The sequence below is a fragment of the Sminthopsis crassicaudata genome, chromosome 3 (assembly GCF_048593235.1).
Source record: "Sminthopsis crassicaudata isolate SCR6 chromosome 3, ASM4859323v1, whole genome shotgun sequence".
NCBI classification, from domain to species: Eukaryota; Metazoa; Chordata; class Mammalia; order Dasyuromorphia; family Dasyuridae; genus Sminthopsis; species Sminthopsis crassicaudata.
In genome coordinates, this window is record NC_133619.1 from 638,893,906 (window position 1) to 639,013,059 (window position 119,154).

Consider the following 119,154-nt stretch of genomic DNA (forward strand, 5'->3'; position numbering starts at 1 on the left):
GGAAGGAAGGAAGAAAGAAAAAAAAGAAAAAGATGAATTTTCTCTTATTAACTTATTATGTCCCTACCTGAAATTAACTCCAGGAAATCTCCAATGTAGCTTAGGTGTACCTCACATTTATTGTAAAATTACATTCTATTTTATTTTCATTAAGATCTACCTTCTCTCCCACCCTACAAACACACATACACACACACACACATTAAGAAAGCAAGAAAAACAAAATCTTTTTAGAAACATATTTAATCGAACCAAAATTTCTTTAGCGTACCTTAAGTCCCTTTTTTCTTGGGGGGGGGGGGAACAGCAGGAATCCCCTCGAGTCCCTTAGATCATTATTTTGAATGGTATTCCTAAATTGTTTCTCTTTACGATGTTTGGTGATTATACAAGTTGTCCTCCTGGTTCTGCTCACTTCACTTTGTATCAGTTCATATGTGTCTTGCTGGGTTTTTGAGAAACCATCCCCTTCCTCACGTCTCATGGTACAATACAGCACAATTGATGGGATTTTCCTCAGTTTCCAATTCTTTGCCATAACAAAAAGGGCTGCTATAGGTATTTTTGAACATGAGTCCTCTTCCTCTTTCTTTGCCCTGTGTGGGGGTGCAGCCCCAGGACTGATATTTGGTCAAAAGGTGTCCAAATCACAGCATAGCCTGCACTCACATAGCACTTTAACATTTAGGTGTTTGACATTTGTTTTTTCATTTGGTCTTCACAATAATGCTGGAGGGAGGTGCTGATATTGTTCCCATTTTGCAGATGAGGATATTGAAGCTGGCCACTACACGCTGCAGCTCCTTGGAGCTGTGGGGGAGAGTGGAATAGGTCAGGTGGACACCACAGATGAATGAACGGCCCTCATGAGACCCAGAGGTGTCGGTCACCCCTCCCCCACCATAGATAGGCTAATGGGGGCAGAGGGTGACTGACAGGTCTAGATCTTTGATGAATTGGAGGGCCCTCCACCCCCAGCATGCAAAGCCTTTCCCTGGTGGAATGGGGAGATGATGAGAATTTGTCTTAAACAGGGAAGTGCGGGGGTTTTTAGAGCTCTGTCAAGCATGGAAGCCTCCAAGGGCACCCACAACATTCTGGGCTATGACCAGTCAGCCTGCCCCCAGGCTCTGATGGAGAGAAGGGGGAGACTTGAACCTCCATCCAATGCACTTGCAAGTGAAGACATCATCCATGGTCTCGCCAGCCTCTTTGCACAGAAGTTCTACAGTCCCATGTACATGTGTAGAAATATATAGATAATTCTTCAACATTAACCCTTGCAAAACCTTGTGTTCCAGTTTCCCCCTCTTCCCACCCCCTCCCCTAGATGGCAAGTAGTCCAATATATGTTAAACATGGCAGAAAGATATGTTAGATTCAATATATTTATACAATTATCTGGCTGTACAAGAAAAATCAAATCAAATCAGAAAAGAAAATGATGAAGAAAATCAAATGCAAGCAAACCACAACAAAAAGAGTGAGAATGCAGAGGAACATTTAATATAAACCTATCCCCCCTAGCACTTGGGAGCATAACCCCTGCTCTGGTCACTTCAGTCTCTGAAAAGTTTTGGATTGGGCTCAAAGTTCAGTTCAGTTCCTATATAGCTTTGGTAGCACCTAGGAGGATTATGTCGTGGCTGCCAGCTACCACGAGTCTCTGCTTCTGTTCCCAAAAAAGGAGTTCCTCAAGGAACATTTTGCTGGCAGTAAAACCTGGACTCTGGAAAGACAGGATGCTGGAGGACTCTCTGGGCCTCTCAAGCTCTACAAGTATTTGGAAATTCCAGAAGTGCTGAGATAAAGAGATTAGACTTGAGCAATAAATATCAGGGAAATCTGTCAATCAACCAATCACTCAACAAGCATTCTATTGAGCATTTACTCTGTGTCTGTGTCTGGCACTGTATTGGATGCTTGGTTTACAAATACAAATATGCCTGTGACTAGGCTCTGCTGGTCAGCTGACGAGGTTACAGGGTCCCCAGCTCCTACACAAGAACTCAGGTTAATAAAAGTCCATTGGATATAGGGTACCTTACTTACATCACCCCATAGAAAATGCAGACAATGTAAAGGACTCGTGACCAATGAATAAAAACAGAAGATTTTTTTCAAAGGTTTCCAAGATCCCACAGAACACACAAACAAATTCAAAAATATGCAAGCAGCCCATAACCTCACAGCCATAAGGCAGGCAGTCACATCTCAGGCTGATGAACAAGCAGCACCCCTTTCCACAGGACTAACTCTCCTGCTCCAATCACTGTAATAAATTCACTTGATTTCCCAAGTCCCTGGACTCCTTGGATTCCCTAGTGTGGGTGAGCCTCCCCTTTCTCCAACTGGAAAGTCTCATCTCACTCCTGATGCTAAGCTTTCCAAATTGAGACCTTTCAAATTTGGCTTCACTTTAAAAGCCCTTCAGTCCTGGAGCTGCTGGAGCTGTCTTTCTGATCTGGACTCTGGGATCAGGCTGCCTAGGAGATAGAAAGCTTCTTTTCTCCATGAGGTTTTAGGGGGGTCAGGAACAGTGTGTACAAGCTGGCCTCTCTGCCATGTGCTTCTTCAAGAATTCTGTCAGTGATCCAACTGCTGTCATTTCTGGAGTTCTCCGTGCTCCAGTCTCTGATCCATGTTCAGAAAACACAGTCTGTAACAGTATAGTGGAAGCCTAACAAACTGTGACAATATGATTGTAATGCAGAATATTGGGATTCATGGGAAGATTTATATGAACTTATGTGAACAGAGACTTAGATTATAAAACTTATATGAGGCAAAGGAAAACAATTTCTATAATAATTATAAGACATGAAGCAAAGGGCAAAGAAAATGAAAACAATTTCTATAATGATTATAAGACTTTTATGAAGCAAAGGACAAAGAAAAGGAAAACTATTTCTATAATGATTATAACAATATAAATAAGAACTACTACAGATTAAAAGTGAATACTCGCTTCTTTTGTGGTGACAAAAAATTGGAAATTGTGGAGATGCCCACCATACATTGGGAGAACGGCTGAACAAGTTGTGCTATGTGATTGTGATGAAATATTATTTTTTATAAGAAATGATGAACAGCTAGATTTTTAGAAAAATCTGAAAAGATTTACATGAACTGATGCTGAGTGAAGTAAGCAGGAACAGGAAAAAGATTGTATATAGTAACAGCAACTTTGTGTGCAGTGATCAACTATGATAGACTTGTGTCTTCTCAGAAATTCAATGATCCAAGACAATGATCCACAGCCAGAAAAAGACCTGGAGTCTGAATACAGATGAAAACATACTATTTTCACTTGTTCACTTTTGTTGTTTTTTGTTGTTGTCGTTGTTGGTTTTTCATGGTTTTTCCCTTTGTTTGGATTTTTCTTTCATAACATGCCTAATGTGGACATGTTTACCATGATTGCACTTGTATAATCTATATCAGATTGCCTGATATCTTGGGGAGGAGAAGGCAGGAAGAGGGAGAGGAAGAGGGAGAAAAATTGGAATTCAAAAATCTTATCAAAATGAATTTTGAAAATGATTTTTACATGTAATTGGAAAAAATAAGATATTAAGTGAAAATATATATTTTAAAATGAATGTGGATAATAAAGAAATGTGCAAATACATTTAGAAGAACTGCCCATGTTTAACCTATAATGGATTTTTTGCTGTGTAGGGGAAGGGGAGAGGAGAAGGGAGGGAGAATATTTTTTCACAGTAAGGTTTTACAAGGGTGAATGTTAAAAACCAACTTTGTATTTTGACACTAAAAAGCTTTTATTAAATTTTTTTTAATGAATACTCAGTCATTAATTAGGCTAAGGGTGACCTTGAAGAAAGAATATGAGAATGTACCTCACTCTTTGTTAGAGGTGGGGGACTACAGATGCTGAACATTGTATAGACTGCTAAGCTTGATTGGTTTCTTAGTTTTGCTGAACTGCTTGCACACCCCCTTCCTTTTTCTTTCTTCTTTGTTAAGAGGATTGGCTCTCTGGATGGGAAATGAGGGAAGGATGTTTTGAGAAATGAAGGTGATGTAAAAATAAAAAGTTGGGAGCAGCTAGATAGTGCAAGGGATAGAGTGCTAACCCTGAAATCAGGAGGACCTGAGTTCAAATCTGAAATCAGACATTTTTAACACTCCTTAGCTGTGTGACCTTGGGTAAGCTAGTTAACTCCAATCCCCTCAGCAAAAAAGAAAAAGATCATCCAAAAAGTTAACAAAATTTCTAAAAAATTTAGCTGAGTACATAATTTCAGCGTTCTCTTGCCTAAGGCAGCCACACAAATTTTCTGCTTTGACCTTCACCATTGCTCTCTCCCTGTCTCCCCCAGCAACAGGAAAGGACAGGGAATCCCCAAAAGGGCCAAGGGTACTCTGTCATCCTCTCTCATCTGTGACAAGACTGCTTTTTCCTGAGCCCCAAGCAGCCTCCATGCTAGCCAGTCACTGAAACCAATCAGGACATGTCAACTGTGCTCTTACAAAGGTGTCAAGCCGTACATCCATCCTCCATGGGGGAGAGGGACCCTGAGAAGGACCGAGAGAACCCCTGAGCTCCCTCACAAAGACCTGGGAGTTTGGCTTAAGCCAGGGTATCTCACCATACTTTCCCTGGGCCTTAATAGCTTTCAGCTCTTCAGGATTCAGCTATTTAAAGCCCCTAGAGACAGGGCCGGTTCTCAGTCAATCTTGTTCCCTTCTTGACTCAAGAGAAATGTTAACACCTGATAAAGAAATCAGGGAATAGCAACTTCTCTAGAGTCAGCTTAACACCTCATTAATACCTTATAATTGATGACATTCTGGGCCTTATGGGGGGAGGGCGAACCCCCTCCCTTACACTGACCAAGAGAGTATAACAATGCTCCCCCCCCAAATAATTGTGACCAAGTGAGATTCATACCAGGAATTCCCGATAGTTCAAATTAAGAAAACCATTAGAATTTTGAGATGTTAATATACCCCTCAAGGTTATTGGGAGGTTCAGTATTAGTAAAGTACTTAGAAACTGTCTGACAAACAGTAGGTGCCACATATTAGAATAATTTTCATTAGCATATATTGATATGCAGGGTTTTGCTGATGGGGACTATGGCTGATATTTATAGGGATTAAGGTTTGTAAACCACTTGACAGATATTACATTTGATCCTCAAAATAATGAGGTGGTTAGGAGCAGCTAGATGGTACAGGGGCTAGAGAACTAGTCCTGAAGTCAGGAGGACCTGAGTTCAAATTCAACCTCAGACACTTACAACTTCCCCAGATGTGTGACCCTGGGCAAGTCACTTAACCCCAATTGCCTCAGCAAAAAAAAAAATAAATAAATAAATTTAAATAATGAGGTGGGGGAGATACAGGATTAGTCACTTGTCCAAGGTGGACATGGTTGCACTGGTCTGAGGGAGGATTCAAATCCTGGCTTCTAGATCACTTCTACCTATCAGGAGCCTAATTTTGAAAGAAGGATAATCAATTTAGAAAAGCCTAGAAAGATTTACATGAACTCAAGCTGAGTGAAGCAAGCATAACCAGGAAATCATCGGACCCAGCAACAAGAAGATTGTGTGATGATCAACTATGACAGACTTGGTTCTTCTCTGCAAATCGGTGATTTAAGGCAATTCTAATAAACTCTGGATGGAAAAGGCTATCCAAATCCAGAGACAGATGTATGGCAACTGAATGTGGATCAACACATATTATTTTCCCCATTTTTTTTCTTTCTCATGATTTTTCCCTTTTCTTCTGATTTTTCTCTCCCAGCGTGACTCATATGGAAATGTATAAAAACAAATTTATATTTTAAATGTATAACCTAAAAATGTATAAATGTATAAAAGCATGTATAACCTAAAAAATATATATAATAAAAGGGTATATAACCTATAAAAAGGATGTGTAATCTAAAAAAAGTAATAAAAGCATGTATAACCTTAAAAAAAATAATAAAAGGGAGATGTATAACCTAAAAAAATAATAAAAGCATGTATAACCTTTAAAAAATAAAAACATGTATAATAATAAAAACGTGTATAACCTAAAAAATAATAAAAATGTGTATAACCTAAAAAAAAAAAAAAAAAAAAAAAAAGGGTCTTCTTTGTGAACTCAGGCATTTCCCTTTTGATTTCCCTCCAGAATTTGAGAGTATACCAGCTTTACTGGGGGGAAAGGAAGCTTCCTTGCCTCAAACATCCTTATTGCCTCTTTCGTGGATGAAACGGATAAGTGTTCTTCCACAGGGCCTGGGAGGGATTCTTCCTCAGTGCTGTTCCAGAACCCCGGCCTCCCAGTTAGTTAAAAGTGGAGAGATTCCTGGGCAACACAAGCTTCAGGAGTAGCCCTCAGTAATTCCTAGGCATTTTGGTGAGTGAATTGGAAACTGGGTTCAAATCCTCCCTCAGACACTCCTGGCTGAAGGTACCTGGATGAGCCTCCTTTTCCTGGTCTGTAAAATGAGCAGCTTGTTGCTGATCCCTCAGTTACCTCCAGCTCTCCTATCTTTCCAGCTCTTCCAGCTATCTCCTATCTTCAGAGATCCATCCTCCTAAGGCAATGGGGAGCTTTGGCCAGCTGCATTCCATTCTTGAGGAACGTTCCAGTATTCTCAGGCTACTCCCAACAGAGCCACATGGAAACTTCCTCAAGCCCACCTCCAGTCCTGAGTGGCTGGTCCTGTGAGATGGGGAAGTCTTATGTACGATTGACTGTAGGACCACAAGAGCTGATGACCAAGACTGCAGCTGACCCCTCCCTCAGTATGGGAATAGAGGGGCTGGCCCAGCAAGGAGTGTCCAGCAGCAGAGAAATACATGAAGGGAGACTTCATGGAGCAAGAAAAGGACTTTCAGGGCAAGCCTTAGGAAGGCCTGGAAGAATGACCCATTACTTTTCCTTTCAGAGGTCTGAGGGATTGTGGGTGGTGAGCCCCCCACTTATAGGCTCTCCCTTATCAATTAGCCAAAGCCTTTAGTAGGCTCCTTGGGACCCTTCTTGCTGGGTCAAGCCAGGTTTCCTCTCCTGCCCAGGCTTGAAGGACACAAGATCTCCCTGAAATCTCTCCACCAGAACCTTAGCTGTAGCCAAGGCCCCCAGAGAGTCTGGGCAAGCTTGTATTAGAACTCATTCACCTAAAATCAGGAAAGAGTAAACATAAAACAATAACAGCTTCTCCTATCAGACAGCTCAAAACATACCTACCTGACTTTTGGGGTCCAGGCCCTGCCCCCCATTTGACCCAGCTGTCCTCCCCACACCTTGCCAGAGCTTATTGCCAATCTGCTGCTGTTGTGCCCTTTGGACAAGCTCCCCCCAACCCGTGCCCTCAACTTCTAAGGGACTTCATCTACCCAGGGAACAAGTTTTGCTGATATCTGTCCACACTCTACCTTCCCCCACTTACTTTGGGCACAGTAATTCAATAGTTTTGGAAAAGGGAGGATCAGCTCCTTATTTCTGTGATTTTCCAGATCAATTTTCTTTCCTCATTAGATTATCATCTCCTTGAAGGCAGTCTTACTTTTTATATTTGTATCCTAGGCACTTAGCAGAGTCTTTCATATGATAAATGCTTATTCATTCATTTGCTCTTTTATTCATTCGTCCGTTCATTCATTTAAAATCTTACTTGTTCTGCAGTTTATAATATTTGAGACTTTTCTGAGGCACTGAAATTTGATCAGGGTCCCATAGCCAGAGTGGGTTAGATACAGAATCTGAACCAGGTGTTCTTGATTCTGAAACAGATTCTGCTTCCACTATGTCAGGTTGACTGTTATTACAATGATTTTTAAAATTAATTTTACAAGCATTTATCTCTTCCCCTTGACGTCCCATCTCCAAGGAACCATTAAAAAATGAAAATTGGACCCTTGTACCAAATATGCCACGTCCCATATTCACGTTGCCGACAATCCAAGAGCTTGGGTCTTGTTCTACATTCTAAGTCTTGGTAGGGGTATTGCTGGGTCACAACTTAATAATATTTGGGGATAGTTCCAAATTGCCTTCCAGAATAGCTATATCATTTCACAGCTCCACCAAAAGGGCTCTAGGGTGCCGCCGATATTATTACACTGAGTTATTTGGATGATAAAGTTCTAATGGGATGGAGGTGATATCTGTCTGGCAGTCCCACATTTATTTTTCTTCCAAGGGGAGTTTAAATCAGGGGTAGTAGTGAGTTGAGAGGACTTTAGGACCTTGTGGAAAATCTAAGCAGATATGTAGAGATCTAGATATGAATTATACTGTTCTGAATAATCTTCGGGAGGGGACAATACAAGCTAAAGAGATTGTGGCCTTTTTAGTGTAGTTTCCAAGACTGGACCTAGACCATATGAGTCCAGGACATGAGGTACTGGATACATAGGCTACAAACAAAAACTATATGATTATCTAAATATATGTGAAAACAGAAACCTTTGGAAAAAAAAATAGAACACCCATTTATGCTAAAATGCTTAAAATGGGTCTATGACCCTACCTATTTAAATGAGATTAGTTCAGTGATGCAGATTGCACCCCTCCTCGTCTACCCATCCTGTGCCACTTCTGTTCACGTCCTCCCATAAGTTTATCACAGGGGGCCCATCCAATGTGCTGAAGGCCTTCCTTGATTTCTCTTGACATGGCAAGGATATCAGTAAGAAAGCACCATTCACCTGTTATCTTGCCTTTGATAATACCATTTTTTTCCCCTAGCCTATGTTTCTTTAATGATATCTTTTGTTCTTTGATGTTTCTCATTGACTTTAGTTGAAGCCCTGCTTATGGTGGCTGTCCTTTGTTCTGGACAAAGACCAAAATGACATCATTATGTTGAGGTCAAGGTACAGTGTGTCCAATGACTGTGACTGATCAGACAAACACTCCGAAAGAACAGGCACAGTTAGTTCATGTGAACATTTAGAGTGGAGATGTCTCTATATTTGCACATTTCTTTTAAGCTACTACAATTCTGCCTTGTTCATAGAGCACATATAGACATAGACATAGATTCCATATCTATATCAATCAATTCTATACAAGCATAACAAGCTGTGCATACAATTGTATTTCACAATTTCTACATAGGCTCTCTATCTAATCCTAGTTCATCTTCTCCAGCAGACTCTACCCAAACTATTATCTTTCCCTTTCTAATCTTTAATCTCTCCCTACTTACTGGTTACTTTTCTTCTTCCTACAAACACATTCAAATCTCTCTCATCCTTATGAGACCAAAGGTTGAACAGGAGAGTTACTACTTGTCAGCCATGTACGTGAATCAGGGCTGAAGGAATCTGAAAATGAGATGATGAAACAGTCCCCCTATTAGCTGCTGAGTGGAAAATGTCAGTAACTTTTGAGAAAAGTAATTCTGCCCCTAGATCTCTTCCTTCAACCTTTGGGAGGGGTATTGTGTAATCTGTGACTTCCTGAGAAGGATGGGAAAGGGTGGTAGCCAGAATGGAAAAGGGGGAGGGTGCTCACTCAGAGAGGCGAGTTTGAGCTCCAGTCTCAGCTGCCTCCTCTTTTTTTTGGGTATCTCGTTTTCTGTTCCTGGTGACTAAATACTAATCTTGACACGAAGGAGTCCAAGCTTGTAAGTAACCTTATCAACTGAAGAGGTTCAGAAATCCTAGTTCCTTAATCAACACCAGTTGCATTTTTGAAGGAATCCCTAGTAGTTACTGTACTGCCTTTTGATGACAGTGGTCTGAAACCTGAGGAAAAACTCAAATCTCACCTAGTCTGCTAGAAAGCATTTACTCTGAGGAAGACCATGCAATGCAAAGATCAAATGTAGAATGAATAATTATTTAGGAGTCTCACAAACTATATTATGTTCTGATGAAATTAAAGAATCAACCTGCAATAAGAGTAATTATAAATTAAGTTGCTGAATCCTGTTTCCTGTCAATACACATTTCTGAGTGAATTTAGCATTTCATTTTTATACAGAAAATACCTGTCTCATACTTGAATTGTAGTGTTTGATGAACACCTTTCTATGTCTCCCTTTAGGAAGACACTAGACAAGGGTTACAATCCAAGCTAATTTCCCTAAAGTGAAATAAATGAGATCCAAAGAGTCCAAGGAAAAAAGTTTGACCCTCCCTCCTCTAGATGCTCCTTCAGAATTGGAACTTAGTTTTGCAAGTTTGTGGGTCTGTTGAGAAGGTCACCTTAGTGGAGAACAGCAATGGGAAAGTGCCCAGTCCCTTGGGCTTAGCAGCATTATCTATTGCCAGATTTGGGAAAAAAAACAACAAACCTTTTATTATATCCTACTACCTCTGCTGGCTGTCATCTTATATCTTTCCTTTCTTAGTCAATTTCTTGAAACAGCTGTTTACATTCAGTGTCTCCACTTCTTCCACTTCTAAATCTCATCCATATCTGGCTTCCACCCTCAGCACTTACCTAAAGTTTCTCTCTCCAAGATCATCAGAACTCTCCCAATTTCCAAGTCTAATGATTCCTTTCAGTCCCCTTACTTCTTGACTTTTCTGCAGATTCTGACACTATGCCACCTTGTCCTTTGAAGGTCCTGTTGACATTGTTCTTGCTTCCTTTTCCTTTCTTGAGTCATACCATTCCTTCTCAGACTTCTTCACATATTCATTATCCACTTCATACCCACTGCCTGAGGGAACATACCAAAGATTTTGCCTTGGAACCCTCTCTTTCTGTCCACACTCTTAGTGAGTCTTTTCATGGATCTCTCTTTTGTTCCTATCTCACTCTTTCCATGTAGTTTGTATACTCATCAGTCCCATTAGATGCTAAGTTTCTTGTGAGCAGAGTATGAGTCTCATGTATTTTCGAATATTCAGTAATTTGTACCTGGTAAATGTTTCCTATGTAATATATAGTTGAGGAATTAAAAGCATATTTTGGTGAATTAGCAGTTGCTGGGGCAGCTTCATGATGATCCTGTGTCTTGATTAATGCACCATTCATCTCAATGCATCATCTTTTGAAAACCTTTCTGAGGGTTTGTTTTTGTACTTTACAATAATTCTTATGGAAGGTGTACATGGGCGCTATAATATCTGAAGCCAGAGATGAATCCCCAACACACACTGATTTAAATAGCACTTATCTGAAAAACTGGAGTGGGGAGAGGGGAATTTGGTGAATTACAGACTCCGTCTAAGTCAATAGTGTGATAGGGCAAGCAAAAAATGTATGTAATCTTAGGCTGCACCCATAGTCAATGTTCAAAACTAGAGAGGTGGACTCTGTTCTAGTGACATTGAGAAACTGGGGAATATTGGGAGGAGAGGGACCAGGATGGGCCTTAAAAATATCTCATGTGAGGACTGATCGAAGGAACAAAATATTTATGATAGAGAATATTCAAAAGGAATATTATAACTGTGTATTTGAACAGCTGTTTTGTTAAAGAGATCACTCATTCTTCTTAGAACCACAGGGTAGACATAAATGGTGTAAAGGAGTGAATTTAGATTTGCTATTAGGAAAAATTTCCTAATAATTAAGAGTTCTTTTAGGCTACTCTGGGAGGTAGTGACTTCCTCTTCCTTGAAGATCTCCAAATAAAGGCTGTTTGTTGTGGAGGGGGTAGTAGTGGTGTGTGTATCACAGTTTAGTTTTTGTTTTTTTTTTAAGCATCTTTTAAATTCTTTAAAAAAATTTACTTTTTCCAATTACATGTAAAAAACAATTTTAACTTTTTTTTCCAAATTTTGAGCTCCAAATTCTCTCCCTCTTTTTTCCCCTTATTGAGAAGGCAATTTGACATAGGTTACATATTCAAAACTTTTTAGGGTGGTCTCTGAATGAGGGGAATGTTTAACAAAAAAAATATGACAGCAAAGTTAATTTGTGGTTTTCTAAATTAATGTATAGTTCACTGGGATCCTTCTTCAGGTAGGAGTTGGACTAGATAGCTCAGGAGTTCCTTTACAACAAGTTGTGATGAAAGGAAGGAAAGAAGGAAAGAAGGGAAAGAAATGAAATAATATACCATTCGGTCTGATCATTTTTTAAAGGCTGGTTCTTCTTAAACCAGACTGAGAAGTACAATGGTTACTGCTAAATGATCCCAATCTGGATTTCTACAGACCTGGACCTGGCCTGGCTCACAGCATCTCAGGCAGCCTGCAGTTCCCCACTCCCCAGACTCACCATATTGGTGCAGATTTTGTGTGGCAGTTGATTAGCACAGACCATAGCTTAGAACGTATAAATCAGGAGATCTTAGCGCCCCTGTAGGTGGGATTACAGGTATTTGCCATCATGTCCCCCGAAACATTGGCTTAGGCGCATTCACAGCACATCAGATGCTGAGTCAACAAAAGTCCAGGCTCCCCGATTCTCAATTCAGGGTCCTGGCAATATCGCTGCCCCTTAAACTGAAGCTCAGCTGCAAATTGCACAAAATCTTCTGGTTAGAAAATGCTTCTACTCCGGTCTTAGACGCCAACTGCTCTATAAGCACTGAGCATCTTTCTTTAAGGACTGGCTTAAAGTCTATTTCCACTGTAAAGTCTTCCTGACTCCTAACCCGAGGCCCACCTGGAATTCTCTCTCCTCTGAATTTCCATAGCACTAATTACATATTTCACTAACCATTTAGCAATGCCCTCTCCTATTGTTTAGTGACATTCATAGATAAATGCCTGCATGCTTGTAAAAGGATTAGCACATGTGGAAAGCACCTGTGGATGGTCCTTCCAAGTGGAGGTGGCTAGGGAGCTTCCAGGAAGAGAGATGTCCAGAGGCACTCTATAACTGGTTTAAATCTGCCCGTCTCTTAGTGAACTGGAGGATCTTTGTTGAATCGTAGAAGCCTCCTCTGGAGGACCAGTAAGCAGAAGACGCTTGGCCATTTGCTCTTTGGTAGAAGTCTTGGGATCTTTTGCTAATAGTGAGAAACCATGCAGCAAGGGGAGAAGTCTTGGGCCGCTTTTGTGGTCCTTTGAAATGGGTTTTGGCTCTTGACCTCTTTTAGAGGCTCTGACCTTTTCTAAAAGTCAGGAGAGCAAGCATGTGGCTAGGTGAGTTGTGTGGGTTTTGTTGGTGCTTTTGCAGCCAGCTCAGCCTTAATGCATGTGGCTAGGTGAGTTATTTGGGTTTTGTTGGGATTTTTGCAGCCAGCTCAGTCCTGATGCCCTGACTCAGGTTAGGGGTAAATGAGAGGACTCATCTGATGTAAATTTAGTCGGACCAATGCTATACAACAATGGAACCAATTTTGAACCTAATCTTAAACAAGGTGGGATAAAGAATGTTCCTCTTTAGGATTGGGGAATTTGTATTTTTGCTATAGTACCATTGAAGGAGATACCCCTAATTAAGTGGTTAAATGGAACTGGGGAGCTTGTTGATCACCGATACCTAATGGTATGTAGTAGAGCACAGCACAACTAGTGGAAGTTTGAGTCAATGACAGAAGTATCTTCAAACCCTTTGGGAAACCCCTAGACCTCTGAAGATGTAGTAGCTGGTCTGATTCTAGAAGTGAGTCAGTCAGAATGTAGTACCCTCCCCCCCCCCAAACTCACTATAGACATTCCCATATCATACATAAAAAGGGGATAGCCAACAGAGGCCCAGCTAGTCCTTCCAGCATGCACAATCGGCTCTATTTGGAGCCGACTTGCAAGGAAGACTGGGGAGCTTATTTCCAGAAATACTTGATGTCTATCTAGGGAAGGGATAGAGGGGGGAAGTAGGGGCAAGATTGGAACACAAAGTTTTGCAAAGGTCAGTGGTGAAAAATTATCTCTGCATGTGTTTTGAAAAAAGCAATTAAAAAAACAAAAAAAACTTGATGTCCATTTAAAAATCAGGCCCAGTCTTCCAAGTCCAGGCCATGAAGCCCTTCTTCATAAAGCTTTCTTGGATTACAATAGCTCCCAATGATTGATCCCTCCCCTCAATACCTATTTAAGAGTTTATTTCACTCCTCTGGCACTTAGTCACATTTTTAAAAAATCTTTTTATTTCATTCATTTTTTCTTTCATCTCCACTTCTCCACTAGATTTGCTCCTTTTCCTTTTCAGAGAACCATGCTACCAGTTTTCCTATTTCCTTTCTTCCCTTTTTCCCCCAAACACTTCCCATCTTTCAAGTCCTAGCCCAAATGCACTCTCCTTTATAAAACCAGTGAGCTCTTTCCCCCCCAAATTCTTTCAAAACATAGTCTTTGTAAATTCCGGTTCTTTGTAAATGTCTCCTCCAAGACTTCTGAGTCCAAGGGACCGTTTCCTGCTTATTTTTATAACTTTTGAGCACTGGCTCATAGAAAGTGCTTAATATGTCAAGTGTTTAATGTATTTGTCTCCCTGATTCGGCTGAGTAGGGTCTTTGTAATATATATTCGTCATATCCCCAACCTAAGCCCAGCACTCTTACATTTACTTTCTGTAAATGTTTGTTGAATGTTAAACAAATGAAAGTCTTATTTCCCTATCCAGGGAGATTGTACACTTTATTAGGGCAGGGACCCGATTCACTTTTTAAGTCCCTAATTTAGCAGCACAGGACCTTGGCAGGAGGTGTGACTGTTGGGAAGTAAGGGGAGAGACCTGTCCTTCACGGCCATCAGTGACATGGTCCGGGTTGGCCTTCGGCGTGCAGTCCTGCGGGACACGGAAGTTAGCTCTCTATGTGTGTCTCCATTTTCTTCTCATCGTCACACTGTTAGTTAAGCCTGGCAAATGCTGTTCTATTTCTATGTGCTTGGCTAACCAGTGGGCGAGGACCCTCTTCTCTGGATGGCCGGGCTTTTCCCGGAACATCTTGCCAGCTCTCCACAAACTTCTATCTGGGGCGGGCTGTAGCTCCCATTTCTCACTTGGTTATTTCTGTCACCCACCCTAATTCAAGAAACATCCGAGGGGCAGCTAGAGGGCGCAGTGGATAGAGCATCAGCTGTAAGCCAAGAGGACACCAGTTCAAATCTAGTCTCAGATACTTAACCCTGCCTGACCTGGCGACCCTGGCCAAGTCACTTTACCCCAATTGCTTCAGGGAAAAAAAAAAAGGAAAAAATTAAGGAGCGAGTGCCTTACCCTACTGCCGGCTCCTGCCCCGCCCCTCTAGTTTGCAATTTGGAACAAGAGATAAACCCAGACACAAGTAAACAGGACGAGGCAAGATTAAAAAGGGCTGAGAGGTTAGCTCCACTCTTTCCACCTTGCAATGTTAAACTGAACTCCTCATTCCCGGTGGCCTTTGAGGACGGTTTGGGGGCGTTACCAGGTTTGTGCTGAACCGCTTTCCTTTAAAGGTGGTGCTGCTTGGGCAGGACTGGGAAGGGCTCTATTGGGTGACCAAGCAGATACAGAAACAAGATTTCAACAAAAGCAGGATTATGCGGTACATTGAGGGTTTTGCAGGCCTCGACTTCCCCATGCCCTTTCTGTCTACGCTCCTCCTCCCCGAGTCTCCCTTTATGTCACACCCGACAAAGCATGCCTCACTCAGCACCGGTAGTCCCCCACTTCTCCGCTAAGAGGGAGGAAGCACCCTTGGTCTCCCAAAGTTGCTTTACCCCTCAGAGTGATTTGGGGAGATTTGGGGGTGGGGTATCAGGCTACAAAGCACCATCAGCGCCGCCCCTCCCCTTTCCTCCTGGAGCTGGGCGCCTTCTGAGCCACGGGCCAGATGGCATTTCAGAAAAGTCCCGAATTGCCACTTCTATTACCGTCCCCCCTCCCCACCCCCGCGATCAAGTCGGACTTGCGCGAGGATTTGAGGTTATCTTGCCGCAACCTGGTGGGAATCTGGGGGCCCCGGGGGGGATCCCCGGATTGGATGGTCGGCTCTCAGGCACTGGCGCTGGGGTCCCCCTCCCCGACTAGACTGTAGGTAGAGGGGCAGCCGGCCCACCCCTTCCCATTGGACAGATGGGGAAACTGAGGCAGCAAAGTCACGGAGGGCGCGGCGGTACCGGGCCGGGACAGCTCCAGACACATAACGGTCCGTGGAGGCGTCTTGGCCCAATGCCCTCACTTTACACATTGGGAAACTGAGGCAGGGATGGGCTAAGGACTTGCTGGCGGGAAACAGCAGGAACGGGAAGTCTTCCAATGAAAGATTTCGAAGTCTTTCCGCTTCCCACCTGGTACAGCCCAGTCCCTCAGGGAGCTTCTCCTCCAGGCCGCGCCCCTCGTCCCCGGAACCCACACAAAATGGCGCCCAACGGTTTCCCCGCCCGCCCGTTGCCCCGCCCCCACCATCGCGGGGGGCGGCATGAACCTGCCACGTGACCACCGAGCCTTCCCTTTCCCCCGTCTAGGCAGGGCGTCCCTGCCTCGTCACGTGATCATCCCTCCCCTCTTTCTCTTTCTCCCCCGCCCCGTTCCACCTTTCTTCCCCTCCCCCCACGCTCCGCAGCTCCGCCTTACACGGAAAGGCACCGGAGTCAGTCACGTGACCAAACCCATCGCTTCCCCTCCCGTCCGCCAGCGACAGGGAAAGTCATGTGATATGCATGACTCTCAGCCTCGCCCCTCCGGCACGCGAGAGGGCGGCAGCGGGCTTCCGTCACGTGATCATCCCGCCCCAGGCGAAGTTCAAACTCCTTTTCCCTTCCCAGGCCCCGCCCACTCACGCAGCCCCGCCCCCCCATTGCTTCGCGCGGGAATCCGGGTGGGAACCGAATGTGAAGAGGGCAAGGCGTCGGCGCGCGCACGGGCTAAGGGGCAGAGGCCGGCGCCTGCAGGCGACGTACGCCGGCGCGCGCCGCGCAGCACGCACGCATGCACGCAGCGCGCGCTGGGCCCGGGCGGGCCGGGCCGGGGAGGGAGGGAGCGAGGGGGGTGGTGTGCGCGCGCAGCCTGGAGGGAGAGAGAGGCAGGCAGGCGGGCGAGCGCCAGGCACGAAGCGCGAGGCGGGCGCGCGAGCCCCCGGGGGCGGGTAAAACCCGGTTGCTGCTGCTGCTCCTGCCCCCGCCCCCGCCCCCCTCCCCCCTTCCCTCTCCCCCGACTTCTCCCCCCCCAGACCTCCTCAGACCCGCCCCCTCCCCCCCAACCTCCTCAGGCCGGCCCCCCTCCCTCAGGCGGCCTTATCCCCGTCCCTGCACCCCCAGGCCTTGCAATCGCCCCCCCACCCCGCCCCTTCTGAGCACCCCTTCCCAGCAAAAAACCCTTCCTTCCCGCCGGCCCCCCGCCGAGCATCCCCTCCCCCACCAGCCCCCTAAACGAGCATCCCCTCCCCCACCCCCGGAGCACCCCTCCGGCCCCCCGCCGAGCATTCCCTCCCCCCTCAGAGCATCCCGTCCCCACCAATGCCCCTCTTCCGCTCTCTCCACTGAACACCCCCTCCCAGCAAATGCCGCTTTCTCTTTGCCCGCCATTTAACATAGCCCTCCCGCATTCAATGCGCCGCCCCTCCCGGCGGAGAGCATCCCACCCCAGCATTTGCCCGGACTCAGACCCCCCCTTAGCATCTCTCCTTAGCATTCCCTCCCAGCAAACGCCCCCCCGGGCGCCCCCAATTTAACTCAGACCCCCCCAGCACACTCTCCCAGCAGGAATTCTCCGTCCCTCCTCCCCCCTCGGCCCCCCTCAGATCTGCTCTCGGGCCACAGTCCTGGCCGCCGGCCTGCCCCAGCAAAGCCCCTCCCGCCCCGCTCTCCGCTCCTTGCAATAGCCCTCTTCCTCCCAGGACCTTCCTCCTCCTCTAGCTCAGACCCGTCATTTCCAGCACAAACTTCCCCTCCAGGAACTCCCTGCCCTTCCACCCGAGGCGCCCCCACTCCCCCCCTCCAAATAGCCCTCCCCAGCCGGCCGCCCCTCCCCCAAGCAGACATTCCAGCTCCAGCCCCAATAAAAACTCTTCCTGGATCGAGCCTCTCCTTCAGCGAAAGCCCCCTGCCTCGTCTCCCTTCCGGGGAAAGGCCTCCAGAGCCCCCGTCGACTTCCCAGCAGCTGCCCCTTCCCCTAACTTGACCATCCCCCCCCCTTCCTTCCACCACCCGCTTCCAGGACCAGAGGGAAAAGCTGTTGAGCAGGCAAAAGAAATTGGATTTGTGTGTGAAGGTGGCCCCGGCACCTGGAGGAAAGCCCCTGATGGTGGGCCTGGCCGCCTCGTGAGCCCCAAGGTGCCTAGAACTGACCCCCAGAGCCTCGGCTTGGCTCTCCCGGTGAGTGTCCCAGACCAAGGCCCGCGAGGGCCACCCAGGGACTGAGTGGGGGGCAGAGTGGGGTCCCCCTGCGGGGCCAACGCGCCGCCCCACTCCTGCTTGAAGCTGTTTGAGGAGGGGGCTCTGGTGCCATCTGCCGCCGGCAGCCGCCTCGCCCCTCGCCAAACCGAGCTGCAACCACCGGCTGCGGCCCCGGGGAGCTCCCGGTGTGAGGGGCCGCCGCTTCCCCCTTCAGTGCTCCCTGCACATCCCAGTGCCCCGTCATTGAATTGCACCGAGCTGCAGACTGGCCGCACCCCCTGCCCCCAACCGTCTGCTCACTTCGTGGAAGTTTTCCTCCCCAGGATGCTCCTTTCAGTAAATCTGGAGGGGAGGCCCTGGCCTAGCCAGGTGCAAGAGGCCGGAGAGCGCCAGTGCAGGCTGAGGCCCCAAGGGGGGAGGGAAGGAGAAGGTTGTTGGGCAGTTGTTTGGGGTGCCGGAAAAGCTGACGGGAAGCCCGCTGTTTGCACCTTAAATAACAGTTGGCTCGTCTACGTGTTGGCAAAACACTCCAGGGTTCTCCCCCAGCCCTCCCTGCCGGCCAGCAGCCTAGAATAACCCTGGATTTAGAGATTTGGAAGCGAGCATAAAAGCTGTAAAAGGTCAGCCGCTAAAAGAGGGCCGCAGGATTGGAACCCACATCTCAGGCTCCACGTTGGGCCGTTCGCTTTCCCTTCACCTCAAGGGCCGGTCCAACGGTGGCATTTTAAAGTTGAAGAAGCGGACAGAGAGACACGCGTGAGTGACGAGAGCAGGATGAGTGCCCCCTTCTGGGATCCCCCAGTACAGTGACTTAGCAGACAGTTGTTCTGGAACACGCAGGTTGGTGTAGGTCAGTGTTTCATTTTGAGGAAGGCTGGGAAGCAGTTTCTTCTCCCTCCCTCGAGACATGCTTGAAAACCCATTAATTTTTCCCAAGTGGCTCCAGCCTTTTATCCTGCCCCATTAAAAAAAAAAGTGCAATCACCCAAACCAAAAATGCTTATGAAGAGTGGAAAAAAAGTCATCAAAGGTGGAATTTGCCCTTTGAATTTTCCCTTTTCTTCACCCTTTATGGAAATTGTAACTGGAGGGAAGTATCCTGGGTACTTTGCTAGAAGCTAGATTCCGCCTTCCCGTCCTCTGCCGTTCCTGTCCACATTTTACTGAAAAAAGCACAGCGAATCGTGCCCTTGGGAATCCTCATTCTCAGCCGGCTTTTCCAGTCACACGTGCCCTTTTAGGCTTTTTAGGCCACTCCTTTTATGAGGCACGAAGCTTAAAACCCAAGTAAAAAAGAGAGACTCGTAAATGTATATGTGTGTATGATATATGTGTATACATAGTAAATATGTGTGTATGGACACGGGCTCATAGAGTACATTGTGTCGCGTATGCATACAGATATGTGTCCTTTAGGGCTGAGTAAGGAATGGGGGAGAGCCCCGGGAGGCTTTGGCGGAGTCCTGCAGGTGGGAGGCCACAGCCCCCAGAAAGCAGGTAAAAGTTGCCCAGGGGCTCAGAACAGAAACCGCATTTGAACCAGTTGTTCCTCCGCTGCACCAAGCGATCTTCCCCATCCACCCCTGAGAGCGGACCCCTTCCACCTCCTGATGGAGCAGCCATTCCGCAGGGAGAAAGGGACCAGGGCCCCTCAGAAAAGCTTCAGGGACACTTTTTAAAAGGCAGGTGTTTGAGCCTTCAGGAAACTTAATTTAAAAATCCCATCAATCCACACAGGGGAGTGCCCAAGCTGAGCGGGGGGCAGCTTTTACCCTCCCGGTCATGAGGAAAATGCTCGAGTGGATGGTGACCACAATGGCCTAACCACAGTTTTTTAAGTTTCTGCTGGGTGTATCTGAGCAGAGATGGTCCTTTGCCTGCAGGCACCGTGGATCTAGGAAGGGGGAGCGAGACCCAAGCACCCAGAAAAGCCACATTCCCAGTCATTCCTGCCTGCATCGCCTCCGGCCAGAGGGGAAGTTGTTCCGGAGAAGGAGGAATCTGGGAAAGTTCATGAGGAAGGGGACCTTCTTTTTAAAAGTTGGGTGGGACTTTGTGCTGCAGAGGGGCAGGAGAGAAGGTGGCACATCGTGGGGGTCTGCAGCCCCCCAGTCTGTCAGGCTAGAGCCTCTGGATGAAAGGGATACGAAGAGGTGACGCCACGTGGTAGTTTGTGGTGAGCGCCACAGGGTGGTGCTAGAGGTGGCAGCTTGAGATGCTGGCAGAATCCTCAGAATGGGCACTGCCAGCCACCAGCCTCCTGGCATCCTGGGGAAGGGCGTCGTTTACAGAAAAGGGCTTTAGGACCAGGCTGGGGAGTTCTCCCAAGGCTAGGCTGAGTGGCAGGAATGCCTCTGCAGAGAGGCTCGAGGCCCAGTCAGAGGCAGCTTCACCCCCATCCCAGATTTGACCTTCAGGATCCTTAGTTTCTTCATCAGCAAATGGGAATGGCAGCACACAGGCCAGTTATGAGGATCTCGTGATAATGGGATAGAAAACACTTTGCTAAACATAAAACACTGGAAAATGTCAGCTAGTTTTATCCACAGAAGGTGAACCGTCTCCTGAAACAGCCTTGGAATTTATCATCTAGGCCAGTGTCTTCACTTTACTGATGAGAAAAGAAAAAGGCACAGAGAGGATTTGTTTCTAGTGGTAGGTGACCGTCAGGTGTTGGAGTGCAGGGGGCACTTGGAGCCAGACACAGTGGAGTTCAGATTCAGTATATCAGACACAGGACTAGCCAGTGTTCCTGGGCAAGACTCTTATGATCCCTGCCCCGGTTTCCCTGCCTGTAAAGTGTCGCTCTTTTAGGGTTATTGTGAGATCAGATGGAATAATAGGTATAAAGCCCTTAGCAAACCTGAAAACTCCAAATAGATGCTAGTGTTGATGATAGGGCGCTAAATATTATGGAGCCTAAACCCTCTGGCTTAGTGCTTTTCCATTGCACCGCACTGCCTTCTGTCTCATACTTGTGAAACCACAGGAAGGGAATTGAGAGGAACTGAGAAAGGAGATTAGTGCATGCTCGGGTCCCAAAGAAGAGAGGAACACTTCCCTCCATTCCTTTGCATAGACGATGGATGGCCCCCCCCAAAATTAGTAGAACACTAGGTTGTTGTTTTTTTTCATGTATTGTTGGTCGTATTGATTGTTTCCTCTTCGACTTTTTTTTTTTTCTTAAAAATATCAAGCAGCTTTGTTATATGGAACAGGGAAATTCAGGTGATCCAAAAAATCAAGGCCATCAATGATTTTTTTAAAATCTATTTTGTTTTTATTTTATTTTAAAAAGAAGAGGCGTCCACTCTCAGGGCTTGCCCTCGGACCTTCCCCATGTTAGTGTCCAGTCAGTTAGCATTATTAGGCACCAGTTGTGAGCAGATCCTTGTGCCGGATGTTAGGGACAAAGACAAGACCAAGTCTTCTGAGAGCCCAGCTTCTGTGAGGTTCCGCAGCTACATAGAGAAGTTGTAGAGACGGGCCGACTGAGCTGGGCCTTCCAAGATCTGGAGAGAGGTGGGGGCGAAGGCCCAGAATAAGGAGAGGCAGTTGGTGAAATAAGTTTGGAAAGAGGAGCCCAGAAGGGTCACTTTGGTTTCTCTTTGGCAGGTAGAGTAGAAGTTGGGGCAGGGAGGCCGATGATCAGTATTGGGAGAGAGGGACGATGGTCCCTTTGTCACTTCTAGGCCCCTGGAGGGAAGTGATCTCCACAGAAGGAGCAAGTGTGGGGAGGGCTGGGGAGGCCGTCAGGAGTTCTGTCCTTCCCTGCCCGCTGCACAGACGTTAGGGAGAGCCTGTGGCAGGCAGGCGGGGGCTCAGGAGAGAAGGGGCCCTTCCTCCCTCCCCCCTCCCCCCTCCCCCCCTTGCTTCCCAGCCAGGGGCCCAGGAAGCTGATGTCCGATTCTTCTTGACCCCCTTATGGTGTTTTCTTGGCAGAAGCAACTGGAGTTGTTATTTCCTCCTGCAGCTCATTTTGCAGATGAGGAAACTGAGGCAGACAGGGTCAAGTTTTTACTTGTCCAGGGTCACCTAGTCCAGATGTCTGAGGCTGCAGTTAACTCAGGAGGACCAGTCTTCCTGACTCAAGGCCCTGGGCTCTCGCCCCCTTGGCACCCCCTGGCGGCCAAAACTAACCCTTGGGTCCCTTTCTTTACCTGAGCTCCTGCCTTCGGCGGGGGCGACTTTCCCCATGCTGGTTTTGATATATTTGATATGTTTTTGATATATTTAAGGTCGGCACAAGAACTTAAATGGAAATTTAGGGGGGGATTTTGCGGGAGCCCCAGATGACATGCACAGGCTGGCAGACGATCTGGAGCCTATGACCAAATGCTTAACCTCAGTTTTACTCTGAGTAAACACTCCATCAAAGAAAAAGTTCGGGTTGTTTTGGTTAGAAGGGAGGACCAATTTTATGCTGACCATAGGGGTGTCGTGCCTTACTCCAAGCCCCACAATGTGGAAGGGATAGCTCTTTCCTTTCTAAGTACATTTTTATTGATAGCTTTTGTTTTGACATCATCTTGGCTTTCCCTAGTATCTTTCCTCTCCTCCTTCCAGAATCCACCCCATATAACAAATAGTACTTATTGAAGATTTAAAAAGAGGAGAAAAATAGCACAATGGACGAGTCTGTTGAAAAAAAGTAAAAAAAAACAACAAAAAAACCAACTTACATAGTGTGTAATACCCATTCCCCCCACCTTCTTGAGGGATGGAGTGGGGGAGTACATCCTCTCCTATCTCCTCCAAGTCTTGTTGAGCTTTATAATTCCAGCACAGGCACTTTTTGACTTTTGGAGCGGGTATGGCAGTCCTCGACGTCATCGTTAGTCATACAGTCTCTTGTGACTTTGGCTCAGCTTGCTTCCAGGCTCCTCTTTGTTGTTCATCTTTCTTTCGGCACGCTCCTTCTCCACTGCATCCACGGACGTGATTTGTTAGGCATTTCTCAGGCAGTGGGCACAGTTTTGGTGTTTGGGCTCATTTTCTTTAACCATAAGGAAGAGGTGGGAGTAAGTTCATTTTGGGGCCCCAACCATGAGCTACAGCTACTCTCCTGACTTGTTCTCCAGGGACCTCCAGAAGTGTTGTCAAACCGTTGAGGAGTGAAGGGAAGAGGTCACTATTCTTTTTATCCTTCCACTAATTAAGTAGAGAAAATGGAAGGAAATAAGATTTCGTTCTTTTTTGTGCATTAGAAAAAAAATTAAAGACAGTACCGTGGGATTAAAAAGAACTTTAAAACATCAGGTAATTCAGACAAGTTTCTGAAGATCTGTTTCCTGCATCCCGATTCAGCTGTATTGGAATTATACTTGGGGATGTGGAGATGTATACATTTGTATTTTTCTAATCGGAGCCGAAGGTACCCCAGTAAGGAGAAGGACGTAGGCCCCACAGTTTTGACTGATGCCCTTCAGTTTTTACTATTATATTCTGAACAGACCTTTCCTGCTTCATGCCCTGTATTTGGTAACCCTCAAACAAACCAAACATTCAAACTGCAGCATCACAGGCCTGGAGATGAGGGGAGCTGGCAGCTGGCCCGTCTGTGAAAGGGATCCCCAAGCTCATTTCCTGCCAACGGTGAGGAGGCGGTGGTGGCGTGGCCCAGCTCAGCCCATTCTGCTTGGGGGGGGGCAGTTGTCCTAACTGATAGAGCCTCTTCTCCATCTGCTGATTTTGCCTTTTGAGGTCAGCCAACAAGTTTAATCTCTTTCCCACATGCCTTGACTACAGCTATTCTATTCTGCCCAAGTCTTCTCTAGGTGCTGTATACCCAGTACTTTTAACCATTGCTCCTGTAATAGGCATAAGAACCTGGTCCTGCTTCTAGCCCAGGCTTCAGAGATGTCATCCAGGGAGGCAGTTTTTGGGAAGGGTTTGGCCAGCTAGCCTCACCAGCTGCCCCTGTCCCTGAAGGGTAAAGCACCTTGAAGGAGAGGCGGGAGGCAGGATGTGCTGGGCACCTTGACCACCATCTCCACCACCATCTCTACCACCATCTCCACCATCTCTGATGGAGACAGTCTAAGACACTGAACCCAAGAATCTTGGGGATATCCAGCTTTCCAGCCCAGTGCTTGGTGCCATCATCCTGGGCAGATGCCCCTGTGGAGATGCAGCCTGGTCGCTGCCCTGAAGATTCAGAAAGTTTGAAAAGTCTTGTGACCAAATGCCTTGGTCCTGCCCAGTGGATCAGCTTCAGAAATTGACTGGATTATCTCGGGGGGGATGACATTCAGGAAGAGGCAGTACCTTCTGTCCTCCAAGGGACCTCTTCATCTGGGTGGTCCCTGCAACCTTCTGTGGGTGCTATGTCCTCATAAGAATAGGAGCTTCCTGAGGGCAGCCTGGGCCACTTGCTTTTCTGGTTTTTTTGTTCTATTTATAATAGTAGCTTTTTATTTTTCAAAATACAAGCAAAGATAGTTTTCAACATCCACCCTTGCAAAATCTTATGTTCCATATTTTTCTCCCTGCCTCCTTATCTCCCCTCTCCCTTAGACAGCAAGTAATCCAATATAGGTTAAACATGTTCTTCTAAACATATTCCCACATTTATCATGCTGCACAAGAAAAATCAGATCAAAAAGGGGGAAAAAAATGAGAGAAAAAATGACAACAAAAAAGGTGAAAATACTCTGTTGTGCTCCACATTCAATCCCCATAGTCCTCTCTCTGGATACAGATGGCTCCTTCACAAGCCTTTTGGAACTGGCCTGAGTCACCTCATTGTTAGAAAGAGAACATAATTTTGTTGTTAGTGTGCGCAGTATTCTCCTGGTTCTGGTCACTTCTCTTAGTATCAGTTCCTGTAATTCTCTCTAGGTCTTTCTGAAATCATCTTACTGATCATTTCCTATAGAATAATCATATTCCATCACATTTATACCATAACTAATTCAGGCATTCCCCAACTGATGGGCAGCCACAGTTCTTTGCCACCACAAAAAGGGCTGCCACAAACATTTTTGCACATGCAGGTCCCTTTCCCTTTTTTATGCTCTTTTTGGGCTACAGACCCAGTTCACTTTTCTCTTTTTTAAAAAAGCTTTTTATTTTCAAAAAATATGTATAGATAATCATCAACATTCCTCCTTGCAAAGTCTTATGTTCCAAATTTTTCTCTCTTCCTTCCCCCATCCCTCCCTTAGGCAGCAAGTAATCTAATATGTGTTAAACACGTTCAATTCTTTTATACATATTTCCACAATTATCATGCTACACAAGAAAAATCAGATCAAAGAGAAAAAACAATGAGAAAGAAAACAAAAAGCATTTCCTTTCTATTTGTATCTGCATCATTGGGCACCGTAAGCCTTTAGTAAATGTTCTATTCATTCATGATGTGGACTCCATGCTGTCCTGGTTTGCCTTTCTCTGGACTCTTTCCAGTCGTTTTTCGGTGTGTCCGGAACTGAAACTGGTGTCCCAGTGAGTCTAGTGAGGACAGAGGAGAATGAGCTGGATGCTCATTGCTAACCCCTCAGTGGTGCCCATCAGTGTGGAGCAGGTCCAGACCTGCATGGTGCCTCCTTATTTCTCCTTGGGGCCAAACTTGGTCCTACTAATTACACAATGTTCAGCTTAGTCACACGGGTCTTTCTGTTTACATTGCTGCCTTCATGTGTGTTGTTTTCCTGGTTTTGTTCATGTCAGGTGGCACTGGGCCTGCACTCATGAAGACTTGAGTTCAGATCCCGCCTCACTCAGTGGTGGGACCCTGGGCAAATCATTTACTCTGTTTGCTTCAGTTTCCTCAAAAGTAAAATGGGGATAAAAGAGCAACTACTTCAAAGGACTATTGTAAGGTCCAAAGGAGATAATTTGTAAAAGTACCTGGCACAGTGCTTGGGGCATGGCAGAAGCCATATAGATCTTTATTCCCTTCCCCTAGCCACTCCTGGGTTAGAGCCACCAGAACTGAGTTTATTTCATTTAATATATTTTAAAAATTATGTTTTGTGTAAGACCCTGTACTAAGAGGAAACAAAGCTTGACTGTTGGCTGTGAGCAGGCCTGAGATGAGCTCACAGATGGCTATGAAACAAGTTAGAAGCACAGGAGAAAAAAGTTGAGAAAGGGGGGAGCGTCTTGGGGAGTGGGGGTGGGGTGAGAAGACCCTCCATGAAGACAGGCATCCGAGAGCTTGGAGCGGAGGGAAAGATTGCAAAAGGGGAAATCACTTCAGGGAGTCCATATAGGTCTACAGATGGAAGCACGGGTGGGCAACAGGATGCAGAGAAGTTCTCATGGTCCTGCAAGAGTAACAGCCAGTTGAGCATAAAGCACAAAATGAACTCAGGCTGGCAATGAATGCTGAGGACCCCCCCCTAAAAAAAAAGGCTTTGAAAACTCCTTTGGAACAAGGGAGGGTCAAAAAAGAATACAGGGCTGAGGTTCTGGGGTGGAGGGGATGAAGGCCAGGAGTAACTTACCTTTTGGTTTTGCCTTCTGTGACATAGAGAAGGATCTTGGAGAGATTTCCAAGCCACCTAATACAGCCTAGTAGTTATGGGAAAAACACTTGGCAAACCTCTGTGCTCCATTCAGATGTGAGTTCTAAAGGATAGAATCAAAAATGGTGAATAATTGGGCCAATGAATAGGGAGATATTAAAGCGTAGCTCATGACCCTTTCAGGTCACCAGGCTCTGATGAAGTCTGCGGCCTAAGAAATTGAAAGTACTGGAGGATATTACTAGTGAGCCACCTTTGTGGTTCTTGAAAAAATGGGGAGAAGTAGAAGAGGAGAAGATTCAATGGACTGAGTTTTATTTTTATTTTTTAATTATAGCTTTTTATTTACAAGATATATGCATGGGTAGTTTTTCATCATTGACAATTGCAAAACCTTTTGTTCCAATTTTTCCCCTCCCCCTGATGGCAGGTTGACCAATACATGTTAAATATGTTAAAGCATAAGTTAAATACAACATATGTATACATGTCCATACAATTATTTTGCTGTACAAAAAGAATCGGACTTGAAATAGTGTACATTTAGCCTGTGAAGGAAATCAAAAATGCAGGCGGACAAAAATAGGGGTATTGGGAATTCTATGTAGTGGTTCATAGTCGTCTCCCAGAGTTCTTTCTCTGGGTGTAGCTGGTTCAGTTCATTACTGCTCTATTGGAACTGATTTGGTTCATCTCATTGTTGAAGAGGGCCGTGTCCATCAGAATAGATCATCATACAGTATTGTTGTTGAAGTAGAGAATGCTCTCCTGGTCCAGCTCATTTCACTCAGCATCAGTTTCATGGAAAAAAGGTTCCTTACTCCTGATCTGGCCCATCAGGGGGTTTTAGAAAGATAAGGAAACTGAATATGATTGGCATGTGATTTAATGAGTGAACTTTGCTTTGCCTTTCTGAAATCACCCTGCTCATCATTTCTTACAGAGCAATAATGTTCCATAACATTCATATACCATAATTTACCCAACCATTCTCCAATTGATGGGCATCCACTCAGTTTCTAGTTTCTGGCCACTACAAAGAGGGCTGCCACAAATATTCTTGCACATACAGGTCCCTTTCCCTTCTTCAAGATCTCTTTGGGATATAAAGTCAGTAGCAACACTACTAGATCAAAGGGTATGCACAGTTTGATAACTTTTTGAGCATAGTTCCAAATTGCTCTCCAGAATGGCTGGATGTACTCACAATTCCACCAACAATGTATCAGTGTCCCTGTTTTCCCACATCTCCTCCAATATTCTGCATCACTTGTCCCTGTCATTCTAGCCAATCTGACAGGTGTGTAATGGTATCTCAGAGTTGTCTTAATTGCATTTCTCTGATTAATAATGACCTTAGAGCATTTTTTTTCATATGGCTAAGAAATAGTTTCAGTTTTTTCATCTGAGAATTGTCTGTTCATATCCTTTGACCATTTATCAATTGGAGAATGGCTTGATTATAGAGTCAATTCTCCGTATATTTTGGAAATGAGGCCTTTATCAAGAACCTTGGACTGTAAAAATGTTTTCCCAGTTTATTGCTTCCCTTCTAATCTTGTCTACAGTAGTTTTGTTTGTACAAAAACTTTTCAATTTGATATAATCAAAATTTTCTATTTTGTATGGACTAAGTTTTAAAGAAAAAGCAGAAGAGTTTCCAAATCGAGGGCCAAAGAGTTTGGCTTTTAATTTCTCACAGCATTCTAGGAATGGCTGGTGAACATTTAGAAAGGGGAGCAGTGATACCAAAGACTGGCTTATGGCACAATAGCTTTGGTTTCCTTTTTGATAATGTCACAAGACTAGTAGATGAGTGATACAGACCCCTAATAAGCAATCTGGTGACAGTCGCCCACGTTCTGACTCCAAGCAGCAAAACCCAGCTGTGACAGCTGACCGACCTATGCTCACCATCTATATAAATGGCATGCCATTAGAAAGACAGGTGGACACAGGTGCAGATCGCACAGTCATTAGAGGTGCCAACTGGCCCAGTCACTGGCCAAAGACTAAGGCAGACACCTACATGTTTGGGGTAGGAGGATCAATAGCAGCTGAAGTTAATGCTACCCCTTTAAAATGGATATTTGAAGGTGAAACAGGAATTTTTACTCCTTTTATAGTTGAAGAAAATCCCCATCAATCTGTGGGGAAGAGACATTTTACAACAATTAGGGTTAAAAATGAAAACTTTGGTTTTTTAGGCAGGGCTGCTGTTGAAGGCCTGCCAACACTTTCACCTGTTCCTATCCAATGGAAAACTGATACACCAGTGTGGATAGAACAGTGGCCCTTAGGTAGCGATAAAATTCAGGCCTTATTAGACATAGTACAGGAACAACTTGACCAAGGACACTTCCAACCTTCTCTAAGTCCTTGGAATTCCCCAGTATTTGTTGTAAAAAAGAAATCTGGAAAATGGAGGATGTTGATTGATTTAAGAGATGAGGGGAATGTTGTAACTATATTTAACTTTATGTTAGCAGAGCCTTTGGCACAGTCGCTAATGCTACCCTTATGGAGGAAATGGACAAGGGCACTGGAAGGTAGAACAGTGAAGTGGAACCCCCTGTCTGAATGATCCGAGTGGATTGATGTGAACCTGAAAGGTTGTTTCTTGTAGAAGAGCTCCCAGATCTGTGCTTAGTCTCCTGCCATTTATCATTTTAAAAATGATGCCTTAGATAAAGGCTTAGTGGCTTACTTTACTAAGTCTGCAGATATCCCATGCCAGATGGCAAAGTCCAAAACAGTGTTGACAGGCTCAAATTTTGGGCTGAATGGAGTAAGATGGGATTAATAGGAATTAATATGACCTTAAAATTAAGCCAGAAAGGTGATGCAACAGTCCAAAAGGCTGACTTTGCTCTGTTAATAGAGGAATGAAGTCTAGAATGAGGATATTACTAGTCCCACCATACTCTACCCTGATTAGCCTTTGTGATCTGCAGTATTGCCTTCTGGATGGAGCGCCATGTTTTAGGGAAGACATGGATAAGTTAGGAAATGTCCACGAGAGGATGACTTGAATAGCGAAGAGCCTCAAGTCCTGCCTTGTCTTAGAGTTTAGCCTGTAGAAGGGAAGGCTTAGGGCCTAAGAGCTCTCACCATTTAACTTGTTGGAATCAGAAGGATTTATATTTGATAAAGGCACAGAAGTTTGCAAAGTGTTTTCCTATACCCACAAGATCCTTCTCTTTGTCGCACAAGACAGAACCAAAAGGCGAGTGGTTCTGACTTCTGGCCCTGTTCCCCTTTCTCGATTCTCCCTTGTTCCAAAGGAGTTTTCAAAGCCTTTTTTTTTGTCTTCAACATTCATTGCCAGCCTGAGTTCATTCTGTGCTTTATGCTCAGCTGGCTGTTACTCTCTCAGGATTGTGAAAACTTCTCTGCATCCCGTTGCCCACCCGTGCTTCCATCTGCAGACTTATATGGACTCTCTGAAGTGATTTCCCCTTTTGCAATCTTTCCCTCCGTTCTAAGCCCTCGGATGCCTGCCTTCATAGAGGGTCTTCTCATTTCTCTATCCCCCCATCCCCCAAGATGCTCTCCCCTTTCTCCACTTCAGCTGTCTGTGACCTCATCTCAGGGCTCTTCCAACCCTGAGAGCATCCTGAAGGCAAATTTTATCTCTAAGGCAGGGATTTACACATAGCAGGGGGATAACAATTTTTTTTAACCAAATTAAATGAAATAAAGCCAATTCTGGTGGCTCTGATTCAGGAATGGTTAGGGGGAAAGACTGGTGGAAAGTTTAGATTTGTTTTGCTTGGTCGTGTAGAGTGAGGAAAGTGAATGAAAATGAAGCAGATTTAGACTTGATACAAGGATTAGTTTCCTAACAATTAGACGAATTCTGAAAGTGGTCTGCACCCTCCCTAGAAGTCTTCAAGGAGAGGTTGGATACCTACTTGCTGGGGATACCTACTTGTTGCAGAGGAGACTTGGGGTCAGCCATTGGTGGTTGGCCTAGGTTGCCCCCAGGGGCCCTCCTGGGACTCTGATGGCCGGGCAGCACAGTATAGGAGGGGCACTGAAGCCCACCAGACTCCCGTAGGAAATTAAACCTTCATCTTCCAAAATGTACTTTGAAAGGCTAAGTAGAGCAACCAAGGAGAACTCTATTCAACTACGGGACGGTTGATGTTCCTTCCCCCTGGGTGGAGGGGAAGGGTAGGGGAACAGTTCTCTTCAGATTGACGTAGACCTCAAGCCTCTGGTCTCTCCTTTTTGAGGATCTTCTTTGTCAGTAAATTCTCCATTTTAGGGAACATCTTCACTTTCTTCTCTCCTCCATTCCCCTCTCAACCTTCTAATTCTATGAAATTCTCAGCCATATAATTCTCAAGAGTGAGTCCTCTGTAGAAGAAAATCCAACTCATGTGCTAGAAGTCTAGTTCTTATTATTTTAATGTTTCAAGGGTGCCAAGGGAGGACTGTAACACTGTTTTCTGTCACATCTTAAGTCATCCCTTGTCCCCTGAGCTGATTGTCTTTCCTTTGCTATAAGGGCTTCCTGAATTTTTGATCAGTAAGGTCAGAGATCTTCAGAGGTCAGTGTTCTGTGACTCAGCTATGTAATATCATCAAAAGAATATTAATGAAGAAGATAGGTGAGGGAGAGCATCAAAGAATTGCCGCAGTTTCCCAAATTTAACACAGTCTTACATTTATATTTATATTGTCATTGTCTTTTTGAATGTATTTCCTGTTCTTACTTTAGAAAATGGTTGAGTGGGACATTTTTCTCTATTAATGAAGACTCTGAATATGCCAGCTTCTCTTCTGTCCTTAGAATCCTAACATTTCTTCCAGGTACATCTGGGGGGCCACCTCCTCTGGGGAGGAGCCCCTCTTGTCAAACCACCTTGTACTTGCCCATCTATTTACTTGTGTTCCCTAGGGGAGTGGACAGGTTTTGAAGGCAGGTACTGTCTGCCATTTTTGTTTCAGTCTTCCCAAAGTGCCTTATGCTAGTGGGTGCATCATAAATGCTTGTTGCGTGAAATGCACGGTATGTGTCTGGAGCCTTTATGGATATTTATTTTTCTCCTGTCATCATTGGTGGAAAAAAGATTCCTCACTCCTTATTTGGCCAATCAGGTGGTTTTTAAAAGATAAGGAAACTGAATATGATAGGCATGTGATTTAATGAGTGAATTTATATAAAATGCTTTGCTTCACAAAGCTCCCTGTGACAATTTGCCATTTATTCATTTGCCAAATGAGAGAAGAGGACTTTGTGCCCTGAAAGTGAGGAGATGGTCTTGTTTTTCCTTATTTTGGGAAAGGAAGGAAGCTAGTGTGACAGATATCTAGTTATGTCACCTTAAGTAGAAACTCTGATCTAGTCTGAAGGCCTGGATTTAAGTCCTAGCCCTATCATTAACTCTTTTTGGGACCTTGGGCATAGACGGGGCCCCTTCTCTATAGAACGAGGGGAGACTGAACTAGACAATGTATCTCCAAGGCCTCTTCCATCTCTGCTGTTTTGTGAGACTGTATGCAATGGGCTGGACCTCTTCATCCATTCATTCATTCACAAAAGAGATTCTGTAGAGGTACAAAGATAAATAGGACCCAGACTTTATTTTCTAGGGTCATCTGATATAATCTACTGGAGGAAAGGATATATATGAATAACTGGGAAACCAAGAAGATAATAGAGGGAATAAGCATTTATTAAGTACCTGTTATGTGCCAGGCACTATTTTAACAGTTTCATAAATAAGAAAGGTCCAGACAAAATACTGTGAGACATTTGGGGAAGGAAGATTGCCTTCACATTTCCTCTTCCTTGAATGAGGGACTGAAGTGAAGGAAAGAAGGGATTTGAATAAGTGGAGATGCTGGCCGTGAGTCAACTGTTCAGAGGAGACAGGGGCAGGTCGGGGTGGGAATAGTTACTGAGTAATTTAATTTAACTAGAATGTAAAGTGTCTATGGGAGGGCTGCTGAGAAGAGGATCAAGCTTCAAGAGTGTGAAGAGGAAGCAATGACAGGACTTCCTAATGGATGGGATTTGTGGGATCAAGGAGAACAAGGTCAAAAAATGACTCCAACGTGCATGATAAGAAGCTGGTTGATGCCTTTTGGGGTTTCTTATAGTTTTGTCTGCTCCATGTTTATCCTTAGGATTTGGATTGGACCTCAAGGCTATTTTCTGCCCAGTTTCAAATCTCGCCTTGGCAGCTTGTTGGAAATCAGAGAGTGGCTTTTGTCTAAGACGTGGCAGTGGAGCACCATGGACCAGTACAGCCTTGGGGATGATGGTGCCCTTCAGTCAGAGATGCATCTTCCTGGATTTTCAGAGAGCCAGGGGCTGAACTGCAGTGACACCCTCAATCGGGATCTGTGCCCCAACACAAGAGACCTGCTCTATGCTGGCCTGAGCAGCTTAGACCTGGACCCGGGCCTCCCAACACCAGATATGGCCAGTGAGGCTCTGGAGGACAACCTTGATGCCCTCTCTTTGTATTCAGGGAAGGAGGGAGACTCGGCAAAGCTGTTGGAGGAATATGCTGACTCAGACTCACAGCCTTCCTTGCAGGGTGAGCCTGAGAGAGATCGAGGGGGAACTCACTGGTCTTGTGGGAATGCCATGGCAGGGGTTGGGGTGGGATCCCCAGGTATCTCTGGGGGCTGAAAAATTCTCCCCATTCCATCAGAGACTAAAAACTCCCTTTTATGCAGATAGTCTATTATTCAAGCCAACGTCCTTCTCTTTTGCACGAGAGTTGAAAGGGAATAACTGAGCACATTTTAAAATTATGTAGTTTAAATAATAATCTGGTTCACCTGCCAGCTGCCGCCAAAGAATAAATCCATCATTTGATTGAAATCACTTAATGATTTCTTTGGAAATTGGGTTGAAAATCTGAAAGCATCAGACTTTTAAAAAAGTACTTGATTTATTTTTCTCAGAAGAGGTTGCTTTGAAATACCTCTATTTGGGGGAAAAAATTTTATCAGTGCTAATTGCCGCTGTTGTCTCCTAAGAAGTTCAGATGCTTTGCTTGAATAAAGTTCACAGAACTCATTCATTGCCTATCATGACATAGTTAGAGGATCCCAAATCTAGAACTAGAAGGATCCTCAGAAAATCATCTAATAGAATCCATTTTATAGATGAGGAAACTGAGGCCTTTGTAAAGAACACGATTTGCCTACTGATTTATTTCACTGTCATTAATGAGGCCTTTAAAAAAAGAGAGAAATGTCTTTATCTTAGGAAAATTGAAGGAAACGAGGCTCCAAGAGGAAGAGACAGCATTTGGGGGACTCTGCCTCTCTTTCTCTAGCTGGTTTTCCATAGACAGAAACACTCTCCAGAAATGTGCCTAAACTGAGCCAAGGCTGTGATCACCTTAAGATGGAGGCTTCAACATAATTAGAGGGAGGGTGGGACAGGAGAGAGATGGAGACAGGGAGGGAGGAAGAGAGGATGGGTGGCGAGCGTGTCTTTGGGCAGCGGGCAGTCGTCGGGCACCTCAGATCCACAGGTGCAGTTGGTCACTCTGCTGTGTAAGCAGGCGGCAGTGCTTGCCCTCCCAGGCTGGCCTGGCCTCCGCTCCCTCACACTGGGTCAAGGAGCTGGAAAAGCTGCAGCCCAAGAGTCCGCACCCTGATCAGAGAAAGGCCTACAGGCCGTGGCCTTTGAGCGTCTCGTTCTGCAGATGGGGAAACGGAGGCGCCCTGAGCCAGAGCGGTAGAAACACGGGGAGCCCCCTTCCAAGGGCAGAGTTCTAACTCCCCTCCCTGGGATCCCCCTGAATGTAACTTGCTCCTCTCTCTCCATTCAGATCTGGGGCTGGGCGTTCTGAAGGCTTCTAAAGAAGCAGATGAAGGAGGCAGGACCAGCTCGGGCAGTGCCAGGAAAGGAAAACGGCAGCACAGCTCCCCCCAGAACCCGTTCCTGGATTGCAGCCTCTGTGGAAAGGTGTTCAGCAGCGCCAGCTCCCTTAGCAAACACTACTTGACGCACAGCCAGGAGAGGAAACACGTCTGCAAAATCTGCAGCAAGGCCTTTAAGCGTCAGGACCACCTGTATGTGGGAGTCTGGCGAGGCCCTGTGCCCTGGGGAGGGAGGCCGGGCGGCGGGGGAGGGCGGCGTCTTCTAGGGTTTGCCCTTTTGCTCCCCCTCAGGAGACAGTTTGATGCTGTTCAAGGCCATGTGAGGCCATGGGTGGCCCTTGCTCAGGCTCCTCTGGTGGGCCTGGAGGGTCCAAGAGCAGAAAGCCTTTGAAAGCAGCCTCTCCCGCTTCATCTGGCTCCTGAGGCCCAGCAGCTCATTTCGGTGCACGTAGCAAGTGATTCTTATGGCGAGCCCCCCACTGAGGGCGGTGCCAACAGTCACTCGGCGAGTTAGGCGAGAGAGCCCGCTGAGGGGGCAAGAGCACCAATGGCCATGACAAGAGGGAGGAAGAGAGGGCTAGACAGGATGCTGTGAAAAATTGGGAGGGGAGGCGGGAATGGCCGGGGAACCAAAAACGCCAGCTGTGGGGGCCTGAAGGGAGAGCGCCAGGACCGAGGAAGCCCCGAGCCATTGGGCGGCTCCCATGTTGGACCTGGGAAGAGACTGGCGAGTCCTGCTGTCGCACCTCCCCAGTGAATCAGAAAAAGGGGTTCTTCCTACTGTACCTGATTAATCAGTTTTCCAAAGGGAATCTTTTCCATGGATCTCAGAATCTCAGAAATGTTCCTTTTGTTCTTGGTGGATGGGGTAGTGCCCTGTCTTCCCAGTCCAATGAAGAAGGGGCTGAGACCTTAGTGCAGTCAGAGCTGGGGCTAGTGGCTGAGGGGGGCTTCATCCTGATGCTCTTGTGGCACTGGAGGGCTTCGATCTCTCCCCGGGGTCCCATGGCCACAGATTGATTGTGCTCATCAGGGCCCAACTTCTCGTCCACACGTGATGTGTTGGGGAGGAATTGTGTCCTCCCAGGGGAACCGTTTGGAAGACTCCTCAGGAAAGAGGCACCTACAATTATGTGCTGAGATAGCTAGATTGCCCAGGGCGGGCTCAGACGTGGCTAGCGATGGAGATGTTCAAGATGGGGGAGATCCGGCCCTTTCTCTAGGGGGACGACATGAATTTTGTCCCAGTCATCTCACCGCTTGTCCCTTTTGTGTTCTGGCTCCAGGACTGGACACATGCTGACCCATCAGAAAACCAAACCTTTTGTGTGCATTGAGCAGGGCTGCAGCAAGAGCTACTGTGATTATCGTTCCCTGCGCCGACACTATGAGGTGCAGCATGGCCTGTGTATCCTGAAGGAGGCCCCTCCAGAAGAGGAAGCCTGTGGGGACTCCCCCCATGCCCACGAGGCCGCCGGCCAGGCCGGGCCCAGCAGCCTCCGAACCCTGGTGCCCTCCGAGGCCCGCTCCCCCAGCTCCCTCCTGCCCAACCGAGATCTCCTGCGGTGCATTGTGAGCAGCATTGTCCACCAGAAGCTCCCCTCACCCGGCCCAGCCACTGCAGGGGCACCAGATGTGGATGGGAGGGGCTCACTGTGCCCCTGTCCATCCAGTGCGGGCTCTGTCTCCTGTACTCCTGCCAATGCCCTGGCACCCACGGGAGCCCTGGGCATTGAGCCTCCCGAGGAGCCTCGTCCCCCAAGAAAGGATCCGCCCCCCTCTGACATGTTCACGGTTATCCACTCGGGGAACCTGGCAGCCATGGCCCCAGGGGGAGAGAATGGAGCCTCTGACCCAGCCGATTCAGAACTGCCTTTTCTCCCACTCCCGTCTGCTGGGCTGGAAAGTTGGTCCGATGGGGGGACCCTGCCTTGCCTGCCTCTCTTCCGGGGCCAGGCGGTCTCAGCCAGCTCCCAGCCATCTAGTCACAACTTCCAGTGGGTCAGGAACCTGCCTGGCTGCCCCAAGAGCAAAGGGAACAGTGTCTATGTGGTCCACAAGCCGGCTCCGGTACCTGCCCGGGACGGCTCCGAGCCGGGGCCCGGGCCCGGGCCTGTGTCCCCCCTGCTGGACCCTTTAGCTGCTCCGGCGGGCGCTGGTCCGGAGGATGTGCTCTCTTTCCCTCCCACGCTGCTAAAGGCACCGGGGGACACCCTGAGTGATGCCAGGTTCGCTGGTGGGGAGGACAGCTCGTGGCCTGCCCAGAGGAACAAGTACGAGTGCGAGCCCTTCCCTTGGCAGAACCCTGGGGAGCTGGGCCTCCAGGATGTGCAGAAGCCGAGCGGGCTCCCCCCTGAGAGCACCCCGCTCTTCCGGCAGCTCTTTCTCAAGTCCCAGGAGTCCCTGGTGAGCCATGAGCAGATGCAGGTGTTCCAAATGATCACCAAATCCCAGCGGATCTTCTCCCACACCCAGGTAGCAGCAGCTCCCTCTCAGCTCCCACTCCCAGAGACCAAGCAGGCTTTGCTGAAACCACTGCAGGGCGTGTGGCAGCAGCCTCTGGCCCCAGGGGCTGACTCGTTCCATGCTCTCCCGGGAAACCCGGAGCAGGAGGGGTCGCCGGCCCGCAGGAGAAAGACCCAGGCCCTGTTTCCAAGAGAGTCTTCACCTGGGAGCACGAGGCGGGACTCCAAGGGAGGGCCCAAAGTGGCCCCTGCTTTGCCTTCCCTTGGATCGTCCCTGGACCCTTGCGGGAATCCCGACGCTTCTATGACTAAGCAGTTGCGGTCAGCCAAAGGGAGCGTAGGTCTGGGGGATGTTTTCTCCCCAGCGCATCCTCGGCCGTCTCCGTCGGGGGTGGAAGAGCCAGCTGGAGGCCAGTTCCATTCCAAGCTGTCTCAGACGGAGAACGGCGCGCCCTCGGCCTCCAAAGGGGACAAGAGTCAGACCTGTGCCAGAGAAATGGGCTATCGACTCTTCTCCGGCAGCACCAGAGCCCAGCGGTTCTCTGGTTTCCGCAAGGACAAAGTGAAGATGGACATGTGCTGTGCAGCCTCTCCAAGCCAGGTGGCCATGGCTTCCTTCTCCTCAGCCGGAGCCTCGGCGGAGCCCACGCGGGACATGAAGTCCAAGCTGACCATCTTCAACAGGATCCAGGTGCTTGCTCCTCTGCCTTCCCCCTCCTCAGCCACAGCCCTGGGCATGGAGGGGTGTGATTCCCCAGAATTCCCTAGGACTTCCCTGCCTGTTTCCTGCACCTTTTTCCCTTTGGCTTTTCCTGCAGACATTTGCTAACCGTATAATCATAATCCCCTTTTCTGCCGAGCTTCAGGCTTATGGAGCTTTTTATTTGTGACATCCCTGGGAGCTTTGGAATATTGTGTTGAAGGCTCAGAGATGGGAAACTTCAATTCAGTAGTTATCGGTGAAAGGCGTCTATGTGCCAGGGCCCATGCCAAGTGGCAGGGCTGCAGAGAGAGGCAGAAGACAGCCTCTGTCCATCCAATGGGGGAGGGACCGTATACAAAGCGAGCTCTGTACGGGATCATAGAAATGATTAACAGGGAAGGCACTGGAATTAAAAGCAGTTGGGGGAGGCTTCCCATAGAAAGTAGGATGGAAGGGAGGCAGCCCGCTACCTTAGGGCTACTCTGCTTCCCCCACATCGTGGTGCCTTTAAAAGATGTGATTTTCTTCGTTCAAACCCAGTGGTGGGACGGAGAGAGAAAAATCACCTCTTTGGAGTCAATCCTCGCCCCTCAGGTTCAGAGCTCCCTGTCCTGCGCAGGATTGCTGAGGAAAGGGCCTTCGTGCGAACTATAAACCCCTCTCAGAATGGTGTCCTGTAGTGGCTGACCCTCCTCACGCTTGCCTCCTCCGGGAGGGATGGGGCGTTTTCTGGCCGCCATGGCTCCCATTCACTGAGGTGCTTTGGTTCTCTGCTTTGCAGGGCGGGAACATCTACAGGTTGCCCAACCCAGTGAGGGACGAGAGCCTGGTGACCGGATGGTGAGCTGAAGCCGTCTTGGCGTGGGGAGGGGGAGGGCCTGGTGAGCCAAGAACCGGACCTGGAAATCCGTCCAATTCAGCAGACATGTATGAAACATGACCTGTGTGCTGAAGCCACCCCTGCCCTCAGGGAGCTTTCACATTGAGTTTCAGTAAATTCAGTGTTTATGAAGTTGTGCAAAGTGAGTGGGAGGGGGAGGGAAGGGGGAGAGAGACAGGGAGACGGGATGGGGAGAAGAGAGAGAGAGGGAAGGAGGGAGGGAGAGAGAGCCAGAGAGAGGACAAAACAAGTAAAGAAAGGGGTGGAGGGCATTAGATCCTAAACTCCCCCTTGGGGTCATCCCCAAAGCTTGTGGCCTGACTTTGAAGGTGATTTCTGCCCTTAGCAACCAGCTCAATGGTGTGTCTCCGGACTGGACGGAGCCCAGAAGCACTTATGTCTGTAAGAACTGCAGCCAGATGTTCTACACTGAGAAGGGGCTGAGCAGTCACATGTGTTTTCACAGTGACCAGTGGCCATCACCAAGAGGGAGACAGGAGCAGCAGGTGAAGAGGAAGTCGGATCTCGGTTGTTTCCCTTCCAGGGAGGCTTCTTACTGGGGAGGGCTGCAGGGCTCGGGTTAAAGAAAGATCCTGGAAGGAGATGGGTCATTGACCTCAAAGGGTCTGACATTTTGGCAGATAACACAGTTTGTGGCGAGGGGCTGATGGTGGTGAATTGGAGTTTGGGTACTTTGGGCCCTAACTGCGTAATGCAAACCCCATCCTTGGGCTGGGCCTAAGTCTTGGGACTGTGCTCCCTTAGAAAACAGGAGTCATCCTTTGGTGGCTTGTGAAGCATCAAATGGAGGAGAAAGCTTCTGCCTTGGCCCTGAATGTGCTCATTATGTCTTTCTTATCCATGACATCTCGTTTCTTGGTTCAGGTATATAACACGGAATATTGCAAACCCCAGAGATTGGTCCTGAGGCCAGAGGGGGACGGACAGAGTCCACCAGGAGCCAAGAGGCCTTTGGAAGACCTTGCCGCAGCGCCTTTGGTGACTCCCGTGTCTGTCCCTGTGCCAGCTGGGAGCCGACCTCCAGGGAGCCTGACCAAGGTGGGTGACGGCTGTGGTGCCTTCTGCCATGCTGCCGGTCTGGAGGGCGGGCTCGCAGAAACATTGTAGGACCGAGGATTCTGTCAGGCTTTTATCAGAGGGAAAGGAAAACACAAACTCCTGGGTAGCTGCGTGGCCCCCAAGAGTGAGTGTGGAATATTTCGCACACAGCGGGCAGCCTCGTGAGGGGAGGATGCCGGTCTGAGAATTTCTCTGTATTCAAGCAGCTAGTCATTGTCTGCCCCTTAAATGGAGCCAGGTTCCTGTGCCTGGCCCCTTCCTCTCGGCACAGCCTTGAGGTGAGCGGTGCCCAAGGGGCTCCTGGAGCATGGCGGCCCATCCATCCTTCTGGGAGTTCCTCCTTGCCTTTGGTTGTGGGATAATCAAAGGACAGGCTGGAATAGTGGAAAAATCAAAAAGATTCCTGACCCCAGCTCTGACTCTGACTGGCTCTGAACTTGGGTGTTGGGTTCATCTTTCTTAAACCTCAATTTTCTCATCAGCGAAATGGATACGCAAACCTCAGTTACTATGGAGAGATGAGTTGCTGTTAACTGCAGGTGGTCTTTGAGGCTCTCAATGTTTTCATCCTCTAGGGACATGAGAGGGCTGGTCGAGAGGAGAGAGACACTAAGGAAACCAGTCAGCACAGAAAAAGAAAAAAACGCCCCCAGCCCAAGGCATTATTTATCCCTCCTCCACCTTCGGTTTTTGGAGAGATCCAGCCTGGCCCCGGAGGCTGCTATCAGAGCTGTCTGCGTTCCCCCGTGTTCCTGGTCGACCATCTCCTGAAGGGTTTATTCCAGTGTTCTCCATACACACCGCCGCCAATGCTCAGCCCGATCCGGGAGGGGTCAGGATTATACTTCAACACTCTCTTCTCCACGTCCGCTCATTCTGGTCCCGAGAGGCTCTACGGGGCTGTCCTGGGTGAGGGAGAAGGACCTTCTGCACGCGCCCAGCCCTCCCATGTGTCTGGGGCCGTTAGACTGGGATCTGGGTGGGCGCAGCGAGGCCCTGGCCCCTCTCGGCCCGTCTCGGCAGGTGCTTCTAGATTGCTTGTAGAGCCGGAGCTTAATAAAGCCGGAGGTGGCCTTAGAACTCAGAATGTTTGTGTCAGAAGCAACCCGAGGGCCTAGAACATCAGCGCTTGATGTAGAACGCTTAATGTTAGAGCTGGGAAAGGGGCCTTCGAGGCGATGCCGGCCAGCCCCTCTTTTGTAAAGGAGGAAATCAGTTGTGGTCTCTGAGTTTAGGAAGGCTCGTAAGCGCCATCCGAGAACCGGGGAGAAGGACCGCTGGGACCCTCGGCTTCCCCGTATAACGTCTGTGGTCCTGTGTTTTCTAGACCAAGTGGATGGCTCTTTTGGAATCGCTGTGGTCAAAGACGACACCAAGATCAGCATTGAGCCGTGAGTGGGAGTGGGTGATGGGGGGTGGGGGTGGGGACAGCCCTCTCCCCACCCTGGACTATCCGAGAGGGATTCTGGGAGAGGACCTGAGCCCAGGGGCTGGAGAGGGCCTAAGCCTAGGGACCCAGGAGCTAGAGAGGGCCCCAGCACAGGAGCCAGAGTGGGCTCCAGCACAGGGGCCAAAGAGGGCCCTTCCAGGCCATCACTCCTCATCAGGGAGAATGTCCAACAGCCAGGAGGAGCAAGTGATCTCCGGCTGGCCGGGGCTGCGGTGACGAGAGGGCACTGCCCTGTAGGTCAGTCATCAAGTCACCAACACTTAGAGCATGTTGCCTCAGGTGTCGGGTCCTAGGCTGGGGGCTGCTGGAGATGCCGACGAGAAGGGTGCACAGAATAAGTAAATAGGGACTAGTGAGACAAGAAAAGGTCACTTGGGAGAGAGACCAGCGTTAAGAAGTCTTTATGTAGATTTGAGCTGCTCCTCAGAGAAAGGGGGGGATTCCTTCAAGTGGAGGTGATGAAGGAAGGGCTGTACTCTACCTCGGGGACAGCAGAGGTAGGAGGAATGGGGCTACGGGCAGCTGGCAGCTTTCTGGGGGACACTGGTGGGGTCAGCTTCAAAAGGCTGTTTGAGAACAGGGGGAGCTACTGTTGGGCCAGAGCCCCCTCAGCCCCACCCTTCATGGAAGCTGATGAGCCAGTTGAGGCCCTGTGGGAGGACAGATTGGAGGGGGTGGAGATGAGGAAGAGATGGTTCCTGCTGAGCTTACTGTAACAAACAAGCCAGGATGTGATAAGTGTCATTAAAAAGGTGCCTGGACAGGAGGGAGATCAGGGAAGTCGGACCAAAGTCTCCAAGATGGAAGAGGGAGTTTCCATTTGGCTTGTGTGTAGGGCTCCCTGCAGAGATGGGGAGGCAAGGGAGCCAGGTTATGGAGGCTGGGGAGTCCGGAGGCCAACAATAGAGGGAGACAATGGGAAGTGGGGAGGCAGCCCGGCAAACTTAGGAGGTCCCTAAGGAGGCACCTCCCCTGCCCTCGACATCCAGAGGGTCCGAGGGTCAGGAAGGACGGGACTCCGTCCTTCGACGGTCCCTGGCCAAATCACAGAGCCCACGCACTTTCTCTGCCCTCTCGGTGCCTTTCAGTTATACTCTGTCACTGTGCGTTTCCACTTCAGACACATCAATATAGGGAGCCGGTTTCAGGCAGAGATCCCAAAGCCCAGAGAGATTTCTCTGGCAGAAGGTGACCAGCATGGCGCTTCACTGGTGTGGAAGCCATGGGGAGATGTGATGACCAACCCAGACACGCAGGAGAGAGGTGGCTGCCACTTGTGGGTCTTCCCGTTTGCCTCCCACTCCCAAAGGCAAGGGCGTTCCACACCTCTCCCCTCAGCCAGAAAGCAGGGCCCAGTGGCCCCTGAGACATCTGGCTGGCTGCGAGCCCGCTCTGGAATGAGGGTGGCCCACTTACCCAGCCCTCCAGGGGCACCCAGAGACCCTCCTCTCTTTCTCGTCTCCTTCCTGCTCGTTAATCTGGGCGCCCGGTCCCGGGAGGTAGCCAGGGACCTGCCTGGGACAGTCAAGAGAGGCCTCGATCTCTGGTTCTGGTTTACTGATCTTCGGTTTCTCCTCCTACTCCCCGTGTCTCGTCGGGACCGTAGTGACTGAGCTATGTAACGTGGCCTGCTCCAGTGTGATGCCAGGAGGGGGGACCAATCTGGAACTCGCCCTCCACTGCCTGCATGAAGCCCAGGGGGATATCCGGGTAAGGGGCTGACTGCTGGGGGGCAGTCCTCCCTGCCCACGACACCCCAACCTTGGCTTTAAGTGGGACTTAGTCTCCCTGATTCTAGGGACGTCCTTAAAGTACCTGAATGGGGGCTCACGGGGGCTCACGTTTGGTCTAATTCTGTGTCTCGTGACAATTGACAGAAAATAAACCGTGGCTCGGGGTCGTGCTTCTCTCTCCTGAGCTCACCTCCAGTTACCAGCTGCTGGCTGGCTGGCCTCCTCTGGGGTCCAGGACAGAAGTTACGCCCTCCCTGCTCCCCTTCCAGGCTCAGCACTCCTTGTCTCCCCTCTCACCCCTCGGTCACCCAGTGGCCAAATCTTGGGGGTTCTTCCCCTCTTATCCCTTCTTTCCACTGTTGGCGAGTCCACTAGTCACAGCTTCTCATCCCTTATCCCTGGACTCTCCCTTGGGAGGGGCTCCCCTGCCTGACTCACCCTTCACATGCTTGGGCCGTGGGACCCAGGACTTTGCTGCTCAAGGAGCTTCAGGGTCGTCCTCTGACCTTTACAGCTGTTCACCTGCCGGCTTCAGGCCGGCTCCAGACCCTCGTCCTGGCTCAGCTAAACAGGCCTGCACGGACCCTGGACGCCGTGCCTCCTGCCTCCGCTTTGGCCGGTCCCCTGGCTCACCTGCTGCTAGCCTCTACTATTGAGGATTCCCCCCAAAATCACTTTGTGGTGCAAAGACATGCTTTTCCTCGAGGGCAGAGCCTCGCTTGCCTTTTCTCCGTGCCCCCAGCATTATGCCTGGCTCAGGATAGCCCACGAGAGCTACTGAGGGAATGCGAGACCTCCTAGGATGACAAATAGCACCTACTGAGTGCCAGGGTTCGGGGTGACGGGGTGATGGCTGGATTTAATGGAGGGGAGCTGACAAAAACACCCAGTATTACGTGATTAGAGGCATATAAAATGAAGCTCTCAGAAAGATGTGAAGGGGGAACCTTGTCCCCATTGGGCGGAGCCTCACCAGGTGATCTGCCTTGGTTCTAGGATGCTCTGGAGACCCTGTTACTTAGAGGACCCCAGAAGGCTCCATCTCATCCTCTGGCTGATTACCGTTACACAGGTGCCTTGTCTTCAGGGGTCTGGTCCCTGCTGGGGACAAGGCAATCCTGGGGCTCCCCGGGGGCTGGGAGATGGGCCAGGGTGTGGTCCTGAGACCCTGGCACAAGGGTTGGCTTCTCAGAGTGGGGCCTTTCCTTCTGGCCCACAGGGAGAATGACCTTTTTTCCCCCTGTGTTTGGCAGGTTCAGATATCTGGACCCCTGTGGAGAAGAGACTGTTCAAGAAGGCTTTCTGTGCCCACAAGAAGGATTTTTATCTGATACACAAGACGGTAAGGGCCATTGCACATGTGGGCACCTGCTGCCATCAATCCCCCCCCCCAATGCTGCCCTCATAACAGAGGGATGGGCTGCTTGGCTGGCTGAAGAGATGGCAGAAACTGACCCTTTGCCCACTGCCCCACAAAAGGGAGCCCACAAAAATCTCATCATTTCACTTTCCCAGCAGCCCTGCCAGGCAGGTGCGATGATCATCCACATTTTGCAGTTGAGGAAACTGAGGCAGACAAGTGAAGTGACTTGTCTAGGGTCACGCAGCTACTGAGTGTCTGAGGGCAGGTCTGAACTTGGGTCTTCTTGACTCCAGGGCTCTACTGCACCAGCAGCTGCCCATCTCCCCCTTCTCTGCATTCACCTCTGGGTATTCCAGAAAGAAATGACACAAACAGGCAAGAAATAGCAATTTCACAAGAGCCTCTGGGTGCTTGCCTGGCACCGGCCCTGCATTTGAGGGGCCAAAGCTGGGAACTTGGTAAATAGGAAGAGATCACTTGGGGGAAAGTAGCGTCCAATGCCGTCACTGGGGGGCCACAGTGCAGGGAGCCTGTGGTCAGACACTGGCTGGCTGACCCTGGGAGAGCCACTTCCCCCAGTTTGTCCGTTTTTTCTGTAAAATGGGCTGGAGAAGCAAACTGCTCCAGTGTCCCTGCCCTAGTCGGGGCCACAGAGCCGGGCACAGCTCGACCACAAAACCGTCTACAGAGCCAGTGTTCTTTGCTGGGCCCTCCTGGAGAGTCGATGGACTGGAGGGTGAAAGGTCCCGGTGGGCCGGCGTCTAGAGTTTTGTGAAGGCGGCCGCTCGTGAACGTTCTGTGACCCGCTTCTCTTTTCTCTTACTAGATTCAGACAAAGAATGTGGCTCAGTGTGTTGAGTATTATTATATCTGGAAAAAAATGATAAAGTTTGACTGCGGCCGAGCCCCAGGGCTAGAAAAGAGGGTCAAGAGAGAGCAGGATGAGGTAGAAAGGACAGAAGAAAAGGTAGAAGGATGCTCTGGGAAACCCGTCCCAAGTTCAGCCCTGAGGTGTTGGGGCTCGGAGGCTCCCCACTGTCCCGGTGGGGGGTTCCAGAGGGGATGGGATAGCAGGACCCTGCTTCGTGACCTGAAGCCCTTCCCCATCCCCCCCTCTCGCCACAGCTGGGACGTCGCTCCCGTTGTTAGGGCTTCCTTTGGTAGGGGTCTTGTGTCTCTGGAGCCCGGGCTCCATGGGGTGGCAGGGCCCTGAGCCTCTCCTCCCCTCAGGTAAGCTGCAGCCCCCGAGACCGGCTCAGTCACCGGCCCACCCCCGAGCTGAAGATCAAAACGAAGAGTTACAAGAGAGAGGCCAACGTGACCTCGAGCCCGACCATCGGCCCCAAGAGGACGCCGGAGCCGCCAGGGAGCGCGGAGAGCCAGGGCGTGTTTCCCTGCCGGGAGTGTGAGAGGTATTTATCCCCTTTGCCCCCAGAGGCCCCCCCCTTGCCCTCTGTTGCTTTATCCTCCGAGGACTCAGACGTGCCTTGCTTCCCGCTTTCTCTTCAGGGTGTTCGATAAGATTAAGAGTCGAAACGCCCACATGAAGCGCCATCGCCTGCAGGAGCACGTGGAGCCTCTGGTCAGAATGAAGTGGCCCGTGAAGCCCTTTAGGAGTGAGCCGCGAGATGAGGAAGAGGAGGAGGAAGCTGGGGCGGAGGGGGGCCCCCTCCGGTGGTGACGGGAAGACGGCCAGGATCCTGGGGGCGGCCTGTCCGGCCGGGGCCTCAGACCTGGGGAGAGCTGGTGAACGGGCCCGGAGGGCCGCTGGGGGCACTGGCGTCTCTCCCGGGCTTGGTCCGATGGGAAGTGTGCCCTCGACATGGCCGCCTCTTGTCTTGGCTGCCCCATTGGATTGCCCCAGGGTCTGATGGGGCAGCCACGTCCTTGGTTGGGTCATAATTAGGAGCGGGGCAGGGAAAGCACAGTCATCACACGCTTCTCGGTCTGTGTGGTGTGGATGCCGGAGGCTCTGTACCATCCAGTGGGGTGACCTCTCCCCTTTTTCCAATCATATCTCTTTGGGAGGGAGGGGGGAGAAAAAAAGACAAAAAAGTTGGATCTGAGTAGCTCTTAAATCTTTGCCTAAGTTTTGGGGTTTGTTATTTTTGTTGGAAAAGGCCAAGATTTCAGAGAATCAGTGGGAAAATACCTTCATAACGATGACATGTCAGGGCCTCCCTCACCCAGGGAGGGGCCCTCTGCATTGAGTCCAAGGTCCTGTGGTGACTTGTACATTGTTTGGTTTTTTTGTACGTGCCTACTGTATAGCTTATTAAATTGGGTTTTTGAATGGTTCTTGGCGTGCTGCGGGGACTTCTTAAAGCAACAGAGGCCTCCCGATCTGCCATTTTTCATCCAGTTCAGTTCAGCACTTAAGAAGCACCTACTGTGTGCCAGGCACCGTGCAGGATCTTGGAGATGTAAGACAGAACCCCGACAGCCCCTGCCCTCAAGAAGCTCACGGGGGAGACGACCTGGCAACAGCTTCAGGAAGCAGTATTTGCTACAGAATAGAAAGGCGCTGCAACGCGGAGGGTGGCGAAGGCTTCCGGGACTTTAGTTTCAGGGAAGGTGGGAGGTAGAGATGAACTCAGGAGAGCGGCTTTGGCTCAGAGCCAGGAGATGGGAGGGTGGGCAGGGGTCCCCGTGTGCCTGGAGGAAGACAAGTTGGGAGGTAGGAAGGGGGCCAGGTTCTGGAGGACTTGCAAGGTCCGAGCTTTTGGGGTTGGCTCCTGGAGGGCGTAGGGAGCCGCTGGGATTTACTCTGGGAGGGGGCGGGATCAGACCAGCACATGGATCAGAATGCGGGGTGGACCCGAGTGGGGGAAGACCGGAGGCTTCGTGCACAAGTCCGAGTGTGAGGCGGCCAGGAGCGGGGCAGTGCTAGGGGCAGAGGTGGGTTCGAGAAGGGAGCGGATAAGACAGGAATTGGTGCTGGGGGCACCAGCAATTTGCTTTTGCACAATACCGAGAGGCTGGGAGGAAAGGGAGAAGAGCTGGCCGCCTTGTTCACTGTGGAGCACCTGGCAGAAATACTGCAGATGGGAACGCTGAGGCTAACAGGGTGCCTGCCCTGGTCATCCAGCTAGAACGCGTGGGAAGTGACTTGGGGTGCAGCGGCCAAGGGGCGCCACAGGGCTGGGGGCAATTCAGTCCCCGAGAGCTGAGGAGCTCAGGCTCGCTCGGGATTCGAGGCAGCATCTGGGGGGGATGGGGCGGAGAACCTTCGGGAGGAGAGCGGTCAGCAGGGGCAGAGGCCGCAGAGAGCGTCGGGACAGTGAGGACTGGGGCAAAGGCCACCCCTGCCAAGCGAGGGAGCTGCAGAGCCGCGGCCCACGGGCAGGCTGGCGGGACACAGGCGGGAGGCCGCCCTTTGGAAGAATGAGCGGGGCCCTTCCCAGGACGCCTGTGGGTGCGGGGTTAGAAGGCTCAGGGTCAGCCCGGGTATGGCAGCTTCAAGGCAGGAGGGAGGGCCCCCAGCCCCGCTCTTCTCCGGGGAGGAGCTCCAGACTCCTCCGTGCGCCCCACGCCGGGACGCTCCCAGGCGGCAGGGATTGGGGGTCTGCGGCCCCTTCCGTTCTCCCCTGCCCCGTGCTCTGTCGGGAGACCCCACACCAACCCCCCGGGAGAGAGGAGGCTGGGCGGGAGCACGGCTCAGTGCCCCGGGGCCGGGCCAGGCGAGGGCCGAGCTGTAGGTGCGGGGAGCTCCGCGGGGGACCTATGCCCCGCCCGGACTCCTCACACTTAGCGCGGGAGCGCCCCTTGTCCGGGACGCGGCCACGTGGCCACGGAGACCCCTTTACTGCCCCGGACCCGCCGCCGGCCCAGGGCTCCACGGGGAGTCAGGCCTCGAGGCAGAACGCTCAGAAACCGCGGCTCGCCCCTCCGCATGCGCCCTGGGCCCGTCCCGGACCTAGTCTCTTCTTTATTCCCGGGTTTGGTCAACAGGGGGCGAAGAGTTGGAACAAGCTGGCCCAGCAGCTTGAGCATGCGTATTTGCACGGCGTTATTTCCTCGATCCGCTGTACGTGAGCGCATCCCATTCCGCTCACGTTCATCTTCCCTTTGCGCAAGCGCTCTGGCCAGGAGGTCCTTTTCTTCGGGTCACCATAACATCCGGGGCGAGGAGATGGGCGGGAGGCGGGGTCTCTAAATGGGAGGGGCGAAAGTTAGGTAGCTGTCACCTGATGCTAGGTCTCTCTCGAGTCACGTGCTTCAAGACCGGCAGGAGGCGGGTCCGAAGAGATGAACGCGGACATGACTGGTGAATACGAGTCACGCGGCGACAAGAGGCTGGAGGTGAGCCGGGGGGGTGTGCGTTGGGGGCGGAGCCCGCAATCTCGAGCGGTCGGTGATAGGCTGGTACGAGTCACATGCTCTCGCGTCGGCCGCCGTCCTCCGTCGTCGTCCGTCGTCTTGGCCCTCCTCTGTTGTGGCTTCCCGGCTCTTCCCAATCCTAGACTGCCGAGGCCGGGCTGCCCCGGAGACTCGAGCCGCCTCCCGCCATGGACAACTCCGGCAAGGAGGCGGAGGCGCAGGCGCTGCTGGCCGAGGCGGAGCGCAAGGTCAAGAACTCGCAGTCCTTCTTTTCCGGCCTCTTCGGGTGAGAGCGGCCGGAGAGGGCCGGAGGGGGCGGGGCGGAGGCCGGCGAGGGGAGGGGCGAGCGGCGCCGAGGGGCACCCCCGAAACTGGGGCTCCCGGCCGAGAGTGCGGGGAGGACAAACTAGGGGGCCCCGGGTCAGGAGGGGGCTGAGCGGCCGGGGTGGGAACTGTCGAGAAGAGGGGCGGGGCACCCGGGAGACAGGAGCACCCGGTCAGAGTGGGCGCAGGGGAAGACCCGCGGTGGAGGGGGCGCCGCGCTCCCCTCTGCTGCTGGAGGGGGGGCCCGTGGGGAGGCGGTGTTACGTGTCCGGCCCCCCGCTCTCCGACGTGTGGCTTGAGTCCGTGTAATTTCTGCCATCCTCAGTCTTCTCACCTGTAAAGTGGGAGGATGGGACAGAACGAGACTCCTTCCAGCAGGAAACGGGTGACGAGACTGAGAAGGAGCATTGGGGAAGCCCCTGGGCTGGCGAAGAGGGGAGGGGGCTCCTCACGGGGGGGGGGGGGCTGGGGAGAAGGCTCCGTGCCTTCCGTCACTGATTGGGAGCTGCCCGCTGGGGGGGGGCCTGGGGAGAAGGCTCCGTGCCTTCCGTCACTGCTCCGGAGCTGCCCGCCGGTGCCTGTGTGGACGGGCTCGTTTTCCCTCTGACTCCCAGGAGAAGTGGCTGGAGTTTGACTCCGGCAGAGACTCTCGGGGAATGTTCTGGAGCACTCTCTCGGCCCCGCCCGTGCCAGGCTGTACGGGGGAGGGGGCACCGGCCGGCACAGGGACCCCGGACAGCACTGCCCGCAGGGGCCGCGGCCGTTCAGCCCTCCTCCCCCGGTCACTCAGCCGCAGCTCGGGCGACCCTGAGCGCGCCTCCTTCCAGCACAGATTGGGAGCCTGTGACTCGCAGCGCGAGAGCTGAGAGAAGCAGGCTCCGAGGCCTCCCGTTCCTCCGCTGTCAGGAGGCGGGCAGAGGGGCGGCCCTGCGGCGGGGGCGTTTACGTGCCCAGTGGCTCCCCCGTCCAGGCGCGTCTCCCAGGTCCATTCCCACCTGTGCCCCCACGCCTCCTCCACGGCCCTTCCTGTTTGGCAGTCCTGGCGCGGGGCTGCGTTTTTCTGCGTCGAGCCCGTCTTCCGCTGCTGCTTGTTCCAGTTGTGCCTCACAGAGCCGCCACGACGCGCCAGAGCCCTGGCTCCGGCTGCTTCCGGAGGCCCCGCGTGGCAGCCTCCATCTCGGGGGCCTCCCGCTGTCGGTGGGCCCTGTGTGGGCCGCAGGGCCCGCTGAGGTGCGTTTGTGCAGACCCAGAGGCCCCTCGATCCCAGAGCTCGCTTTTTCTTTTTTTCTGGGCCTCAGAGGAAGTGAATGGGAACCTTCAAGAGCCATTTCTCGGTCCCGCTTTTTGCAACCAAACTGTCGCTCGTGGATGAGTTTGAAGTTGCCGGGTGCGTCCTGCCCGGGTCCCTGTGGAGTGCCACAGACTCCACCCGTGTCTGCTGCCTCCCCCCGCGGGCCTTGGTTTCTAGAAGGCCACGGAAAACCAAACTGGAGGTGAAGACACGAGAAGCTTTGTCCGGGGCCATTGCGTGGGTTCGTGCGGCAGCTGCCGCATCCGGGCCCCGGGCGACGTGCTTTGGGGAAGGAACCCCGTTTTGGGCTTGTTGCTTTGTGCTGGATTTTTAAAAACATACTTCCAGCACCGTGGCCATAGCCGAGGCCCCGGAGAAGACGGACGCTTCCTTTAGCTTCCAAACTTGAGGAACTTTGGACCCGCAGAGCCTTCCTTCTACACAGAAGTAATTCTCGTGCTGTGCTTTGCATCTTCTGGCCATTCATTCAGTTTGTCGGAGCCCTAAATTCGTCACCTAAAAGGTGGCATTTCTTGCCTGACCAGTCAGCACGTGCTGGTAGGAGGGGATGTGTCCGAGGGGACGCAGCGTTTCTGGTCAGTCCGGGCGGCAAGCTGCTCGCTGTGGCTGTAGGAAGCACGGAGAGCTCGCCTGGCCTGAGGAGGAGATGTTTTCTCCTCTTGCCCTGCTGAAGGAGTCGCTCCCCAGGGGCCTGTGACTGAGTAAAGAGGCTGGCCACTAAGCATTCTGGTCATGTCTTTTTTCCTGGGACAATTGGGGTTCAGCCACTTGCCCAGGGTCACACAGCCAGGAAGTGTTAGACGGTTAGCACTCGGGAAGAGGGGCGAGACTTTCCTCTCGCCTTCCTCGCCCTGAGCCGTGCGCGCTGGTTCGGTCTTCGGTGGGACGTTCCGTTGGGTGCTTTTGTTCTCAGAGCCGCCCGGTGTAAACCCTCCGTCCCCTGTAGATGGGACTGAGCAGGGCCGTGCCACCGTGAAGCCCGCCCTTAAAGCCTTTCCATTTGTCCGGAGCTCGCCCAGCTGGGCCTCCCTGACTTCCTCTGGGCGAGCCCAGCCCCGGCTCCTGGAGAACCGGACGGCTTCTTCCAGTGGTGCTGATGCTGGGTGTGCCCTGATCAGGGAGCGTGTCCCCTGAGCTGTGGCTGCAGTCTGTGGCTGACTTCGGCCTAGTCATCTGTAAAACGGGCGGCTGGTTGTGGCAGCCACTGTCAGGCCCTGGGCTCGAGCCTGTCGGACCCTCAGCCAGCCTCTGGCTCCAGCGCACCTCCCCGGGGCAGGACCTCTTCCTAGGCTTGGTGCTTGTCTCCTCGGTTTCATTCACGGCTGGTTCCCTGAATCCTGGTCACCGCGACCTGGACGTGTTACAGTTTGGCAGCGTCCCCTTTCTCAAATCGGACTTGCTGCTCTAGCTGTGGTCTGATCCGGTAGTGGCGAAGGGGCAAATGTCTGTGTGGCACCTGCTGTGTGCCAGGCCCCAAGGGTCTTCCCCGCAGGATCGCCCATGCCCCTCACCACGAACCGAGAGGTAGCTGCTGGCCCGGTTATCATTCAGCGGTCAGTGAACAGGCATTACGTGCCCACTGCGGGCCAGGGCTGAGTGTACAAAGAAGAGCCAGAGACAGTTCCTGCCCTGGAAGAGGTCACAGTCCGGGGAGAAAACGGGCAGACTTCTCCGGCAAGGCCCACAGTGGAAGCCACAGCCTCCCCTATTTTGGACACGGATTCTTTCTGGTGGGACCTCAGCTGGCTCTCCTCCCTTCGAAGCGTCTGTTGCTTCCCTGGCAGGCTTTTTCCTGGCAGAGCTTAACTCTTCCATCTGGCAGCCACTGGCAGCTGGTGCCTGTGCCAGGGAGACCTGAGAAGACTCCTTTCCTGTTTGCTGTAGAGATGCAGAGCGTGTAATTTTAGACACTGGCTGGCCCCAACCAGCTTGCTCTATTCCGGTCTGCGGGCAGAGGGTTCAGGACCAGCCCTGGGGGCTGATGCACGGGGCGAGCATGAGACACGGAGGTGGGAGGGAAGCAGCCGGCCGGCTCAGCTCTTCTGGGAGGGCCTCGGCCGCGGGCGGTCAGCTCACTTTGACATTGTTTCAAAAGCAAGTTTGGTGCCTGTGGGGGCGCAGGAATGGGAGGGGGGACACACGGGCTGCCCCGCCCCGAGCCCCCTCATCTCCTGGCCGCCAACTGCTATTTGAGCTTCGGTTTCCTTCTCTGGGAGAGGAGAGTCATTCCTACCTCGCCGACCTCATGTCACTTAGATCACCACCTTCCCGGGCTGAAGTACTTTATTGAGAGGCAAGTGCTTCAAGGTATTAGAACGGGCCAACCTTTGTGCCGGATGCTGTGGGGGACACACGTCTCACAAATGCACCTTCCCAGGGCCTGGGACTGAGGAAAGAGCGCCCTGGACTGTGGAGTATTTAACACCATTTTACCAAGAATGTCAGGAAGAACCCGGGCCAAGGTTTGATGCCCCCGTGCCCAAACGTCCGGTGTTCTTTATGCTTTCCTACAGTCTTTATCAAGGCCTTCACCCAAAGGAAGGAGTAAGCTGGATGGCAATAGACCCGGGCCCCCCTCGAGCCCCCATCGCTGACTCTGGGGCATTCGTAGCTCTGGAAGGCCTCGGACGAGATGGCCCCTGAGGCCCTTCTGTGTCTCCAGAGGGCTGCGTGTCAACAAGTTGCCTAGGTATGGCTGAGAGCAGGAGAAAGGAGAGCCCGAGGCTGGAGGACGAGGGAAGGCCTCAGGAGGCCTCTCCAGGACCCACAGAACCAGGGGCATTGTTGCTGTGCCCTCTGGGCAGTGGCCCCAGGCCCATGTTGAGTTGTGGATAGGCAGGGTGCAGAGGGCAGCAGGGACAGAGAAACCCAGGCTTTGTTCGTTTAGAGTCACGACACTCCAGAACTGTGAACCTCAGCACCCGCTCAGTGCCTTGACCTTAGATGGCTGCAAGGAGCTCTGATTCTCTCTGCTTTGACCTCTGAATCTGAGCGTGCTCACACCCTTCTGGGGACCCATGAGGCTCACGGCTGATGGACTGAACAAGCAGGGACGGAGGGTCGGGAGGTGGCAGCAGGCCGGAAGAGGTGGCAGCTGGAGGGGGTCTCTGGGACTGAGAGGGGTTGTGGGTCAGTGAGTTAATCTCCCCATGGGATGGACAGGGAGTTCTCCAGGCTCCCTTTGTGTCACCCCGCCATTCAGGCCTTGCATTGTTCTCCAAGGAGCCGATTCAGGGCGTGTTTAGAGGACCTGATGGAAAGCAGGCATGAGTTTCTGAAGAACTGGCAGGCAGCAGCCCCTCCCCCACATTCAAATATGAGCTGGAGTAGATTCTCCTAAACTGTAATGGAAGCCTGTGGGAGTTGCTTTGGAGACAGATGTGCATTGTTGGGCCTTGAAAGAAAAAGCGTATGAAAACCTGATCATATCTACGTTCTTTTATTGGAAAAGTCACCGGGGAAGGGGACGGCAGCCTGGAGGAGGAGAGGGCTAGGGCCTGGGACTGAGGAAAGAGCGCCCTGGACTGTGGAGTATTTAACACCATTTTGCCAAGAATGCCAGGAAGAGCCCGGGCCAAGGTTTGAAGCCCCCGTGCCCAAGCGTCTGGCATTCTTTATGCTTTCCCACAGTCTTTAGCAAGGCCTTCACCCAAAGGAAGGAGTAACCCCCCAAAAAGTGAGCCCCACTGGAGCTGGAGGACCCGGAGGCATTGCCTGAGCAGAGGCTGGACTCTCTGGGGGAGGCTTTTCTGGACCTCTTCTGCCCCCAAGGTTCCTGGAGTCTGGGCGCCCCTGTACGGAGCCAGGGAGGTGCTTCCAGGAAGCTGAGGGTTGGGGGTTTGGGCTTAACCTGAAGCTGTTTCCCACATTAGTCTGGAGGTGATTGAGGGGTGTTTCCCCCTCAGCTCCGCTGTCTGAATCTTTTCAGCACGAGGGCCTGAGGCAGCCCGGTTCCTGGGGAAGGGATTCCCAGACTTCATCCCCACGGGGCCCTGTTACCCAATTGTGCCAAGAAAAAACCGGGGCTGGGCCCTGGCCCCAAAGCTGAATGGCTGGCATCCTTTCCGAGCCCAGTCAGAGCCGTGTTCAAGGGAAAACAGGTGCTGCCCCAGCAGTGCTGGTTGGAGAACACGTTTGTGAGTCATTCAGCAGATATTTACTGAGCCCTTACTGTGTTCTGGGCACTGCCCATGGCATTCTGGGGATGCAGAGCACTTGAGCCCCAGGCCGAGGCTGCTCCCACTAGGTACCTGCTGGGTGCGAGGGCATCCTTGGCTTCTAGACCTGCCTCGGCTGCTCACAGGGCCTGGGCATGAGCTCCTCTGTGGCACTAGATGATGCCCTGGACAGGTGAGAGAAGGAAGCGCATTCTGAGAAGCTTTCCGTAGCCCAGACCACTAGGTGGTCTTTGTGAGATACTGCCTCGCCCTTTCACCTTTGGGACGGTGACCCGGCCCTTGCTGATCGGGTCAGCAGTGCGTCCGACAGAGTGGGCTCTGCCCATTGGCAGAGGGGCTCTGTGCAGTGCCGGGGCAGAGTGCAGCCGCACCCGCTCCTTCCTGAAGCACTGTTCTGTCCCCTCCTGCCCGTTTTCTTCCACTTCCTCCTTACTACCCATCGTTTTCTATGTCCTCAGAGGCTCATCCAAAATCGAGGAGGCTTGTGAAATCTACTCGAGAGCCGCAAATATGTTCAAGATGGCCAAGAGCTGGAGCGGTGAGTATCGTCCCATTTGCTGCTGTTCAGGTTAGGGCTTGGGGGTCTCTCCCGGGCTCCTCCATGCCCTCCGGGTTCTGCAGGCCATCTCCAGTCTGCTATCAGGGCAGCGAGTCTCAGGAGGGGCCGGTATCAGGAAGCCCAAGGCCCTCCCACCTCCCTGGGTGCCGGGCAGCCAAGAGCCGCCCTTCAGGGCCCGCTCTTTGTAAAGAGGGCTCAAGAGGCACCTCTAATCCGGCTCCACTTAGACTGTGATGACGGAGGAAGGGCAGCAGCGGCGATGTTCACATATTAGCATGTAGGAGAGACTTTACCCTCAGCAGAGATCGGTCCCACCGGGAAGGTCCTTCAGGGCTTGGGGTTGGGGAGGCCTTCCCTCCATCCGGGGCAGGCTTGTGCCGATAGATTGTGCTGTCCATCATCCTGGGCACCCCACTTAAGGAAGAACATTGGAACTGAGACCACAGAGTGACTGGCGTGGCCAGGCTGGGGCCTGAGGGGGGCCTGGAGACACTCGGCGTGCTTGGCCTGAGCAAGGCCAGACTCCCTTGGGAGGGACACGGCGAGAAAGGGTTAGGGAGAACAGAGAATGGTGGGAGGACATGGTGGGCTTTGTAGAGAGATGTTGTTGAGGGGGGAGCTTCCTTCCAATGGACTGGCGCCAGGGATTGGGATTTAGGATAAGGGGCTTTTGTGGTGGAGGGTCGAGAGGCTTCTGGATCACCAACCACTTCTTGGTCTCTGGATTCTTTAGTCTTAGTTCTGGACGGTTGTGGATGGTCACTTGCCAGAAAGCAGGGCTGTACACAGTGGGATTCTGGGTTGGATAGTTGAGAGCTCGCTCTGGGCTTGGGGACAGACGACTGACTCCTGGGGGGCATCCTGGGGAGGTAGGAACTTGTTGGATCCCAGAGGCTGGATTCCAGGGGCTGGAAGTCAGTCCTCCCCTCTGCCCTCGCTGTGATGAGCCAGGTATGGCAGGATCCCCGTGAAGGATGTTACTCAATGGAGGGTGGGTGGGAGGGGGTCAGTGGACAGCGGTGGGGAAGGGGATTCCAGGGGGGCAGTGTGTCACAATCCTGCTCCCTGTCAGACCTCAGCAGCTGCCAGATGCTCTCCCTGGCTGATGAGGATCCCAGTGGTCTGTTAGGCCCAAGGGCTCCTGGGCATCCTTGGGAAGTGTGGCCAGAGGGGTGGCGGGCCAGGCTGGCAGTGGAAGTGTCATTGGGTGCCTCAGAGGCAGCATGGCCTGGCCAAAAGGTCCTGGGCCCCCGAGGGTCCTGAGGCCACGAGCTTCCTCCTCGGCCGTCCACTGAAAGGTCGTGACAATGGTGCCCTCCATTGCTGGGGTCTCTGGAGCCAGCAGCGGGCAGGGGGAGGGGCTGCATTATTGTGATAGCCCTTCTTGTGCTTGGTTTCAGCTGCTGGAAATGCGTTCTGCCAGGCGGCCCAGCTGCACCTCCAGCTGCAGAGCAAGCATGACGCCGCCACCTGCTTTGTGGATGCGGGCAACGCCTTCAAGAAAGCGGACCCTCAAGGTGAGGGCCCCAAGGTCCACAGGTTGGGGCTGGCTGTCCTCACCCCAAACCCCCTCCCCATGTGGTCCTTTCCTCCCCAGGGGGCCATGGAGGGAGGATTGGCCCTGTTTTAGAAGGCCAGGAATAAAGAAAGGGGCATCAGAGACCAGCCAGCCGGCAAGAGGCCCCCAGAGGCTGGGCCAGGCTGGGAAGGCCAGAGCCTCGGGCTGTGGGTGCAGGGTGGTGCCCTGAGGCAGGAAGGCGAAAGGTCACCTTTCTGATTGGCCATAGGTCACAGAGGAGTGCTGATCTCAGGGTTCAGAGGCCACCAAGTCTGTTCCAGAGCTCCCCTTTACAGGGCAGGAAGCCGAGGCCCACAGAGGCCTCAAGTAATGAGGAGCAATGGGGGTCCCGTGCTCGAACCCGAGCCAGAGTTCGGCTCCCAGCAGCGCATGGGCATCCGCCTGGCTGCCAATGGGGTCCGTGTTTACAGAGGACGGCCTCCTCCAGGGCTGACAGTGCTAGTTAAAAAGAAGAAGGGGGCTAATTATCCAGATAATTAGAACAACACAGGCAATTCAGAGATTCTCATGCTGACGGTGGGTTTTAATTTGTTTGCTTGGTTTTTTAACCTGACTCATCTGGGCAAACGGCGCCATTCACGCTTGTCTCTGTTGCAGAAACAAGTGTTTCAGGTTGTCACAGAGCATTTCCTGAAGCCACAGGCACTGAGGACCAGCGGCCGGTCCCGATGGTGTCCCGTGTGCTGCGGATGGGACTTGGTTCTGTGGGGAAGAGGGTGTTCTCGGTCACCCTGACGCAGGCAGTGCCGGAGCCCGAAGAAGGGCTTCTGGTCCGACCTCAGGGACCATGGGCAGGGGCCCCAAAGTGCTCAGAGCAGATTGATGAAGGGGACTGGTCCAGAAAGGTTTCTTGGGAGAGGGAGTAAGAGACTGCCCCAGGCTGCTGGGTGAATTAATGGTATGGGAGGGAGTGCAGCGGCTGGCAGCCTCTGTGCAGGCTGATTGTGCCCTGCCAACTGCGGCCATGGCGACAGTCGCCTTGCTCCCCTCATGTGGGCAGAGGTCATTGGTGGCAAAACAAGGGGGCTCCTCGGTCGGTCAGCAGACATTTGTGCCAGGCACTGAGTGTCTTGGATTTCTTCCGGGCTTGGCTGGCTTCCCTGGAGGGTCTACATGAGCCTCTGTAGCCTGTGATGAAATCTCCTGCAGCAAGCCTTGTCACCTGGAGACTCGTTATCCCCCGGGGTCTGAGCCGCTGGCGTAGCTTCCGGCCCTCGTTCCCCACAGGCCCCGTGAGGTCCTTGGGCTCCATTGTTGCCACCAAGCTGCTTCCCTTGAGGGGGCAGCAGCGGGAGCCAGCTCTCCCGGCCTTTGATCGCCATCCTGCCCCTTTCTCTTCCCAGCAGGGCCCGTGTCCTTGGTGTGAGTGAGGGGCAGGGGGCTATGGGGGAAGAATCTGCTGATAGCCCACACCGCCTCCCTTGCTTGTCACACTGGAGTGCTTAGCATGTCGGCTCAGAGCCCCAGAGCCACCCCTCTGTGCTGTGAGTGTGACGAGGGCCCACCTGTCTCCCTGGGTATCAAACATGTCAGCTGGGAGCAGTGCCTGGCATTTGTGCCAGGAGGAGAGTATGTGGAGGAGCTCTGAGTGGAGCACGTGGAGGAGCCCTGCCTTGTTCTCTAGCCCAGCTCCCCGTGCCCAGCCTCTCTTCCCTCCTCTTGCGTTCTGTCCATTTCTCTCTCCCTAAGCCCAGGGCACCCTGTCTGCCCAGCTTGGCCATTCAAGCAGCCCCAGAGGCTGGCACCTGGGCTCTCAGGTTTCATCAGTGGGTTTGTTTTCTTTTTTTTAAATAATCATTTTTAAAAATTTTCCATTCCTGATTCTCTCCCACTTGTCAAAGGCAAGCAACATGATACCAAGAGCACAGGTGCCAGAACATAATTCATGTAGTTTAGTTGATCTGACTCTGTGACCCCTTTGGGATTTTTTGGACAGGGATTCAGGAGGGGTTGGCCCTTTCCTTCTCCAGCTCATTTTACAGATGAGGAAACTGAGGCAGACAGGGTGCCCAGGCTCACATAGCTATGGACTCAGGAAGAGGAGGACTCTATGCCCATCACTCCATACACTTTGCCACCAATTCTCTATTTTGAGGCATGTTTTTATTGTTGTTTTTGCTGAGGCAATTGAGGTTAAGTGACTTGCCCAGAGTCACACAGCTAGGAAGTGTTAAGTGTCTGAGGTCCGATTTGAACTCAGGTCCTCCTGACTTCAGGACTGGTGCTCTATCCACTGCGCCCCCTAGCTGCCCCTGTTTTGTTTTGTTGATTAAGAAAAGCAAAGAAAGTGAGCAGAAGTCTCACATAGTTACAAATTGCCCAGCTGTACTAGGAAATGCTTATATAAGGTGGAAAAGAGAAATAGAACCTGCTGTTAAGGAAGCGTGGGCATTTTGGTAGTGCAGTGGATCAAGCTCTAGGCCTGGACTTAGTTCTTTGCCAAGAAAATCCCAAGTGGGGTCACGGAAAGGCAAATGTGACAAATGCCTGAACAGCAACGAAGGCGCTCGGCTTCCAACTGCATTTGGGGTCTATCACTTCTTTCTCAGGGCATGGATGCCATATTTTTCATGGTCCTTCTGAATTGTCTTGGATCATTGTCTGGATCAGAGTAGCCAAGTCATTCAGTTCATCCTGACAGCGTTGCCCTTCCTGTATCTACTGTTCTCCTGGTTCTGCTCCCTTCACTTTGTATCAGTTCCCGTAAGTCTTCCCAAGTTTTCTGAATCTGCCCACCTCGTGACTTCTTTTTCTATTTTAATAGTATTTTATTTCTCCAAATATGTGCAAAAATAGTTTTCAACATTCGGCCTTGCAAAACCTTGTGTTCCAAATTTTTCTCTGTCCCCCAAAGACAGCAAGCAATCCAGTATAGGTTGAACATGTGCAGTTCTTTGAAACATATTGCCATGTTCGTCATGGTGTACAAAAACAGATCAAAAGGAAAAAAACAGCAAAAAGAAAGTCGAAAATACTCTGCTTTGATCCATATTCGGTCTGTCTCTCTCTGGACGTGAATGGCATTTTCCGTCCCGAGTCTACTGGAATTGCCTTGGATCACCACACTGCAGAGAAGAGCCAAGCCCATCAAAGTCAATCACATAATCTTGTTGCCGTGCACAATGATCTCATTTCACTCGGCATCAGTTCCTGTCAGTCTCTCCGGGCCTCTCTGAAATCTTCCTGCTGCTCATTTCTAACAGAACAATAATATTCCATAACATTCATATACCACAATTTATTCAGCCATCCTCCACCTGGTGGGCGTCCCTTTGTTTTCCAGTTCTAGCCACTACAAAGAGGGCTGCCACAAACATCTTTGCACAAGCGGGTCCCTTTCCCTCCTTTAAAATCTCTTTGGGATACAGGCCCCAGTAGAGACACTGCTGGATCAAACTTTGATAGCCCTTTGTGCATAGTTCCAAATCGCTCTGCAGAATGGCTCGATTAGTTCACAACTCCACCAACAATGCATCAGGGTCCCAGTTTTCCCACATCCCCTCCCACATTTGTCATCGTCTTTTCCTGTCACCTTAGCCAATATGAGCACCTCAGGTCTTACAGCACAGTACTATTCCATCACAGTCTATCCATTCCCCAGTTGATGAGCATGCCCCTCCCCCAGGCTGCCCCCCTTCATGGAATCCTGTCGTTTCTTCCCCATCCAGGGCCTCCTGCCTTTCTTGATTCCTTTAACTGTCTCTGTCCCTTCTTTTCTGCTGCCTTTCCCAGGCCCATCCCAGAGCCTGGCACTGCTGGGACGCCCCTCCCTCTATCCACCTTCCCTGCAGCTCAGGCCCGGGGAGCCGGGATTGCATGGAGAGGTCCAGGCGCCCGCAGCTGGAGTCAGACCCAGAGCTTCCTGCCTTGTGGCCAGCTCGCTTCCCTGGGCCTGCTGCCTCTCACAACACTTGTCAGGGACACTTTGGGGCGGCACCTGATGCACTGCCACCATTGTGGAAGCCGCTAGGCTGGCTCGCCTCATTGGGGTAGTGACTAGTCCAATGAGGGTTTCTCTGGGGCAGCCTGGGCCCCGCTGCCACCCCTGTGGTTCCTTGCTGAGCCTCGGGTTCCGATCTGTAAGACAGATTGTAATGACTGAAAGGAACTGTGGCAGGTGTTTCAGCCAATCAAGGGCACTGAGTGACCTTGGAATCCAGGTCCACTTGGTTCAGCTGCTAGACCCCACAAGGAGGCTCGTCCCTTCCCATGGGGGACTGATGACGGGCTGGCTGCGGGAGCCCCCCCAGGGAATGAGAGGGAGGGGAAGCAGAGTCAGGGAGAACGGTCCAGCTTGTCCGCCACATCCCAGATCCTGTTGCTCCTCTTGAGCCTCCTGACCCCGGAGAAAGGAGCGCCTGAGCAGGGAGGCAGCGAGCTTTCTGGCAGAGAGCGCCTCAGGAGTCCTGAGAAGGCTTCCCTAGAGAGCGCCCAGTCTCCCAGATACTGGGACAGCTGTGCCAAACACTGCCCGAGAGCCCACCTCAGGGCCGGGGAGAGCTGAGCTGGGGCCCGGACGGAAGGAAAGCGCCCTCTCCCTCCTGCTCTGTCTGCCGGGGCCCCCGTGGGCTTGCTGCCTTCATGGTCACAGCTCTGGAAGGAGCCCTCCCTCTATGCTGAGCCTTCATTTTGTAGGGAAGCAAACAGGGCCGAGAGGAGAGCTTGTGATGGAAGCCGGCTAGGACCCCAGGCCAGAGCTCAGGGCTCGCGGCCCCCAACTCCTACAGTGGGTGCCCAGCAGCAGAGGCCCAAGATAGGAGATGCTTTGCTCTTGCTCTTCTTCCTCTCCTCCCCCCAATTGTGCGCTCCCTTTCTTCCTGGGCCTCCCTGCCCCCGCTCCCCCACACCGAGACCTCTGTCTTTGGTGTAGAACGTCCAGCGTTAGATCAGATGCTTCCAGAGGGCAGGAGGTCCCTTCTTGTTCCCCCTTGTGCCCTCAGCTGCCTTAATGAAAGCTGTGTTCATTTGTTTGAAATGGCCTTGCTGTGGCGGGGAGCTCGCCCTCCACCCTTTGGGCAGCTGGGTCTCAGGAGTTTGGGACTGGCAACCGCACACCCCAGGGGCAAACTCCAAATGGGGGGAGCCCCATCTGCCTTGGCCTGAGGCACTCATGGAGATTGTGGGAAGAGCTGGGGCCTTGGGGTCACCTACAACCCTGGCAAATTAGTTCACCTTTCTGGTGCCTCATTTGTCTTACCTGTAAAATGGGAACACTCATCATCTGCTTTCCCTTGTGTTATAAGGAAAGTACCATGTAAATGAGTTGTTGTTATTGTCAGGAATACTCAGGGCATCCTGGCACCCCCAGCTTCCTCCTCCACTCCTGTCTTCTTCCTGAGAGTTGGTGGTACATCGCTGTGGCAAAGTTAAAATAAAAATAACTGCCTCAATAACTCAAGGCTTTATGTGCTAGAAAAGGAGAAAATACTTCCCACTCACTTGTCTTTTTCTCTCCTCCAGAGAACTTGTCAAAAATAAATAAAAAGGGTTTGAAATCCTGTGAGAGATAGTACAATGAGGGGAACCCGCTCCCTGCCCCAAGATGCCGTGGGACGGTTGGGACCAGGCAGCCCAGGGGTGGGGGATGGCTGCCTCTCCCCCTCTGGGGCCTGCCCCCCATCCTCTGCTGCCCCGGGCACTGTTGGGAAGGACACGGGGTCGTTTGTCCTTCTGGTGCCTGCCTCCTTCCCTCAGCCCCCTGAAGTGTTTCTCAGCTGGGGGGGGGGTCGCAAAACACCTTCCATTCTCATCTCTCCCCCCCTATTCTCTCTCCCCAGAGGCTATAAACTGTTTGATGAGAGCAATTGAGATCTACACAGACATGGTAAGATTTGGGGGTCTCTGCCCCCCTCTATTTGCTGCCTCACCCTAACCCCAAGCCCCTCACACTCACGAGGTGATCAGGGTATTGGTGGATTTTTGAAAGGGCTTTTGTGTCCCCCATAGGTGAGCAGGCCGCCAAGCTTGGGCCCAGGTGAAACCCTGGCCAGGCCAGAGGGGTCCTGCTGGCAGGGTCGGGGCTCAGCAAGGGTGAGGGGCAGAGAGGAGGAGAGCCCTTTCTGCTGGCGCCGGGCACCTGCGCATTATGGGCGCCTCCCTCACTTGGGGCCCGGCTCCGGCCTTCCCCTTCCCCATAGCCGAGCCGGGGCCCTTTGATGGTGGGCCGGGTCAGACCATGGACCGTCCTTCCCCGGGGTTAGTCTGTGTTCAGAGTTAGGGTGGAGGCCTAGATGAGGTGCCTGACCTGGGGCTCCCAGCTTAGAAACCCTGGTCCCCCATCTCTGTTTCCTCTGGGCAGTGTCCCTTCACAGGGCATGTGGGCAGAAGGGGCCACCCAGAGGAGGGGTCAAAACAGTCCCTCCCTTCCAGACCTGTGAGCATCAAGTGAGGTCCCGTTGGAAAAGTGTTCAGGCAGGGCCAGAGGGAAGCTGGCTTTAGAGGGGCTGGCTCTCCTTGTTAGACCCCACCTAGGAGTGGCGCCCCCCTCTGGGCACTTGTTTCCCATCTGTAGAGCACAGCATGGGGGCTTGGGGATTGTCTGGCCCCACAGGCCCTGGCCCTGCCCCTCGGGATCCTCTGAGCTCTGTTTGCCCTGGGATGCCTGTCTCACTCTCTTTTTCCTCAGGGACGCTTCACGATCGCCGCCAAACACCACATCTCCATTGCTGAGATCTATGAGACGGAGCTGGTGGACATCGAGAAGGTCAGCAGGGGCCGGGGTCAGCCTCCCGGGGTGGGGAAGGGCAGGCCCGTCCCCCTCCCCACCCCGAGGACAGTCCTGCAGCCAGTGTCTCTCTCCACAGGCCATAGCTCACTACGAGCAGTCGGCGGACTATTACAAGGGGGAAGAATCCAACAGGTAACCCCCGTACCCTCACGCCCCCTGCCCCGACCACCAGCATCCGCTCCCCAGGCCTCACTGTGCCCTCTCCCCACAGCTCTGCCAACAAGTGCTTGCTCAAGGTGGCCGGCTACGCCGCTCAGCTGGAGCAGTACCAGAAGGCCATTGAGATCTATGAGCAGGTGGGCATCTTGGGGATAGATGGCCATGGGGTGGGAGGCTGGGGAGAACTTGTGGCCCCCTGAGGGAAGGGGACATGAGACCACAAGGCTCGGCCCTTAAAAGGCACCACAGGTGTGTAGAGGGGCTGGGTCATATGGGGGTTGGGGGACTTGTGGAATCGCTAGTTGAGCCTGGGGGGGTGGCAGAGGCCCCAGCTCCAGGAGCAGGGGGCACAGATGGGGAGGGGGCCAGCCCAGCAGTGCCCAGAATGGAGCAAGGTGCCTACTCTTCAGGAGGCAACCCAGGACTCACCCCCTCTCAGGGCGCAGCTGCCCTCATGCAGACCTACCCCAAGATTGACATTCTCCAGGGTGGGACAGGGAGTCACCAGGGGCTGTGGGGGCATGGGTCAGCATTTGGGAGAGGTGGGCAAGAGCCTCCTGGAGGCCCCGCTCCAGGCCCTGCGCTTCCCCTCGTGGAGCAGGCTCTGTGTGGGGTGGGCAGCTGGGTCCCCATGGTGATCCAAGGTACAGACTGCCTTCTGCAGCCTCCTCCCTCCCACGCCCGCCCCGCGTGGATGCCGGGAGCCTGGGGAGGGGGCCGCTGTGGGCCCAGAGCCGGCCCGACCCCCGGGCAAGTCTCTCTCTGGTGTGGTCTGCAGGTGGGCACCAATGCGATGGACAGCCCCCTTCTGAAGTACAGCGCCAAGGATTACTTCTTCAAGGCCGCCCTGTGCCACTTCTGCATTGACATGCTGAATGCCAAGGTCAGTGCCCGGGGCCTCTGATTCCCCTTCCTCGGGCCCCACACTCTGGGCTCCCAATCAGGGCCCCCAATCCAGCCTGTTCTCTGGCCTTTCTAAGGAGGCCCTGCCTTACTCTAGAGACAAGATTCTGGCAATTTCCAAAGAGGGGAATGGGCTTCAGGGGAGAGGATAGATGGGAGCACCCCCTCTCCCCCTTCCCCTCTTGAGCCCTCCAGTGCTGTGGGGAAGCCTCTCCCTCTGCCAGGGGAAGAACCATCTCCCTGGAGCTGGGGCTGGGCAGACGGACGGGACAGACGGTTGGGCCCAGGTCACCGTGCTCCTGAGTTGAGGTTGCCACACTCCTGGGTTGGGGGTACTGTGCTCCTGGGCCCACTGCACCCCATTTCTGGCCTTGATTTCTTTCTCTTCTCCCCCACCCCGTCCCTCACCCAGCTGGCGGTGCAGAAATACGAGGAGATGTTTCCAGCTTTTTCTGACTCCCGGGAATGCAAGCTAGTCAAAGTGAGTTCAGGGGCTTCCCCTCCCAGAGGTGGGTGGGGGCTGGGCACACTTGAACCCAGGGCCTTTGGCCTTCCAGGCTGGCCCTCTCTTCACTGGCCTCATGCAGTAGTGGTAATAACAGCTAACATACATCAGCTAACATATTAATAACAGCTAACATACATCAGCTAACATACATGGGGCACCTGCTGTATACCACAAGGGGAGGGCTTTACCAGTGGGGTCTCGTGGATCCTTCCCAGTGGGTGTTCTTTGCCAAATGAGGAAACTGAAGCAGAGGGGAAGTGACTTGGCCAGGATCACATAGGGAGAGTCTGAGGCAGGATCTGGGCTGCCCTGAGCGGCCCTCCCTGGGGGCTTCCTGGCCGCACCCTGGGCTCCCCCTCCCCGATCCACGCTGGCTGCCCATTTGCTCCCTTGGCCACACTGGGCCTGGAGATGGCCGGAATCAGGGTCCTCCGGGACCCAAGCCCCATTTCCGTCTTGCCTCTTCCCAACAGAAACTCCTGGATGCCCATGAAGAACAGAATGTGGACAGCTACACCGAGTCGGTGAGTGACTCTCCCCCCCCCCCCCCCCCCCAGCGGGAGGGCTCCTTGTGGACCCCCACTGAGGGCTCTCCCTGCCTGCACAGGTCAAGGAGTACGACAGCATCTCGCGGCTGGACCAGTGGCTCACCACCATGCTCCTGCGCATCAAGAAGACCATCCAGGGCGATGAGGAGGATCTGCGCTAGCCCCCCCCCAGCCGTTCCTGCCCCCCCTCCCTCACTGGGCTCCCTCTGACCTCCCCCTCCAGGGCTAAGCAGATTGTAGGATGGAGGGGAAGGGAAGGGTGGGGCTGACCTTTCCTGCCCGCAGGCCTGGCCCCCGGGGTCTCTGTGCCCAGTTAGAGGCCGAGAGGGGCTGGGGAGTCTAGCCCGGCCCCCTTGGGTCCCAGCCCAGCACACAGCCCGGGGCTGCAGCCTGGGCTGCCCCTCAGCCGGAGGCCGGGGCTGGGGGCCCCTCTGCTCAGGCTCTGCCCCCTTTCTATGCATCCTCTCCCCAGGCCCCCCACCTCTCAGGTTTGGCCCTTTGGCCCAGGATGCCTCTCCCTCCCCCTCCCGTGCCCCCCACCCCCCTGTGCATGTTTCTCTCGTGGGTCCCACGGGAGGAGGACTGGAGAGCAACAATAAACACTTTTGCATGAGCACGCCTCGTTTTTTTCCCCTTGGGGCGGGGCGAGCGTGGCCGCGGAGGGGGGAGGGCTACAGCTGCTCCCCAAGTCCGGCAGCGGACGCCCCCGCGGGCGCGCCTGTTTACTCTCCTGCTGGGGCAAGCTTTGGGGTAAACTGCGTCGGGCGAGCCCGGGGGAGGGGAGGGGGAGAAGGGAACCTCCGGCGTCATCGAGGAGCGCCACCGCGACAGGCTGGGGGAGCCGCCATCTTGGTAAAGGGCGACGCAGTTTGCCCTACTGGCGCCATCACGCCGCGCCGGTCCCGGGGCCAGCTGGGGCTGCTGAGCTGCTCCTGCGGGGCCCGGCAGAGACGATGCTGGGTGGCGCGGCGGACGCCCCGGGGCCGTGTCCCCTGGGAGAGGACAGCTTCACGCGCTTTTCGTCGCAGAGCAACGTGTACGGCCTGGCGCGCGGCGCCCAGGGTCGCGGGGAGCTGCTGGCGGCCACTCTTAAAGGGAAGGTGCTGGGCTTCCGCTACCAGGATCTCCGACAGAAAATCCGCCCCGTGGCCAAGGAGCTGCAGTTCAACTACATCCCGGGTCTGCTCCGCGCATGCGTCTGAAGGGCCGGGCTCTCCCTCCTTTCTCCTCCCCCTCTTCCTGAGTTTGCTGCGCTTGGGAGGGGGGAGGGGGCCGGGAGGGGGCGTGAGAGCCTGGCTGAGATTTAGGCTCGCTCCCCCCTTCCCCCCAAGCGGGTTCGGGGAGCAAATGAGGGTCCAAGGATATGGATGGGGAGCGGAAAAGGAAAGGGGAGGAGCTCCCGTCACCCAGAGGTGCTGGTTTGCGGGGGCTGGGACCAGGATCCAAAAGACCTGAGTTCTAATCCTACCTTTGGGGTTAACTAACCAGAGACTCAGGCCGCTCAGTTTCCTCATCTGTCAAATGGATTTGTGGTGAAGCTCGAGCGCCACAAGCTCAGGCAGAGCTGTAACTGAGGACCGGTGGGTGCAGGAGGGCCAGGGAGGGCCATGGAGCCCGACCCCTCCTTGGGCAGATGAGGAAACTGAGGCAAAAGTAGGAGGCGGGCGTGCTAACTCCAGTGGGCCTCTGGGAGCGGGGGGAGGGGAGGAGGGAGAATGCTGGCCCAGGAGAACGCAGGCCTCCAACCCCGCCCTTGCCTTCCCCCCTGCAGTGGACGCCGAGATCGTGTCCATCGACACCTTCACCAAGTCGCCCCCCAAGCGAGGCTTGGTGGTGGGAATCACCTTCATCAAGGTGCCCAGCCCCCCTCCTCCACTGCTCCCCCCCATCCCTCAGTTTTCCCCTCTGTGAAAGGGGGTTGTCACAGCCTCACGAGGCCGCTGTGAGAGTAGACCATGTTGGGTCTGGACCCTCCTCCCCCAGGCCTCCCGCTGCAGTTCCAGGCCCCTCACCCCAAACCCGAGACCACCCGAGTTCAAATGTCCCGACAGCCTCTGCGGTCCAGTCACTTAACGGAGTAAAGCGAGGCCCCCTCCCAGGGTGAGGGACCCAATGAAACAATGTCACTCAAAGAGTAGCACGATTTCTGGCACACAGTAGGCGCTTAATCGATGCTTCTTCCCTCTCCCGGGGTCGGTGACCTCCCAGGACTCCGGAGACAAGGCCAGCCCCTTCCTCAACATTTACTGTGACTATGAGCCGGGCTCCGAATATAACCTAGACTCCATCGCACGTGAGCCCCCGGGCCTGGGGGAGGGGCGGGGCCAGGAGGGCGTGGGAGGTGGGTTTGGGAAGGGGCTGGTGGGCGGGGCTCACTCCGAACCCCTCTCCCTCTCCCTTTCAGAGAGCTGCCTGAACCTGGAGCTGCAGTTCACCCCCTTCCAGCTGGGCCACGCCGAGTAAGCTCTGCCCCTCGCCCTGCCCCCGAGGAAGGAGGCAGGGATCTGGGTTCAAGTTCTACCCCGGGCTCCTTACGGATGACCTTGAGCATTGTCCTTCCTGGCCTCGGTTGCTGAGAAATGATCCCTGAAGTACCCCCAGCCCTGACTGACATCCCCTGTTCTAAGCCCCTCCCACCTCTGACAGCCCCTGTTCTAAGCCCCTCCCACCCCTGCCAGGGCCTGTTCTAAGCCCCTCCCACTCCTGACAGACCCTGTCCTAAGCCCCTCCCACCCCTGCCAGGACCTGTTCTAAGCCCCTCCCACTCCTGACAGACTCTGTTCTAAGCCCCTCCCACCTCTGCCAGCCCCTGCTTTAAGCCCCTCCCTAGCGATTTTCTCTTTCCAGGGTCCAGGTGGGGGACCAGCTGGAGACGGTGTTTCTGCTCAGCGGGAACAATCCCGCCATTCATCTGTACAAAGAGGTGAGCCCGAGCCCGGGGCGGGGGGTGCCCGTGGAGAGACCTCTGACGCCCCCTCCTGAGGCTCCTCTGTCTGCATAGAATGAGGGTCTGCACCAGTTTGAGGAGCAGCCGGTGGAGCACCTCTTCCCCGAGCTCACTGAGCTGAGCAGCAGGTGGGAGGGAGCGTGGGGGCGCGGGGGAGGGTCCTGGAGGTCAGTGTGGGGGCACGGGGAAGAGGGCCAGTTTAGGGGGTCCTGAAGGAGGGAGTGTAGGCCGCTGGATGGGGGGGCAGCCCGAGGGTCCCCAAAGAGATCAGTGGGGGGGCGCTGGATGGGGGGGGGGTTGCAGCCCCAGGGGTCCCGAAGGAGGTCACCATGGCGGTCTTGGGCTGCTGGCTCTCCACAGCGTTCTGTGGCTCCACGTCTCCAACATCCCGGGCTCGAGCCGGCGGCTCACGGCCCTCGGCTGCCAGAGTGGTTATGTCCGTGTGGCCCACGTTGACCAGAGCAGCAGAAGTAAGAGCCATGGTGGGGGGAGGGGCGGTAGGGGGCGTGGTGTGAGGGGGACGGGACTGCGCGGGGGCGGGGCCGCGCCAGCTCCTCCTTCCCTTCCCAGCTGTGCTGCAGACTTGGACCATCCAGCAGGACGGGCCCATCTCGCGAGTGGTTGTCTTCAGCCTCCGGCCCCCAGCAGGAGACCCCGGGGAGGGGGAGGGAGGTGAGCGGCTGGCTCCAGGCCCCCCCAGGCCTCCCTCCTTGGCCACGTATCTCCCAACTGAGTTCTAGGAATCCCACAATTGTAGCCCCCTCCCCTGCTCTGCACCCTGGGGTGGGGGGCTGGAAAGATGTGGGCCCGGGCCAGGGGCCCCAGGTGAAGCTCCTCCCCTTCTCCCCCCAGAGGCCAAAGGGGCCCCCCTGCCTCCAGAGGACTATAGCGTCCTGGTGACCAGCATGATGGAGCCGGCCGTGGTGTACCGGTGAGAGGACATCCGTGCGGGAGGACTCTGGGGGCTGAGACCCTCCTCCCGAGAGGGGGAGAAGGGCTCCCGGCCTTGGTCAGGTGAGAGGTGACCCCCCGGTCTGAGGCCGAGCCCCTCCCCTCTGGCCCCCAGGAACGTCCTGTCCCGCGGGCTTCAGGACCAGGCGCTGCTGCCCGGGAGCGACCAGTTTGATAGCGTCCTGTGTGGGCTCGTCACCGATGTGGACCTGGATGGGAAGCCCGAGATTCTGCTGGGCACCTACGGCCAGGTGGGCCTCGTGCCCCGTCCCCCACTCCGCGGGTCCCCCACGCTGGGCCTCCCCCAGCTTTGTCCCTGAGGTCCTGAGAGGACCTTCCTTGTGGACAAGCCTCCGAACTCTGGGTGCAGTCCTTGCCTCGCCGCTCCGGCTAAGCCCTGACTCCCTTTGGCCTGACTCTGACTTTTCATTGTAGTTCAGCCTCCCATCTGTCTTCTCTCTGTCTCTCTGAATTTCATCCCTGTCTCTTTCCTGTGTCTGTCTCTGTCTCTCTCTTGTCTGTCTCTCATCTGTCTCTTTGCCTCTGTCTCTTTCTTCTGTCTGTCTCTGTCTCTCATCTCTCTCTGTCTCCCCGTCTCTGACCCCATCCTCCATGGGCTCAGGCTCCCCCCTCTCCCTCCTGCAGGAGCTGCTCTGTTACAAGTCCTGCGAGGCCGGGAGCCTGGGTCCAGGCCTCCCCCAGGCCACGGCCGACGCCAGCTTCCGCCTCCTGTGGCATCGCAGCTTTGCCAGCCCCCTGCTGGCCATGGAACACGTGGACCTGACCGGGGACGGCCTTCGGGAGCTGGCCGTGGTGTCCCTGAAGGGCCTGCACATCCTCCAGGTGATCCAGCTGCCCCCCTCGGGCTACCCCCGGCGGTCCTGTCCCACACGTTTCTTTGCCGGAGCCTCTGCCTCTCCTGGCTCCCTTCAGATTGACCTTCCCCGTCCTCCTCTGGTCTGGGCTCTGCCCCGTTCTGGCCTCCGTCCCTCTTGTTCTGATCTGGCCTCCATCCAGACCCTGGGCCCCCCAACATGGTGCCCCCCCCACAGTGAGCCCCCGGTGTCTCCGCCTGGTTCTGACTCCATTCTTGCCCACAGCACAGCCTGAGCCAAGCGTCCCGCCTGCTCCTGACGCGGCTTCGGCGGAGGGCCCTGCGGCAGAGTCAGCCACGGGCAGAGGAGGAAGGGCCCCGGACGGCCGAGCTCCCTGGCCTTTGAGGACCCTCATCCCCCAGGGCAGGCTGGGAACTCTTGGGGGTCAAAGGGCTGGGAACAAGGCTGGGAAGAGGCCCCCCCACTTTCCCACAACCTGGGTGTGAGTTCAGTGCAGGAGCCTGGTCTGATTTGGGACCTGGAGGGTCTGTAAAGTGGGGGTGATTCCCCCCAGGCACACACACACTCACACTCTCTCACAGGTTGAGGAACCGCAGGGGGCCAGACTTGCCCAGCTTCCTCAGCAGGCCCACAGCCCCTCCCCCTGGGAGGGAAACTGAGGGAATGGTTGGATCCTCTGCAGCCTGGGGGTGAGGTGGGCCTCAGGTGGCCCTGACTCCCTGGTCTGGCACTGACCACCTCCCGAGCCCCACCTGGGGGCTCCCTGCCCCTCCTCGCTGCCCTGACCCCATTGGAGGTTTAGGCTCAGGACCAGGGTTCCAGAGCTCGCTGGGCCATTTTCACTGCAAATAAAGGGGTTATTTGGACGATCCCTGAAGAGCTCTTCATCCCTCCTAACGCACGCGTGCGAGTCAGGGAGGCATCGTTTGGGAGGCCTGGAAGAGTTAAGGGGGTCCCGGAAATGGGTGCAGGATATGCCTCAAAGGGAGCTGGGAATCCCAGGGTGGAGGGGAGGACCCGGGGCCCGTTCAGGGACTTGAGAGGGAGCTGGAACGGCCAGGACGGGCAGCGTGTGAGGGAACGAGGGGGAGCGGGAGCCAGATCGGGGCCCCGAACGCCGGCCTCAAGGAGACTGAGTCCAAGGTGAGACTGGAGGACCCGGAGCCATCATCGTCAGGGTGCTCCCTTGACACTTTGCTCCCCGGCCTTCCAGGCTTTGAGCCCCACTTCTTCCCTGCCATAAAGGCTCGGGAGACTACAGTATACAGAGGAAGGGGATTTGTGAAATGCCTTCGCCCCCCAGAAGGGCCCCTGCGTCTGGTAGCCCCCGGGTTCCAGGGAAGTCCCCACAGTGCAAAGCGGGGGTCCCTCCTGGCCGGCTTTTGTTCATTGTAATCAGTATCCGAGGGGGGATTGCCCTAATCAATAAAACCCCCAATGATCCTTTGTCTCATCACTCTGTCTCTGTACCACTCTACCCGACTGCTCCAGAGTTTGAATTTTATCCTTAGAGCCCCCCCCCCCCCCATGGTGATTTGCTTCCAGGGGGCTCTGGGAGCTTAGAGGGAGGGGCTGCTTTACTGAGCATCCTTTCCCAGAGCAGACTTTGAGCTGGCCTCACCTCCCCCTTCTCACGACTTTTTTCGGGGGGGGGGGGAGGGGGGCTGCCTCCTGACCCAGGAAGCAGGAGCCGGGGAGGGAGGGAGGGGGCCAGGGAAGCTAAAGAAAGAAGTCCTCCGGCTCGGAGGGGCCAGAATGTCTCTTCCCTCCCCCCGTTCCCGGGGGGAGCAGAAGCCCGGTTCTGGGGGAGGGGACGGTTCTTTTAGAGTGCCCCCCGCCTCCCCCCAGGAGCACGGCCAGATTTAGGTCGTGGGAATGAGCAGCGGCGGTCAGTCTGTGCCAGGGGAGGCCGGGGCCAGAGCTGGCGCGCCCCCCTGGCGGGTCTGCCCCCTCCGCTTCCCCAGCTTGGAGCCCGATGGGGGAGGGGCTCCGGAATGGGGGGGGGGTGCTGTTCAATGGGGCTGGGGAGAGGTGTATCCAGCCGGGGTCATAGGAACCTGCCGCTGGCTGCTGAGCTTGGAAGCGGGTGCCCGAGGCTGGGTGCGAGTTTGTGGGGAGCAGGGACTGCGTGTGAGTGTTCCGGTGAGCCTGGAGCTCCCCCGGGGAAGCGCGGACCTCCGACCTCCCCGCTCCCGGACCCCCACCCTCCCCCTCCCGGACCTCCGACCTCCCCCCTCCCGGACCCCCACCCTCCCCCTCCCGGACCCCCGACCTCCCCGCTCCCGGACCCCCATCCTCCCCGCTCCCGGACCCGCGACCCTCCCCCCTCCCGGATCCCCATCCCTCCCCCCTCCCGGACCCCCATCCTCCCCGATCCTGGACCCCCATCCTCCCCCCTCCCGGACCCCCGACCTCCCCCCTCCCGGACCCCCGACCTCCCCCCTCCCGGATCCCCATCCTCCCCCCCTCCCGGACCCCCATCCTCCCCGCTCCGGACCCCCGACCTCCCCCCTCCCGCGGCAGGCGCTCGCCCTCTCCCTGGTGCTGAACATCAGTCCTGCACCCCACCCGCCCAGACAAAGGAGGGTCTCGGCTCCCTCCTCCTCTCCCTCCAAGCGCCTCCTCCTCCTCCCCCTTCTCCAGGCTCTCACACCTAGCCATCCCTCATCTCTGCTCTCTCCTCTCAGGGCTTCGGTCCTCCCCCTCCTCCCTGCCCCTCCCCACCTCCTTCCTCTCGCCCGCCCACCTCACTTCTTCCCTCCTCCCCAAGCCATCCCCTCTTTTCCCTCCTCCCTGATCCCTCCCACCTGCCCCTCTTCCCCTCCTTTCTCCTTTCCCAGCTGCCTCCCTCAGCTTGGTCCTCTCCCTCCTCCGTTTTCCTCCCAGCTTCCTCCTCCTTCCCTGGCTCTCCTCCCCTCTCCCGGTCCCTCTTCCTGCTTTCCTGCTCCTCTCCCCCCCCTCCTCTCCCTTACTCCCCTCCCTCTCTGTCCCTCCCCTCCCTCTCCTCAGCGCTCTCTCTCTCTCTCTCTCCTCTCTCTCTCTCTCTCTCTTCTCTCTCTCTCTCTCTCTCTCTCTCTCTCTCTCTCTCTCTCTCTCTCCCATCTCTCTCCTCTGGCTTCCTCTGTCTCTCTCCCTATGTCTCACCCCCTCTTTTGATCTCCCCCAAATCACTCTCCCTGTCTGTCTCTTGCTGTCTGGTGGAGCGTCGTGACGGGAGAACCAGCAGGTAAGAACCCCGAGCTGAGGAAGGAGGTGGAGTGGGATGGGGGGGTTATGGTCACTTTGGGGGAATCCGGGCCCCTAGACGGGCATTGCTGGGGAAGGGGGGGTGTCCAGGACTCGTCCATTCGATGGTGACTGAGTCCCCCAGACTGCTCTGTGAGGAGACCGGGCCCTCAGCTGGTCAGTCCTGGGAAGGGAGGTCTGAGTGAGCGAGCTGTGTGCTGGGTGAGGGAGACATGGGCTCCCAGATCTGCCGCTCGGGCCCCCTCCCTTCGGGGAAGCGCGATTTCTTGGGATTTGGGGGCGCCGAATCCATCTTCCCTCTTCGTGCTTGTCCATCGCTCTGTTTCTGCCACTCCTGTCTCTACTCTCTATTTTCCCCCTCCGTCTCTCTGTCTCTGTCTCCATCTCTCTCTTTTTTCTCCTCTCCTCTTTTTTCTCTCTCTGTCTCTCTCTGTCTCTCTCTGTCTCTGTCTCTGTCTCTCTCTCTCTCTCTCTCTCTCTCTCTCTCTCTCTCTCTCTCTCTCTCTCTGTCTCTCTCTCTCTCTCTCTCTCTCTCTCTCTCTCTGTCTCTCTCTCTCTCTCTCTCTCTCTCTCTCTCTCTCTCTCTCTCTCTCTCTCTCTCTCTGTGTCTCTCTCTCTCTCTCTCTCTCTCTCTCTGCTGTGTCTCTCTCTCTCTCTCTCTCTCTCTCTCTCTCTCTCTCTCTTTCTTTCTCTCTCTCTCTCTCTCTCTCTCTCTCTCTCTCCTCTTTCTCTCTCTCTCTCTCTCTCTCTCTCTCTCTCTCTCTCTCTCTCTCTCTCTCTCTCTCTCTCTCTCTCTCTCTCTCTCTCTCTCTCTCTCTCTCCTCTCTCTCTCTCTCTCTCTCTCTCTCTCCATCCCCTTCTCCGTCTCTCCCTTCTTCCCCCCAGAGCCTGGTAAATCCCCGCCCACACACTCATCTCCACCCCCGCTTGCGGAGGCGGATTTCAGGAGGGAGGGGTTTGAAACGCAGGGGCCCCCAAGATGTTCCCACTACCTGAACTCACGCCATCGGCAGATGGAAGGGTTTCCGTCCTTTGCTCCTCTCCCCCCTCCCCCCCAGTCAGGTCTGCCCGCGAGTCCTGACCACGGTGTGACCTCCATCCCCCCACCTCTGGGGTCTGGGGGGCGGAAGCCGAGGGCCCTGAGGAGACAGTGAAGGGGGTCTTCAGGAAGCAGCTGTTCTCCTGCCCCCGAGCCGGGGTGTCCTTCCTCGCGTTTGCCCGGACGGTTCATGAAATCGAACTCCTGCCACAGCTTAGGTCGATTAAGAGGGGGTCAAGAAGCTGGGGGGCAGAGGGCAGAGGCTGGGGGCGGCGGCGGCCGACTGGCCAAGTGTCTCTCAGACTGGCGGCTGTGTCCCTGGCGGGGAAGCCTGTGGTCACATGGAGCTTCGTGCACGGCTGACATACATATGTGTGCATCTGGGTATCCTATAAGGCGGCCATGGAGTTGTGTAACTGTGTGTGTGGGGGGGGGTTGTGCACCTGCCCTGGCTGTGCTAGTGAATGTGTGTCTGTGACTGTTTGTGACCAAAGTTGGGCATGAACATGGTCGGCTGGGGGTGTGTGTGTGTGAGTGTGAGTGTGTGTGTGTGTGAGTGTGAGTGTGTGTCTGTGTGTGAGGGTGTGTGTGTGTGCTGGGGGGTTGTGCTCCTCACACCCACAACTGGCAGGCCCAGCGGGGCGCAGGTGACGCCTTCAGGCCACAGACCCCCAGACACACTTTCCCTCGGCTGCCTCCGGCCTGACACACACACACACACACACACACACACACACACACAGACACACGCGTGTGCCCGTGGATGCACGGACGCCTGGAGGGAAGAGGGGGCTCCCTTCCTGTCCCCGGCCCCGCCAGCGGCGCAGGGAGCCCGGGAGAGCCTTCCCGACAGCCCCCCACAAAGTTGGGAGGCCCTGGCGAGGAGAGGCCGGCCAGCGCTCGGATTGAATGACCTGAACCCGCCGGGCGGGGGCGAAGCCCTGCTCGGGTTTCAGGTCGCTGTCAGGGATACCTCCGGCCCGGACTCCGGGTGGCTGCGAGGGGCTGGCCAAGGGGGGGGGGGCGCCGGGGAGCCCCCGCTCTGCCTCCGGGAAGTCCCTCCTGCCAGTCTGGCCACCCTCCCTCCTGCTGCAGGAGCAGGGGGGCGATGACTCAGGAAGAAGGAAGGTGGGACGTCATGAGCGGGGCGCCGAGGGGAGGGGGAGCAGACGCGCCGTCTCCGAGTGCTCAGGGGACACCTAGTCTTGGCCTGGCCTCCCTCCGCCCTCCTCCCCCCCCCCACCAGCTTTTAATAGTCAGGAATTGGTTGCCATGACAGCTGGGAGGAGGTGGGAGCTGCTTCTGCCTCTTGTGCCTTGTGCCAGGGCTGTTACTGTCCCCGTTCCCTTAGCCCAGAGGGGTCCCGAATCACGCCCCTGGGGGAGCGTGGGGGAGGGGAGGGAGGGGGCTCCGAGCGGGGGTCTGGGTCTCCCCCCACTCGTGTTCCTTGGCTCTCTGTCCCTCGGCGGCTCGGTCTCCCTTGGGCTCCCCTTCCTGCTTTCTCGGGGTCTCCCCCTCTCTGGCTCCCTCACTCCATCCGTCTGCTCCGTCCCATCCTCGGGTCTCCCTCCCATCCCTGCGGTCCCCCTCTCTCCCCCCCTCTCCTGGGCTCCCTCTTTTGTGCCCCTTCCATGGAGGGCTTCTGGGTTTCCTGCTCCTCCCTCTGGTTCTGAGAGCCCATCTGCCCGTTTGGGAGAGTCCTCCTCGGCCCGAGAGCCCGTGGGTGAGGAGAGGCTGATTGAGCCGGATTCCGTTCCCTAAGCTCGGAGGCCAGGGAGGACACTTGCTCCCCCATCTCCTCTCAGGACCGCGGGCTTGGGAAGAGGCCAGACGTTGCCTCCTCTGACTCCCCGCGAGGGGATCTCTGGGGCGCCTGGGTCCCCATCCCTTCGCCAACACCCTCAGCCCTCCCACAGCCTTCTCTTCTCGGTCTCTTCCTGCAGCCCGGGCGCTCCCTTCGCCCGCCTCTCCATGGCCCCCTCGCTAGCTCTGGCCGGGGCCGCCCTGCTGGCAGGCGTGGTCCCCTGCTCCGGGGACACCCCCGCCTCGGCCTCCCCGGCGCCGACCTCGAGCCCCAATGCGAGCCAGGAGAGCAGCTGCCCGGGCTCCACCCGCTGCCAGCCCGGGGTCCTGCTGCCCGTGTGGGAGCCGGACGACCCGTCGCTGGGAGACAAGGCTGCCAGGGCCGTGGTTTACTTCGTGGCCATGGTCTACATGTTCCTGGGAGTGTCCATCATCGCTGACCGCTTCATGACCTCCATCGAAGTCATCACCTCCAAGGAGAAGGAGGTCACGGTCACCAAGAGCAACGGCGAGACCAGCGTGGGCACCGTGCGCATCTGGAACGAGACCGTCTCCAACCTGACCCTGATGGCCCTGGGCTCCTCGGCCCCCGAGATCCTGCTGTCCGTCATCGAGGTGTGCGGCCACAACTTCCAGGCTGGGGAGCTGGGGCCGGGCACCATAGTGGGCAGTGCCGCCTTCAACATGTTTGTGGTCATTGCCGTCTGCATCTACGTCATCCCCCCCGGGGAGAGCCGGCGCATCAAGCACCTGAGGGTCTTCTTCGTCACGGCCTCCTGGAGCATCTTTGCCTACATCTGGCTCTACCTCATCCTGGCCGTGATCTCGCCCGGGGTGGTCCAGGTGAGGCGGAGGCCCCCCGACCGCCCCCCCTTGCTGCCCCCAGCCCTTTTGCCTCTCCTCGCTGCTCTGCCTGACGCCACAGCATGTGGATCCGAGGACGCTCCCCTAGATCTGTGCTTCGGTCCCTGCCCTTACCCTGCAGCCGGGTTCCCCCTCCCTCTCAATTCCCGATCCTGAGCCCACCATTTATAGGCAGAAAACTCGGAGCCCACATTTAGAGAATGCCTTCAGACTTTTGGAGCTGGGGGGAGGGGACATCCGAATCCTCTATAAGGGAGATGGCAGGAGGCCAGGAGGGGAGAAAGAGCCCTGGGGTCCTGAGGCTCCCCGAGGCTCCCCGGGCTGGCGGGCTTATCCAGACAGAATAGCTTCATTTCACTCCCCTTTTATTGGCCCATCCAAGCAAAGAGGGCTGGGCCCTAGAGGAGGAGGAATGGTAAGGAAAAGCACTAGACAGACAGACAGACAGACAGACGGGGGAAGGGGGCAGAAAAAGGGGAAATGAGGGAGACACTGAGGGAAGAGGATGTGGAGAGAGGGAGGAGGGACAGCCGGAGACAAGAGGGAGCACTAAAGAGCCAGAGCCAGAGGAGGAGGAGGAGGAAATGGAGGGATGAGGGAAAAAATGGAGAAAGAGGAAGAGTGACAAAGACCGAGCAGGAGAGATGGAAGGGGAGGGAGGAGGGAGAGAGAGAGAGGGGGAGCAGGGAGGGGAGCCAGGGGCGCAGGAGCGGCCTGCGGCTCTCCTAACCTGGCTCTGCCCCCCCTCCCCCGCTGTGTTGGCCCCCAGGTGTGGGAAGCCCTCCTCACTCTGGTGTTCTTCCCCGTCTGTGTGGTCTTCGCCTGGATGGCCGACAAGCGCCTACTCTTCTACAAGTACGTCTACAAGCGCTACAGGGCGGACCCCCGAAGCGGGGTCATCATCGGGGCCGAGGGCGACTACCCCAAGGGCATCGAGATGGACGGCACCTTCGTGGGGCCGGACCACCACCGCGTGGAGGCCGGGCTCGGGCCAGGCCCGAGCCCCGAAGACCGGGAGCTGGACGAGAGCCGGAAGGAGGTGATTCAGATCCTCAAAGACCTGAAACAGAAGCACCCCGATAAAGGCCTGGACCAGCTGGTGGGCATGGCCAACTACTACGCCCTCCTCCACCAGCAGAAGAGCAGGGCCTTCTACCGCATCCAGGCCACCCGCCTCATGACCGGGGCCGGCAACGTGCTCCGCAAGCACGTGGCCGACGCCTCCAGGAAGCCGGCCCTGCTGGACGGGCCCGAGGAGGAGGAGGAGGACGGGGCCAGCCACATCTTCTTTGAGCCCAGCCTCTACCACTGCCTGGAGAACTGTGGCTCCGTCATGCTCTCCGTGGCCTGCCAGGGCGGGGAGGGGAACAGCACCTTCTACGTGGACTACCGGACCGAGGACGGCTCGGCCAAGGCCGGCTCGGACTACGAGTACAGGTGAGTCCCCCTGCCCTCCCGGCCCCTCGGACCCAGCCGTCCCCGAGCCTCTCCCGGGCTCCGGTCTGCCGTCGGGCCCCCTGCCCAGCTCCCCCGTGCCACGCTCCGTTCTGGGTGGGTGATGTCGGAGCTGGGGTGGGGAGAAGCTCATCTGACTGGGGGAGAGTCATGGTGACAGATATTTTTAGGGTGGAAGAGGAATTCTGGTAGCTAGGATCCTGTGTTCCCAAGGGACCCCAGCCCAGTGCAGAAAGGGGTGGGGAGGGAACCTGCTTGAAAAGGCGGATTATTTCATAAATCAGAGCCCTTTCTTCAGGTGGGGAGTCCTCGTGAGGAAACCCCTTCCCTGCTCCAAACCACCACGCTCTGTTCCACCGCTGGGGGGCTCCGAGGTGACATCACTCGCTCGGGCCCACACAGCCAGGATGTGTGAGGCGCGGGACTGAATCCTTCCCTACCTGAGTCTGGGAACAGCCCCTAGTCTCTCCTAATGACCGCCTCGTTAATGAAAATCAATGTCTCTGCATCCGTCACCAGTGGGAAGCACCCCCTTCATTGGGGACCCGGAGGACCCGGGCCTGTGCTCTCATGGCCACCGGGGACTCCCCGATGGGGGGGCGCTCTCCTCCGGAGCAGCTCGGCTCTCCCCCAGAGGGTCTCGTGGCCTTCAAGGCCGGCTCTGCCCCGAATACCCCTGCCCTCCAGGGAGTCTGCTTCTCATGTGACTGCTATCTGGGGCGTCACCAAGCCCAGGGAGCCCCGGACTGACTCTTGGAGAGGAAGGGAGGGAGCTTCTGTCTCCCTGGGGAGAAGGGGCTTCGCCTCAGCCCCCGCGAGGAAGCTCCGAGACCTCTGTGGGCCAGGAGAGATCAGCCCCAGCGAGGGCTCCCAGCAGCTCCGGGAGGGTTTGGGGCAGGGAATTGGGAAGACAATCCCGGCCGGGGAATCTGCCAGAGTGAGAATGCAGAGGTGGAAGGGAGTGAGCCGGTGCCGTCAACACCTGGGAGCTGGGAGCCCCTCGCCTTTCCTCCCCAGTGAGACTGGGGGGGGGGCTCAGCCCCAAGCTGCTCCTTCCCAGGCTCCCCTAGACCGCGAGGCACTCTGGGTGCTAGGTTAAGACTGCGGGCCAGATGCCTGACTTTGGGCCACTTGGAAAGGGAGGTTGTGGAGGGCAGATCCGGGGTCCAGGGCCGTGGGCTGACTCCTGCCCGTCTGGTTTTCTCCCACGGCTCTCCCGAAGCGAGGGCACGCTGGTTTTCAAGCCCGGGGAGACCCAGAAGGAGCTGCGCATCGGGATCATCGACGACGACATCTTCGAGGAAGACGAGCATTTCTTCGTCCGGCTGATGAACCTGCGGGTGGGGGACGCCCAGGGCATGTTCGAGCCCGACGGCGGCGGGAGGCCCAAGGGCCGGCTCGTGTCCCCCGCCCTCGCCACGGTCACCATCCTGGACGACGACCACGCGGGCATCTTCACCTTCCAGGACAGGCGGCTGCACGTCAGCGAGTGCATGGGCACCGTGGACGTCCGGGTGATCCGCAGCTCTGGTGCGCGGGGCACCGTCCGCCTGCCCTATCGCACCGTGGAGGGCACGGCTCGCGGAGGGGGCGTCCACTATGAGGACGCCTGCGGAGAGCTCGAGTTTGGAGACGACGAGACCATGTGAGGGGCCGGGAGCCGAGGGGGGTGGGGAAGGCTGGGACTGAGGGTCCCGGGGGGCCAAGGGGATTGTGCTTCTAGAGACAGGGTGCCTCCATGGGGAGCAGGGGATGCCCGGGATTGGGCAAAACAGGGGGAGAATGCTGTGCTGGCTTTGGGCCAGGGTGGGCCGGGTCGCTGGGAAGAAGGGCCCAGGGGCCATTCCCATGCAGAGAGAGTGTTCTGGCTGGGGACGGGACATCATCTCCCTTCGCTCTCTCTGTATCCTCTCCCCTAATTAGCTGTGTTTGCCAATAGGCCCCACAGGGGGCCAGCGAGTGACTCACTGCAGGATGGGCTGGCAGAGGGATGGAGATGAAAGGAGAACAGAGAGGAGAAGGGAGGGACTGAGGAGAGCATTGGCCCCCGGCGAGATACAGATGGCAGGGACTGGAGGGCGGTGGGAGAGAAAAGCCGGGCCCCAGGTGGCCAGAGAATGTTTTCGGAACCGTTGGCAGGAACGGGAGGACTTCCTGAGGTGGATTCCCGAGCCCAGCCCCTTCTCCCCGCCCCCTGAAAACCCCAAATACAAATGTACAGGTTTGGTCCAGATCTGTGGCTTCGTCAACATGAGGGAATTCCCAGTGTGGACATTCCCTCCACAGATGTAGGTCAGCCGTGGCTTAGTCTTAAGTCACTCAACAGCCAGAATGTGTCAGAGGTCATCTGAACCCGAGACTTTCTGACCCCAGGGGCCCCTCTGCCCAGCATTCCAGTGTGCCTCTCAGAAATGCACAGCTCAGGGCAGCTAGGGGGCGCAGTGGAGAGCACCCCAACCCTGAAGTCAGGAGGATCTGAGTTCAAATCTGGTCTCAGACACTTAACACTTCCCAGCTGTGTGACCCTGGGCAAGTCACTTAACCCTGATTGCCTCAGGGAAAAAAATGCACAGCTCCATGTGTGCACAGGAGGTGAGATCCTGAGAGAAGTGTCCAGAGAGACCTAGACCAGGAAGATATGGGAGGGCAGGGGGCGGGGCAGCCTGGGTCGAGGAGCGAGAGATGTGTGCCACTGTGCAGCGTGATGCTGAAGCCCTTGGAGACACCCTGCCATGGGGAGAATTCCTGCAGGAGCCTCTCTGCTCCTGCTCTCCACCCTTCTCTTTCTCTCTCCTCCTCCCTTTCTCTTTCCCCCATCTTTTTCTATGTCCTTCTCCATTCTTTCTCCCCCATCTCTTTTTCGGCTTTTCTCTTTCCCCATTTCTTCTTCTGCTCTCCCTCTCCTCCCTCTCCTTCTTCCTCCCTCCCTCCCTCTCTTCCTTTCCCTCTCCCTTTTTCTTCCTTCCCCCCCTCCCCCCCTCTCTCACACACATGAACATGATCACGCACACACAGACAGACTCCATCCATCACTTTCCGCCCTCGCACTACCACTGAGGAAGCTGCCAGCCCTTGCCTTCCCTCCCTCCACCCTCCATTCCAAAGACAGAGATGGAGCTGGAGCCCTCCCAGCCGCTGCCTGAGCCTTCTGTTCACAGATCTGGGCAACAGGGCTCCGTTCCCCATCCTCCCCAGCAGAAGCACCGTGCTCCAGGGCTCCCGTGTCACAGACAAGGTGGCTGCAGGCATAGATGCATAGAGACAGAGGGAGGATGTCACCGAGACAGGGAGCCCAGGAGCGGCGTTCTCAGGAAGCCCGGATCTTGTTAAACTTCGCACCTTCCTCCTATTTCATGATCCTGGCCCTTCTGTCCTCATTCACCCTGGGTGTGTGCGTGTGTGTGCGTGTGTGCGTGTGTGTGTGTGTGTGTGTGTGTGTGTGTGTGTGTGTGTGTGTGTGTGTGTAACAGAGAGATAGCGAATGAAAGGGGGAGACAGAGAGACAGAATAAGAATGAGACTGTAAGCCCAAAACATATATGGTTAGAGGCAACAGAGTCTAAGAGGAGAGCCCAGGGACCTGGGTTTGGATCTGAATGCTGCTCCCTAATAGCTACGTGACTGGCCAAGCTCCTTGACCTCTCAGAACCTCAGTTTCTCTTCTGCAAAATGAAGGCCTTGGATTGGATGAGTCTCCTTAGCTGTGAGAATCCAAGCTGCTTCGGGAATCTGGGTTCAGCACCTTGGATAGCCCCTCCCCAGCAAAGAGGGATTTCTGGGGATAGCTTCCCCCGTCCCCACTGCAGGAGTTCGAAATATTTAGGAGGGGAAAGAGGAGGTCCGAGGGGGGAGTTGGGTGGGGAGGGGAGTGGGGAAGGATGTGTTTATGTGTGGGCATGTTCATGCAGCTCTTGTAAATCTATGGCAGCCTGTGGATTGTTCGCATTGAAACTTGAGTCTCCCTCAGCACAGGGCCCTGGACACCTAGTTACTCTGCTTTAGTTGAACTGACCTAGCAGGCAGGAAGGCGCAGCTGCACGGGCTGGGCCGGTGACTGTGTTGTGGAGTGCACGTGACGTGGCTTTACAGTGCTGTGAGCCTGTGGTGAGAGCTTGGCTATAGCCCTGTTATAGCTGAAGATAAAACTCAAAGATAGATCTGTATACACAGGGTATACCTTAGAGTTACATCTTCACAGAAATCTCTTTGTATACCGCATATCTTTGAATTATATATTTATATATATATATACTGTATACCTCTGAGTTATATATTCAGATAGATCTCTTTACACAGTGCCTATCTGTGAGTTATATCTTCATATATATGTATATATATACATATATACATGTATACATATATATATATATATATATATACTATATACCTTTGAGTTATATCTTCAGATAGATCTGTATATACAGTGTATAACTTTGAGTTATATCTTCATATATATGTGTGTGTGTGTGTATATATATATATATATATATACACTATATACCTTTGAGTTATACCTTCAGATAGATAGATACAGTGTATCACTTTGAATTATATCTTCATATATATATATATATATGTATATCTATACTGTATACCTTTGTTATATCTTCAGATCTGTATATACAGTGTATATCTTTGAGTTATATCTTGAGATACATATATATGTGTGTATATATCTATATCTATATCTATATACATATATATTGTATACCTTTGAGGTATATTTTCAGATAGATCTGTATATACAGTGTATATCTTTGAGTTATATCTTCATATATATATACTGTAAAATTTTGAGTTATATCTTCACATATATATGTATATAAGTATATATATTATACCTTTGTTATATCTCCAGACAGATCTGTATATACAGTGTGTGTCTTTGAGTTATATCTTCACATATATATATATGTATCTAATATTCATATATATACTATATATCTTTGAGTTATATCTTCAGATACATAAATATGTGTGTATATATCTATATCTATACACATATATATTGTATACCTTTGAGGTATATCTTCAGATAGATCTGTATATATAGTATATATCTTTGAGTTATATCTTCAGATACATGTATACATGCACACACACACACACACACACATATATATATATATATACTGTATAATTTTGAGTTATATCTTCATATATATATACAGTGTATGTCTTTGAGTTATATCTTTATATATTTATGTATATATGTGTATATATATATACTGTATATCTTTGAGTTATATCTTCAGATACATATGTGTGTGTGTATATATATATATATATACTGTATAATTTTGAGTTATATCTTCAGATAAATCTGTATATAGTTATATCTCTGAGTTATATATTTATATATATATATACATATATTTTATAGTATAGCTTTGAGTTATATCTTCAGATAGATCTCTATGTATGTATGTGGGTATATATATATTGCATACCTTTGAGTTATATCTTTAGATAGATCTGTATATAAATGTTTATCTTAGAGTTCATATATATATATATATATTGCTTTATCTTCAGATATATATGTATATGTGTATATATATATATATATAGTATATCTTTGAGTTATTTCTTCAGATAAATCTGTATATATAGTGTATATCATTGAGTTATATCTTTACAGAGATCTATGTTATGTATATACTGTATATCTTTGCATTATATCTTAACATAGATCTGTATATATACTGTATATCTTTGAGTTTTATCTTCAGATAGATCTATATTATATATATACTGAATATCTTTGTGTTTTGTCTTCAGATAGATCCTTATATATAGTGTATATCTGAGTTATGTCTTCAGACAGCTCTCTCTCTCTCTCTCTCTCTCTATATATATATATATAGATAGATAGATAGATAGATAGATAGATATAGATAGATACTGTGTATCTTTGAGTTATATATTTGCATAGAACTGTATATAATCTTTTGAGTTATATCTTCAGATAGATCTATATTATATATATATATATATATATACATATACATATATACTGAATATCTTTGAGTTACGTCTTCAGGCATGTAGATATAGATATAGATATAGATATCCTGTATGTATTTGAGTTATATCTTCAGATAGATCTATATATTATATATAGTATATTTTTGAGTTAAAGCTTCACAGAAATCTGTTTATATAGTGTATATCTTTTGAGTTATATCTTCACATAAATCTGCACATATGCTGTATACCTTTTAGTTCTATCTTCAGATAGACCTGTATATCTACTGTATATATAAACTGCTGTCTGCAGTGTGCTTGCTGTATGACTGTGCTGATGTATGGCTTTGCTTGACAATAACAACTATTTCTGTCAAGCTTTAAAGTCTCCAGAACACTTTTATAGACAAAATTTCATTTAAGCATTCGAATAGCCCTGTGAGTCAGGTACTACATATTTTACATATGAGGAAACTGAGGACAGATTCCATAGGATCACAGGCATGGAGGTAGAAGAGACCTCAGAAACTATCTAGACCAATTCCCTCATTTTACAGATGGCAAGAGAAGCTGTTGGGGTAGTTAGATGGTGTAGTGGTTGAAGGACCTAAGTTCAAATCCAGTGTCAGACACTTAATACTCCCTAGCTGTGTGACCCTGGGCAAGTCACTTAACCCCAGTTGCCTTGCAAAAAAAAAAAAGAAAAAAAAAAAAAAGAAAAGAAAAGAAAAGAAAGTAACGTGTTAAGTGATTTGCCCTGTGTCATCAAGGCTGGATTTGAAGCCAAGTCTTTGGATTTTAGAATCAACTTTCTTTCCATTTACCACAGTTGGCCAGGGTCACACAGCTCATAAGTTATGGATGTGGGATTCAATGCTTTTAAGTATTTGCTGGCACAGTGTCCATCATTATTTTCCCTATGGCTTTTATTGTTGTGTGACAATGTGTTGAGCAGCCATACAACTAGTGCCAGTACTATATGATTGGATGTCAAGGATGTGTAGTTGTATCAGTTTTTGTTTATGAGTTGTCAATGTTTTCTGATAGTATGAGTCTGTTTTATGTGCTTTGTGTCTGTCACATGCTTGTGTGTGACTGGAGTGTTTGTGTTGGGGCCTATGAGTATGAGGCAGCTTTCTATCTACTTCCCTCCCTTCCCAAATCTGAGTCCAGTTTCCATGGTGATGGAGATGCTGAAGAAACCAATGAGTGTACAATTAATCCCATGAAACCCAGGAACTGTTAGGGGTGGGTCAGAGTCAGGATTTGAACTCCTAGGAGGAAGCACTAGAGACTTGGAGGGAGTCCCCAACAGGACTCAGATTCCCCACTTATGATCAACATGGAGTCCATCCTTTGTCTCTCTCTCCCTTTTCCAACCAGGAAAACTCTCCAAGTGAAGATAGTAGATGATGAGGAATATGAGAAGAAGGACAACTTCTTCATTGAACTGGGGCAACCCCAGTGGCTGAAGCGAGGGATCTCAGGTGGCTGTGGCTGTGGCTGGTCTGGTGGGTAGGGGAGGGTCAAAGGGACTGGGTTAGGAGATGACAGACAGGGTTCTCTTTAGTAACTGAGTGAAGGAAGACATAGAGGGATCAGACCTGGGAGGGTGGTTAGGAGAACTATTGGTGGGCAAGGATCTCAGGGGGCATGAAGAATCAAGGAAGGAGGATGGGAATCTGAGAGGAAGAGGAAGGATTAAGGTACCCTGGAACCAAAGAAACAAATATAGGTCTAGTAGTTTCTATCAGAACCACGGACAGTGCCCAAAGCTGTTCTTTTCTGGGTAGAGTGGGTGGAATAATGGATGGAGTGTTTGAGAAAGTGAATTGTCTCTGATGAGACTCAATTAATGCCCTTTCTTTCTCTGTCTCTCTGTCTTTCCTTCCAGCTCTCCTGCTCAATCAGGGTATGTAGGCTTGGGTGACAAAGGGCTGAGACTGGGAGGAGGGCAGAATTAGGACAGATTAGGTCAGGATTGGTTAGGGTCATAGTGAGATTTAAGATTTGTGCTTAGACTGATTAATCTAAAGTTAGGGTCAGTTTCCGGTTCAGGCTCAGAATGAATAGGAGATTGAATCTAGGTTTTAGGTTGGGGTCAAACTTTGACTTTAAGTTAGAAGATCAAAATTTGCCTTAAGTTAGGGTTGGTCTTTCAGCTACTATCAGGGGTCAAGGTCAGATTCATGGTTAAAATTAGTTCTGTGTTCTTAAGGTGCAGTGGATAGCATATCCAATCTTGGAGTCAGGAGGACCTGAGTTCAAATCTTGCCTCAGATATAGCTGTGTGACCCTAGGCAAGTCATTTGACCCCAATTGTCTTCAAAAAAGAGACTATATTGACTTAATCAAGCATGAATTATAGAATTTTGCTAATTGAAATTGGAAGGGGCATCAGTTTGAGTCCAGATCAAGGTTAGGGTTGATATTTGTGTGATGATGGCATTCGGGTCAGACTTAGATTTAAGATGTAACTATTAAAGCGAGGTTTCAGATTTGATCTAGATTATGGAGGGAGTCCTAACTCAAGATGAATATGCTTTAGTGGTGAAAATGAGCCACTTTGTGGCTCGAGGTCAACCTCAATCTAGGCTCTCCTTCAGGTGAGGATCTGGAGATGGTTTGAAATCTTAGCCTATGACACGATACCGTCTGGTTGAGGAGAGGAGGCTTCCCCCTTCCCATCTTGCCAAAAATCTTCTAAGTTGGAGAGGCCCCAGGAGCTGAGTGTGGGACTCATTCTGGGAAGCTATTAGAGCTCCAGAGAGGGTTTTGTGGGGTCAGAAAGATCCAGAGGCTTTGAGGAGAGATTCCAGCAAAGGCCCCAAAGGACAGAAAAAAAGGGGAGGAGAGGAGGGGGAAGAAAGAATGGAGCCTGGGATATTTGGATGCCATCCTGAGGGAGCAGAAGGGAGCACTGTTAATGAGCTGAGAGAGACTGAGGTTAGCACTGGGCCCTGGTGGCTCTGACAGTCAGGGGTTAGGACTGGGCTCTGGTGGCTCTGACAGCCAGGCCAAGGGATTATCAGAGGTTTCCTGATCACCCTCCCTGGGGCCTGAAGCAGACATGCCTTCCCAGAATCTAACCTTCATCCTTCACACTGCCACCGAATCCCCCATCCCTCCCTGCGACCTGTCCCGTAGGGGATGGAGACCGCAAGCTGACTGCAGAAGAAGAGGAGGCTCGGAGAATTGCAGAGATGGGGAAGCCGGTTCTGGGGGAGAACTGCCGCCTCGAAGTCATCATAGAGGAATCTTATGACTTTAAGGTGATGGATGCAGGGCCTGGAGCCCGGGGACAAGGGGTAGAAAAGCAGGGAGGCCTGGGAGTGAAGGGGCAGAAGGAGCCTGGAAGGGAGGCCACCAGCCTGGCTGCCTCTATCAGGACCACGGAGAGCGCCCGGAGTCACTCCCCTTCTGGTCCAAGCTGGAACTTGTGGGGGAAGGGGGGACTGAGCTGTCGGGGACCAACAGGATGCCTCCCTTCCCATAGAACACAGTGGACAAGCTCATCAAGAAAACAAACCTGGCTCTCGTGATTGGGACCCATTCCTGGAGGGAGCAGTTTCTAGAAGCTATCACTGTCAGCGCAGGTACCGCCTGCACATCTTCCCCGCTTCCTTCATGGTTACCTTAGCAGCAGGAAGTGGATAGAAACATGGGGAGAAAGGGGGAGAGAGACAGAGACAGAGAGACAGAAAGTGAACGAGAGAGAGACAGAGTGACAGAGAGAAAGAGGCAGATAAGAGAAGACAGAGATGGGAACAGAGACAGAAAGTGACAGAGACAGACAGAAAGACAAAGAGACAGAGAGGAAGAGAGAGAACAGACAGAAACAGAGACAGAGAGAGAGGAAGAGAAGAGAAAAGGAAACAAAGAGACAGAGAGCAGAGAAACAGATTGATAGAGATAAAAAGAAATAGAAAAACAAAGAGGTGCAAGAAAAAACACAGGAAAGAGGAGAGGGGAGAGAAGGCAGAAAAGAGACAGGAAGGGGGGGGGTCTGAGACCCGGAGCCTCCCGAAGCTCTGCCTCTGTCTGCTGTTCCCGCGTGCTGGGGCCTCCCTCTGGTCCAGATCTGAGTGTGGGCCTCGGGTTCTCTCTCTGCAATGAGGGACGGGACTTGCTGTGGCTCCTCCTGGATCTGACATTCTGTGAGTACAGACAGAAGGGGGGGCCGAAGTGGGGGGGCCAGCCAGGATAAGGGGAAGGAAGGATCGGAGGAAGGCTTGTTGAGGACCGGAGCCTGGAGATGGTCAGGAGCCTGGTCCGGGAGAGGGGGCCGCCTGCGGCAGTAGCGTCAGGGTCGGTGCTCTTCCCGCTTGTCCCTCCTCCCCCTCACTCCTCCCGGGAAGGCTTCAGAATGGCAGTATCCCCCTCTGACCTCGGGACCAGGGAGCAGCAGCCCCCGGGACGCCCTGATCCCTAATCTCCACTTAGAGAGACACTGGGATTAGCGAAAAAGCAGTTTATGGGACCCCCGCGAAGGGACCGGAGATCCCCGAAAGGAGCCGGCCTCGGTAGAAAGCAGGCGGTGGGGAGTGCGGGCGAGGCTCCCGGAAGGGGCTCCGAGGGCGGGAGACAGGAGGGCCGGGGGAGGAGGGGCGCTCCGCAGCCCGGCCTCGTGTGAGACTTGTCCCGCCGCCTAGGGGACGAGGAAGAGGAGGAGGACGGGACGAGGGAGGAGCGGCTGCCCTCCTGCTTCGACTACGTGATGCACTTCCTGACCGTCTTCTGGAAGGTGCTGTTCGCCTGCGTGCCCCCCACTGAGTACTGCCACGGCTGGGCCTGCTTCGGGGTCTCCATCTTGGTCATCGGGCTCCTGACCGCCCTCATCGGCGACCTGGCCTCCCACTTCGGCTGCACCGTGGGCCTCAAGGACTCCGTCAACGCCGTGGTCTTCGTGGCCCTTGGGACGTCCATCCCGGGTACTGGGGGGGGGGGGGGCCGGGGCGGGCTGAGGCTGAGGAGGGCGGGGGCGAGGCTCCCCGGGGGCTGACGCCCTCTCCCCTCCCCCGCAGACACGTTCGCCAGCAAGGTGGCGGCCCTGCAGGACCAGTGTGCCGACGCCTCCATCGGCAACGTGACGGGCTCGAACGCCGTGAACGTGTTCCTGGGGCTGGGCGTGGCGTGGTCGGTGGCCGCGGTGTACTGGGCGGCGCAGGGCCGGGCCTTCGAGGTGCAGGCCGGGGCGCTGGCCTTCTCCGTCACGCTCTTCACCATCTTCGCTTTCGTGGCCGTGTCCGTCCTGCTCTACCGCCGGCGGCCGCACATCGGGGGCGAGCTGGGGGGCCCGCGGGGGCCCAAACTGGCCACGGCGGCGCTCTTCCTGGGCCTCTGGCTGCTCTACATCCTCTTCGCGAGCCTGGAGGCCTACTGCCACATCCGGGGCTTCTAGGCGATGCCTCCGCCCCCGGGCGGCCTCCCGCCCCGCCCGTCCTAAGGATCTATGACCACACCGGGGCTGGGGGGGCCGGCCCAGTCCCGGGGAGCTCTCCCTCGTGCCCAGGAAGTACTGCCACCCCTCTGGAACCCCGCCGGAAGGCCCGCCCTCGCCTCCGGGGACCGGGCCTCTCCCAGGCGGCCCCTCCGCCTCGCGGCCTCCACCCCTGCGCCCCAGGAATACCGCCCCGCCCCAGGGCCGCCCCCGCAGGGAGACCTCCCTGCCTCCGATACTGCCAGGCCGCGGCCTCTGGCCCGCCCCCCCTGACAATCCCGTGTCTCGCCCGCAGCTCCCAGCGCCTCCTCCGGGCCCTGCTCCCCTGCCAGCCGCCTCCTCCGGGAGCGCCGCCGCCTTTTAGTCTTCTACTGCCGCCCCCAAGTCTTCTGGGGACTCGCCTTCGGAGAGTGCGTCTGATGGCTCCTTCCCCCGCTTCCAAAGAGTCGTGGCCCCCTCTCAGCAGCCATAGCCCCGAGGTTTGGGGGACCCCTCCTGGGCAGCCTTCTTCGGCGCCCCCGGTCCCGGGGCTGCCCCGCGCCTTGCGCCTCGGGACTCCTGGGGCTCCCTCCCTCCCACACCCGTGGGGGCCCAGGGGTCGGGGCTCCGGGCCCCCAGACTCCTCATGCCATCTGGGACAAGGCTCTTTTCCCCTCGAGGGGATCGAGGGGGCCCTCCTCTGGCCCCGGTCCTGCCCAGGCCAGGGCGGGACGGGAATGACTCCGGCCCCTGGACACCGGGGAGCGGAATGCCCTTTGCGCCTGCGACTTCGAACATTCCAGTGGCCCCTGCCTGTCCTGCTCCCCCTGGCCCGGCTGGGAACGGGAGAGGGGTGCGGGGGTGGGGGGTGTATATAGTGTGGGGCGGGGTGGGTGGGAGGGCTGCATGATCGGGAGGGACAGAATGCTGCAGAGGGAGGGAGGGAGGGAGGCCTCCAGGACTGTCCCCCTCCCTTGTAATCAGGGCAGGGGAAGGGGTCAAGGAAGCCCAAAGACAGGGCTGGGACCGGAGAAGACCCCCCTCCATTTAGAGGCTCCCTCCCTGAAAACTGTCCTCAAAGAAAAACCAGAGGGCCAAAAGGGACCAACGCTACCATACAGCCAGAGCTGCCATGTCCCTGCTACCGGGGGTGGGGAGGAGGTCCTGTTTTTAACCTTAACCCTGGAGGCTCAGTGTCTGTCGGTCTGCATTTTCTTACTGTGGATTTTGTTCTACCCCTCCCCAAGAACTCCGGGCTCAGACAGCCCCTAAGTAGCGAGAGGGGAGAGTAGGGGCGGGAGAGAGGGCTGCCTCTGGCTTCTCTCTGCTCCCGTGCCCCACCCTGCCTCCCTCCCTCCCCCTCTCTGTGATTTCTGCAAAAGCTGACATAAAACTTTGGAATTCTGCCTGTGAGGTGCCATCTTTGGGGGGCGGGAAAGAGGAGGGCAACGATCAGGAAGGGACGCCCAGGAGCCTCTTTGGGCCGCACTCCTAACCTTTATCCTTGACAGGAAAGAGGGAGCTGGAGGTCCAAGTCAAGGCTACAAGCCCCGGTAGAGACCCCCTTCCCCAGCCATACCTGCTCCCATCCACGGTTTATCCGGACGCCCCCGCCTTCTAGAAGCCATGTCCACCTTCTGACTCGGTGCACCACTATCGCTATTTGCACTCAGATCTCACTAGCTGCAGCCAGCCCATTAGAGGGGCCCACATGTCAAAATTTCCCATCTGCTCCCAGCGCTCCTAGAGGCTCCTGTTGGTATTCAAGGAGGAAGAGCAGTCTGGATCACCCTGATTCAAGCCCTCATCAACTCAACTACTGCGATGGCCTCCAAATTGGCCTCCTGGCCTCCCCTTCATCCATCCTCCTCACGGTGACCAATAAGGCACAGCTCTGGTCAAGTGTCTCACACTCCCATGGCCCTCTCAGATCTAGGACCAGGCTTCCATCCCTCCATCTGGCGCTTACAGCTGGCTCCAACCCACCTTCCCACACCCATCTTGTGACGTGGGCTGAGCTGCCCAGCTTTCCCCCCTCTCCAGTCTCGGTGTCTCTGCCCTGGCCCTCCGGGCACCCCTCCATCCCCCCACCTCCATCATGGGAATGCTCTCCTGCTCGCCTCCAAGCTCAGCTTCAAGGCCCGTTCTTGACTGTTCCAGCTGCCAGCACCCTGCCCCATGACCTTCTATTTATTGTTCAGGTTTTTCAGCCTCAAGGAGCACATTGCCTCCCCAGGTGGAATGAAAGCTCCTCGAAGGCACTCTGTCCCAGGGCCAGCTCGGGGCCTGGGCCAGAGCGGGCTCCGGGAGCTTCTGTCTGGCCATTGAATTTCCTCCAGTCCCACATCCATTCTTCCACCTTTGAATTCTGAGCCAGGGAACTGGAGCAGCAGTGAAGAAAAGCAGACTCCAAGACATCCCTGCTGCCCAGTCATACCCCTGCCTCTACCTGATTTCTCTCTGGAATAGGGCCAGCCACTGGGGGACCGGGGGTTCAGTCAGGGTAGGGAAAGGGAGGCTCCACTGGTGCTCAAGTTGGGGCTGGAAACTGGAGTTTCATCCCAGCATCAAGGCAGACCGAGCTCTGCAAGGAGCCGGATTCAGGTTAGATTCAAGGAAAGCCTTTCCCAGAGGGAGGGAGGGAGGTTGGGGGCAGACACTGGCCCCCCTAAGATTCCATTCCCAAGGCTGCATTCCCTCCCAGCCCACAAGAGGGCACTTGGACCACAAGAATCAGGGAGATCCGTGTGCTCATCGTGACATCCCATGCCTTTTTCTCAATCTTCGTCCTTGTGGAGTTCTCTACTGTGCTTCTGACTCAGTTCACTATTTTCTATCATTTTCAATTTAACAAACATTAAAAAAAAGTTTCTATATACAAAGTAGAACAGAGGATTATGTGTGAAAAATTATATGTGAATCTTTATTATGTGGAGCTTGCTTTTTAAAAAGGATATAATAAATCCTACTTGTAACTTTCAAAGTGGTCCTGTTTGTGATTCTTTCATGACTCCTTTTCCTTTCCTTTTTTGGTCTTTAACCCAGTTGGTCTCCATCTTGTCTTTAATACTCTTTTCTCAAGGCTTTTGTGACACTCTCCTCTCCCAGTTGTCCTGCGTGATTGACCACACTTCCTTGCGTCCACTTCATGACCGATAATTGTGGAAATCTCCCAAGACCCTGTCCTGAGCTCATTTCTCTTCTATAATCTCACTTGGTGATCTCATCGCTCCCGGGGATACAATGATCATCTCGATGAAGGTGACTCTTAGATTTACTCGACCCACTCTACTAATAATCTCCATCTGGATGTCCATCTTCAATTCAACATGTCCAAAACCGAAGCCATTGACTCCCCTCAAAACTTAACTCTGCTCCCCAACTCGTTACTGTTGAAGGTAACACCATCTTTCTAGTCAGCCAGATTCAAAACCCAGATGTTATCCTTGACTCTCACCCCGTCCAATATCCCATTAGTTATCGCCATCCTATCTACTCACCAACAACTTGGCTCTATCCCCTTCCGGTCAGTCATCAAGGACTTGTGATTCTGTCTTTGTGATAGCCCCCCTAAAAGCAGTCTTCTCGTCTGACACTGAAGCTAGCTTGCTACAGAAGCCTGTGGATTGATTTCCCTACTCCACTCCTTCCTCCATCAACTGTCAAACTGATTTTCCCAAACTGCATCCTCCATTAAAAAAAAAAAAATCCTAGCAGTTCCCTGCAGCATTGAGTATAAAATACTCTGATTGACTTCCAAAGCCTTTCATTACTTGTCCCCTTCCCACCTTTCCAATTTTCTTACACACTGCTCTCCTCCAAATTTGAGTTAGAATTTCTGATTTAGAAATTCTGAATTCCTTGCTTTTCCTCTTACAATACAATCCATCTCCAATCTCATCAATAATCAAAACATTTGATACAGAGAGGTAAAAAAAAAATCAAGAAATCAGAGATGAAAAAAAGAGAAAAAAAGTTCTAGACAGTTCTAGATTTTCAAGAAGTCCCAACCAAATAAATAAATAAATAAATATGCAAGATCAGCCCTAAGAGAAGCCATCTGACCATTGAAGGATGAAGCATTGGGGTTTTTTTGCCCATAAAACCAGCTCCTGGTTATAATATTAATTATATTAATCTCATCTTTGACCTTCAGGATATTCAATATGATGCTTAATTGGGAATTTTTAATATGTTATTTTTCTAGTTTTTTTTTCTATTGTGTGCCTAATTGATTGTTCTAATATTTCTCTATTTTATTTATTTTTTTAAGCTGAGGCAATTGAGGTTAAGTGACTTGGCCAGGGTCACACAACTAGGAATTGTTAAATGTCTGAGACCAGATTTGAACTCAGGTTCTCCTGACTGTAAGACGGGTGCTCTATCCACTGTGCCATCTAGCTGCCCCTCTTTCTCTATTTTATTGATTCAGAATACATCTTCATACAGTATTGTTGTTGAAGTGTATAGTGATCTTCTGGTTCTGCTCATTTCACTCAGCATATTGATGTAAATGTTTAGAGATATAAATTTTCCCTTACGTACTGTTTTAGCTGCATCTCCTAAGTTTTGGTTCATTGTCTCATTGTTGTCATTCTCTAATGAAATTACATCTTGTTTCTATGAATTGCTCTTTGACCCACTCATTCTTTAGGATTTATATGATGTAGTGCCTAATTAATTTTAATCTATGTTTTCACATTCCTTTGTCAAGTATTATTTTTATTGCATTATGGTCTGAAAAGGATGAATTTAATATTTCTGCTTTTCTGCATTTGGTTGTGAGGTTTTTACACCCTAAATTTGTGAACTTTTTTGAAGGTGCAATGTACAGCTGAGACAAAGGTATACCACTTACTATTCCCATTCAGTTTTCTGAGGTCTATCACATCTAATTTTTCTCTTTTTTTGGTACATATGTTGTTTATTTTATTTTTTTTTCTCAGTTGCAGATGAACAAAAGTTTTTTTAAACATTCTTTGAAAATAATTTTTGAGTTCCAAATTTTCTTTCTCCCTCCCTCTTTTCCCTTCCTTGAGAAGCCAAGCTATTTTATAGAGATCCTACATAGGCAGTCACACAAAACATTTCCACATTAGCCATGTTGCAGAAAAATAAAAAATATCATAGAACAAACAAAAACCAAGAATAATAAGGAAAGTTTTTAAAAAGTTAGTTTCGATCTTCATTTAGACTCCATCAGTTCTTTCTATATAGATAGCATTTTTCTTCTTAAGTCCTTCAGATCACCTCCTTCAGATTTTTTGCTGAGACCAGATGAATCATTTACAGAATTGATCTTACTGTATACAGTGTTCTCCCGGTTCTGCTCATTTCACTCTGTATTAGTTCATACAAGTCTTCCCATTTTTTCCTGAAACTCTCCTGCTCCTCATTTCTTATACCACACTAATATTCCATTACATGCATACTCCATAACTTGTTTAGCCATTCCCCAATTGATGGACATCCCCTCAGTTTCCAATTCTTTGCCAACACAAAAAGCTGCTATAAAATTTTTGCACATACAAACCTTTCGTTCTCTATTTTCTTTGATATCTTTGGGGTACAGGTCTCATAGTGATATTGCTGGATCAAATAGTGTGCACATTTGATAGCTCTTTGGTATAGTTGGGTTGATTCACAGCTTAGTGTCCCTTATTTTCCCCATCCCTTCAAATATTCTGTCATGATGGTCAATCTGATAGGTGTGGAGCAGTACTTCAGAATTGTTTTAATTTGTATTTCTCTAATCAATTGTGACTTAGAGAATTTTTTTTCATGTGACAATAGATAGCTTTGTTTTTATTTTGTTTTGTTTTTTAAAACCACCTATTCATATCTTTTGACCTTTATCAATTGAGGAATGACTTGCATTCTTGTACATTTGACTTGGTTATCTATATATTTGAGAAATGAGGCCTTTATCAGAGAAGAAGTTTCTTCACTCCTCCCATTCAGGTTCGTGCTTTTCTTCTAATCTTGGTGGCCTTAATTTTTATATTCACAAAACCTTTTTAATTTGATGTAATCAAAATTATCTATTTTACATTTTTTAATGTTCTCTATCTCTTGTTTGGTCATTAATTCTTCCCTTATCCACAGATGTGACAGGTAAATGATTTCATGCTCTCCTAATTTGCTTATGATATCTTTATGTCTAGATCATGTTCCCATTTGTACCTTATCTCAGTATATGCTGTGAGATGTTCTCTACTTAGTTTCTGCCAAACTATTTATTAGTTTTCCCAGAAGTTTTTATCAAGTGGTGAGTTCTTGTCCCCAAAGTTTAAATCTGTGGGTTTATCAAACACTAGATTACCATGGTTATTTGCTACTGGGTATTTTGTACTTAATCTATTCCATTGCTCCATCACTGTTCTCCTTAGCCAGTATCAGATCATTTTGAGATATGGTACTGCTACGCTATTTTCTTTTACATTTTTTTCATTGATTCCCTTGATATTCTTGATTTTTTGTTCTTTCAGAGTAATTTGTTTTCTAGCTCTGTAAAATAATTCTTTGATACTTTGATTGGTATGGTACTGAATAAATAAATTCATTTAGGTAGAATTATTGAGTCGGCCTATCTATAGCAACTGATTTTTTCCAATTGTTTAGATATTATTTTATTTCTGCAAAAAGTATTTTGTAATTGTGTTCCTATAGCTCTTGAGTGTGTCTTGGCAAGTAGACATCCAAATATTTTATATTGTCTAGCTACTTTAAAGGAATTTCTTTTTCTTTCTCTTGCTGCTAGTCTTTGTTGATAATATTTAGAAATGCTGATGATTTTTGTAGGTTTATTTTGTATCTTGCAACTTTGCTGACATTGTTAATTATTTCAACTGGTTTTTATTTTAAAGTTGACTTTAGGATTCTCTAAATTTAGATGTTATTTCATTTGTGTAAAAGGAGTTTTGTAATTGTGTTCATATAGTTCTTAGGTGTGTCTTGGCAAGTAGACCTCCAAATATTTTATATTGCCTACAATTACTTTAAAGGAATTTCTCTTTCTTTCTCTTGCTGTTGGACTTTGTTGATTGATAATATGTAAATAAATATGCTAGTAATTAGTGGCAGCTAGGTGGCACAGTGGATAAAGCACCAGCCTTGAATTCAGGAGGATCCGAGTTCAAATTTGGTCTCAAGACACTTAACACTTCCTAGCTGTGTGACCCTGGGCAAGTCACTTAACCCCAGCCTCAAAAAAAAAGCTAGTAATTTCCTCAGATTTCTTTTCTATCTTGCAATTTTGCTGATGTTAATTATTTCGACTTGTTTTTTTAAGTTGACTCTCTAGAATTTTCTAAGTATGCCATCATATCATCAACAAAGAATGATATCAAAGAAGTATCTATTCATTTCTATGTTTTCTAAATTTTTTTAAAAATAGAAATGAATGTTGTATTTTGTCAAAACCTTTTCCAGCATCTATTGGGATAATCTTATACTATGGCCAATTATGTTGGTAGTTTTTATAATACTAAACCAACTCTGCCTTCCTGGTATAAATCTCACCTGGTCATAGTTTATGATTTTTGTGATATATTGTTATAATCTCCTTGATAGAATTTTATTTAAATATTTTGCATCAATATTCATTAGGGAATTTGGCAGATAGTTTTCTTTTTCTGTTTTTCCTTTTCCTGGTTCTATGTGTTGGCAATATAGTTGTGTCATAAAAAAAAAATTTGGTAGGACTTCTTTGTCTATTTTTCCAAATAGTATATATAGCATTGAAATTAAGTGTTCTTTAAATACTTAGTAGAATTCATTTATAAATCCATCTAATCCTGGGATTTTTTTCTTAGGGAATTCATTTATGATTTGTTCAATTTCTTTTTCTTTTTGTGAAGTAACTGGGGTTAAATAACTTGCATACTAAGTGGTAAATGTCTGAGGCCAGATTTGAACTCAGACCCTCCTGATTTCAGGGCCACTGCATATACTGTGGCATCTAGCTGCTCCTCAACTTCTTTTTCTAAGATAAGATTCCTTAAGTATTCCATTTCTCTTTCTGTTATTTGGGGTAGTTTATATTTTTATAAATATTCTGCCATTTCACTTAGATTTTAAAATTTCTAAACATACAATTAGCTCCTAATAATTGCTTTAATTTCCTCTTCATTGGTAATGAATTCACCCTTTAGATTTTTTGATGTTAGAAATTTGGTTTTCTTTCCCATTTTTAATTAAATTAACCAGTGATTTCTTTATTTTATTGGTTTTCCCCACAAAGCCAGCTCCCAGTTTTATCTATTAGTTTAATGGTTCTGAAGTAATTTCATTCAATTGAAACTTCAGTCTCAGATTTCCTATTTAAAGGGCAATTTGGGGGCTCATTTCTTTGCAGAGGCCTAAAAACAGGAATCATGACATGCCAAGAGACCTCTCTTTGGCACAGCTGCCTGCCAGGACCCCTGCCTACTATGAAGACATTCTGTTCTCATCGTTAAGCCCTCTTTAGCTCTCTGCCAGGATTTCTCTGCTAGGACCTTTATCTCTCTGTCATAACTTTTCCACTAAAGAAATCAGTCTCCTAGCAAAAATTGACTTCAGTGCCAATAAACTGCCTTTTGCCACTCTAATATTTCGGGTTCGTGAATTCTTTCACGTTGGACCTGCGCTGACCAAAGAGGGGTTCTCACAACTCTCTGCACTGCCACTGACCACATCTGTTTTCCTACTTTCAATTTTATTGATTTGTGTTTTGATTTTCAGGGTTCTGAATCTGGTGTATAATTTGGAATATTAAATTTGCTTTTTTTTTCTAGTTTTTTTTAAACTGCATACCTAATTTGTTGCACTACTCTTTTCTGTATTTTATAGCTGTAAATGTTTAAGAGATATAAAATTTCCCTTAAGTACTTCTTTGGCTGCATCCCATTACAATTTTTTGTTGCATTGTGGTCCAAAAAGGACAAATTTAATATTTCTGCTTTTCTGCATTTGGTTGTGAGGTTTTTATATTCTAATACATGTTCAATTTTTGTGGAGGGGCCATTTATAGGTGAGAAAAGGGCATACTCTTTTGCATTACTATTCAGTTTTCTCAAGGGGGCTATCATATCTGATTTTTCTAAAATTTTATTTATTTTTTTCTTTATTAGTTTTATGGTTAGATTTATCTAGGTATAGCTCACACCTCTCAGATTGGTTAAAATGATAAATTTTGGAGAGGATATGGGAAAACTGGGACATAAATGTATTATTGATGGGGTTGTGAAATAATCCAACCATTCTGGAGCGCAATTTGGAATTATGCCCAAAGGGTTATAAAACTGCACATTCTTTGATACAGCAGGTCATTACCAGGTCTGTATCCCCAAAAAAAAAATCCTAATAAAGGGAAAAGGACCCACATGTGCAAAAATGTTTCTAATAGATAAATGCCCATCAGTTGGGGAATATTTAAACAAATTATGGTATATGAAAATAATGGAATATTATTCTATAAAAATGATGAACAGGCTGATTTTAGAAAGGCCTGGAAATATTTACTGACCTGATGCTGAGTGAAAAAAAGCAAAACCAAGAAAACATTGTACAAAGCAACAGCAAGATTGTGTGATGATCAATTATGACAGACTTAGTTCTTCTCATTGGTTCAGTGATCCAAAGCAATTCTCAATAAATTTTGGATGAAAAGCACCATTTGCATCAAGAGAGGGACTATGGAGATTGAATATAAATCAATAATGCTGTGTTCATTTTTTTCCCCCTGTTTCTTTTGGTGGTGGTTGGTTTTTTGTTTGTTTTTTTCTCTCTCTCATGGTCTTTCCCTTTTAATCTGATTGATTTTTCTCTCCCAGCATGATTCATAAGGAAATATGTTAAATAAATAAATAAATAAATAAAGGTGTATATATATAAAACCTCCCAAAATGGTTTTTACATGTAGCTGGAAAATAAATTTTAAAATACATATATAAATAAAAAAAATTTAAAAGATTTGTCTAGGTATGAGAGGAGAAAGTTAAGCTCTCTCACTAGTATAATTTTACTGTCTATTTCTTCCTATAACTTATTTACATTTCCTTTCAAAATTTGGATGCTATGCTATTTGGTGCTTATGTTTTCAGTATTAATATCACATTATTCTGCATGCTATCTTTTGGCAAAATGTAGTTTCCCTGATTATCTCTTTTAATTAGGTCTATTTTTGCTTTTGCTTTATTTGAGATCATGATTGCTACTCTTGGTTTTATTGAGATTTTTAAAAATCTCAGTTTAAACAGAACAGATCCAGCTCCAGCCCCCTCTTTTCAATCTATGTGTCTTTTATTTCAAGTGTATTTTCTTCTATACATATTACTGAATTTGTTTTTTAATCCATTCTGCTATTTACTTTAATTTTATGGCTAAGTTCATCCCATTCACATTAGCAGTTATGATTACTATGTATTTACTACCTTCATCCTATTTTTTCCTCTGTTAATCCTTTCCTCTCTCCAACTCTCTCCCTCCCTCTCTTCTTTCAATCTCCTCCCATCCCTCCTTCTAACTACCATAATAATTACAAATTTCTCAGGAGCTGTAAATATTATCTTCTCATATAGGAATGTATACAGTTTAATCTTATAGAATCCCTTACTTGTCTTCCATGTTTGCTTTCTATGCTTTTCTTGAGTCTTATATTTGAAAGTCAAATTTCTTATTCAGCGCTGGCCTTCTCATCAGAAATTTTTTTTAATGTTAAAACTTTTAAATTTTTAAATAATCAATGTTACTATTTATTCCACTTAAAATTTTTTCTGTAAGAAAAAAAGAAAAACAGAAAAGAAATAATACAAAACAGAACATTGGCATGTGCACAGGAGAACATCAGGGAGGATTCAAAATATATAAAAACAAATACCAATTCAAGTAATATATATATATAATAGTAGGAGAAATTTTATTCATGAATGTCCATCTTTTCTCTATTTCCTCGTTCGCTTGTGCACCTTCTTTACTTTATTTTCCCTCCTTTAATCCCCACCACTATTCCCAAGTGCACTATAGTTAAGACAGACTATATTTAGGTACACATAACTAAACACACACACACACACACACACACACACACACACACACACACACACACACACACACTTTCCTATCCCTGCTGACACTTTGCTTTAATTCTGCTCCTCAAATTGCTATTACTTAACTTCCCCTCACCCATGGATCCCTCCCTTGTCTTTTCCCCATACACTTTACTTCCCAATCTGCCCATCCTTCCACCTTTCTTTCTTTCTTTTTTTTTTAACCTTTATTTCTTTATATATTTTGGAGGGTGCTATATCCTTTATGATGTATATGTAGTGTTACCTGTTAGGTTTTCAGAACTATGAGCCCTTCTCCCCCCCGCAATGTCTTTGTGTCTATTCTTCCTCTGCAACTCATTTGTCCAACATAATTACTATTTTTACCTTAACTCTGCCCCAATCTTTCTTTTGAGCTACCTTCTTGTTGATGTCAGTCTTAAATATATGGTATACATTATCATGTTAAAAAAAACAATAAACAAAGATAAATAATTTGTCCATGTTGAGTTTCTTAAAATTGGTCTTTGATCTTGGCTCTTATATGCGAGATTTTCTATTGTTAGGGTTTGGTTGATAGAAAAGTCCTGAAAATCTGTAAGTTCATTGAATGTCCTTTTTTTTCTCATTCAATGTTAGAGATAATTTTGCTGGATATGAAATTTTGGTTACAGACCTAGTTCTTTTGATTGTCAGTGGATATAATTCCAGGACCTGCAGTTTCTTATTGTGGCTGCTCATAAGACTTGTACAATTCTAACTGTAGCTCCAGCATATTGGGATTGTTTTTTTTCTTGTTTTTTGCAAAAATTTCTCTTTGATCTGGCAATTTCAAATTTGGTAATAATTTTCCTTTGTGTTTTCTACATAAGATCTCTTTGAGGTGATAATGGGTGGATTTTTTCTATTTCTACTTTTCTCTCATGTTCTATCCCACCAGGACAATTTTCTTGGATTATTTCTTGCATTATTATATCAAGGTTCTCTTTTTGGTCACAACTTTCAGGCAGTCCAATAATTCTTATATTTTCTCTTCTTGATCTATCTTCCAGATGTGTCATTTTTCTTATAAGATGTTTCACATTTTGTTAGATTCTTTAGAATCTAGTTTTGCTATTTCTTGGTTTCTCATTGGATTCCCCTTGCCCAAGTCTAATTTTCAAAGAGTTATTGTCATCTTTGAGACTTTGTATCTTCTTTTCTAGTTGGTTAACCCCCCTCCATAATCTTGTTTTTCATTTTAGTTTTTCCTCAGTGTCTCTCATTTGATTTTAAAATTCTTTTTTGAATTCTTCTACAAATTCTCTCTGGGTAGGGAGCCATTTCACATTACTCTTTGGGGTAGAAGATACTCCTCAGTATCCTCCTCTGAAGATGAACTCCCTGTTCTCATAGTAAATTTCTATGATGGGGTTCTTCTTTACCAGTTAAATTTTTTTTAAATAAGACATATCAATGTAAGTGCCTCTAACCTTGGAGTAGGGGGTGTCTCTGGCTTTACTTCAGCTCTCACCTCTGACCAGGAACCCTAAACCAAGAGCTCCATCCCCCAGCAAGTGCCTGCATCCAGTAACATCTCTGCCCTGCTTCTTCTGCGCTCACCTGTACTGGTTTCTTCTTACCCAGGGCTGCAGCTGAGCTTGGAGTTCCTAATGAGTCGAGGTTCCTTCAATCTACCCAGACTCAGACCCTGACTCTACAAACAGTCCAGGAGATGAAAGTTTCTGGGGTTCCAGCTGAGGCTCCAGCCAAACCAGCTAGTCCCAGGGGTCCTCATTTGATGTTTCTGTTTTTGCACTTCACTCAGGTTAATCGCTGGCCTAGGATCTTTCTTCAGATCTTCTCTGATTATAGGATCCTCTGGAGGACCCTGTTCTACCCCAAGTCTTCTTGATCTTTCACCAGTTTATGTTCTCTCTGAGGCTCAAATTTGTTCTATTTGTGTAGGAAATCTGGAGAGCTTGAAATTTAACAACCTACTCCACCATTTTCTTAGAATCTTCCCTCATTAGGAATTTGTGAAACTCCTTTATTTCACTAAATATTCCCCTGAAGGGTTATTCTAGTTTTTGTTTTTTTCTGGATGGGTTATTCTTGGTTGTAATCCCAATTCCTTTGCCTTCTGGAATATCATATTCTAAGCCCTCCACTTCTTTAATGTAGAAGCTGCTAAATCTCTTGTGATATTGACTGGTTCCACAATATTTGAATTGTTGCTTTCTGGCTGCTTATAATATTTTGTAAGCTCTGAAATTTGTTATAATATTCCTTGGAGTTTTCATTTTAGATCTCTTTCAGAGGATGATCTGTGAATTATTTCCATTTTTATTTTACCCTCTGGTTCTAGGATATCAGAGCAGTTTTCCTTGATAACTTCTTCAGATATGATGTCTAGACTGTTTTTCAATCATAATTTTCAGGCAATCCAATAATTTCTAAATTATATTTCCTTAATTTATTTTCTGGGTCAGTTGTGTTTCTATTGATACTTTTAAATTTTTTCTTTTTTTTTTATTCTTTTGACTTTGTTTTATTATTTCTTGATGTTAATGAAGTCATTAACTTCCACCTGCACAATTCTAATTTTTAAGAAATTGTTTTCTTCAGAGAGGTTTTGGACCTTTTTTTTTTTCCTCCTAGACCTAATTTGACTAATTAAGGAGTTCTTTTACTCAGTGAATTTTTGTACCTCTTTTATCATTTGGCCAATTTAAGATATTATTTTCTATGGGTTTTTTGTGTTTCTTTTACCAAGCTGTTGACTAGCTTTCAAAATTTTCTTGCTTCATTTTCATTTCTTTTCCCAATTTTTCTTCTGCCTGTTTGTTTTGATTTTTAAAATTCTTTTGAAAAATTCTTTCAGGTATTCTTGTTTAACTTTTTTCTAATTAGCATTTTTAATTTGAGGCTTTGTTGCTATTTTGTGGTCATTCCCTTTTGAGTTTGTGTCTTGATCTTTCCTGTCACCATAGTAACTCTTTATGGTTGGATTCTTTGATGTTGTTTTTATTTGTTCATTTTCTAGTCTACTTCTTGACTTTTAACTTTTTGTTCAAATTGGACTTTCCTCACCTAGGAAAGAGGGGGCACTTCCCAAGCTTTCAGGCTTTTTTTGTGCTATTGTTTTCGGAGCTGAGGGTCTGTTAAATTTTTTGGTATTTCAAAGATGGTATGATCCAAGGAAAAGTATAGTTATTACTCTTCTGACCCATTTCACTTGGGAAAAGACCTTATTTCCCTGCATCCACAAGTTCTGTTATTCCAGTGTGGAATGGAAATATGCCCTGGGTTTCTGTTCCTCTGTGCCTGCTCCTCTTCACCACTAAACTGTAACCCCGAACTGCATCTGGGCAACATAACATGGTCCTGAACCAAGTACCTGCAAAGGATTCCCTGTAACTTCTTTTTGACCAGTTGTTTTCTTCTTTTTACCATCTGTGGGCTAAGAATTCCCGTAGTTGCAGTTACAGCTGCCTCCAAGGTCTGCTGCTGATATTGCCATAGCCTCAGTACTGCCCTAGCCCTGATCACCACCTCACTGAGACAGACTTTTCCTGCCAACTTCCTAAGTTGTCACAGGCTGGGAAATTATTCCACCCTGACCTTTTGTTGTCTCTTCTACTCTAGAATTCAATTCAAGGTGTTATTTTAAAATTGATTGGAGGGGAATTTGGGAGAGTTCAAGTAAGTTCTTGCCTCTACCCTTAACATCTTAAACAAAGCAATTGTGGCAAGGGAGATGATGGAAACTTTCAGCCATGAACAATCTTATGGCTAGATAAGGTCTATAATTATTGGCCTAAGCAGTTTGCCAACTTCAGGTGAAGCCTGATTTCATCTTTCTTTCATTTAAAAAATCTAAGCATTTATTTTCACTTTTCCCACTTCCTTCAGTTGAACAACCACCACAACAAAAGGAACCCCTTATGACAAATACACAGAGTCTAGAAAATATATTGACAAATATTGATGGGAATGTGGGAAAATTGGGACACTAATGCATTGGTGGTGAAATGATTCAGGCATTCAGGAGAGTAACTTGGAACTTATTCCCAAAGAGCTATAAAACTGCATACCCTTTAATCCAGCAGTGATACTACTACATCTGCATCCCAAGGAAATCATAAAGGAGGGAAAAGGACCCACATACAAAAATGCTTGTCGTGGCTCTCTTTGTGGTGGCAAAGAAATGAGTAGATGCCCATCAACTGGGCTGAATATGTTGTGGTATATGAAAATATTGGAATATTATTGTTGTGTTAAAATTATTAATACATTAATAATAAAATTATATACAAACTAATTTTAGAAAGACCTGGAAAATTTTACACAAGCTGATGCTGAGTGAACAAGAAGAACCAGAAACACAGTGTACACTGTAACAGCAAGATTATGTGATGATCAACTATGAAAGACTTGGTTTTTCTCAGCAGTTCAGTGATCCAAAGCAATCCCAATAGACTTTGGATAGAAAACACCATCTGCATCCCAAAGAAAGAACTATGGAGAATGAATATAAATCAATATATGCTATGTTCATTTCCCCCTTTTTTCTTCTACTTTTTTTCTCTTGTAGGTTTTCTTTTTGTACTGATTTTTTTTTCTCCCAATATGATTCATAAAGAAATGTGTAAATTTTTTTGAGGCAATTGGGATTAAGTGACTTGCCTAGAGTCACACAGCTAGGAAGTGTTGTATCTGAGGTAAAATTTGGACTCAGGTCCTCTTGACTTCAGGGCAGCTGCCCCAAAAAATGTGCATTTTTTTTAAATAAAGTACGTATAAAACCAGAAAAATAAAGAAAGCAAAAAAAAAGTTTATTAAAAAATAGCATTGGCCAAATCAAAAAGGAGATACAAAAATCCACTGAAGAAAACAATTTCTTAAAAAGCACAATTAGCCAAATGTAAAAGGAAGCATAAAAGCAAACTGAGAAAAACAACTTCTTTTTTAATTAAATAATTTTTAATTAAAGCTTTTTATTTTTAAAATATATGCATGGATCATTTTCAACATTTGCCCTTGCAAAACTTTGTGTTGCAAATTTTTCTCCTCTTTTCCCACCCCTCCCCTAGATGGCAAGTAATTCAATATAGGCTAAATGTGTGCAATTCTTCTATACATATTTTCATAATTTCATGCTGCACAAGAAAAATCAGATCAAAAAGGAAAAAAATGAGAAAGAAAACAAAATGCAAGTAAACAACAACAAAAAGAATAAGAAGGCTATGTTGTAATCCATATTCAGTTCTTACAATCATCTCTCTCGATGCAGATGGCTCTCTTCATCATAAGCCCATTGGAACTGGCCTGGATCATCTTGTTTTTGAGGAGAGCCATGTCCATCAGAGTTGATCATCACATAATCTTGCTGTTGCCATGTGTAATGATCTCCTGGTTCTGCTTATTTCATTCAGCATCAGTTCCTGTAAGTCTCTCCAGGCCTTTCTGAAATCATTCTGCTGATTGTTTCTTACAGAACAATAAATTCCATGACATTCATGTCCCATAACTCATTCAGCCATTCTCCAACTGATGGAGTTTCCAGTTTCTCGCCAGTACAAAAAGGACTGCTACAAACATTTTTGCACATGTGGGTCCCTTTCCCTCCTTTAAGATCTCTTTGGGATACAGACTCAGCAGAGGGTATGCCCCGTTTGATAGCCTTTTGGGAAAAATTCCAAATTGCTTTCCAGAAGGTTTAAATCAGTTCACAACTTCACCAACAATGTATTAGTGTCCCAGGGAAAACAACTTCTTAAAAGTTAGAAATGGGCAAGTAGAATCTAATAACTAAATAAGACATCAAGAAACAATCAAACAAATTCAAAAGAATGAAAAAAAAGGTAGAAGAAAATGTAAAATACATCACTGGAAAAACAACTAATCTGGAAAATAGATCCAGAATAGGCAACATCAAAGTGAGTGGACTAACTGAAAGCCACAGTCAAAAAGAACAAAAAGTCACATTCACAAAGAAGTATCTTTCAAGAAAGTATCAGGGAAAATTAACCTAATATCCTGGAACTAGATCCTCACATAAAAACTCCTAGGAGCATTATAGCCCAATTTCAGAACTATCAGGTGAAGTATTACAAGTGGCCAGAAAGAAACAATTCAAGTATCAGGAAACCAGAATCAGGATTATGCAGGATTTAGCAGCTGCAACATTAAAGGATTAGAGGTTATGGAACATAATATTGAAAGGCAAAAGAAGTAGGATCACTACCAAGAATCACCTATCCAGTGAAACTAAGCATAATATTTCAAGGGGAAAAAAAAGATCATTTAATGAAATAGAAGGATTTCAAGTTTTCATAAGGAAAAGATCAAAATTGAACAAAAAAATTGACTTCTAATATCAGGACCCCAAATTATAAGGGATTTAATGGAACTGAACTGTTTACAGCCCTACATGAGAAGATGATACTTATAATTCTTCAAAACTGTACCACTAATAGTACAGTTAGAAGGAATATATATGAGGGAATGACATAAAAATAATTAAGGGATGAGAAAGAGGCATACACTTGGTACAGAAGGAAAGGAGAGGTAGAACAGGGTAAATTATTTCACATGAAGAGATGCTAAAAACCTATTACAATGGGGGGGGGGGAGATGGGAGAATGAGCGATGGATATAGCTTGAACCTTACTCTCATCAGTACTGGCTCAAAGAGAGAATAATTTACACTATCAGTTGAATATAGAAATCTATCTTACTTGACAGTAAAGTAGGAGGGGAGGAAATTAAGTAAAGGAATGGAGAGGCTCACAGAAAAGAGCACAGACAATAAAACCCTATGGAGAAAGAAAAAGGTGAATGGGGGGAGAAAATAAACAGAAGAAAAAATAGAATAGAAGGAAATACACACTTAGTAACTATAACCACATGAATGTGATGAACTCTTCCATAAAACAAAAGCAGATAGCAAAGTGGATCAAAAACCAGAATAGTATAATATATTGTTTACAAGAAATACATTTGAAGCAGAGAGACACATATAAAGATGAAATGAAAGAATATAATATGCTTCAGCTGAATTTTTTCTCTTTTTTTAATTGAAGTTTTTTATTTTCAAAACCTATGCAAGGATAATTTTTTTCAACATTGACCCTTGAAAAACCTTGTGTTCCAGTTTCCATCTCCCTTCCCCTCATCCCTTAGCTGAAATTTAAGGGAAGAAAAAGCAGGGGTAACAATTCTGATCTCAGACAAAGCAAAAAGAAAAATAGACCTATTTAAAAGAGATAAGGAAGGAAACGACATCTTTCTTAAAAGTATCATAGATAGTGAATTAATATCAATACCAAAATAGTCTATCTTCTCTATGGAGAAAGAAAGAATTTATGACCAGAGAGAGAGAGCACTGCAAAATCTAAAATATATCATTTTGACTATATTAAATTAAAAGCCTTTTGCACAAACAAAATTCATGCAGTTAACATTAGAAGGAAAGCAGAAAGCTGGAAAACAATCTTTACAGCAAGTGTCTCTGAAAAAAGCTTCATTTTTTAAAAAGAAAAAAAGAAAAAGGTCTCATTTCTCAAATATGTAGAGAACTGTGTCAAATTTGTAAGAATACAAACTATTTTCCAATTGCTAAATGGTCAAGGGATATGAACAGGCAGTTTTTTTAATAAAGAAATAAAAGCTACCTATGGGCCAGCTAGATGGTGCAGTGGATAGAATGCTGGCCCTGAAGTCAGAAGGACCTAAATTCAAATTTGGCCTCAGATACTTAATACTTTGTAGCTGTGTGACACTGGGCAAGTCACTTAACCCCAATTGCTGAAGGAAGGAAGGAAGGGAGGAAGGTAGGAAGGAAGGAAGGAAGGAAGGAAGGAAGGAAGGAAGGAAGGAAGGAAGGAAGGAAGGAAGGAAGAAAGAAAGAAAGAAAGAGAAAGAAAGAAAGAAAGAAAAAGAGAAAGAAAGGAAAGAAAAGAAAGAAAGAAAGAAAGAAAGAAAGAAAGAAAGAAAGAAAGAAAGAAAGAAAGAAAGAAAGAAAGAAAGAAAGAAAGAAAGAAAGAAAGAAAGAAAGAAAGGAAGGAAGGAAGGAAGGAAGGAAGGAAGGAAGGAAGGAAGGAAGGAAGGAAGGAAGGAAGGAAAGAAGAAAGGAAGGAAGGAAGAAAGAAAAGAAAGAAAGAAAGAAAGAAAGAAGAAAGGAAGGAAGGAAGAAAGAAGGAAAGCAAGAAAGCAAGCAAGCTATCTATAAGTATATGAAGAAGTGCTGTAAATCACTTTTGATTAGAGAAATGCAAATTAAAGCAGCTGAGGTATCACCTCATACCTATCAGATTGGCTATCATGACAAAAAAGGAAGGATATGGAAAATAGAGAGGAAGGATAAATGTTGGAGAGGATGTGGGAAAATTAGTACACTGATGCATTGTTGGTGCACTTGTGAAATGATTCAAACATTCAGGAGAGCAATTTGGAACTATGTCCACAGAACAAACAAACTGTGCATGCCCTTTGATCTAGCAATATCACTACTAGGTCTATATCCCAAAGAAAGCATAAAAATGGGGAAGGGCCCATACATACAATATATTTATAGCAGCTCTTTTTGTTGTGGTAAAGAACTGGAAATTGTAGGGATGCCCATTAATTGGGGAATGTCTGAACAAGCTATGGTATATGAATATGATGAAACACTCGTGCAATAAGAAATGATAAACAGGCAGCTTTCAGGAAAATTGGAAAGACGTATACAAACTAATACAAAGTGAAATGAACAGAGCCAGGAAAACACTGTACACAGTAGCAGCAACACTGTATTCAATCAACTGGGAATGACTCAACTCTTCTCAGAAACACAATGATCCAAGACAAGTACAAAGGACTCATAAAGGAAAATGCTATTTATATCCAGATAAAGAACTGAAGGACTGAATGCAGATGGAAACATTTTTTCACTTTATTTTTTTCAAGGTTCTTTTTTTCTTTCTTCTCTGTTTCTTCCTTCACAATTGTGACTAAAATGGAAATATTTTATATGATAATACATGTATAATGTATATCAAATTATCTTATTTTAGGAAGAGGGGAAAGGGAGGAAGGGGGGAAATTTGGAACAAATGCAATTAGGAAAAATACTGCTTTAAAACAAACTGCATTTATAAGAGGAAAGGTTATAACTATTCTCTCCTGGTTTCTCAGTGCAACTAAAATAGATTTTTTGAAATTGATAGATTAATGGAATGATTTGGAGATGAACTCAATTAGATTAACATTATCTCACTGGCAATAAGTTTTGTTTTGTATTTCATGTTTTAAGTTCATTATTTTTAAAAATTTTTTTTTTTAATTGAAGCTTTTTATTTTCAAAACATGTGCAAGGATAATTTTTCAACACTGACCCTTGTAAAACCTTGTGTTCCAATTTTTCCTTCCTTCTCCCGTCCCTTTCTCTCAATGGTAAGTAATCCAATATATGTTAAACATGGTAAAAATATATGTTAAATCCAATATAGGCATAGATATTTATACAATTATCTTGTTGCACAAGAAAAATCAGATCAAAAATGAAAAATGAGAATAAAAATAAAATGCAAGCCAACAACAACAAAAGAAGTGATAATGCTATGTTGTGATCCACATTCAGTTCTCACAGTCCTCTCTCTCTGGATGTAGATGGCTCTCTCCATCACAAGATTATTGGAACTAGCCTGAATCAACTCATTGTTGAAGAGAACCATGTCCATTAGAAATGATCATCATATAGTCTTCTTGTTGCTATGTACAATGATCTCCTGGTTCTGCTCATTTTGCTTAGCATCAGTTCATGTAAGCATGACATTGTTTTATATTAGTATAGTATTTATAGTCTTTTGCTTTGTGAATTTGAAAAATGTTGTATTGGAATATTATGAAGTTTTGGAAAGATTTTTTAAAAAATAAGTCTTTCCCTCACCAGAGATCTGGAAGGTAATTTCTTCCTTTCTCTTCTAATTTGCTTATGATGTCACCTTTATGTCTAAATCATTTAGGCATATGAAGCTTGTCTATGTATATGGTATGAGATGTTGGTCTATATTTAGTTTCTGCCACATGAGTTTCCAGGTTTTCAACAGCTTGTGTTGAACTATGAATTCTTTCCCCAAAAACTTGGGTCTTGGAGTTTATTGAACATTCTGCTTCTGCGTTTATTTGCTTCTGTATATTATATGTACCTAATTTATTCCACTGATCAACCTGTTTCTCCTCTACAGCCAATGCTAAATTATTTTGATTATTATGGTGTCCCATATAGTTTGATATATGATACTTTTGGACCTTCTTCCTACTTCTTTCCTTATTTTCTTTGGAATTCTTGACCTTTCATTTTTCAGATGAAAATTTTTATAATGTTCTCTAGTGCTATAAAGTGGTCCTCTGATAATTTGATTGATATGGCACCAAACAAGCAAATTAATTTAAAAAGTATTGTCATTTTAATTATATTGGTGTGACCTATCCATGAGCAATACAGATTTCTCCAATCAGTTGTTTGTCTTTATTTTTGTGGAGGACAGGTAGGTGTCACAGTGCATAGAGCATTGGGTCTAGAGTCACAAAGGTCTGAGTTCAAATTTAGCCTCAAACAATATGTGATTCTGGGTAAATCACTTAATCCTGTTTACCCCAATGTCCTCGTCTATAAAATGACCTGGAGAAGGAAATGGCAAATCACTCCAGTATCTTTGCCAAGAAAGCTCTACATGGGATCACAAAGAGTTGCACGTGACTGAAACTATTTAAATCATAATAAATCTTGTCATTTCATAGTTGAATTCACATAGTTCTTGAGTCCAGACAAAGAGCATTGTATATCTATTGCCAAATATGAGATCACTAGCATGATATAGTGGAAGGGCTTGGGATTTGGGTTAAGAGAACCTGGAGCCAAATCCTACTCTGTTATGAGTCCTTATGTATCTTTAATCACATTGCTTTTTTTTCTGTGAGCCTCAGATTTTTTATCTAGAAAACAAATAGAATGAAACTTAGAGACAGAAAAACATGAGTTCAAATCCAGCTTCAGATATTTATTAAATATGTGACCTCAGGAGTCACTTTAATCTCTGTGCCTCAGTTTAATCTTCTGTAAAATGGGGATAATAACAGATTGATCTCCCAGTGTTGTTTGGAGGATCAAATGAGGTATCTATAAAAGGCTTAGCACATAATAGGGCTTAATAAATGTTTATTTCTTTATTTCTTCATTTCCTCTCTCTTCTTTTCTTCCTTTATTCCTTTCTTTCCTCTCTCTTTCCTTCCTTCATTCCCTCCTTTACTTGTTTACTTCTTTCTTTTTTTTTCTTCCTTGTAGCGTGCTCTCCCGGCAGTTATAATTACTAGTCTGTCCTAGACCCACCAGAGTACCTTTGACCACTGTCCTTTGAAGTGTGAACTCTACCCGGCTCGCCTCCTCTGAGGCCTTCTAAGGTCTCTGGCCACAATCTCTTGAATCTATAGCTTAATAACCGGTAGCGCACTCAAGAACAGCCACGTGTAATCTTAAAAGCTTTTATTATACCTACTCACATAATGCCCTAACTGATGTCCTGACTTGTTGGTTCCCTAGTGAACACCTGGTCAGAAGACCCACATGTTCACTACCAAAACCCTTACCTCTTTTGGCTATCCATCTTGGCTTGGCCACCCAGGCTAGGGAGCCAGGGTGAAGAACGCCAGGTTAAAGAGAGAGAGCCTGCTGCCTGCAGTGGGCTTACATAGGGCCTGTGAGGTCACACACATAGCCAATCAGCGAGAGAGTCACCCATTACGAAGCTATCTCAATATGGCCAGGATCCCGCCCAAGGGCAGTCCTAATATCCACAGAAATTACTTCTGGGTCTCAATGATGCGCTGTGGTGCAGCCCATTTAAAGGCTCCTTACACTTCCTCCCTTTTTAGCTTCCTCTTAGATCTCTTTCAGTTCTAACTCTACAATCCTAAGATTCCATGCAAATGATATATTTGTCATTGGATTATAGATTTTGAGTTTAAAAAGAATTTTACAGATGGAGAAACAGAGATAAGATGTCTTGTGAAAGGTCAATGGGTGGTATGTGGAAGAGTGGGTTTTGAACCTAGGTCCTATAACTTCAAATCTAGCACACCTTATACTCTCTGTACACTTTATACATGGCATTCACAGCCTATAGCCCTAAAAAGTACCTACAAGAAAACAATATATTTACTGAGGACCAAAAAAGACTATGTCCAAAACTCCAAAGGCTATTAAGAACAGCTTATTCTCAAGTCAATTATTCTGAATTACAGGGAGTGGCAGCACACTTTGATGTGTGCTTTGATCCCTGCTTCTGGGGACACTGAGGCTGATGGATCACAGGCTCAGGGGTTCTGAAGTGCAGCATGCTAAGGATGAATTCACTAAGTGCAGCACCAAAATGATGGGCCCCCTAAGTGCTGAGGAAGAGGAGCTCATAGTCACTGCATCTTCATCCTAGACAAAATCAAAAGAAACTTTCTCCAAAAAAAAAGCAACAACCAAAAACCCAATAGTAATTATTGACCAACCTTCCTGGAAACTTTTTTTTTTTACATTTATCCTATCTTTGCTAATTATCATAGAGCCTTTGACTCTATTACAGGCTTATTCAAGTATGGTCAACATATAAAATAGGTCCTCAATATAGTGAGAATCCCAGAATATTTTATGTCTACATGGAAATCCATTCTCTATTTAAAACACAGCACCAACATAATAAGTACAATTACATATACAAGTACAATTAATATAAAATATGACATTTTTCAGAGGGACAGTTTAAGTTCATTACAACTCTGCCAAGTCTTAGCTCCATAATTCTCTCTCCTAAATAGAATCAAGAATGGCTTCAAAATTAAAGGGAGAATAAAATCATATCTCCTTGTAATTAGGGTTATTTCTTCACTAAAAAACATATTAAAACAACTGATGGGAAATTTCTCCAGCAATACAAAAATGGCATCTGGACTTGACAAGTATAAATTTTTTTTAATTAAAGCTTTTTATTTTCAAAACATATGCATGGATAATTTTCTTTTCTTTTCTTTTCTTTTTTAGTTAATCTTTTTTTTTTAATTAAAGCTTTTTATTGACAAAACATATGCATGGGTAATTTTTCAACAGTGACCCTTGCAAAACCTTCTGTTCCAACTTTTCCCCTCCTTCCCCCCACCCCCTCCCTTAGATGGCAGGTAATACAATGCATGTTAAATATGTTAAATTATATGTTAAATCCAATATATGTATACATATTTATACAATTATCTTGCTGCACAAGAAAAATCAGATAAAGAAGAAAGAAAAAACTGCAAAAGAAAACGAAATGTAAGCAAATAACAGCAGAGAGAGTGATAATGCTATGTTGTGATCCACACTCAGTTCCCACAGGCCTCTCTCTGGGGGTGGATGGCTCTTTTCATCAATGAACAATTGGAACTGGTTTGAATCACCTCATTGTTGCCGAGAGCCACATCTGTCAGAATTGATCCTCATATAGTATTGTTGTTGGAGTGTATAATGATCTCCTGTTTCTTTTCACTTCACTCAGCATCAGTTCCTATAAATCTCCCCAGGCCTTTCTGAAATCATCCTGCTGATAATTTCTTATAGAACAATAATATTCCATAACATTCATATATGATAACATTTTTAGCCATTCTCCAATTAATGGACATCCATTCAGTTTCCAGTTTCTAGCCACTACTAAAAGGGCTGCCACAAACATTCTTGCACATGTGGGTCCTTTTTCCTCACAAGTATAAATTCTTAACAAACATCAAAGAAAGATAGAAACCATAGAGTTTGAATTTGAATCCAGAAATTCTGTCAAGCTAATAAAAGAAAGCAAGACCTACAGCTACCTTGCTCTTCTCCAAAGCAAGACACACTAGACATAGAAATATGGAGGAGAAAATTAAAGCTGAATGGATTACATGTATTCTGGAGTCAAGGCTGAGGGGAAAGAGGGTATTTAAAGCAATTAATATCTACATAGAATCCATCTTAATATGTTTCCAGAATTATAACAGATTGTAAAGTATCCTCCTAAAAATCAAAGAATATTAATGAAAGGGCCAACCACCTTAAGGTAGCTATAGAACAATGAATACTTCCCCACCAAAAAGTACAGAAAAGATTAATAGATATTTTCAGAACAAGTAATAAATCAAAAATCTAGAGAAGTTCATTTTAATAAGTAGATATCATTTCATTAAAGCTGCCGAGAGGCATATGCCATTGGATTTGTCCAATGTAGACAAGATGATTTACTTGTGAATAAAGCCTGTGTAATGGCTATAATCCAAGAATGGAATCAAAAGGCCCACCGTGGGAGACAACCCCATGAACCCAGTATGCAGACAAAGAAGCATCAGACAAATGGATTTGTTGTTATAAACAAACAAGTTTATGATAGCAATTTGTGACTAAGTCATTGCCACAAGAAATTACTTAAAGGCCAGGGATAAGGACTCCAGACTTATTGATCAGTGTAGATTATGAAAAGAAAAGCTGACTTCACTGAAGGCGGCAAGAATTTAGTACCTATCAAATCCCTAGGAAGACATGACCTGGAGCCAGAATTATGCAACAGAAGCATACTATATTTTATCCACTATCAGATAAGAAATCTTCATGCTGCAAATAAAGATTTCAAAGTATCTTTGGGACACTTTTCAGAAACTGGACTGTTATCATACCTTGGCTCTTGCCCATAATCTCCTGAATAAAACATTGAAACATTCACACACATACAAAAAAAAAAAAAAAGTTTAAGAACAATGTTTTAAGTAAATGTTGCCATTTTAAATACTCACATTCTCAAAGCTATGTGAAATGCAAAGCTTTCAAAATACAGAATAAATAAAAATCTCGTAAAAACAGGATGAGATCACCTATTTTTTGTGTTGTCTGGTGGGCTAATGAAATTGTAGAGGGGGTACATTCAATTACCCCACAGAAAATGGACTTATAGCTTACTTCTCTTGTAGTAGTGGGAGGGGGGGTGGATCACGATATCCCTGGCCAATTGATTCCCTACCCCCATGTCATCCTAATTGATGAAATATTAGAAAGAGAAGGTAACAGAGAAGAGATTTCATTTTGATACCCACTTAGGAAATCTGAAAGAATTCTTGATGGAATTAGAACATTTGATTTCTTAATGACCAAGGATGGCCTTTCAAAAAAGCCCTAAGACTTTTCTTGAAGGGGAGTCAACGCTGAAAAATAACCCCTGGCAGCAGAGAAAAAAAGTTTCCAATAAAAATTAATCCAAGAGAAAGAGCTGCAGAGATAATGGACCCACAGAGCCCAGATGGGTGACTTGTCCAGTAGAGATACTTTTCCCATAAGGAAGCATCATGAAGACATCATGGCAAAAGAAAGAATATCAGGGCCCTGGCAATGCCAGAAAGATATGAATTGCCTTGGCCATATGTATCCAGTTCATGTCTGCGTCATTACTAATATGCTTTATTTATGCATCTAATCTATCCAATGATACTCTGTGTATTTAGTGAGAGAGTGTACCTGAGGATTATGGGGGGAATGAATATTTTGTAGCTAATTTTTATGCCATCTTTATAAATTATTTTGCTTTGAGATAATTATGCCTGCTGTTTGATTCTTCCTTTTTAAAATTTATTTTTAGTTTATACATGTAGATTTTTTTTTACATATTTCCCTATGAGTCATGTTGGCAGAGAAAAATCAGAACAAAAGGAAAACTCTTTGAGAAAAAAAAAAGGAAAAAAAAGATGAAAACAGTATGCTTTGATTTATATGCAGTACCCATAGTTCTCTCTGGATGCAGATGGCATTTTCCATCCAAAGTTTACTGAGTTGCTTTGGATTATTAAATTGCTAGAAAGGATTAAGTCCATCATAGTATATCATCACACAATCTTACGGTGGCTGCGCACAGTTTTCCTGGTTTTGCTCATTTCATTCAGCATCAGTTCATGTTAGTCTTTCCAGGCTTTCCTTAAACCAGCCTGTTCATCATTTCTTATAGAATAATAATATTTCATTACTTTCATATGCCACAACTTATTCAGCCATTTTCCCAACTGATGGGCATTCACTTATTTTCCAATTCTTTGTCACCACAAAAAGAGTTGTTACAAACATTTTTGTACATATGGGTCATTTTCCCTCTTTTATGATCCCTTTGGGATACTGACCCAGTGGTGGAAGGGCTGGATCAAAGGGTAAGCACAATTTGATAGCCTTTTAGACATGGTTTCAAATTGTTCTGTAGAATGGTTAGATCAGTTCGCAACTCCACCAACAATGCATTAGAGTCCCAGATTTCCCACATCCCCTCCAATATTTACCATTATCTTTTCCTATCATTTTAGCCAATCTGATAAGTGTGAGCTAGTACCTCAGAGTTGTTTTAATTTGCATTTCTCTAATCAACAGTGATTTAGAGCATTTTTCTCATATGACTATAGATAACTTTAATTTCTTCTTCTGAAAAGTATCTGTTCATTTTTTTTTTTTACTATTTATCAATTAGGAGATGACTTGTACTTTTATAAATTTGACTTTTTCTCTCTATATTTTAAAAATGAGGCTTTTATCAGAAAGACTGGCGAAAGACTGGCCATAAAAATTGTTTCCCAGTTTTCTGCTTCCCTTCTAATTTTGACTTCATTGTTTTTGCAAAAAAAACAAAACAAAACAAAAAAAAAACCTTTTAAATTTAATATGATCAAAATCGTCCATTTTGCATCTCATGTTCTCTGTTTCTTGTTTGGTCATAAATTCTTCTTGTCTCCAAAGATCTGACAGATAAACTATGCCTTGATCTTCTGTATCCATTTCAACATTATCTTGGTATAAGATGTGAAATGTTGGTCTGTATTTAGTTTCTGCCATACTATTTTCCATTTTTCCCAGAAATTTTTGTCAAATAGTGAGTTCGTATCCCAGAAACTGGAGTCTTTGGGTTTATCAAACAGTAAATAACTATAGTCATGGATTATTGTGTCTTGTGTATCCAACCTATTCCATTGATTTACCACTCTATTTCTTAGCCAATACCAAATGGTTTTGATGACTGCCAATTTATTTAGGTCTGGCACTGCTAGGCCACCTTCCTTTGCATTTTTCCCCCCATTAATTCCCTTGATATTCTTGACCTTTTCTTTTTTCCAGATAAATTTTTATTGTTTTTTTAGCTCTATGAAAAGTTTTTTCGGTAGTTTGATTGGTATGGCATCGAATAAGTAAACTAATCTAGATAGAATTGCCATTTTTATTGTATTAGCTCAGCCTACCCATGAACAATTGATATTTTCCAACTATTTAGATCTGATTATATTTGTGTTAAAAGTATTTGTAATTATGTTTATATAGTTCCTGGCTTTGTATTGGAAGGTAGACTCCCAAATACTGTATATTGTCTACAGTTATTTTAAATGAACTTTCCCTTTCCATCTCTTGCTTCTGGGCTTTGTGATTTATGTGCCAGTGATTTATGTGGGTTTATTTTATATCCGATAATTTTGCTATAGTTGTTCCTACCGGCTCATTCTTAAAGGTAAGCACACCTATGGGGGCTCATGGGCTATAGTTTTAGGAATATACTACAAAGTACCCTGAGCCTAGGCCAATCCTAGGGCCCAACCTGCAACCTGTAAAATGCTGATGAAGTCCACTTTTATTCAACCATTACAACAAAAAATCCAACAGTTATTTTATCCATCAATGCAATAAGCCATAGAGCATTAACTATAAAATGGTACTTTCAGAATAGTAACTGGTCCCAGGACCATTTCCATCTGAAACGCACAGAAAAAGATGAAGAGAACAAGGCAATAATAACACCATTCCTCATTTCCCTGGTTTAAAGTTTACAAAATTCTTTACTCATAATATCACCTCAAAGGAGATCATATAAGCATTATTGTCCCCATGTTACAGATAAATAAACTGAGGCCCAGAGAAGGGACTGTTGCTCCTGGTCTCCTGGGTCTGATGGAGGGCTTTTGTGTAGAGAGGAAAGGAGGGAAACATTTGAGTGTGTCTTCCCACCCCCAGTCTCTTATGATAGAGGGGATCAATGAGACCTTTCTAGGCAAGTCAATATTTGTTAATATAGGACCCTATCCCTGTTTTCTTCTTAAATTCTGTAGCAGTTTCTCTCTCTCTCTCACCTGCTGTTAGGAGCCTCTGACAGGTGATGGATGAGCCTTGTACACACACACACACACACACACACACACTGGACGTTGCTACAGCAGCCAGATTAAGTCCCATCCATCTTCCCTGCCCCCACCTCACCCCAGGTCAGCAGGCAAAGCAGCCTAGCAGCCTGGCCTTCTGGTTCC

At 49.4% G+C, this 119,154-nt stretch overlaps 6 protein-coding genes and 1 long non-coding RNA gene across 14 annotated transcripts in view; 5 read left to right on the forward strand and 2 right to left on the reverse strand.

Moving 5' to 3' along the window:
- Positions 1-297, reverse strand: part of BICRA (BRD4 interacting chromatin remodeling complex associated protein) — an 85,566-nt gene extending 85,269 nt beyond the window's left edge. The window contains 1 exon segment of the mRNA XM_074306915.1: positions 272-297. The gene's annotated coding sequence lies outside the window, so the exon portion shown is untranslated.
- Positions 298-14,445: 14,148 nt separating this feature from the next.
- On the reverse strand, positions 14,446-16,173 carry LOC141560014 (uncharacterized). The gene is made up of 3 exons (XR_012487616.1): positions 16,098-16,173; positions 15,233-15,295; positions 14,446-14,613 (listed from the first exon to the last, which is right to left on the reverse strand). It is a non-coding gene; the product is annotated as an uncharacterized LOC141560014 (long non-coding RNA).
- A 648-nt stretch (positions 16,174-16,821) lies between these two features.
- ZNF541 (zinc finger protein 541) lies at positions 16,822-46,443 on the forward strand. Of its 4 annotated transcripts, XM_074306917.1 has the most exons (17): positions 16,822-16,894; positions 17,965-18,122; positions 32,753-33,168; positions 34,420-34,663; positions 35,758-37,627; positions 38,421-38,479; positions 38,866-39,025; positions 39,405-39,578; positions 40,175-40,508; positions 40,927-40,990; positions 42,170-42,312; positions 42,656-42,759; positions 43,779-43,854; positions 44,036-44,124; positions 44,972-45,112; positions 45,376-45,557; positions 45,655-46,443. In XM_074306917.1, exons 3-17 carry the CDS (start codon positions 32,862-32,864, stop codon positions 45,824-45,826), a joined length of 4,119 nt encoding a protein of 1,372 aa, XP_074163018.1. In that variant the 5' UTR covers positions 16,822-16,894; positions 17,965-18,122; positions 32,753-32,861; the 3' UTR covers positions 45,827-46,443. The 4 variants fall into 4 exon arrangements, with proteins under 4 accessions (XP_074163018.1, XP_074163019.1, XP_074163020.1 ...); XM_074306918.1 differs by lacking the exon at positions 16,822-16,894 and having other exon boundaries at positions 17,037-18,122; positions 44,972-45,091; XM_074306916.1 differs by lacking the exon at positions 16,822-16,894 and having other exon boundaries at positions 17,038-18,122.
- A 1,815-nt stretch (positions 46,444-48,258) lies between these two features.
- Positions 48,259-65,875, forward strand: NAPA (NSF attachment protein alpha). Of its 2 annotated transcripts, none has more exons than XM_074306925.1 (11): positions 48,259-48,447; positions 54,738-54,817; positions 56,239-56,355; positions 62,195-62,241; positions 63,043-63,120; positions 63,221-63,276; positions 63,356-63,440; positions 64,082-64,186; positions 64,619-64,687; positions 65,188-65,238; positions 65,322-65,875. In XM_074306925.1, exons 2-11 carry the CDS (start codon positions 54,790-54,792, stop codon positions 65,421-65,423), a joined length of 738 nt encoding a protein of 245 aa, XP_074163026.1. In that variant the 5' UTR covers positions 48,259-48,447; positions 54,738-54,789; the 3' UTR covers positions 65,424-65,875. The 2 variants fall into 2 exon arrangements, with proteins under 2 accessions (XP_074163026.1, XP_074163025.1); XM_074306924.1 differs by lacking the exon at positions 48,259-48,447 and adding an exon at positions 48,527-48,751.
- LOC141559774 (uncharacterized) lies at positions 49,139-54,731 on the forward strand. Its single transcript, XM_074297475.1, has 3 exons — positions 49,139-49,163; positions 49,295-52,408; positions 52,615-54,731. The coding sequence occupies exons 1-2, from the start codon at positions 49,139-49,141 to the stop codon at positions 50,284-50,286; spliced, it is 1,017 nt and encodes a 338-aa protein (XP_074153576.1). The 3' UTR covers positions 50,287-52,408; positions 52,615-54,731.
- Positions 65,876-66,059: 184 nt separating the features above from the next.
- KPTN (kaptin, actin binding protein) lies at positions 66,060-70,865 on the forward strand. Of its 3 annotated transcripts, none has more exons than XM_074306921.1 (12): positions 66,060-66,441; positions 67,034-67,116; positions 67,471-67,555; positions 67,667-67,721; positions 68,110-68,185; positions 68,264-68,337; positions 68,570-68,679; positions 68,780-68,881; positions 69,062-69,140; positions 69,276-69,411; positions 69,806-70,003; positions 70,266-70,865. In XM_074306921.1, the coding sequence occupies exons 1-12, from the start codon at positions 66,216-66,218 to the stop codon at positions 70,479-70,481; spliced, it is 1,440 nt and encodes a 479-aa protein (XP_074163022.1). In that variant the 5' UTR covers positions 66,060-66,215; the 3' UTR covers positions 70,482-70,865. The 3 variants fall into 3 exon arrangements, with proteins under 3 accessions (XP_074163022.1, XP_074163023.1, XP_074163024.1); XM_074306922.1 differs by having other exon boundaries at positions 66,066-66,441; positions 70,261-70,865; XM_074306923.1 differs by lacking the exon at positions 66,060-66,441 and adding an exon at positions 66,461-66,674.
- A 2,234-nt stretch (positions 70,866-73,099) lies between these two features.
- Positions 73,100-90,633, forward strand: SLC8A2 (solute carrier family 8 member A2). Of its 2 annotated transcripts, none has more exons than XM_074306926.1 (10): positions 73,100-73,222; positions 76,225-76,927; positions 77,718-78,385; positions 79,626-80,048; positions 85,753-85,880; positions 86,264-86,281; positions 87,517-87,641; positions 87,866-87,965; positions 89,022-89,300; positions 89,394-90,633. In XM_074306926.1, exons 2-10 carry the CDS (start codon positions 76,253-76,255, stop codon positions 89,768-89,770), a joined length of 2,793 nt encoding a protein of 930 aa, XP_074163027.1. In that variant the 5' UTR covers positions 73,100-73,222; positions 76,225-76,252; the 3' UTR covers positions 89,771-90,633. The 2 variants fall into 2 exon arrangements, with proteins under 2 accessions (XP_074163027.1, XP_074163028.1); XM_074306927.1 differs by having other exon boundaries at positions 85,753-85,856.
- The last annotated feature ends 28,521 nt before the right edge of the window (positions 90,634-119,154 follow it).

Excerpts from the sequence above, each read along its gene's own strand:
- ZNF541 (XM_074306917.1), top strand. The coding sequence starts at position 32,862 with ATGGACCAGTACAGCCTTGGGGATGATGGTGCCCTTCAGTCAGAGATG. Across the intron at positions 40,991-42,169 it reads ACCAAGATCAGCATTGAGCC|ACACATCAATATAGGGAGCC; the intron begins GTGAGTGGGAGT and ends TTTCCACTTCAG. Across the intron at positions 45,558-45,654 it reads CCCTGCCGGGAGTGTGAGAG|GGTGTTCGATAAGATTAAGA; the intron begins GTATTTATCCCC and ends CTTTCTCTTCAG.
- NAPA (XM_074306924.1), top strand. The coding sequence starts at position 48,654 with ATGGACAACTCCGGCAAGGAGGCGGAGGCGCAGGCGCTGCTGGCCGAG. Across the intron at positions 63,277-63,355 it reads AAGGGGGAAGAATCCAACAG|CTCTGCCAACAAGTGCTTGC; the intron begins GTAACCCCCGTA and ends CTCTCCCCACAG. Across the intron at positions 63,441-64,081 it reads CCATTGAGATCTATGAGCAG|GTGGGCACCAATGCGATGGA; the intron begins GTGGGCATCTTG and ends TGTGGTCTGCAG.
- LOC141559774 (XM_074297475.1), top strand. The coding sequence starts at position 49,139 with ATGGGACAGAACGAGACTCCTTCCA. Across the intron at positions 49,164-49,294 it reads ACAGAACGAGACTCCTTCCA|CTGCCCGCTGGGGGGGGGCC; the intron begins GCAGGAAACGGG and ends ACTGATTGGGAG.
- KPTN (XM_074306921.1), top strand. The coding sequence starts at position 66,216 with ATGCTGGGTGGCGCGGCGGACGCCCCGGGGCCGTGTCCCCTGGGAGAG. Across the intron at positions 68,186-68,263 it reads CCATTCATCTGTACAAAGAG|AATGAGGGTCTGCACCAGTT; the intron begins GTGAGCCCGAGC and ends CTGTCTGCATAG. Across the intron at positions 69,412-69,805 it reads TGCTGGGCACCTACGGCCAG|GAGCTGCTCTGTTACAAGTC; the intron begins GTGGGCCTCGTG and ends TCCCTCCTGCAG.
- SLC8A2 (XM_074306926.1), top strand. The coding sequence starts at position 76,253 with ATGGCCCCCTCGCTAGCTCTGGCCGGGGCCGCCCTGCTGGCAGGCGTG. Across the intron at positions 80,049-85,752 it reads TTTGGAGACGACGAGACCAT|GAAAACTCTCCAAGTGAAGA; the intron begins GTGAGGGGCCGG and ends TTTTCCAACCAG. Across the intron at positions 87,966-89,021 it reads AGCTATCACTGTCAGCGCAG|GGGACGAGGAAGAGGAGGAG; the intron begins GTACCGCCTGCA and ends CCCGCCGCCTAG.